Source organism: Rousettus aegyptiacus, unplaced genomic scaffold, assembly GCF_014176215.1.
Source record: "Rousettus aegyptiacus isolate mRouAeg1 unplaced genomic scaffold, mRouAeg1.p scaffold_m13_p_7, whole genome shotgun sequence".
NCBI lineage: Eukaryota > Metazoa > Chordata > Mammalia > Chiroptera > Pteropodidae > Rousettus > Rousettus aegyptiacus.
In genome coordinates, this window is record NW_023416310.1 from 105,174,710 (window position 1) to 105,280,855 (window position 106,146).

Here is a 106,146-nt window from a genome sequence, read left to right on the forward strand (position 1 = left end):
TCCTTGCTCTTTTTCTAAATAGTTGAAGCCTGGACAAGTCATATGATTCCTCTGTGCCTTAATGCCATATCTGTCAATTCTTTTTGTTCCTTTGGGCTTCCAGTTTTCATCTGTAAATAGGGTGGTTAGGTTTGATAAATACCTGTATGTTTTATCTTATGTGAGACTCATAACAACCCTGACAAAGTAGATGAGAAAAAAATGATCATTGAGTTCCAAGTAAAGAAACTGGAGCTCACAAGGCTATCCAGCATGTCCTGCCTCTTTTAGTAAGTGGTAGAGCCAAGACTCAAGCACAAACTCGATATGTTAGTTATCTGATAATACATAATAAATTTCCTCAAAACTTAACAGCTTCAAAAAAAAAACTTACAATTGCACAGTTTCTGTGGGCCAGAATCTGGAGACAGCTTAGCTAGTGGTTCTGGCTCAAAGCCTCTCATGAGGCTGCCTTCAAGCTTCTGCTAGAACTGCAGTCCCATCTGAAGGCTCAATAAGGGAAGGATATATTTCTAAATTCACTTATGTGGTAGATAGTAGGTTTCAGTTCCTCCATGGCTGTTGGCTGGAGACTTCAGTTCCCCACCACATGGATCTCTTCATAAACCACTGTAATCCTTACCTACAGGGCATCTCACTTCTTCCAGAGCAAGTGATCTGAGAGTGCATGCATGGGAGAGAGTGCCCAAGACAGAAGTCACAGTCCTTTACAACCTAATCTCTGAAGTGATGTGCCATCACTCCTGCCATATACTATTGGTTACACAGACTAACCCTGGTAGAATGTGAGAGGGGCTACACAGGGTGTGAAGATTAAGAGGGAGTCACCTCAGAGGCTGACTACCATATTCTGCCACTTTTTCATGTGTTCACATTTTAAAAGACATCATTTCAATGATGGCCTAGGATCAGTGAATATCAACAAAGAAATAGAAGAGTTAAAGAAGAACCAAATGGAAGTTTTAGAACTGAAAAATACATTAACTGGAATTAAAACTTTACTAGGTGGACTCAACATCAAATGAAGCAGACAGTAGAAAGGATCAGTGAACTTGAAGACTGAACAATAACAAAAAGCAATTAAACATACAGATCCAACTACCAATATACAGGAAGTATGTTAAACAGAGAAAAATGTTAACCTATACTTCAGAGATGTAATCAGCAATATCCAGACCATGAGAAACTCTCAAGGACAAGCAACTCAGTCTCTTCATCAAATACATTCCAATTTTAAAAATTGCACATGGGGGAAGCTATAAATTGAAACTGAAAAGACACATTGACCAGCCAGAATATATGGACCTTATTTGTATTCTGACTACAACTAACAAATATAAAAATAAATAAAAACATGACATTTATGGAGGTTTGATAATATTAAAAAATTGTTAATTTTAGGTTTCATAATCAAGAGTATGTTCCTTTAAAATGTTCTTTTAGAGATATGTACTGAATGAAAACAGATGAAACGATATTTGGAATGTGTTTCAAAGTGATACAGGATAAGGAAAGTGAAAGAAAGATGTACATACAGAACAGAACTAGCAATGTGATGACAATGTGTCCATGTGGCTGGAAATGTGTCCATGGAGGGTTATCACATTCTGTTTTTTTCCCCTGGGGATGTTTGAAATTCTCCATAATTAAAGGTTAAAAAAAAAAAGATGCCATTGTCTCTCCTTATTCCATGAAGGTGATCATCTGCCCTTTCACCCTGGCAGTAAACTGGAAGTTTGTTTTCACAGTTGGGTAAAAAAAAAAAAAAAAAAAAAAAAAAAAAAACTGTACTAGAATACATTCGGCAACACTGAATGCAGAATGCAGATTTATCATGATGAATGCAGGATGATCGAGTAAGTTATGTAGGAAATGGTGAGCCCCCTTCACCCCTACACTCCATTGGGTAAATGAAATGCCGCTAGCCATGTTGATATCCTCCGGGCAAGAGACTAGAAGATTTTTCTCTGGAAAACCTGACTATGCCAAGAGGAAAGACCTAACGACACTGATATGGAAGGTCCCACAAGGAAACAACCCAGCCAGATAACCCCAGGCTCACAGAGCTTTTGATTAGCTCTTTAGCACTTCACTCTTACATGAACAGACCAAGAAATACCAGACATTTGAGAAAGGCCTCTGGCATAATAGAGACAAAAACAAATGGTGTTGGTGGGGGATTTGGAAGAAAAGCCATGCAAGAAAAATAAAAATAAACAATCTTAGAATATGTGAGAGGTAAGAAAAGATATTGTTTCCATGAAGCAAAAATAAAATGCTATTTTTTAAAAGTCCAAGAACAAAAAAAGGCTTGAAAATTTAAAGTATGACAGTAGAAATGAAGGACTCAAAGTAGGATTGGAAGATGAAGTTGGGGAAATCTCCCAAAAAGTAGAGCAAAATGACAAAGACTTAAAAAATAGAAAAGATGAAATTATATAAATCTTGGAGTCCAAGAGTTCCAAAAAATAGAGGAAAGAAAGTATCCAAAAAAATAGAAAGAAAATGATCAAAGAAAAAATTCAAGAGCATTTCCCAAAGCAGAAGAAAACATTTCCAAATTTAAAGGATCCAATGAATAGCCCAGAAGAGTGGATGAAAATCAACCTATAACAAAGCACATCATTGTGAAATTTCAAAACTCTGGTAAAAGAGCCTATAAATTTCTAGAGAGTTAAATTAAGTCCCATACAAAAGATCAAGAATCAGAATGACTTTCTTCTTACTCAACTGCCAGTCAAGAAACCCTTTATCACATCCATAGGGCACCCTGTTAGCTAATCTATTGATGGTAGGATCCTAATGGGAATACATGAATGTGTATATACAAGAAATCTGAATCAATTGTCCAGAAAAAACCCAGGCTCCTATTCTTTAAATATGCATGGTCAGGCATAAGAAAAGCAGTGTGATGAAAAAGAAAGGCCAAGGTGAATGAAACAACAACTGTCTCCAGAAAAAAAAAAAAAGACATGAGTCAGAAAAGCTAAGGAAATGAACTCTCTAATATATATTTTCAACAGATTTGAGAACATAGATACTGCAGCCATAAAACAGGAAGACACCATGAAACAGGAACAATCTCAAATTAAATGATCGTCATGAAAAAAATAATAAAGAGAAGGGTTTGAAGGTAAAGGTAAGGAAATCTTCCAGAACATAGGCCAGAAAGTTAGAAATAAAGCTGGGAGAAAAATAAGAGAGGATTAATTTAGGAGACCCATCATCTGAATTACTGGAGTTCCCAAAAAAAGACAAAAGAGAAAACACAGGAAAAGATATTAAAGAAATCATAAAAGAAAAATTATCAGAAAAGAAGGAATCTCTAGGCTGAAGGACTCAATGACAAGCAGAATAAATAGTAAAAAATCAATACCTACATCCAATGCCATGAAATTTTAGAACGCCAAGAATGAATAGAAGACCTTAAAATTTTTCAGAGAAAAAATAAGTTATAGAAGAATAAAATCAGATTAACATCAGATATCTCTTTGAGGATACCGAATGCTAGAAGATAATGGAACAATCCCTTCAAAGTTCTGAGGAAAAAAATATTTTGAATGGAGAATAGCTATATTAAGCATAATATATTTTCATATATAAACTAAGAATCATTACCTTTTAAGTATTTCTAAATAAGTTATTTGAGAGTATGCTCCATCAAAAAGAGTATAAAAATCCATCACTTCTTCCCCACCAAAAAAAAAAAAAAAAAAAGACAAATAAGTAATGGTGGAACCAACCCAGAAGTCTAATGAAAAGCAGTTCCAAGAATTGTTCAGTGAAGCTGGAAAGCTGTTTGTTTCATGTGAGAACAGAAAGGCAGAGAGCTCCAAGTAGAATGTCTTCAACAAGAGGAATGAAACAGTTCCAAGTAATAGAGTAACTAAGAAGCTAGAAGATGTTAATGACATGATGAAGAAAACATGTCTATTTCTTCCATCAAGAAAAAAAAAAGTAAGGCAATTAGAAACAATGGGGGAGATGGTATAAGAAACTCAAGGCCAAATGTGAAGCAAACCAAAGCGTGGTGTGATTTTGATCTTGATTCTAAAACAATCAACTCATGGTATCACCTGACAAAATGGGAACATTAGCTCTTCATGCAGAAGAGAAAGTGAATGTTGTCATCCCTGACAAAAAAAATGTAGGTGACAGTGTAGAGAAATGGAGCAGAAGGTGGACATCTATATCTTCATTTAACATGGAGGGAATCACAAGTTACAGGCTGATGGAGGAGCAAACACAGGTTCAAAAAATTACATGGAAGTACAAATAGAACAAAAAATAGCAACTACAAAAAAGGAAGCAAAGGAAGGGAAGTGTGAGCTACCCAACTCCTCATCTTTCATAATGGGGAGCCTGTAGATATTGTCACAAACTGATGAATCAAGAAATACCAGTGTATATGTATTATTTGTAAGACTATTATATATCTGGGAATATATAGAAAAAAATTCTGGGAGACCATTCACCAAACTGCTAACCTCTGGCTAGGAAACACATTAGCGGGCAATCCCGATTTTGTCATTGGTAGTTTTTTAGTAATAAAAATTTTTAAAACCTCAAAAACATTAGAATTGTGTGATCTCGTGGTGTATTGCATGAATTAGGATTTGAGTCCTAAATTCCTAAAGTGTAACTACATACAATGAAAGTCTGACAAATGACTTGGGAGTTACCAGTAATAAAAAGGCGTTTCAGTGTGTGAGTGTCTCTCCAAAGTCAACACCCTTTCACTCAGTTTAGATGAATCATAGATGTGAAAATATTTCATATCCCTGATTGCTTGTTGAGAAAACCTTTAAAGTGGTTTTTTCAGAGGAGATGGGGGTGGGAAATGGAGAATCATAACATTTAACAGTTGTTTAAAATTATGGGAACTTTTAGAATTTATAAAGTTCTGGTCACTATGTATGCATTCAGTTGAGTAAATGCATGAAAGAAACAATCCCTCTCTGGGAGTTTGGAGGTTTAGATACAAACACCCCTAGATTAAGAACAATCATTTATATCATTTTCACAGACATCGTCTCCCATACCAGTAATGCTTATAATAACGGTTTGATGTTGATATGACATCTATTATAGAGATGAAGAAATTGAAGCTCAGATTTAAAGGAATTACCCATGATCACAGAGCCAGTAGATAGGGAACAGCTTGAGCTCACTCTGCCGATTCCAGTTATGGTCGGGGTTGTATCTATAACATGGAGATTGCCAGGGAATTCATTGCTCTGGGGTTTATTCTGTTTTTGTCTGTCTTGAGTTTCTAGTTCCCTATGCATTTTGAGGGAAGGAAACTCTGATGATTGTTACAGTTCATGACATGTCTGTAGACTTAAGGAAAGGCAGGAAAAGTAATATTTGGGTCATCAAGAAACTAGAATCCAGAGGAAGCTTGAAAGCTATTTTTATGGGATGCCTCTAGAAAGATTTCCAAGGAGTGTACCCACCCTGATAACCCTGGTGTATTGTAGACATGGGCTTTCTCTCTGCCCACGGCCATAAATCTGGCTTCCCACCTGCAGTTTCTCTTCTCCTGTCAAAACCCCAGGAATTTTCTGATCGAAATGAACTCAGGTCAAGGCAGCGACTCTTTTTTTTTTTGAAGTTCCAGGCCAATTCTTCCTGATAAGAAGAGAAATTGCTCTTTGGCAAAACAACCTAGTGCTACCCAAATACCACATTCTAGGCAACTGGCAGACTCCTAACTTTCCTGAGTCATTCATTTTGGCACCAACCCCCTGACACCTCCTTTCCCCTCCTACTTATATAGGAATCATTCTGCAAAGGAGTGCACTCAGGCAGTGGAAACTCCTTCAGGGGAAGGATTCATTGGGTTCCATGAAACATTGCTAATGATACTTAGCTCCACCCTTTTCCCAAGGGAAGCGGTCTCCTAAGACCAGCACATTATTATCAAAATATTCCATTCAGATGCAATATGGTTTATTTAGGATAACAATTAACATTCAAGTCTCTTAAATTTTTGTTAATGAGTTGAGCATCCAACCATAATCCATAAACTCTAGTGTAGTAAGCACAGTCTTCTTTGCAGCTAGTACTTTCCTTGGTGAAAATAAAACTGTTTTCCCATTTGATTGCAAGGACTCCCTCATTAAGGAGAGGCATGGCAGCCCTGTCCTGTGCTCAGTTAAGACATCACTGACTTTGCTTTTGAAAAAATTGCAATGTCTGAATTGATTATACCTCTAAGTGACAATGTAAGGTAAAAACTCACAGCAGAAATAGATTTGGCTTGTCAAGAAAGCTACTCAAGCCTTTTAAAAAGCAAGAATTGGTGACTGCCTTATGAGAAAGTTATCAGCCATATGTCCCAAGTATATTTAAATTGGTGATGCTTCTGAATTAATCACTGATAATTTTTGAACCTCTTCAGAAACTTGCTACTTAAGATATGGGACCAAAATGCTTAGCAAGCAGTCACCTTCCACATGCTTCCAGGTGAAAAAACCAAGCCCTCCCTTTTATTCACTGACACTGATAGCATATTGGTGTCCACGAGGAAAGGAAGCCTTCGCTCTGGCTCTTCTGCCTCATTTATACATCATTTTAATAATTTGTTTATGTGATGGTCTCCACTACTAGATGTGAGCCACAAAATACAGAAGCATACCTAATTGACCTCTTAAAATTTCTTGTCAAACTAACCAATTCAGAAATGGGTAAAGGACTTGAATGGACATTTCTTCAAAGAAGATATACAAATGGCCAACAAGCACATGAAAAAATATTAAATGTCATTAGTCATCAAGGAAATGCGAATAAGAACCACAGTGAGTTAGCACTTAATACCCACAAAAGCATCTACTATCAAAAAAGCTAGAAAATAAGTGATGGCAAGGATGGGGAGAAATTGGAGCTCTTGTGCACTGTTGGTGGAAAGGTAAAATGGACCAGCTGCTATGGAAAATAGTATGGAGGTTCCTCAAACATTGAAAATAGAATTACCATATGACCCAGCAATTACCCTTCTGGGTATATATCCAAAAGAATTAAAAGTAGGATCTTAAAGAGACATTTGTACACCCATGTTATTCATAGTAGCTAAAAGGCGAAAGCAACCCAAGTGTTCACAGATGAATGGGCTAGCAAAGTGTGGTCTAGCTGTACAACTCAGCCTTAAAAAGGAAAGGAATTCTGACACAGTCTACAACATAGAGGAACCTTGAGGACATTATTTGAGGTAAAATAGGTCCATCATAAAAAGTAAAATATTTTATGATTCCACTTAGATACCTCGAGTAGTCAAATTCACAGAAAGTAGAATGGTAGTTTCCAGGGTCTGCAGAGAAAAGGGGGCATGGGGAGATGTTTAATGAGTACAGAATTTCAGTTTTACAAAGTTCTGGAGATGGAAGATATTTTGGTGCTGTAGCACAACATTATGAATGTATTTAATACCAGAGACTTTATACTTAAAAGTGGTTTAGATGGTCAGTTTTATATTATGTATATTTTGCCACAATAAAAAGAAAGTTGAAAAAAAGAAAACTGACAAGTCATACCCAAACTACATAAGGAATACCTATAAAGCAGTAAGAAAGACAAAATCCCACAGAAAAATGGACCAACCCCCTCTCCAAAAACCCCCAAACCTTGAATGTATACGTCATTAAAAGGATCCCAAATAGTCAAATACCCTATTGGTAATCAGGAAATGCAATTGAATATAATGTCCGTATTAGTCAACATGCAATTTAATGTAATGTTCATATTAGCCCCAAATTGGAGCAATCCACATGTTCATGAATAATTTGATGTATAGTCACACAACAGAATACTATACAAACAATAAAAATAAATGAACTATAGCCACAATACAATAATATGGATGAATCTAAAAAACATAATGTGGAGTGAAAGAAAAAGATGCAAAATAGCATATACTATATGGTTCCATTTATATAAAGTTAAAAAACAGGTGAAAGAAAACTTCTCAGGAATTCATACTTAATGGAAGAAACTATGAAAAAAAGCAAAGATATGATTACGGTAAAAGGCAGCAGAGTGGTTACCTGGGGAGCAGGCGGGTGAATGCAGGTGTCTTCTGGGGCCTGGCAATGTTCCATCTCTTTACCTCGTGGTAACTATGTAGGAGTTTCACTTTTCTGTAAATGTGTCACATTTCACAATAAAAATGTTTTAAACAGCAAATAAAAATTCCTTGCACATTAGCACATTAATAAATGTTTGCTTAATATTCTACAGTACAGTAAAGAGGAAAAGTGAAGTCATAAATAGGTGCATACAAATAACAAAACTGTTTTCAAAAATATAGTTCCTAAGACAAAAAAATTGAAGGTCTTAAAGCTATTTTGTGGCCTAAGCCCCATTCATCCAGGGAGATTCTAGCCACATAGGGCTTGATGCAGGCTGGAGGGATGGACAGATGGAAGAAGTGTTAGTTATCAGCACACCACAGTGCTATGACAGGCACCAAAAAAGGGATGAACCTGCCACTGAAAATCTTTATCACATTCACTAAGCAGAACGGAAGCTAATAATTACATAGCAGCCCTTCCTCCCACAAACCAGAACCCCAAATTAATTTAATTTGTTTATATTAATGCCTTTAAGTAATGAGGTACAGCTTCCACCCCTTTTGGTACTAGAGGAATCTTTGTCACTTTCATCTGCAGTTGTTTCTATTTTCGCACAATTAGGGTAAGATTAGAGCCTCACTAGATCTCACCAGAAGGATAAGTTTGACTTAAACACTGGGCAGAACGCATAGAGCGATGATTTGGTTACTGGCCCACACATCTGTAAGACTGGGAAGTTCAGTCACTTCCTTGCCAGCAGAAAGTATGGTTAATATTTGCCACAGACAGGCACCTACTACAGCTCTTTTTTTGATAATTAGTGCAAGAGTGTGTGATTCATGAATTTTCCAGTTGGTTTTAAATCACAGGCTTCCTTCAGACTTTCCTCTTATTAGGCTGCCTCCATCTTCACATTCAAGTCAGTATGTGCTTGGGGAACCAAAAATTGAACTCTAAATTATTGGTATCAGCTTAATCAAATTATAGGGAACATTAATCTACTGTCCTCCTCCCCATCACGTTCCTGAGGCAGACATTAGCCCATTGGCGGGCTATTTGGTTGTCTTCCTCTTAGGAAGAAAGCCCTACCATGCATAGTTTGGCCAAGAGGCAGTGCCCAGTTCTCACTGCAAAAATAAAAGGGGCTTTTTCTTTTCTTCTCGCTGTCCCCAGGCAGCCAGGGCATGGGGCCTGGACTCGATTCAGCCAATTGGGAACTCCTTCCAGAGCTTACAATCTTGAGAGAGTGACCTCAAGGTAAAAGGACAGATGGCATTAAATCCTAGAAGAGCAGGGATGGTGTCCTGGACATACCATTTCTGATAAAAGTCTAGGGTGGTGACTGCGAATTTGCATTTCTGACCAGGTGACACTGCTGTTCCCATAACCACAGTTTTGAGAACCATTGGCCTATAATATAGTAGAGCTTCCCCCAATGCTGTCCAAAAACTAGCAAAAATAGCCAATAAACAATGATTCGGGATCCTACTGGGATTTCCTTTGGTTTGTTGATTTCTCTGGTTATTGTTGCAGGTATATTATAGGTGAAATATGATGAATTTGGAAAGTTTTTATCTTATTTTTCTGAGCCAACAACAACTGTAAAATCTTGGAATGGTAGAAGCCTGGACATTTCTTTTTTTATTTACAATAAAATTTTCATGTTGGAATTTTTTAAATTGAGCTTATTCTTAAAAATGTCTTTCTTTTTATTAGGATAATAAATTTAATTGTTTAAAACACTGCTCATCTAAGTGGGAACTACTCTCTAAACAAAATTACATTTTAAATAAATAATAGCAATTCAAGAATTTTCTCATTTTCACTGGTGACCTTAGCTGTTTCTGAACATAGACTGCGGGGTTCTAGGATCTTTAAAGACAGACTTTTTTTTAAAGGAAGACTTTAAAGAAAGAGTATTTTTCTAGAATTGTCCCTAATTACCTTGATGCATATATTTGAAGACGTAATATATACTTCGAATAATTCCACAGCCATAAAACACAGCAACTACATACCTACCACGATGGGAAAAAGGAATAATAGTGACAACACCATATGCTGGCAAGAATGCTGAGAAATATTGCTAGTAGAAAAGTAAAATGCGATAGCCACTCTGGAAAAACAGTTTGGCAGTTTCCTTGTAAAACTAAACATGTAATTTCCAATATGACTTTTCACACTTGGACATTTAGCCCAGAGAAGAGGAAAGCTTATGTGCATATAAAAGCTTGTATACGAATGTTCACGATAGTTTATTAGGAATGGCCAAAAATGAGAGCCTAGCTGTCCTCAAAGGGTGAATGGTTAAGCAAACTGATAGAATAATAAAATGGAACCAACAACTGATACATGTAACACTTGGATGATGAGCTATTGATACATATAACAACTTGGATGATGAACTTGATGATACATATAACATCTTGGGTGATGAACTTGATATATGTAAAACAACTTGGATGATGAGCTATTGATACATGTAACAACTTGAATGATGAACTTGATGATACATGTAACAACTTGGATAACTCTCCCGGCAATTATGCTGAGTGAGAAAAACCTATTCCAAAAGATTACGTTCTGCATGATTCCATCTATGTAACATTTTTAAATTGACAACATTTTAGAAATGGAGGACAGAATAGTAATTGCCAAGTGTTGGAAGTGGGGCAAAAGGTGTAGTTATAGACATGAGGGATCTCGTGGTGTTTGAACTGTTCAGTATTTTGAGTGTAGTGTGTGTGTGTGTGGGGGGGGTACTTCAACCTACACAGCTGTTAAAATTGTATGGAACTTACACACACACACACAAATAAGTACAAGTAGAACTGGGAAAATCTGAATTTCATTGGATTGTGTCAATGTCAGCATCCTGGTTGTGGTATTATACTATAGTGTTGCAAATTGTTACCATTGGGGGAAACTAGGCAAAGTGTTCAAGGAGTTTCTTCTCTGTGTTATTTCTTGCAACTGCATGTGAATCTACAATTATCTTGATAAAAACTTCAATTTAAAAAAACCCAAGTAATTAACCCTACCAATAATGATCATATAGTAAGACTCAAATATTGGTAATATTAAAGTTAGATTGTAATTTAGAGGAAGATCCTAAAGGCTTCTAGGCATAAAAGAATAAATAAATGTGCTAACTAATCACAATTTTGTACATCCAATTGTTTGAAAAACTTCATGTTCATGTGAAAAGTAAAAGAAGCCTAGATCCCAGATCTAGGAAAGACCTTAAAAGCTAATCTGACCTAGCAACTGGCTACTGAGGCACCAGCTAGGGTACAGCAATGTGCTCTCAAGAGACATTTGTTATAGTTGTCCACTTCCACCAGGAGCCCTGTGTACAACATCCCAAACAGACTTCCCTTGGTCACAGCACTAGTAGGTTTTGGAGAAAAGACTAGTACATGCATTTTACACATACTAATAAGAACTACCATTTACTGAGTGTCTGATATAATAGACTGTTAAATCTACATCCGGTTTAATTTAAATCCATGATTTCAGTTAAATGAAGGTTTTAAATTAAATCCATAATTTATTTTTAACTTTGGATGAGAGGCATTATTGTTTCCATTTTACAGGTGAACAAAGTAAGGCTTGGAGAATTCAATTAACTTGCGCCAGTACCAGCTGGAGCCAGGGTAGAGTGTGGAAATGTGTGGGTCATTGCTGTCCTCTTTTCAGCATACCCATTGCCTTCAAAAGGGACTATAGCTGTGCTTGCTCCTAAACAAATACATATGGGACATTCCCAATGTTATTTGCCTGATCATTTCCTTTGGATAAGAAGTTCTTAATCTAGGGGCTATGAGACCTTACAAGAGTCACAAGTTTCAGATTGTGTACCCACTGAAATCAGATAACAAAACTTGGAGTGTATTTGCACACATGAGTTTTTCTTAGGAAAGGGTTCATTGTTTCCATCGGATTCTCAAAGGAAATTTGAGACTCAAAACACAGGGTAAGAATTACAGCAGTCAGACCCAAAGATTATATATATATATATAAATTTTTTTTTTAACTGGAAAATGTTTCAAATGCCCAGTAACACTGAATCAGGGAGGTGATACATCTGGGGGAAGTAAAATTAGCTGCCAAATTCTACATAGAAAGCAGGGTCAAAATTGCTCTTTGTAAAGTCATTGCAAAGAGGATATTTGAAGAGATTCACTGAATTTCATCTGTCTCAGTAGAATTGTTTGACATTTTCCAACTATTTGTTCCAGATATCTTTAGAAGATAGTATTTTTGATAAACCTGATACATGATGAAAGGATATCATGGCACACCTTAAGTTCACAGCCTTAAAACAAAATTGTGCCTGATGATTTTTAAGTGGGCAAATATCTTTTATCATCTTTATCAATTTTTAATGGAGTCAGGTGTAAAGTGAGGAGATACAGCAGCTACTGCTGACTGTATTTATACTGAAATACATTCATTTTCATGCTTTTGCACAAACCATTTGTATCCAATGCCCTTCCCTACTTCTTTGCCCAAGAAACTTGAACCAGTACTGCCTTTGAGCTCTAGATCATGTCTTCTATGACTCTTCTAAGATCACCCCCATTTCTCTGATCCCATGCAGAATTCTTATAATTGATGTTCTAGCCCTCTGTAGACATTTCCATGCTGTATCATTGTCAGTTGTTCATGTCCATTTCATCCAGTCAGCTGAGCCTCCAAAATGCTATAGCTGTGACTTATTTGTATTCCTTTTCTCTAGCCACATAGTAGGTGGCCCATGTTTGTCGATGAATAAAATATTAGCTTCCATTTAGAAAGGTCCTACTTGTGTAGGCTATGTTGAAAGACACCGTTAGATGTATCTAGCCAAATGACAACAGCAATTACTTGTTAATGAGTAAAGAATGCTTTTCAGTAAGTTCTAGAAGTGACCTCCTGACTCAGGTGTTGAGGAAACATAATCGAGCAAAGAAGGTGCAGACATCTAGGCAGGTAAGAAAACAGGTTAATAAATGAAATGCTTTTAGGTGAAGAAAACAACTGGGGATCAGAACAGGGACCATAGAGATAGTCTAGTTTAGAGAGGAGAGACTTATTGAATACGGAGGGAAAGAGGAGGGAGAAATACTGACTAGACTGAAAGAAATGGGGACTACTTGGGGGTGATAGAGACTCTGGAAGGAATTTTTCCAACCCGACTCACTATCAAAGAAACAAGTGGATGCTAAATATACTGCTCTGTTGCTTAAATATAGCTTATATTCTTGGATAGTTCACTAGAATCATTGCACGTCTGAGCTGCAAGGGGCTGGAGAAATGATGTAGGCCTGTCCTTTTATTTGATAGATTGAAGCTCAAAGAAGCCTTGAATCCAGCCCAGGAGACTCTGCTTTCACCAGGCTCAGGCTGAGACAGGAAGGCATGTCAAGGGTCTCTAGGGAGAAGGCTCTATTCTGGACTGTGACTTCAGAAAAGGCTCATGGCTGCAGATGGTGGCAACAATGGCTCAGAGCCTGGTTTCCTTAGGATACAACCAAATCGATGCATTCAAAGAATTAGTTGATCAAAAACAAGTTTGATAAACCCAGCTTTCTCTATGAGCGTATTATTTCCTCTCTATAACACATTAACAGAGAGGAGTTGGTTTGCTGGAGCTTTTAGTTCCAATCCTCAACGCTGGGAGGAAGGGAAATGTGAGCAGAAGGCAGGGAAATACATGCTGTAAAGCTTTTTTGTTTGGTTAAATTGTATGCGGACTTGGATGATAACAATTGCCTACATCTGTCTCCACTTTATCCGCCTCTTGAATCTCGCTCACTTTGTCCATATGTGGCACTTCCTGTGATTCTGGCAACTTTGTTACGGGTCAACAGAGAGCACTGGTTGAGCAAACACACCTAGAGGACTTTGTCTCTGAGGAATCACTCCCTTGAAATTGCATTATCTAAAAGCTCTTTACTAAAAAAAAAAAAAAAAAGTATTGCCTACTTGTGCAAGGTGCTTGTGTAGTAACAGGCCACAGGTTCATGTAACTCTCCCTTCAATAACTATCAGAAGCCCAGAGCCTTGAGTCACAGACTTGGAAAATAAGCTCGGCTCTCCGAACCTCAACGTCCGCATCCGCAAATACGTTCCTTCTGAGAACGTGGTGAGGACCAAGGGAGACCATCCCGCCCGCCTCTGGGCGCCCTGGCACTGGTTACCAGGGACCTCGTCTCCGCACGCCCGCGGCCCGTTCCGCTAGCCTCCGGGCGCGGGGTTCCGCTTTCCTCCTGGATCCCAGCGAGGTGGCCTTCGGCCTGGAAGGAGCGGGAAGCCGGGCCACAAACTCGAGACACAGCGCGCCCGCAGCTGGGCGAGCGACGCAGCCGCTCAGCGCGCCCCGCCCCGCGGGAACGCGCACGTACGCAGGCGCGGGGGCGCACGGCCCGGGCGCGCGCGGGGCCGGGCCGGCACGGCGGCGGGAGCGCGCGCGGCTCCGGGAGGTGGCGGCGGAAGCGTCGAGGGCGGCGGGTGTCCGGCTCTGAGGTGGTGGTGGAGGCGGCAGAGGCGGCGGAGGCGGCGGCTCCGGACTGGGCTGCGCTGGGAGCGAGCGAGGGTCGGGGGTGCCGAGTCGAGCGCCGATCCCCCGGCTCGACCATCCGCCCGCCGCCCGGACGCCTGGGCCGCGGAGTTTGTGTCCCGGCTCGGACCCCGGAGCCCAGCCCGGAGCCGTAACCTTGAGGCGGCGGCGGGGCCGGGCCGGGCCGGGCCGGGGGGCGGCGGCGCTGGATCCGCGGCTGCCCGATCGTTGGCGGGAGATGTCGAACCCCGGGACGCGCAGGAACGGCTCCAGCATCAAGATCCGTCTGACAGGTAAGGCTGCTGGGAGGCCCGCACCGCCCCCTCCCCCAGCACCCACTGGCACCCCGCACGGCCCGTCAGCAGCCCAGGAATTTCCCGCGGAGCGCCCTGCTGAGGTGGCCCTCCCCCACGCCGGCCGTTGTCCCAGGACCTCGTCACCCCCCTCCGCGAGTGCCCCTCGCTTCTCCCTCCGGCCCCGCCCCCTCGCTTCTCACCACCCCCCAACCGCCCTCTTGCTTCCCTCGATCTCTCCCCACCTGCCCCCTCGCTTCTCTCCTCCTGACCCCGCCCCCCGCTTCTCATTTCCCTTCTCGCTTTCTTCCCTCTCCCCTCACCTGCCCCCTCGCTTTTCCCTCCCGGCCCCGCCCCTCCCTTCTCCCCATCCTCTCTGTCATTTCTAGCCCCCGACCTGTCCCCACGCGTCTCCCTTCTGCCCCCATCCCATTTCTTACCCCCTCCCCCATCTGCGCTCCTGCTTTCCCCTCTACCCCTTGCCTCCTTGCTTCTCCCCTCCTGGCCCCGCCCCTTCTCCCCTAGTTTCGCCCCCTCACTTTCCCTCCTAAACTCCGCCCCTCATTTTCTACCTAGTCCCGCCCTCCCCTATCTCCCAGCCCCGCCCCCTTGCTTCTGTCTCGCGGCCTCCACCCTTTCCTTCAGCCTCGAATTCCTCAATCCTATCTTGTAGCTTCTCCCGGGCCTGTTCTCACTTCCCCTCTGGGCCAGACCACTTCAGTCTAGTCCACTTCCTTTCTCACTCCGTTTCACTACCTACTCTTGACTGTGCTTCTTCCATTCTTCGCTTTTCTGCATCGCACTTTACCATCGTCCCCTCCCACTCACGCATCCTTGAGCCCGGATTAGGCGTTGATTCCCGCCGCCGCCCCCGCAAATAAACGCACGCACGCGTTGGAGGCTTTGGTAGCTGCACTACCGCAGACTCTTTGATTCACTCATTTAGTCTTCAATGAAATGCCTGTGTCTTCTAGGTGGCTCTATAGTGCCACCTTCAAGGGTGAGCGCGAAGCTCTAACTGTGGGCCTGCGACGTGGTGGTTTGGCTATGTGTAGATGCGAGCGGTGTTTGCTGGAGGTGCCCCTCGCTAGCGAGCCCTAGAAGCCCGGGACCAGTCCGCCCTTTTCTCCCTCTCTCCAGCACTACGGGGCTTCTCCTCGGCTCCCAATTTAAATTCATAGCTTAAGCCGGATTGTAGTTTCGCAAATACAGTTTTGCTGGGGGACTTTCCAAACTCGAATATTTCCATCTCTGAAAAGGAAATAAAAAGTTCAGGCTAATCCTTGTAAGGGGTTTTCCCCTGGATTTTTCTGTTCAGTGGCTAGTCTGATGAGGACTCCAAAGTCAGCCACTTTCGAAGAGATGAGTATTTTGGACACTTTGTCAGATTCATAACCCTAAATCATTGGCAAAATCCGTGAAAACAGCAATGGGTGGTTGTTTTCAAACTCAGATTTCCTTTGAAAGTTCATAGTTGTTGCATGATCCATTTTTTGTTTCAAGAAGAGGGTTATAATTAGTTTTAGGTATAAAGATGTCAGATAAAGAAATGACCAGATGATATGACCAGATCAGCTAATGATTCGGATCCACACCTAGACCCTGGGATCTTTGCTTCTGGAGAAACATGATGCTTTAATCCAAGGCTGGTAGGAAACACTTCTCACTCTGTAGATGCAGTACATACATTATTATTTTTATGGGTACATAAAAGCCACATTTTCTACTTTGTAATGCTTGTAAAACTTTAATTACTGACAACCTTAATTTGGTTTTCATTTACAAAGTAATCTATAATTGACATCAGATTGGTTTCAGTTTTGTTACAAGCAAAAGTAACTGATTTTCTGAGTAGAAATGTGATTAACGTTTTAAAAGGAATAAGTTTTAATTACAGTGTTTGTGTCAAGTGGGTATATCAATCCTAGTAAGCAGCTCTGGGTATGGGCCTTTTCCTCATGAAAAGGAGGGCTTGGTTTGTCCTCTCAAATCATTTTCATATTCAGGAATGGCATAGGTAAATGCTGTAAAGAGTTTTAATATTATTCGATAGCAATGTATCAGGTCATGAGTGTTCTTTTGAAACACCTTTTCCTTTCCCCCAGTTGATGTTAATGTTACCAGAGGATCTTGCAACAGGTTTGAGTGTTTAGGGATAATTGCAGACACACGTGAAGCTAGTTGTCTGTTGAAAGTTAATTTACATGGAAACGTTGGAGCTAGATATTTTGTTGATGATGGGCTAGATTTTGGCCTCATCTTTAGATTGTCAGGGGAAGTTTGAAATGCCTTCACTTCTGGCAAATTGAATAGACATTTTTCAAAAGTTGTATACTTTTGTTACACGTTTCAGAGTTTATTTCCTTGGGTGATATTTGAAAAAATGACTTTTAGAAATGACAGCTATTCATTTCTAGTGAATAGCACACAGAATGTAATTCGATGAAAAATATGAAGACACTGGAGGTATGAAAGAGTGTTTAGGACTTTGGGATCCACAGTTATACTTGGTGGTGAGTAGAACGTCATATTGAGAATTAAGAGATTTGATTTTGGTCAGATCTGCCATGAACTACATAATATGGCACAAATTATTTAACCTTTCTGGGTCTCAGTGTCCTCATATGTAAAATGAGATTTAAATTCTATAACATTCTTTGATTCTCCTCATGAGATTTATCAATTTGGCTTATTCCAAACTGCCATTGGGTGCTTATGCTTTCTGTTAGGTCTCAATCCTGATACTCAGAAATTCATGTTAAACACAGGACTCATGTTTGATTTATGCCAAGCATTATGTTTGTGTATTAACTACATTTATGCTTTGTTTTACTTCTTGTGGAACCCCTTTTGTTTCAAAAACTGGGTAGTATGTTGAACTGCTTTGGAAACCTGGCCTAAGCAGTAGAAGAATGTTTGAATCTTTGAAAGAATATAATTTTAATTAATGTCTGCGGTTTTTTAGCAGGATAATGGTTTTTAAAGGTTTCAGTAGGTTTTGGGGGCATAATATGTTCAATTTAAGTGATCTTTGTTAAAGAGCATTATCTTGTGGACATTTTAGAGTTTGTTGGCACATCAAACACTTGGAAAACATTTTTATTTTAAATTCAAACAAGATTTGTAAAAACTTTGTTCTTATGTGGTACACAAATGAATCCCAGATATGTTATTTAGGCCATTTTGGGTAAAAGGATGTAATTTTGAGATCTAAGGGTTCCACAGTGCTCTTCAAATAAATTAAATTTTATTCTAATGTTAACCAGTTAGTTGAAATACCAAATGCTTAAACTTTTTTGTACTTTTATGCCTTAAAATACTCCACTCCTCCTCGTGTTTTTATATCTTTCGGAGCATGACTGTGTATTGTAAGAAAAATTCTAATTCCTAGTTGGAAGAGCAGGGAGATGTTTCGTGATAGCATGGGGGAATGGAGACTATTTTTAAAGTTGTGTCACATGTGATATAAGGCTGACTTGTGTTTTTGCTTCCAGACGGTAAAACTTAGGAACAGTTGTAGTAAATAGTTGTTAATAACTTTATTGATTAATAACAGGTGACCTAATTGATTCAAAATAGTTAAGTTTCTCTTAAGAAAGATAAAGTTGTCAAGAGCATTGCCTTTGTCAATTTGTACCAGCAAAAAGCTTCCCTTATGCAAGGGAGGCAAAATTTTTAACAACTGTTAACTCAGGTGAGGTGGAATTTCTAGCCATTTAGCCATGCGCTACACCTGAGTTTGCATATTTTCCTCAGGGCTGGCTTCACATTTATGAGGTACAGTCAAGGAAGGCACTTCTTTCAGTGAAATTATCTTAGGGTGTGGAATGGGTTAAGTCAAATAGTATTGCAAAACTTAAATTGCAATTATACTTTAAAAGGAGTCACATGCTAAAAAAAAAGTCATGCTGCCAAATACAGATTCTATTATTGATTTTATTTGTGATTTGATCGCATTTGCGTTGTCTTAAGAAAACCTTTTTTAAAAATCCATTCTCTTTATACTTTTTTTGACCCGCCTAACAGACTTAAGAAACGAAATGTTTCATATACTTTATTTCTATTTTTACAGTAGTTGTGATTTATCAAACTAGAATTTTTGCCTTCAAGTCTTTGTCAGAGTTCAAAATTCCTATTTTTGCAACCAGGAGAGTCGTGTCTGGACTTCGAGTTTTTCCTTATACAAATTTCATTTTCTCTATTTGGTCACATTGTCAGGTTCTAGTGTGGAACACTGAGTGAACCGGGATGATTCTGGGGGCCGAGTCACTTATGAAGAAGTATTTCTTCATGAATAATAAAAAAAGACCCATAATATTTCAGCATCAGCTCAATGATCCAGTTAACTAGATTGGTTATTGTGTAACACATTTGTGGGCATAGTTAAAAGTTAAAATAGCTGAATTATGCATTTTAGTGAGTGCTAAGACTGAAAGGGAAGTTCAAAAGATCTTCTGAAATGGATGAAATAATTTGGTATTTTCTAGTTGAGAAACCCTAACTTTTAGGATTCATGGGATTCTTATTTGGGTCAAATTTTCATAATTTCAAAACTATTTCAGAGTTAAATTATTTTTAACAAATAGAGAATAAAAATATGTGTGTTTTGGGGTCACCAAACAACTTAAGTTACAGGTCGTTGTAGGGGAATTTTATTGAGAGAAAGGCCCAAACTTAAATTGGCTTCTAGTCCACAACACTGACTAGCTAACCAGCTCCTACGGCCAGTCTAGTCAAAGAGAAGCTACAGAGAGCTGTGATGGAAAGACAAAAGCCTCCAGCCATGTGGATCAGGCAAATCTTCTTTTAAAATATTGGAATTACTGTTGTGTCTACAGATGCAATTTACTCCATTTAGACATTTAAACTAAGTGGAATGTTCTTTCCATATTTCTGGATTAAAGGGGAAAAATCCTTTTATTGTTTTAAAACAAGGCTTAAATAATGTACAATCAGTGCGGCTGGTGATGCACCCCACTCTGTAATTCCAGCTGTGTTCACCTCCATTGCAGCTGAAAGGAATTCTAATTGGGTGAGGAATGTCGGCAACATCATGTATCACTGAGCGTGAACCTATTATGCTGGCTGCTGGGTGATGCATATCAGATGTTTGAAGCTCCTGAGTCAAACTTGGAGGTTGCTTTCAAGACCTGGAAGAGAACGGGTTGTAGATGGCAACCTGCTTTATCATCTGTTGGGCATCCCTAAATTCTCTAAAGGCCACTGTGCTTTCTGTGGATCAAACACTGGATTTGGGAATCAGAAGGTCTGAATCCTACTTCTAACTCTCAAAAGTGCCACAGTGAAGAAATGGGGTGGGTGGAATTTTAATATTTTCATGTTTCAGTTTTTCTATCTGTAATGCCTTTTTATATCACACAAGGACTTGGTATAGATTAAATAGTTTGAGTAGTTACGAATTATTTATAGAGTAGTACAATGTAAATAGAGCCCTAGATTCCTGTTACTTCTTATTAAACCATTATGTAAATACTAAAGCTAATGAGGTACTTTAACATTGAAGAACAGCTATAGAACCTATTGATAAACATGGAAAAATAATATCCAAGAACGAATTGTTAAGTTCTCTATGCATTCAGAAAGTACCTTAGGGAAATAGTGTTATAAGCCAAAGCCAGCATCATCTTTAATTATGAAACCTTGGAAGTATTCCCTTAAAATCAGAAACAGTACAGGGATGTACACTGTCACAGTTGTTAATAACTAAAGAAAGACATAAGGAAGCAGAAAGCAAAATTGCTGTTATTTGCAGGTGATACGATCTTATATCTTAAATCCAAAAGAATCAGCTGAAAAGTAATTATAAACAATAAAAAAAACTTTAGTAATTAGAAAATTTCTCCATCATTGAATAAAATGGGTGAAAATCGATATGCAAAGGCAAACTAGGAAAAACAATTTGCCTATTTGAACATGAAAGTCTGGCTTCCTTAATATAGAAAAAGCTTTCAAAATCAGTTAGAAAAAGGCCAATGACCTATTTGGCAAACAATATGGACAATTCACAGAAAAGAATGAAAATGGATTTCAAAACAAAATATCAAAACTAAAGGTTAAACAGTTTTCCATCTAGTAGATTGGCAGAGACCAGAGAGTTTAAAAATATGATGATAGGTGTACAAGAGCAGAAACTCTTGAGAATGTAAATTAATACAATAGAGTAAGGAGGGCAGTTTGGTACTAATCAGATAATAAACGTACGCTTTAACAATTCTGCCCCTAGGAATTTTTCTTACAGATATATTCACACATTTATGTAAAGTCTTGTGTGCAAAATTATGGCAGCATTGTTTGATATTATGAAAGACTGAATATAATCAGTAGAGAGCTAGTTAAATTATGGTATATCCCCAGGATGTGTAGTTGTTTAAAAGAATAAGATAGTGCTTTATTTTCTGATATAGAACATTCTCCAATATATATTATTGAGTGGGAGAAAAGAGCTTGATTTAGAAAAGTAGATATTTTATGGACTACTTCAATAATAAAACAAAAGGGAATTTACAGGTGTATTTGTATAGACCATCACTGCAAGGATACTGTTGAAAATATTGTTCGTGATTTCCTCTGGGGAGGAGAATTGGGGCTAGAGAGTCTAGATGAGAGACTTCTTGTCACTGTATTCCTTTTCTACTGTTTAATCTCCCCCTACCTTTTCCCTTCTTGAATATAGATTTCTTTCTTTCTAACAATTACAAATGTTAAAAACAAAAAAGAATCTACAGCTCTTAAGAGTTTCTTAGAGCAACTAGTACATTAATTGCCAGTAGTAATTGTTTTCAAAAGTAGGTGTTCTGAAAACTCAAAATAATTGTGCCAAATATTTTTCAAAGAAATAAAATAGCATTTACGGGTACATATCAGTGTTTATGGCTATTTCCTCATCAGGAGTATTCCTGGGTTCTAGAAAGTGAAATACTTCACATACTCTATAGGTCCGAGCAAACCTATTTTCCCTCAGAATATGTTCTGATATGGAACATATTCTTAAAAAAAAAAAAAAAAAAAAATTGTTCCAGCATGATACTAAAGTAAACCCAAATGATTCCAGATCCAGAAATCTGGTCCTGCTTAGACCTGCTTTCTATGGTAAGTCCTTTGAAAGATGAGTGTCTCGACTCTGAATAATAGTGCTGGTTTATATCATTTATTTGGAATGTCATTTGAGGTTATCTCCTGCTTTTTCTATAAAAGTGTAAAATGTTGTAACTGCAGGTAATTTATTGCCTTTTTTCCCTTTTAGATTTTTGGGATAAAATCCTAAATTTTACTGGACTATATTTCTACATGCATTACCTACAAATTATAGATTTGAGAATTGCATGATGCCTGTTTATACATGTCAGTATTATTAACACCTTATTTTTTACTTTGTTTTATAGTTTCCAAAGAGTTCTCCAATACATTTCCTCACTTGAGCCAAGATATCAAGCCAAGCTCAAAAAGGGGTGGTTTTTTGCATATGTTTTTATTTCTAGGTTGAAAAAAAAAAAAGCATGCTAGCATGCAATTTTATTATTTAAAAACACATTTTACAGGAGCGAACGATAGTTCCTCTTGTCCTGAACGGATAACCATTTCATGTGCAGATTAAAAATACTCAGAAGCACACTTAATCCAACTATAATAAATTTACATGCTTTACAAAAATCAATAGTCATGTGCAGGAGAAGGCTCACATTTACTCATGGGACATCCATTTAACTTTTAGGCTTTAGTGAGGATAATTTGCACTCACAAAATTAGACAGGCTTTTTGGGGGTAAGGTAGCCTTTTTCCCCCTCCATAATTATGCAAGGTTAGCAACACGACATTCCTGTTCTTCCTCAAATGTGCCTAGTTGACACCCAAGACTTAACATGCCACAGTCTTCTTGACACTCCCTCCCCAGAAACCTTTTCTTCATTCTTTCCCACGTCATTGAATCTAACTAGTTGCTCAAACCAAAAATCAAGATTAATTGTCATTGTTTATATCTAATTTATCTTCAAGTCCTCTGGTTTCTGCCATCACAGTTTATCTGGACTGTGTCTTCTCTTCATGTTCATTGCCGCCATTCTATTTTCAGCTGTGATCATCTCTAGCTTGGACAAATGCTTCTTGCCTTTTTTAATTTAAATATTGCTTGCAACCCAAACCAGCCTGCTACAGTATTAGTTATTTCTCTATTTCAGACGTGTTAAAAGATTAATCTTAAAAGTCCTCATTTTGGCTAATTCTGAAGTAGAGATAAACAGCGACTTGCTAGCATCACCCTTCTCCTTGCTAGTGCAGCATCTTCACACCGCTACATTCACTACTTCTAGCTTCAGCTCCAGGAGCAGTGGTGAGGATGGTCAGTTGTCTTTGTCAGGGTAACGTGGAGCTTCTCATGGTCTGGTGACTTAGGGATGGCCAGTGACAAGTTTAACTGTGTACAATGATGGAGAGAGATCAGGAGACCAAATTGAAGCCTACTATTTGAAGAAATTGGGAGTGGGAACTATATAGTAGTCTTTACATTCCAAAACACATGGTACATTCTCCTGTACAGGAACAGAACATCGATTGCCTCTGGATAACTCATGATTTTATCACCCTTGTCATTATTCCCCAAGATGCTCTGACCCTAGTCTGCCCTATCTTAGTAAGTGACATCATCAGCCAGTTGCTTAAACCAAAAACCTTGGTGTCCTCCTTGATTCTCTTTTCTTTTCTCTCTCATCCTCAAGAAGTAGTCGACTCTGACCTCAGAGACCATTTCCTGAGCCACTATTACCACTGTAAGCCAAGGCATTGTCACCTCTCACTTGGATGCCTTCAATAGTCATCTAAATGGTTTCCCTGCTTCTATGTATTGAAATACCCTACACACAAAGGAAAGGGCAGCGTACAGTTCATTGATAATTTTATAAACTGAACATACCTGTGTAACTAAGATCAGTGGTTCTCGGGGCAGTTTTGTCCCCCAAGGAACATTTGGTGATGTCTGGAGATGTTTTTGATCATTATAGCTCTGTGAGTACTAGTGGCATCTAGTGGGTAGAGGCCAGGGCTGCTGCTGAACATGCACAGAACTGATGCCTGCAACAAAGAATTGTCCAGTCCAGAATGTCAATAGTGCTGGAGAAACTCTGATCTAGATCAAAAAATAAAATATTACTAGTACCTGGACTACCCCACCCCCAAAGATAATCACCATCCTTGACTTCTAAGACCCTGTTTCTAATTTCATGTTAATGCAATCATCCACTATGCATTCTTTTGTGATGGGCTTCTTTTGCTTGACATTGTATTTGTGAGGTTCACTATATTGTGAGTTGGCTATAGTTCATCCTCTTCATGGAGTAGTATTCTGTTACGTGAACAAACCATAATTTATTCCTTTACCAGATGCTAGGCAATTGGATAGTTTCTAGTTTTGGCTGTTAAGAATGCCTCTAGGGACATTCACATGTGCGTCCTTTGGTAAGGATATGTATACATTTCTGTTGGGTGTATGTTTCGGAAGGGAAGTGCCAGGTCATAGAGTAGGCAGATGTTTAACTTTAGTAAAGTACATCCCCACCAGCAGTGTATGAGTGTTCCAGTTGCTCCATATTTTTGCCAACCTTGGTGTTTTCTTTTTCATTTTAACACTTTTTTGGGGTGTGGCACTTTTTTATGATTTTGCTTCTACTTAGACTTTTATCAAATCCTTACCTTTAATGGCAACCTCAGACATTTTTTATTATTTTTTTAGGATATTGCTTTGGTATATGCATTGCAATACCCAAGGTTTCCTCCTCTCCCAAGAGAAAATTTTCAACACCCTTGTAGGCAGTACCGTCTGTCAAGAATGAATGACCTACCCTAGTGTGTGTCAGAGTCACCCCAAGGGCTTGTTAAAACTCAGATTGCTGGTACCAACCTCTAGCCACTAGTAAGTATGTTTATATAAGTCTATGTTTGGATATAATGTAAAAAAAGGCAAAAAGAATTTTAGTCAAAACCTTGAAAATTCGTTTCTGTGAATATTTGATTTATTACTTAGATAATATTTTGTCCCCATACCAGATTTCCTTCCTGAGATCTCCCATGTATGTTCAGACTTGTTTTCTTTTCAAATAAGTAGTTCTGTATTAAAATGGCGTGAACAGAGAGAATTGTATTTGGTACAGAAAGAAATAGATGCATAGTTTTCACACAATCACACAATGTGAGTCTTATCTATTTAATCTTTTACTATTATAAACACGTTCATTCTCCCTAAAGCCCCAAATAAAGTGACTTGTATTTTGTGGGTCATATATTATGAGCATTACTTTAAGATTTAAGTATGACTTAGTTATGCTTTCAGTTTTTTATTTTAAAATTGAGGTATAATCGACATATAACATTAGTTTCAGGTGTACAACATAATGATTCAATATTTGTATGCGTTGTGAAACAATCACCACAATAAGGCTAGTTAGTATCACTCCCCTTGCATAGTTACAAAAAATTTTTTTCTTGTGATGAGAACTCTTAAGATGTACTCTCAGCAACTTTCAAATATGCAATATATTTTTAACTTTTAATTTTGAAGTAATTATAGATTCACAGGAATTTGAGAAGAAATGTACAGAGAAGTCCTTGTACCCTTTACTCAGCCTCCCCAATTTTTAACATTCTGCATAACTTTGGTATAATATCAAACCCAGGAAATTGACAATCAACATTGGTACAATCCACAGGGCTTACTCAGATTTCACCAGTTCCATGTGCGCGCGTGTGTGTGTGTGTGTGTGTGTGTAGAGTTCTGTGCAGTCTTATCACGTGTAGATTTATATAACTACCACCGCAATTAACTGTACTGCCATCACAAAGCTCCCTTGTGCTAGCTATCCCTTTAGGCCACACCCATCCTCGGGACCCCTGGCAATCACTCTTCTGTTCGCCATCTCAAAATCTTTTCAAAGCATAAATCAGATCATGTCATTCTCCTCCTTAAAGTCCTCTAGTGGCTTCCTACTCATAATAAAATCATTTCCCTCTGTGATTCTGCCAGTCCGCCTTTCAGGCCTCCTCTGTGTCACTCTCTCCCTTGTCTTATTGGAGGACACCCTTTCTGGAGGCAGCGTTGTTTTAGTCGGCCACTCCTTTTTGGCCACATTGTGAATTAGGGGACCTGGGGCCTGGGCAGTCAAAGGCTGTTGCCAGCCAGGCTTGGGGTTTCTTTGATTGTACAGCACCCAAAAAACCTAGTCTTTTTTCTCCTCTGCTTCTGGGCAATTCCAAGGGCTTGAACCAAAGCCTGGAATGTTCTCAGGGCTAGAATTTGGCCCATCTTCCTACCTTTGGTTTCCTGGCCTTCCCCTTCGCCTGTCCCTCAGGGCCATTGGAAACACTTGGTGGGGCGGAGGGGCCTTGTTCACTCACCCCTCACTCGCGATGCTCTGCAGTTGTATCTCAAATGATGTGTCCTATTTTTAGGATGAGAGTACCTCACAGTGTTTAATCTTGAGCTACCTGGGGGTCAGGGTTCTTTAGTCCACCCTACTGCACAGTATTATCTCTTGCCCAGTCATCCACCTCCCTCTTTCTCTTTAGCCTGTTCTCATTCTTCAAATCTCTTCAGTTATAATTTGTAGCAGAAATGGCCTCTTTCAGCAAAGGCAAATTTTCTTCCCTTTTCACTCCTCTCTGTATAGGTCCTTAGGAAATAATGTGAGGGCACATCAAGTCACAATCTAATTGTTTCTTTCTTTGATAATAAAGGTAGTTAAATGCTCAAGCCAAGTCAGTAGGGTGTTCATTGAGTTTTACCCTGCTTCCATTCTTCAGCTGATTTTACATTTTTACTTCTGTGTGTTGTATTTACAATACCATACTGCCTGATACTGATTTTTTAAATTAACTTCTAAAAAGCAGGATGCTTTCATATGTAATTAGCAGAAAATCTAATGTAAATTGGCTCACCAAAAAGAATTTTATTCAAGAAATTAACTGAAAATCCAAAAGTATTTCCAGTGGCATGACAAGAACCTGGTTATTCTCATTTCTCGGTGCTGTAACCTCACAGCCATCTTGGCTCTTTCTCTTATGTTCAAAAGGTCACCACTACCAGCAGCTCCCCTGGCTCTCTGCTTCTAGCTTTAACCAGCAGAAAGGTTAAAAGTCCACTTCCCAAACAGCTCATTCGTGCAGTAGATGTCCTAGAGCTGAATCCTCTTGTCTGACTGGCCTAATTTGGGTCACATGGGCATCTCAGAACCAACCATGGTGGCTAGGATGTGGGGTGTGCTGGTTGGACAATTACGGTCTGTCTCAGAATCTAGTAATGGTGGTGTTAGTCCCACACAGCGTATAGGACTGGGACCTTTGAGGGAACAGGAAAATGGACGCTAGGAAGCCAACTAACAAATAATTAGACAATACCATTTTTAGAAATGTATAATTCTAGCATTGGGTATGCTGAATGTAAGGATGGGAAGCTACCATTTAATGAACTTCTGAAAAAGAAGTTTGCCTTTGTAGTAGTGTGAGGCAAAAGATGCGTGTTTGTAAAGGTGCCACTTTTGCCACGAGTTAGGCATGGTACCTTTATATGTGAACTTAACCTGAAAATTTCATGGTCAGTTTTTATTATTGAATGTTTCTGGACTGTTGTGTACTGTTGTTTTATTTGGGATTATTTCAGTACTAAGATTTAAACAATTCAGATTATAGGGATGCATTCTTACATCATTTCTCTAGAGATAATAGGGTATTTAAGAATGAAAAGTGCATGTTAATTGTAAATTGGATTCAGGTTGTATAGAAAGAGAAAATTTTGGTTTTTAGGCAAGAGTATAAGTTTTTATTAGTTGAATACCAACCTTCTCTGTAATAAAGGCTTTGAATTAGTGTATCTGTTCTTGATATTTGGAGCTCTGTATTTTCACTCCTATAGTCATTTTAAAAAGTGCTTATGGAATGTTTGGCTCACCTTCAAACTCATGCTTCAAGAAATGGTCGGCACTCTCAGACCCTGAAGCTCCTCCCTCCATGGAGTGAGCGAGGCAGGGTGGCAAGAGCTGGGCAGGAGCCAGCTATGCCTTTAGACAAGTAACCTCATCTCTTAGGTTCCTCGGCTGTAAAAAATGGGGAAAATAAGCAGAGCCTCTTCAGAATGTTGTGGGTATTAAATAAAATAATCCACATGCAGTGTCTGGTACACAGTGTTCAATATATGTTAGCTGATGTTAATGTCGTATTTCAGTGAATCTCAGTTAATTTTGATCGAAAGTCACACCATTGTTTTATATACCACTAAAAAAGAAATACCAGTAATTACAGTATAACATATGATTCATTTGAACATTTCAGAGATGTTAAAATATATTTTTTAAAATGTGCCTTAGAATCAATAATATATGGTATTCTGGCTGTCTCTGACTTGAAAGTCTTGGAAATTGTTTGCATACCCACAAATTAATGCCATCTGTCTTCAGTTTAAACATAACACAGTGTGATCTAAAGTTTCTTTTCATTTTTGTTTTTGTCCTAAACTTACATTGGGTTTGGTCTCATATGTTTCATTATTGGCAATGTAATAATTACTGATTCATCATATAGGTTTAATAATGGATTATTCAGCACCCATGATAGGCTTGCCAACTTTCGTTATTTGCTTTACCTCAGCAATTTAGAAAATATTTGAGGTACGCCTTAGGAAATCATTAATATTGGTTGAATAAACCTATTTGGAAGCTAAAGACAGGTTAAATGATAGCGCCTGTAACCTTTTAGAATAGCCCAGGTTGTTGGCAGAAAGCCTGGTATGGAAAACGCCTTTGATACACCCAAACACATTCAGTGTAGAAAGCATAATACTGATATTTGAAAGCAATGTGTGATAGTTGATTGTCCACTAAAATATAAATGTGGACAGTATTTTGTAGGGCTTGAGACATAGTCACAAGCTATTTATGTATCAACTTGGTGTAGTAAAAAGTTGCTATGTAATATGCTTAGCATAAATTTAGAAGTAAAACCCGTAAGGATATCACATAACCTTGCTAGAGTGCTGTTTCTCTTGGAGTCTGGTATTTATAATATTGTGAATGGAGTAGTATGAGCCTGGTTGTTGTTTTTAGTCCAACTTTTTATATGGATTCTGGAAGTCTTTTTAGAGACTTGACCTGTTTACTTATTGCATTATTTAGGGCTTGCTTCATAAGCTGAACACCAGCATGATGACAACCACATGAACGTAGCAGATGTACTGCTGGGTTGTCTTGTCATAAGCCCCAGAGGCTGCCCCCTGCCACATCTGGTACATGAAGTCTTTAAATGTTATTTGAGGGTGTTAATTACGATTTTGGAAAAGACTGCATCTCATTGTATTCCATATTTTAGTATTTTACTGGCATTCATAAACAGATTTTCTTTGTGGAAATCCATGAGGGTTTGTTTGCTGTATTTTGTATAGGGTTCAGCTGAACAGTATGAAAAATATACCTTTAGAAAAGGAGTTTTACTGTAGAAAATGGTATCTGAATTGAAGTAACAGGAAAATAATTTCCTAAAGGAGACAGTTTATCAACTTAAGTACTTTTCTCATCACCTGCGTAGTAGTGATGTTTCTATTTAGAATAGACAGAAGCCAGTCCAAGATCTTTCAACAAGGCTTTACAAAAGGATATGATTATGTATGTCAGTGTTACTCCAGGTGTTTAATTTCAGGCAGGATGAGTCAAGGATATGGTGTTTCTTATATTAGATTGGAATAAATTGGACTTTATTCAGAAGAAAAACTCAGACTCATTAATTTGAAGTGTATATGTCAGAGCCTAAAAAACACTTTAGTTTTAAAATAGATAATGCATGCACATGCTATAAAAGGGTACCCATTGAAAAAGAGTCTCTCTTCTTCCATGTCCCTTGTCAATGGGCTTGCCTCCAGAGAGGTAACTGTTCTTACCGTAACATTACTAGTTTCTCCTATATTCTTCCAGAGATTTTGTATTCCTTTCCTTTTCTCTCACTCTCCCTTTCTCTTTATTACAGATGATGGCATATTATGTGCACTATTGTGCACTTTGCTTTTTAGGGGGATGGCTCTATTTTCGTTCCTCCTGAGCTGCCTCTGTGGCAGAAACATCACTGCTCAGTGACTGTTTGCTCTTCAGCATTCCCGAGCTGCTCAGCAGTTAGGTGGAACCATGTGATTGGGTCTGGCCAGTGGCAGTGAGGAGGGATTTGTCCCACTCTGGGCCTGAAGCAGTAAGAGCCTGCAGCTCTGCTGTGGGGCCCCTGAGCTGTGTATCATAGGGTGGGGCCTCTATCAGCGTGGGTCCCTGAATGATTATGTGGAGCAGAGGGTCCCCGTCCACCCTGGCCTGCCCAAGCCACACACACACATTCAACATATACTGCACATGCAGTGATGGCAAGGAATGAACTTCTGATGTGTTTATTTCTTCCTACATCATATAAACCACTCCTGATTGATGGAGTCTTTCTTCTTAACAGCTGTGAAATGCATGACACTTTGAATGAACCCAGTTCAGATGATCTGATATTTTGTTAAAGAACAAAAGAACATCTAATTAGACAGTAATCATTTTAAGTAAATACCAGAGAAATACATTTTACCTCACTATGTTACTACACAAAAGGACTGTGGACGTATCAAAAATGTAAAGGGAAAAGAGGCATTTTATTTTAGTGAGTCTTGAGTCTTTATAGTTCATGATTTTTGCATTTGAATTTGATATTAAATTTCTAGTCAGATTATTTCTAAAGGAGGATAAGCACCAAAGCCGTACCCACTAGCTTCCCCCAGTATTGAGCAGGATACTTAAGGATGACTAAAGTATTGCAAAAATATAGTCATCTCTACCCAGAACTTTAACAGGACAAAGGAAGAGAGGCATTCACTGGAAACAGTTAAACACAATAAGAAAAGCACCACAGTAATAATAGAAAGATAGCATGAAGCAAGAGCGTGGCCTTTCTGCAGGTCAGACCAAGGTAGGAGATGCCAGACAAGTAGAGGAAACAGAGGACACAGGCTTTGGTGGCACTGGTGAAGTGGCAGAGAGACTCGATCAGAGGTGAGATGATAAATTCTCATTTTTGAGGCCTGCTGTGTAGTGGAAAGGGTTTTTGTATTCAGAGGACAGCGCAGGAGCTGGTGAGTAGAGTAGTGTAGTGGCCACAAGGCTGGACACTGGAGGCCTGGGTTCCAATGCTGGCTTGGCCCCTTTCTAGCCGTGGAAAGTGCTAGGAAGGCTGCACCAGGGTAAGTACTTAAAGAAGTTAGTTGTGATGTGTGCTGCTGCTGGGCCTTGGAAAGAAATTTAGTAACAGAAACGGCTGATGAGGGAAAAAATCGGGCCCCTTCACAAAGTTGGTAAGTGTTATGTTACTTTGTTTATGCAAACACTGGGTGGTAGTCTTTCTAGGGTGCTTTACAGGAAGTTCTTGTTTGGGGCCAAGGTAGGCTAAACCGTCTACAGAGTTTCTCTGAACAAACATTTATTGAGTAACTATTATGTTCTAGGTTGTCTGGCAACCATCATGAAGGGGATAGACCAGAGGAAGGAAATACTGTTTACTGAGTCTGTTACAAAGTTAACATCAGATCCCCTATTTGGCCCTTGAAAAGCCATTCCAAGTACAGGAGATAAGTGTCTGTAAAGCAAGTTAAGTGTTCTAAGTACTAAATGATGTTGGGTGTTCTGATAAAATGCAGCCAGCTCTCGGGTTGAGTGAGCGCTTCCTCAGATGCACTCTAGAATCTTGCTGATTGATTGCAATGTGCTTACTTAAAACTTTCTTAGAAGTTCTAACACTGGGCCTACTTCCATTTACAATCAGGTACTGTTTAAAATCCTTTTGTGGGCCAAGTGAATCAAGCGTAAAGTGCATAGGAGGGGATTGTTCAGGGTAGGGAGGCAGATCCTGTGAGAGCTCCTGGCCTGTTTCCCTTTCCTTGACTCTGCCCTGGGTGACTTATACTGGGGTTGTGTGACTTTCACACTCAAAGTTTGGAGTCTCTCCAAAAGTATTCTAGAACGAGAGTCTACCAAGTACTTGCTTTAGAGCTTCTGTGTTGGGATGCAATTCTTTGGAGTGCCCCTTCTATCCTTTGGCCTTTTGAAATGGAAGCTAGATCAGGTATGCAAACTCCATACTGTAGAATTATAAGGTGAATGCCATGGTTAGAATATGGTTTTAGAGCACAATTAACCTGGGTTTCACTTCCTGCTTTGCAGCTCAGGAGCTGGGTGACTTTAGGCAATAATGATAAAAGATATTTGTCAATTATTGAAGCTTTTACTACTTGCCAGGCAGGCACTATGTATGCTAAGTGCTTTTTTATGAGTTATATTTCCTCCTGTCTGTCAAATTATAAGGTAGGTACTCTTCTTGTCCCCATTCTGGAGACAGTGGAGTGCAATGCCGTCAGCAGACCCAGTTCCACCACATACCAGTGGCCTTGGGCAAATCACACATTTCATCTGTAAGCCTCAGACAATACCTGCCTCATAAAGTTGTTGCAAGGAATAAATGAAGTAACTCACACCCAGCTGTTGGCCAGCATCTGGGAAGGGCTAGCTTGCCTAAAGTAGACTAAAGTGTAACTGCTTTGTAAAGTTATTTTGCTGCTTATAAGTTGGGGTAAACCTTGTTTCTGGATCTAGTTATTTTCTCTTTTTGTCTCCAAATTATTCATTAAACATCATTCAGTTAGATGCTTTCATATTCAGTCAACCACCCCAGAAAGCGATCACATCGAGGACTGTTGGGGGCTGGGTAGGGGAATTGGCACTAGTGTTATTGTGGCACAGATGAGTAAAGCTATGAAAAGAAAAGAATACATGTTCTCCCCAAATCGCTACCACTTCTTACCAACCTAGTATTTTTATTGCTCTTTACTGCTTGACCTGCACCTATTGTTTACTTACTAAACATCAGAATAAACTGCTTTATTATTTATTGCATATATTTTATGCAAGTGTCACTCTGTAATTACGATTCCATTAAAAAAATAAAATTTCAATGACTTCCAAAAGTTTGAAAATTCTCGATTTAAGCTAAATAACCTCATACTGTTTTTCTGTTTGGTTTGGTCTTTGTCACCTCTCTCCCTGTGAAACTTTACATTCTAATTATTGTCATGAAGCTGGTTGTCACTTTGAGATAGAGCATTTCATGGTTCCACTTAATTATAGCCTTTAAATTCATGAACCAAGTTTAGGAGAGAAGCTGCCAGTATAGATAATGGCTGGATCTTGGAGACATTTTGAACAGTACCCAAAGACACCACCAGTGGTTGTCCAAAAGACACAAGAGAAATGATGTGAAATTGATTGTGTAAAAAAAATGGTTGATGTCAGTGCGATTGAGTCTTCGTGGTAGTGGGAGGACAAGGACATTACCATTTCAGAAATGCTAGTAGTTGTTTCCATTGCGTCTTAACAGCCTGGAAGAGCTACTAAGGCGGGGGTGGGGGGCACTTTGAAGGAAACATGCGCAGTGGCCCAGATACTGAAGACTCTGCTCCCTGAATCCCACAGGGTGCAAGTACTATTGGGAGCTCATTTGAACAATAGTCTTCCCCTGAAGTTTGAGGAGCTTGGCCTTGGGTGTGGTGCTTCCCTTCACCGTTTGTATAGTTTCCAGACTGCTATGATTTTATCTCTCAGTAATGTTCCAGGAGGTTTTCATGAAAATAGAAAATTGCCAAACCGCCTATCAAACCGAGTTTGAAAAGAGACCTCTTGGGAAAGGACAAACTAAGTATTCTAAGTGGTCTGCGATCCAAAGCATTTCCTGGGCTGAGTGTTTATCAAGGCTAGGCTTTACTTCCAAACTAAGCTTGAGAAGAATCTGGGCCTGCTTCCCAGCTGATTGGGGGTGGGGAGAAGAGGAGGAAGCGAGTTTGGAAGAACGGAGAAAATCTCTTATCTCTTACAGTTATCTGCTGAAACCTGTCTATAGAAGTGGCTTGCAAAATAGAACCATTTAGGAGTATGAAGTGAGAGATAGGCTGTTATATATAGTCTTAAAAACTATGTATACACATGTATGTACATATACATGTATATAATATTTTAATTATATTCTGGGGATGGAACATTGGGTCAGATTAACTTTTCAGTGCATTGGCCCTGTTCTTCAAGGTCAAAAAGCAGAGAAAAGAGCGTTATCTCTGTTGTCATTCACCTCAAGTCAAGAGTGTTTTTGCTGTGATTCTTATCTCAAGAGTTCAAGGTCTCAATTGATACTTTTGGGAAGAGTGAGGTGTTTAAGGAAATAGTAGTGGTAAGTAAATAATGGTTTATCCTTCCTGTCTGACTCAGTGTTGGAGACCTCTTTTTAGACAATATGTTGATTTCAGTTCCTCGATACTAGATTTTATCATACAGACATCCAGGTATAGAGAGTTGTTTCTTGTTCTCTTAGTAGAAATTTTATACCGAAAACATGTCTCCCTTATTTCACTTTTTCTTTCCCTTAAAGTTTTTGTGGTTACTTCTTCTCTATTGAGACTTAAGATGGTGGAAGTGCCAGAAGGAAATTTCTGTGGCCTAAATAGTGCCAGCTTTACGTCCTCGAGGATGACACGTTTATATGTATTTTAATGTTGCCCCCCCCCCGCCATGTGCTGCTGTGCGTGTGGGTCCCCTAGCTGAAGAGGCTGACATTGATAGTGACAGTCTTCAATCTAAAGTTACATTCTCTTCAGAGGTTTCATGTAATACTTCCTTAAATTTAAGTCACAGATTTCAAAAGCTGCTGCTGTGTGGGGCTTCCAGTTTTATTATTTTTTTCTGCTCTAGAAATAAAGAAGACAGCAGGAAGGACTGCTTCTCACTCCCAGCTGCTTCAGAAGGTTCTGCCATTGTAGCCAGAATCACTAGAAGCTTCCGTAATGAATTTCAAGATAAGGGGAGAAGGTCTGATGATGATTTGACAAATGACAGGCCATCGTCACCAGTCTGAGGGAATGTGGGTGATACAATACAACACTTTGCGTTGTATTGTAGGATAATGATAGGACTTCTTTTTGTCTGACACCTGTAAATGCACCTGGACACAAGTGAGCCATGGGTTAAGCCAAAACATTTAATTTTTAGGGATTACAATACATTTGGAAGATTTTCAAGTCAAGAGAAAGTTGAAGATGGGCTGTTGGACTATAATCATGGATGTTTTATACAATCTCCTTCTCTCTTCTTGAGTTAGTGACAAGGCATTTTCAGATTCTTTAAGTTCTTTATATTGAAAATTTCAATATGGAGAGGCCCCAGACTGGAGAGCTCTGATGTGGAAGGAGGAAAGAGCCAGCTTTCCTGCCCCTGAGGAGTCAGGGGTCTTGGGGACTGCTGGCTGGGGAGTGATCATACTTGGGCCCGCACGTTGTCACATATCAAACAGCTTTTCAGTTTTTGTTATGTTTCTAAACCTTATATTTGGGAAATGCATAATTATATTCTTTAAAAGTATTCCAGTATGTTTCACTGTTAGATAAACATATATACAGTCTCATTCCCAGCATTCCCCCAGCATGGGTCAACAACTTTCCCATAAGTATGTCTTCTTTTTGTAACTACCCTTTATTTCAATATTTACTCTTTTTAAAGGGTTCATTTGTTTTTTAGGGAAAGGTAATATATACATGGCGCAACATGTAAACTGTACAAATGGCTTATTTTGAAAAGGAATTTTCTTCACACCTGCCCCTTCCCCAGAGACAATCCACTGGTAACAATTCTTGTATATTTTTGCAAATATATGTCAAATAAAAATGCTTATATATTCTTCCTCCATCCCCCCCCCTTTAAAGGGGTAGCATGTTATACACAGTTCTGTACCTTTTTTTCACTCAATTAAATATCTTGGAGAGCTTCCCATATCTTTATAAATGGAGCTGCCTCATTCTTTTTTTTTCTTTTAATTGAGGTAAAATTCACCATATATAATTCAGTGGCTTTTAGTGCATTCCCAGTGTTGTGCAGCCATCACCACTAACTCCAGATTGTTTTCATCACCCCCAAAAGAAACCCAGTACGCGGTAAGCAGTCACTCTCTGTTCCCCCAGCCCTGGCAACTGATCTGCTTTCTGTATCTATGAATATGCCTATTCTGTGCATTTCATTAAAATGCAGCCAGTCATACAGTATGTGGCCTTTTGTGTCTAGCTGCTTTTCCTGGCATGAATGTGTTCAAAGTTCATTCATGTTGTAGTATGTATCAATACTTCACTCTTTTTTATGACTGCATAAGGTTTTGTTGTATGGATGTACCGCATTTTGTTTATCCATTCAGCAGTTGATGAACATTTGGGTTGTTTCCTCTCTTTGACTATTATGAATTGTGCTGCCATGAACATTTGTGTGCAAGTTTTTGTGTGAACGTATGTTTTCAGTGCTGTTGGGCATATACCTAGGAGTAGAAACTCTGGGTCATGTGAAATTCTATGTTTAAATTTTAAAGAACTGCTAAACTGTTTTGCCCAGTGGCTGCATTGTTTTACCATCCTACCAGCAGCGTACGAGCGCTCCAGTTTCTCCACAACACTTGTTATTTTCTCTTTTTTTAAGTTACTATGATAACCATCCTAATGGGTATGAAGTGGTATCTTATTGTGGTTTTGATTTGAAATGCCCTAAAAACTAATGATCTTTTCATTTGTTTAGTGGCCATTTATCTTCTTTAGAGTAGACATTTAGAGAAATGGTTATTAATTGTGTTGTCTTTGGGTTGTTGAGTTATAAGAATTCTTTGTATATTCTGGATACTAGACCCTTATCAGATATATGATTTCCAAACATTTTCTCCCATTCCATAGTTTGTCTTTTTTTCTTTCTTGATAGTGTCTTTTGATACACAAAAGTTTCAAATTTTGATGAAGTCTTTATTTTTTTATTTTGTTGTTTGTGCTTTTTGTGTCATATTTAAGAAACCATTGCCTAATCCAAAATAATGAAGAACAATCCCGGTTTACTCCTAAGAATTTTATAGTTTTAGCTCTCACTCGTAGGTCTTTGATCTCTTTTGGGTTAATTTTTATACACATTGTGAGGTAGGAGTCCAAATACATCTTTTTACAAGTGGATATCCAGTTGTGCCAGCACCATTTGTTGCAGAAGACTTTCTCCCGTTGAATGGACTTGACACCTTTTTGAAAATCCTTCGACTATAATGTATTGCTTTATTTCTGGACTCTCTGTTGTATTCTGTTAATCAGTAACATCTCTCCTTATACCAGTCTCACACTATTTTGGTAACTGTTGTTTTGTAGTAAGTTGAAATAAAAGTGTGAGTCTTCTAACTTTGTTCTTTTTCAAGATCGTTTTCACTATTCAGGGTCCTTTACATTTCCATATGAATTTTAGGGTGACCTTGTCCATTTCTATAAAAGAAAGGGAGTTGGGAGTTTTGATAGGAATTATTTTGAATCTGTAGTTGATTTGGGAATTATTGCCATCTCAACTATTAAATATTACAGTCCATGAACATGGGATATCTATTTAGGTCTTTTAAAATTTCTTATAACAATGTATTGTAGTTTTCAGTGTATATAAGTTTTGTACTTCTCTGGTTAAATTTATTGGTAAGTGTTTTATTCCTTTTGATGCTAATGTAAATGGAATTGTCTTTTTAATTTTGTTTTTGGATTGTTCATCGCTAATGTATAGAAATACAACTGGTTTTAATGTATTGATCTTGTATTCTGGAATTTTGTAGAGATTTGTTAGCTCTAATAGTTTTTATGGGGCTTCTTTAGGGTTTTCTCTGTATAAAATTATGCCATTTGTGAATAGAGGTAGTTTTACTTCTTCCTTTCCAATCAGGATACCTTTCATCCGGCAAGAGTAGACATTCTAGTCTTATTCCAGTTAATAGGGGGAAACCATTCAGTCTTTCATCACTAAACATGATGTTAGCTGTGGGTTTTTCATGGATGCCCTTTATCCAGTTCCCTCTGTTCCTGCTTCGTTGAGTATGGTTTTGTTGTTTTTATTTTAATCATGAAAGGTTTTAGGCTTTGTCAACTGCTTTCTTTCTGCATCAATTCAGATATAGTTTTTTCTTTTATTCTATTAACGTGATATAGCACATCGATTGATTTTTGATTGTTGAACCACCTTTGCATTTCTGGGATACAACCCACTTGGTTAGAGCGTATAATCCTTTTAATACACTGTTATATTTAATTTGCTTGTATTTTACTGAGGATTACTTGCAGCTATATTCTCAAAGGATACTGGTCTGTGATGTCTTTTTCTGACTTTGGTATCAGGATGATCCTTGCCTCACAGAATGAGTTAGGAAGTGTCCCCTCCTATTCTGTTTTTGGAAGAATATATGAAGGCTGGTGTTAATTTTTCTTTAAATGTTTGCAGGACTCACCAGTGAAATCATCTGGTTCTGGGGTTTTTCCATTTTTTTGGAAATTGATTACTGAATCAATCTCTTGTTATAGGTCTACTCAGATTTTCTGTGTCTCCTTGAATCAGATTTGGTTATGTGTTTTAAAGAATTTGTTCATTTTATCTAGGTTATCTAATTTATTGGCATACAGTTGTACGTAGTATTCTCTTATAATTATTTTTATTTCTGTCAGATTGGTAGGAACAACCCCACTTTCATTCCTTATTTTAGTTATTTAAGTCGTCTCTCTTTTTTTCTTGGTCATTCTAGCTAAAAATTTGTTGATTTTGTTGATCTTTTTAAAAAAACAATTTTTGGTTTTGTTGATTCTATTCTCTATTTCACTTATCTCTGCTCTACTTTTTATTATTTCTTTCTGCCTGCCTTGGGTTTAATTTGCTCTTTTTCTAGTTCCTTTAGATGGACGTTTTCAAAGTATTTACAGCTATAAATTTCCTTTTGTACAGTGCTTTTGATGTATCTCACATATTTTGATATGTTGTATCTTTATTTGTCTTTATCTCAAAATATTTTCTCATATACCATGTAATTTTCTTGACCTACTGATTTTTTTAAAATGTGTGTTTAATTTGGACATATTTGTGAAATTCCCATTTCTTGCTGTTTAGTGGTTTCAATTTTATTCCACTGTGATTGGAGAAAATACTTTGAATGATTTCAGTCTTTTAAAATTTAATTGAGACCTGTTTTATGACCTAACATATGGTTTATTCTTGAGAATATTCCACATACACTAGACAAGAATGTGTTTTCTGCTGCTGTTGGATGGAATGTTCCGTATATGTCTGCTAGGTCTTTGATTTATAATGTTAAATCTATTTCCTTGTCGACTTTTTGTCTAGTTGTACTATCCATTATTTGAAAGTGGGTTATTGATGCCTCCAACTATTATTGTAGAACTTTTTATTTCTCCCTTCAATTATGTCAGTTTTTCCTTCATATATTTAGGGCTCCATATGTATTTATAATCATTATATCTTCTGGATGAATTGACTCTTTTTCATTATTATAAGGTCTTTCTTTGTCCCTTGTAATGATTTTTTTGTCTTGGAGTCTATTTTGTCTAATATTAATATAGCTAATCTAGCCGTCTTTGGTTACTATTAGTTTGGAATATGTTTTTCTATCATTTCACTTTCAAATGTTTGCATATTTGGATCTAAAATGAGTGTCTTGTAGACAGCATATAGTTGGATCATATTTCGTTATCCATTCTGTCTATCTCTGCCTTCATTTGAAGAGTTTAGCGTATTTACTGTTATGTACTTGCTAATAAAGACTTCTTCCATTTCTGTATTTGTTTTCTGTATATCTATGTCCTTTTTTTTACAGTGTTGCTCATTACTGCCTTGTTTGTGTTAAACCAGCGGGGCCTCTTTGATGGACATGTAGGGCATCTCCAGTTGTGCACACAGTACTACAATGAATATCCTTAAATATGTGACACTTTGCACCTGCAAGCATATCTCTTGGTAAATATTTATAACTGGAAATCCAACTGCTGCTGGAGTGGTGCTGACAAAAATAGCAAAACAGCAAGGAAGCCCCTTTCTTCAGTGCCCCTCTAGAACTTCCCATTGGCTGAAGTGAATAGAGAGCCAGCCAGCATGGGGTCTGGGAAATGCAGTTTGTAGAGCTCTAGCCTCAGCCTCACTGTATAGAGCAGGCTTGGAGAGGAGAGAACATGGTTAAGTAAATGCACATAAGAAATCATGTCCCTTGACATCTCATTCCAAGTGTACAGACTGATTGTCAACTTTTAAAAATTTACTTCTTAATGTCATATTAGAAGAAGTTAATCTCTTCTGCATTACAGATCCCATTGCAAACCTTCTCCTTTGATTTAGAGTATACTTATTACTTTAGGCTTGCAGTTGTATCTGTATTAACGGAATTGAAAAAATGGCTCTGGAAAGTGCTGTGCATCTAATGGACAATGCTTCTGTATCTGTCAAATATGAGCAAGAACGCCATCAGTTCCTGTATTAAGTTATTGGACAAACAACATATTTCAAGTATTTCAAGACCTAACCACATCCTACTTTCCTTCCTCCCGTCCCCAGTTCCTATTCTGCCATTATCAAATATCATACCTCAGAGGAGGTGACTTATTACGTATTTTGTCATCCACAGAACAGCAGACATATCTCTTGGAACTGGAAAAAAAAGTTTTATCTGGTGGGCATATTTTAGAATGACCATATTTTCTCCTGCCTGGAACAGTTCTGTTTTAAACCTGTGGTCCTGGCATAATTAATAATAGTACCCTTTCTTTTTCTAAAAAGTGCCCTGGATTGGTTGCTATGATCACTTGATATAAAACTTACCTATCTGACAGATGTTCAAGCCATTTTCTCTGGAATAGTTCTAGTCTTAGAAATTCTAGAACTTAACACCTCAGATGTTTAGTGGCGTCATAGGTCACCAAGTGAGAAAGCCACTCAGAGGCCCAAAGACTGAAGGCCTGTGTGACTGCATTGAACATATACAGGATTTTCAACATCCGTGCTTTCGCAGGGTGTACACTTGTACATCCAAAAACATGTGTGTCTCTAGAGGTTTTTTTCTATCTTTATTAAAGTAATGATTCTTTTCAGGATGAGAGATCCCATCAATCTTTTTAAATTGAAAGTCTAAATGTGAGGGCCTAACAGGGAATGCCTGATGTGCACCAGTTGTTAAAACTCCACATAGCAAAAATGGCCAAGTGTTCTGTAGGTTGTGAGCAGGATGTGAGCTTCACCTAATCTGGCTAGGTCTGCTCTGTTAGCGCCCTTCACGTACTGTCAGAGGACTGGCTTAAACTTTTAAGTGAGTTTGGGAATGTCTGTTAAGAATGATTTTTTCAAAAGAAGAATGACTTTTGCAAGGGTTCTCACATAGGAAAATTAAGTTAACAACCTCAGTTTTCATCCTTTTCACACTTTGGGGATATTTATCACAGATTTTCTAGGTCAGGTGTGGATAAATGCAAGTAAGTCTGCTGTTGAAGTGAAGTAAAATGTCTCACTACGCTGGTGGTGTTACTCAAACAAACAAGTTTGAGAGATTTTGTTGACGGTAACCTCTTTTCTCCAGAATTCTGTTTGATACCACTTTGGAACTGGCTTTCAGAAGGTTAAGACTAGCTTAATATTGCTTGCTTCCTACGACAGAGCAGCCCTGCAAATAGGACAGAAAGATCAACAGGGGAGACTGTTGGAAGTTGTCACCAAACCTTCTCTGTATCTGAGAATAGTTTTCCTGTCGTTACTTGTGTCAGGTGCAAGGGATTTCCAGGAACTACTAATGAGCCTGGATCAGAAGGAGCCAATCAAGTGCAATCAGAAAAGAGTCAATGTATGTTTTAGATTTTTAAAAGTGAGACTTTACTTTCTGAAAAGAATATTCTTTGGGAGGCTCCAGCTCTTGAGGATTCCCTGTGATGGCAGAGTTTGATCTGCAGGTGCTATGGGTAGTGAGTCATCTGTCTTTGGTAAATCTTATTTCCTTTGGTGACATGAGAATGTACCTTTGTCACAGACTCTACCATATATTACCTCCATTTGGTGAATAATTTCTTCCTACCATTTCCACATTTACTTATCCAATATGGGGAAAATACAAAGAAGACTATTTCATCTTCACTGCAGTGATCAGCAGATAACCCCCAAAATGCAAAGAACTTCTTAGCTTTGGTTTAATTCACAAGTCACTTGAGGACAACCAACTGAAGGGAGAAAAGAGATTACAGAAGGCAACTTATTCTTAAAATGAGAGCTGGCCACCTGTCAGATTTGCCGGCAGTCATTAGCCTCACTGCTTGCTCTAGTGGCAGCCAGAGTTTGGGCTTTTTCCTTGTGGTTCATGTGACCTTGTGTTCTCAATATTTACCAAATGTTTTAAATAGTTTTCTAAAAAATTTCCTTCTTCGTTTCCCACAGTGCGCACATTCAGACCATAAAAGGACCTACTGAGATAAATGTGAAAATTCCACAGATGATAGCGTCTCTTAATGATAGGTTTTTAGATTTACAGCGGCTTCAGGTAGCTTAACGCTAGGCTGAATTTTTCTAAATTTTTGATATTTTTCAGTTTGCTTTCTTGGGATAGTCCATCTTGATAGCAAAGTCAACACCCTGATATCCTTAAACTTAAATAAACATTAATTGAGCAGCTACTTCACGCAATAACTTTATACAGTGGAGAATACCAAATAAAAGAAAGGAATTTATCAGATGTAGTCCCTGCTTTCTAGAATTTCACATTGAGAAGAGAGCAATGGGGAGGAAAACTAGCAGTTTGCAATATATGCTCTACTAGAGGTAAAGAATCACAAGAATACAGGGGATAGAGGCAGACTCCTTCCATCCAGATGGGTATGAGGAAGGGTTGTGGAAGATGTAGCGTTTGAACTTGGCATTGCAGTATTGGATGGAAATAGACATATGGATGATGGGTGGAAGACATTTTGAATAACAGAAATAGCTTGAGTGAAAGCTTAGAAGTAGAACAGCACTTGGCATTAATTAGGGGAAGGGAAATGGTAAATTGTTCTCTGTACTGGGATCATACTGGGGGAAGCTATAGTAGAAGATGAGGTGTGTATTGGAGTCCACCTGTGCGGTAAATATCCCCTTGCCATTCAGGTACCAACTACTATACATAATAAAAATTAAACGTAGTCAGAAATCAAGTCTGTCATTATAAGACTGAAATCACGAAGCAATATGTATGGTGGTGAAGAACACAGATTTTTGAAGCTGGATTGTGTGGCCTTGGGTGAGTTACTTGATCTCGCTGCTGCCTTAGTTTCCTCACATATAACATGGGGATAATAATGGTACTCACAGGTTTATTACAAGGATTGATGGCTAATCTGTAAAGGATTTACAACAGTGCCTGGCATATAGTAGAGTGGTGTACAAGTATCAGTAATTAGCAGCAGTAGTAGTAATGGTAATACTAATACTAAAATTAGTATTTGGGTATAATGTGCAAGTTGACATTCTCTGAGAAAGATTAGTCTTCCTGTAGATTATATAGTCTTTGTAATTTTGCATTAGAATTGTAGCATGCTAGGCTTGTAAATACATGAAAACTATCATAGCAGAATTTCCATTGGAATAAAAACGTCTGCCTTTTTGAGAGCCTTTGTACTCTGCATTGCAGCTGTCTAGTTTTAGTGACTGTTTCCTGGGGCAGACTGCTTCCTGGGTTGGCTGTGTAGCTTATTTGTGTGTGCGCACATATGTATACGTGCGCACCTGCGTGTGTATCATGGGTTTTCAATGGCTCAGTTTTGAAAGTACTGGGATACTATGAAAGAGTGATATATTGTATATCAGTAAAGTGTTTTGATTATAAGCAACAGAAACTGACAGGCTAATTTAAGCATAAGAGAATTTATTGGAAGACAGCTGGGAACCCCTAGAACAGCTAGAAGGCTGGGCACCAAACTTGAGAATAGGCAAGAACTGAGGTAGTTTGGGTGGCCATGAAGCGCAACAGCTGTCTCATTAGCAAGTAGCCTGGTCTGCGTGTAGCTCTTGTCACTGTCACAGCAATTTAGGACACCCACCTTCTAGCCATTCCTAGTCTCCTTATTTAAATACCTCACTATAATAATAAAAAATTGGAAATAGTTTAAATGCCTAGTAATAGGGATCAGAATACATTGTGGAACAGCCGTGTAATGGAATACATTGTGGCCCTTAAACATTTTATTTAAGAATATTTAATGACATGGGAGCTTTTCACACGTAGTATCAAGTGAAAATGGCAGGTAGGACAACTATATTGAAAAATTCAATGAAGTAGCTACTATTATTTCTATTTAATAGTCTTAGAGCTATTGACTAGTTTGTCCACAGTCACTTGGCTAGTAATCGAAATGAAAGGTAGTGCTTTTATTTATTCTGATCTCTATGATGAGCATGTGGTACTTCTATAGTGACCAAACTGATTTTTAAGTTAAGTAAAAATTTAAAGCTTTAGAATACTTTTTTTCTGTTGAAAAATTATGTGTCTAGAGAGTTTCATTGCAGATTTCTTTTCATATGCAAGGAGTCCCAATAATTATCTCCATGAATATATGAATTGTCTCTTTGAACTTGGATGTGTCATAAAAGTATTTTTACCATTAATGGGCCAAGTGATTACCACCATCAAAACCAAAAGTATTACTGAGATTTTAAACTCAGTGTTGCTGCATTTTCAAGAAGACATCAAAGCATTGATAAAATGGTTTGTGTTTTAAATGGAAGATTTAAATCTATGAAGCTTTTTTAAGATTTGTTTTTGTCACGTCTTGGCATGAATTTTTCGTTTGTAGAGTCTGGTTATAAAAAGACTTTGGTTTCCTTATGTATATTTAAAATGCTCTGTCTGAGTCATGGATTCAAATGAGTAATAGACATACCTACATCAGATTTCTGCTTTGTCATGCCTTAACATGAAGGCAGTGCATTTATTTTAGTACTTACAATAGCAAGCACATTGAATTGGCAAAATAGTATTTATTTTCAATTCTCTTTCCAGTATTTTTTTTAATCACCTTTCAGAAATTACTTCATTGGACTGAAAATTTGTGTTCAATTTGACAGGAAGGTTAGGGAAAGGGCCACATGTGTTATGCATGCAGACATAACGATGTATGCATAGGTAGGCGTTCAGAAGTTAAAAGCTCCACATCTCATTTCCTCCTCCTTTTTACTAAGTCTCAAATCTAAAACCACGTTGGTTATAAGATGTGCCATTAGATGCATCACCAAAAGAGGGAAAATGCTATACATTAAAAGGCGGCAATACTTATTACCTATATTTTTTATTTTATATAATTATACGATTGAAAGCGTGACTTATTTATGTATAGGTTTTTATCTTGTAATATTCTTGTGCATATATAGTTTAAAAGTATAAGCCAAATAAACTAAATATGCCTAAAATACCTTCACATTCAGTGTCCATGTCTGTTGAATCAACTTTTTAAAAAGAATGCTCCATTCTTATCTCTAAGTTTTTTAAACCACTTTATTGAGATATAATTCCCATATCATACAATTTCACCCACTTAAAATGTAAAATTCAATGAGTTTGTGGGGTGTATTACTTTCTCTTTAATCATGGTAAAATATGTGTAACAAAATTTGTCATTTTAACTACTTTTAAGTATACAATTCAGTGGCATTAATCACATTCATAATGTCATACACACATTACCACTGTCTGCTATCTCCAAACCTTTTCAAAAATCACCTCAAACCGAAGCTTTGTAACCATTATGTAATAACGTTTCATTTTGTCCTCTTTAACCCCCTGGTAACCTCTAATCCTTTTTCTGTCCGTTTGAATTTGCCTGGTCTAGATATTTCTTTAATTGGAATCAACATTTATTGCTAACATTTTATTGTCATTATATTCTATTGTTATAGGATCATATTAATATTGTTTCTAATTTGTTTTTCAAATTAGAAACAGCTCTTTAAGGAAATCTGGCAAATTCATTTTATTTTATTCATAATTAAAATTTTCATTTTTGATAATTTAATACCAACATGTGGTAACAAGTAGTAAAGTACACTCGTTCTTCTGTTTATGCAGATTATCTGTTCTTTGTCTTTTTTTTACACAGAAAACCACGTAAGAAGAGTCCACCAGTACAGAAAAAAATATACTAAAGAAATAAGCCAATATAAGTCATAAAATTATTCCTTTCACATATTTTCACTAAAAAATGCTAATGAAAATTCAGAAAAACCAAACTTTTATTCACTGTGTACTATAATCTAAAGCTATCAACCTTTTTTTAATTGGCACAAAGTCACTGTCTTTATCGCTTGAAATATTTGGAAGTACTACTTCATTTTCATTATTTGTTTTTGGATGATCTTTTCCAACTTCTTCTTTTGCTAAGTTTTCATAAATTCTTCGATATTCACTGTAACATTTAAAAAATTTTTTTGAAACTTTAAGGCTCGTCGGATGTTTGGATCAGGATCTAGAATTGCACTTTCCAGTTTTGTGGCCAGTTGAAGAGCTTTGTAAATGTTTTCTGCAGTAAATGAAACAGGTTCAAGGTCACTGCTGTATTTATCAGCAGGGTGGGCTTCAGATATTAAGTGAATTAATTCATTATCAGTTAATTCATGATCATCCAGTAATTCGTTAATACCTACATTCAAATTGCCAGAGCCTTCTTGAAATTTATTTAATAAATTAATAATGCCAGTTAATCCCTTTTGAATTGTTGGAACCATATTCCCTGGCATAATCACTTCTGGCCATATTGCTTGCTTTTCAGGAAGCATTTAAAGTTGACGGCTTTATATCACTCCAAGCTAATGCAATATTCTTGATACAACTTAAAATTGTGTATTTATTCCAGGCTTCTGTGATTCATTATCTTGAAATTTATTTAAAAATCATTAAAACTCTTTAATATAATTAATCTTGAAGATGGAGATAATGCCTTGATCAAAAAGTTGGATCAAGAAGTTGTAATTGGTGGCAAATACACTTTTATATTTGGATGTTCTAAATTGTGTGGATGACCAGGTACATTATCTAAAAGTAAAATTATTTTAAAAGGAAGACATTTTTCCTTCATATAATTTTCAGTTTCTTCAGCAAAACATTTGTAAAACCAATCCTGAAAAACATCAGTCATCCATGCTTTTTTATTTGCCATCCAGAGAACGAAATCATTAATAATTGTGTATTAGTAAGTGTTAGTTCTTTGTACATTGCTGAGTTAAGCTATTGATTTTTAGAAAGAGTAATTGCCAGTAATGGAAGTGAAAAAGAACCACGTTAAGATGAGACTGCGTAAATGGAAACAGTATATAAAAAGTGCATAAATGGGGGGAATGTTTACCACATATAAAAAAACTTGTGTAAAAAAATACCGTGTAAATCGAGGGATAGATGTAGTACAGAAGAGATTAGGCTGAGATTGGCAATAGCTTTCCCTTTCTCCACTCCCGAGTTTATTTTTAGTTCCTTTGGTAACTCCAGATAAGACAAATATACTTCTCAGTGTTTACTTAATTTTGCAGCAAAGTGTAACCGTGCTGTGGGAACTTCCAGGATTGTATAGATTCTGTTAGAAGATGGCTGGCATCTGTAGTTTTGACTTTGCATGACTGTCCCCCACCCACTTTTATTTATAAGTATCACATCTGTACATTAGACCAGGGTATATAGTCCCTGCTGCATTATCGAATTTCTAACAGACCTTTATCTCTCTTTTCCTTGGTTTCTTTAACTAGTGAATCTACGACTATATCACCAGCCCATCATATATCATACCTTTGTTATAATATTGACATAACTATTGAGTAGATAAATTCTCTTTCAAAGCTCTTTAGAGACATTTATAGGATGTCAGTAGTATGTACAAAGAACAGAAAAATATTGAGATTACTCCATTAAAATGTTAGCGAAATTTTAGAATAAGGTATAAACATTTCAAGTACTGTTTATAGATCATATTTTGCCTATATTTTGTGTAGAGTATAAATTTAAATGGGATCAAAATTCAGAATCTTGATATGCTTATAAAAGGATGGCCAACTCATAATGCCTCGTCTTTTTTGTTTCAAAATGTACACCATAATATTTTCATTCCCCACCCCCAGTACTATATTAAAATAGTCTTTGAGCTTGCCTTTGGTACTTCGATGTGGATATGCAAAATAAGAAAAACTAAATTATTATATATTTTCATATATATCATTTTATTCACCTTCAGTGTGAAATTAAAATGTCCGGACCTTCAGATGTGGAATTCCCACCTCCATTTATAAAAACGTACATTGTACCATAAATTAATACATGTATTGTGTTTCAGTTTAAAATTTAATTGTACATGTCTCCTGTAGTATCTTTGTATATCCAAACCTCCATGCCAAATAAGCACTAGAAACACTGTACCTCAGTGTTTAAATTAGTGGAAACTGTATGTTACATTCTTACCACTACCCCCTAATATTCCTCCCCCATAGATTTCTTCTGGACACAATAATAGCATTGCTCCTTATCAAGAATCAAGTTCATTGGTGACTTTTCAGAAAAATCAAAGTCCTAAAATGAAAATAAATGACTGAAAAATTTGAGTATGGTTAAAAATCAGTTACCTTTTACTCTAATTATTAAATTAAATAACTAAAGTATTACTAAGAGTTCTTTTTCCCACCAGGTTTATATTTACCCATTGTTTCTTAGATTTGGATTCACATTTTGATGAGTATTATCTTATATCTCGTTTGACTCTGAATATTCTTCTTGTTGCATAGAGTATGTCTAAATTTCATCTTCTCCACTCCACATTCTAAAATCTTCCTTCTCTAGCGTTCTATCTCAGTCTCAGTTTGATCATTGATGGAATGTTTCTAGTATTAACTTATAAACTATGACTGAGTTAATGACCATCAAATAATATCTTTTCCAAAGATATAAAACTTACTCAAACGTGCTTCTTTACAAACATCACCTGGGAAAGCTGGATATATACTTCTATAATATTGGGCTCAGGACTTGTAACTACATTCTTAAATTGAGGTGGGGATTGCACTCTTCTTACTAGATAAAGTGCAATCTTTCCAGCACTAAACTCACAGATATCCTGCCATCTGGCTGTTAACCTCAGTGTATTTAAGTGAACATTTGAGTATTTATAAGCCTCCATTATTAACAATGATATTGGACTGGTTGTTTTAAATAAAACACAGAGTCCCCCCCCCCCTTTTTTAAGCAGAATTTGCTTCAAACCCTCTGAACACAGGAAATAAACTCTTTTACTTCCACTCTGTCTCAACTGATTAAGTTGTTACAGTCCATGTCTTCACCTCATACTTCTTTCCCTTTGGTATTGTTTAGCCCACATGCCTGAATAGCTCTGGACTTTGTAAAATCAGGGACTGTTGGTCAAACTGAAGAGATTAACTTGACAGTTTTTAAAAAGACGTTAGCCTGTATATTTAGAAAGTGTATAGCATATTGATATTAGTTAAGGATAAAAATCATTCGTTGAATCATTGAATCACCCACCTTTTAATGACTTTCTGGTTCAATATTTTTCCAAATAATTTTTCAGCTGATTGTTTATAGAAGAAAAAAATAACCCATCAATGCAGATGCCAATCTAATTGATAAATAATAGGTGGGCACCATCTTTAAAATATATATATATATATTTCACAGCTTGATTGATATATAATTCACACACTATAAAATTCACCTTTTAAAAGTATACAGTTCAGTGGCTTTTGGAACATTCATAGTGGTCTACAACCATCACCACCATCTTGTTTTAGAACATTTCTATCACTCTAAGATCATTTGTCCAAAATCAGTCCACATAAATGTACAGGTTTATTTGTTGGCTCCCAATTTTATTCCATTGGTCTGTATATGTGTCTAGCTTTATGCCATAACCACATCATCTTGATTATCATAGCTTAGTATTAAGTTTTGGAATTAGTAAGTATGACTCTGCAACTTTCTCTCTCTCGCTCTCTTTTTTTTAAAGATTATTTTGACTTCTGGGTCCATTGAATTACCATATGAATTTTAGGATCAGATTGTCAACTTATGCAAAAAAAAAAAAAACAAAAAACAGCCGGAATTTTGATAGGGATTGCTTTGGGCAGTTGCCATCCTGTTTTAAATAGTCCACCAAATCTGTACTATTGATTGCATTCAACTTTCTGGAACAGGTCTTGGCTATTGAGAGTATACATAGAGGATTTGTATCCTGTTTGCAAAATCAAGGCAAATCTAAAACTAGACTATTTGAAAAAACACTAAACTAGCACTACCTATACATTGAATTCTTTCCTTGGTTTCATTATTAAAAATATATATGTGGCATCCTCCTAGTCAGGGTATTTGCAGATTTTTAAAAAATTTATTGGGGTAACATTGGATTAATAACATGGTTCAGGTGTACAATTCTGTAATAAATCATCTGTATATTGCATTGTGTGCTCACCGCTCAAAGTCTCGTCTCTTTCCATCACTGTATATATGATGCCCCCCTTTTTTTAAAACTTATCCACCAATATTTTGAGATCTGTGAAAATATAGTAAAATGAAGACAAGAAAAATTTATGAGAACCAAGGTCATTCAGGATCTTAGCTGTATGTTAGGGTGCTGTGAAAGATATTGTCAGTTCCTCGGAGTGTACATGGTGTGTGTGGCTTTTCTCCGCCCTCCCCTTCTTGAAAGGAATTGCCTTAGCAAGAAGGAAGGTGCTTGGTAGGAAATTTAGGTATTTTTCTCTTAGTCATTTTAGTCCAACATTATTCTCCTACTATGTGAAAGGCACTGTGCTGGCTGCTGTAGGGGGAGGAAAGAGTGGGATAAACCCTGTGCTTGACACAGACTCCAAATAGGTCAGCCTTCCTGCCTCTCCCCATTCCTGCTTGTTTTCTGCTCCAGTGCCAGAGTTTATAGCTTCCAAAACACCCCAGTCTGGTCCTGTTTTGTTCCTCATTGCCCATGGGGGATGTCCAAATTCCCCGAGCCTTGCTAGCCTTGCAGGCTGAGCCCTTTCCCCAGCCTTCTCTCTCATTCCTGAACCACACATCCTGTAGGAGCACCCTCTTTCCCTGAATGCCATGCCTCTCAGACATGTCCTTATACATGCTCCTTCTCCGTGAAGTGACCGCCCCCCACCCCCCACCTCCAGCCCTTCCTGCTTGGCACCGGCTAGTCCCCCTTTCTCCTCTTCATACTGCAGTGTCTTCAGAACCTTCCCTGTCTCTGCTGCTGATGAAGATGAGAGGCAGACACTCAATCCTCTCTCTCTCTCCAGTGGCACACGACCTGGCCAAACTCGTTCTTAATGTTATTTTGAAGGAGGTAGAATACATATTTGTCCTTCATCAAAAGGACCTGATCATCTAATGGGGAAAGAAGATATTCAAAGGGCTGAAAATCACTACTATGTGGCTGAAGAGAAAACATTGTCTTATTCAGCTAAAGTCTGCCATTTCTCTTGACCAGATATGGTACAAATATAAATCTGTCCAGTTTTAATCAACCATATAGCTTTGTGTCCTATGCCTTTCTCTGTGCTTTTTCCTATGTTGCTCTCCTTTGTTCAGTAAAGCTCCAGGCAGAGTGCCTTTGAATAGGGGACTGACGCGTGGTGACACAGGGCAGAAATATAAGTCAATTAGTGATGAAAACAAAGTGGACTGTTGTACATTATAGGCACAGTCATGTCAGATTTTTAAAAAATATTCCTTCTACACTATGAGCCACCTGGCATTCCATGCTTTGTTATCTAGCTGCCTCTCTCTGATTGACTCAATTGCCTTTTGTGATGCCCATAAGATATTCATTTGGGGATTAAATATTAGTTTTTCCTACCCTCACTTCAATTTCTTTCTTTACCTTACCAAAAATAAGGTAATTATCTGTTATATTTTAGATTCGAGGATCATTTTAACTCCTGAATCTAGGAGAGGGCAGATTATTCTCATAGTAAATTTAGCTTTATTGTGTGTAATTACTTTATAAAATTTCTCTGAGAACTCCTTTTTTTTGTTATTTTGTTTTATGTCTGTTTTAAATTAAAGCTTCTTGTAATGGTAACAGTAAGAGTTTGGTAGTGGCTAACTCAGGTTTCATTTGTCTGAAGAGAGATTTATTTCATCTTGATTCTTGAAAGCCATTTTTGCCTGGTAGAAAATTCTAGGTTAACAGTTATTTTTTTGAAGGTACCCCCCGTCTCCTGACTTCCATTGTTGCTATCGAGAAGTCAGCCATCATCAGTACTTGGAAAGTACTTTTTTTTTTTTTCCTGTGGCTGCTTTTAAAATATTTGTTTTTGCCTTTCATTATCTGTAGTCTCATTGTGATATAGTCAGGTGTGCAGTTCTTTTTATTTATTCTTCTTGGGCTTTTTGAATTGATGAATTGATTTTTTTTTTATCACTTAAAAATTCCCAGCCAAGATCTCTTTCTTTGTTGCCTTTGCTCCCATTCTCTCCTCTCTGTCTATCTGGAACACCAGTTCAACTTAAATTGGGGTTTTTCACTGTAACAATTTATTTTTCTTTTTCTAAATTCTTAAGGTATAAAGTTAGATTTTTCATTTACAACTTTTCTAATAAGTTTCTTATAGGTGACATTTTATGGATAACTCTTGACTTCTGATTAATATATTTTAAGAGATGTGAATTTGTTGTTTTGTACATTTTATCAAAATAAGCTAGCTGAGACACTTTTCAGAATTCCTGTACCATTTTTTCCTATCACTTTATTCTATTAATTTTATTTAATTTAACTGGAAACATGCCCTATTAAGTAGCTTGAGTTGAAATTTTTAAGCCAGATTGCTTAGGGTACTCTTTGGACATTGAGGCACACACACAAAATGAGACACAAAAAATGCTTTAAAATTTAGTTATAGTTTTTCTTAGTGACTTTGGTTTATTAAGAACTCTTGAGTAATTATAGAAGTGCAGCTTAAATTAGGCTTCGTGGTTGTTGGTTTTTAAGTCTTCCTGTGGTTGCCAAGTGGTGGGTCTTTAGCCCTCTTTTATAGCACTGGGCATCAACCCCCAGAAAGTGACTAAAGTTTAATTTGCAGATATGCCTCTATTCTCTTTACATTACAAAAGTAGAGAAAAAAATTTTATCTCAGATTTTCTTCTGAGTACTGCTTTAGTTGAATTCCACAAATTTTAATATGTTAATTTTTAAATTTTAGCTCAAAATTTTCTTAAATTTTTTTAAGACCTTCCCTTTCACTCCATGGATCATTTAAAAATGTGTTTAATATTCATGGTTTGGATGTTTTCCTGTTTTCTTTTTGTATTGCTTTATAGTTTAATTCCATTATGATCAGGGAACATACATTATATGATTTCAGTTCTTTGAAGTTTGTTAAGATTGTTTAATGAAATATTTCATACGTTCTGAAAAGAATATACTGCTGTGGTTGTGTGGAGTAGTCTGTAAATGTCACTTTGACACAGGTAGTTGATGGCATTTCAGTCTTCTGAATCCTTGCTGACTTTCTGTCTGCTGGTTCTGTTGTTGACTGAGAGGAGTATTGAAGTCTTGATGTAATTATGGATTTTCCTGTTTCTCTTTTCAATTCTCAGTTTTTGCTCTATGTGTTTTGAAGCACTTTTATTAGGTATGTATACATTTGGGATTGTTATGTCTCTTTTGGCAAAGTAACCCTTTTATCCTTATGCAGTGTCCCTCTTTATCCCCTATAATTTCTTCTTCTGAGGCCTACTTGGTCTAATATTAATATAGCCGTTCCAGCTTGTTTATAATTGGTGTTTGCATCGTATATTATTTTCTCCCATGTGAGTTGCAGTTTTCCCGGTTCTTTGTATGCTGAGTAATTTGGGATTATATCCTGAACATTTTGAATGTTATGTTATGACTCTTTTGTGTCTCATTTAAATCCTCTAGTGAATGATTTAGTTGGGTTCAGGGCATGTGTTCTAACCAGCCTCGTGTGGGTTGTGGTTTCGGTGTCAGTTCTGTTTCCATAACTTATGCAGACCTATTTGTGTCTGACCCTCCTGTGTGCCAGTAGTGACCACCTGGGACTTGGTCAGTGGTTTACCCCTAGTTCAGGTGTGCTGGACATCTGTACTTGAAAGTTATCTGTAGTAGTTCAGCACCAAGGCTTGGGTTTTTCTTTGCCACGCAACTGATACCAAGTTGGGCTGCTGTCTGAATTCCTACCCCAATGCCTTTTGAGAGCAAGCTGAATCAAGTTCCCAATAAGCTACCCCATCCTTGGCAGTTAACAGATTCTCGCCCTCATCCCCCAAGTCCTAACAAGCCATTTCTCAGCAAGTGATTCCAGGACAAAAGCAGCTGGATTTCTGGGTTCTCTCTTGGTTCACGTACTGACTTGGATCTGGGCTCCGTACACTCTCACTACATTATTAGCTATTTGGTGCTCTTAGGAAGATAATTTTTCTATTTCCTTCAATTTTTGTTGTTTTCAGCAGACTGACTTACCTCATCTACCATTACCAGGAGCTGGAAATTTTTAATATTTTCCAGTTTGTGAATTAGAGATTGTTGTGGATTGCATTGTGTCCCTCCAAAATTTTTATGTCAAAGTCCTAACCCCCAGAACCTCAAAAAGCGATCCTATTTGGAAACAGGGTCATTGCAGATGTAATTTGTTAAGATGAGGATATAATAGAGTAGGGCAAGCCCCTAATCCGATATCCTTATCAAATGGGGAAGCTTGGATACTGACACGCACAAGGGTGAATGCTATGTGAACCTAAAGGTAGAGATCAGGTGATGTTCCAATCAGCTTAAGGCAGCAGTCCTCAACATTTTTGGCACCAGGGACTAGTGTTCCTATGAGAATCTAATGCCTGATGATCTGAGGTAAAGCTGAGGTGGTGATGCTAGCGCTGAGAAGCAGCTCCAAATACAGATGAATCTTTGCTGGCTTGCTGGCCACTCACCTCCTGCTATGTGGCCCAGTTCCTAACAGGCCACAGGCTGTTACTGGTCCAGGGACATGGGGATCCTTAAGCTAAGGAACATCAGAGATTGCCAGTAAACCACCAGAAGCCGGGAGAGAGGCATGAAACAGATTTTCCTTCACAGCCCTAAAAAGGAACCAACTCAGACATCACCTTGATCTCAGACTTCTAGTCTCCAGAACTGAGACAATTTTCTGTTGTTCAAGCCACTTCACACCTGGTGCACTTTGTGATGGCGGTCCTAGCAAACTAATGAAGAGGTAGGTGTTCATTTCTCTAAGTTGAGATCTTTAAGAAAACGTTCTTTTAGGTAAAGATAATTTTAAGTACCTAGCCCATTGCCTGTACATGTAGGTAGGCATTTGATAAGTATTTATAGCTCTTTCTGCCATGATGAAATATTTACGTTCCTGAAAAACCTTGCATTCTACAAGTCATGTACTAAAAATAGCATCTGAGGGGGGAAAAAATAAGATTGTGTCAGATCTCTCAAAATCTATGCAACTTGGTAACTATTAGCTAAATCAATAATTGTATCTCCAGAGATTGCGTGGACCACCTGGGCAGACATCTCAGTGTGGATGGATGTTGCTGCGATACTAAAAATGTACAAAACCAGGGGAGGGGACATTCTAGCAGTGCTCGAATTGGTATCTGGATGGTGACTGTTGAAACAATACAAATAGAAGTGAAGTTCTGATATTTCGTGGCCACTGATAGGAGCCAGTGCTGAGTGACACCTCTGTCTTTTGTGGGTGTCCTGGCTGGGGAGTGAGACCCATGTGCAGGCTCTCTTTTACAGCTTCTTAGAATTCAGTTTCTGGCTAAGGTGAAATTAGGTGACGACTTTTTTTCCTTTCTTGCCTAAGATTTCAAATAATTTCACTTCTTCCACTTCTTTGCTTTGGAAACTCACAAATGAATCAATGAGATTTCCATGCCATAATGATGCCGGTCCCATCTAACATTCTAACATGAGCACATCTACCTTAAGGAAACTCACAGCAGGATAGGTGGTGTTTGAATTTAATCAAATTTCGTTTTCTACTCTTCAGATTCACCTGTGAACCTCCCATGTAGCTGCTTATGTTAAATTTAAGTGACTTTAAAGACATTAATTTCGTCAAAGCTGTACATGGTGTTATTTTAAAAATTAAATTGCTAAATATTGCCCTAAATGTTTAGTTTTACCATTTTCAATTTTGAGATATTCTTCTTATGATATGATATATAAAGCTATTCATTGGTTTCCTAATTTCCTTCTTATAAAAGGGATTATTTATGAATTTTTAGTTTGATCCTATTTGTATTTCTAATATTTTTAGTTGGCTGTCCTAAATATTTAAGATTACTTTTAGGTAACAATTACCGGATTTGAATTTTGAGGTACTATATATATTTGGTCTTAAATAGCTTCTATCTTTCAGATAATTTTAATCTCATGCATAAATTTTAACTGAGCTATTAATGAAGCTTACCGTTTGACTTCTTTTATCTTTCATTTCTGAAAATTCAAATGAATGTATTACAGCATAGAAAGCCTGCTTATCGAAGCCTTAATTAGACTGCAAAGCTTTTATTTTAGCAAATTATAATCAATTCATAATTGAAAATTTGGTTTACCTCAGTTCGACCTGAGGATATATACTTGGCTTTTAAAAAAAAAAATGAAATATACAAATATACATATAGAAGAGTGCACATGTAGGATGATGATATACTTTGGAAGATTACTTTTTCAAAATAAAGTCTTACAGAGCAACCCTCTATATGAGAAGAGAAGAAATCGTAAACTGTACTTGGCATAAAATGATGTTTGCATAAGAATTTTAGGAATGAAACTGTAAAAACTCCTCAGGTTTCTGGTGCTATTTTTGTAGGACCTTGGCAATTTCGTAATAATTTACCATCATTATAGGGTGGTTGCTTTGTTGCATTTTGTTGAATTTTTGGCAGTAAATTCCAGGGGAATTTTTGTTTTCCAGGACATAACACAATAAATCTTTGTGGTGATAAGACTGTCTATATTCTTGCCTAATTTCTGTAGCTAGAGATGAAAACAGTAGGAGAGCAGCTTTGAAATGAGAGGAAAGAAAATTCAACAATTATCAAGAATGCTGGACTCAAGGCAGCTTTAAATTTGATTGATTCATTTGTAATTTATTTTGGAAACGTTTTCTGAATCTAGGGATTTCGGAGGTTACCCATGCTCCTTATGATTCTGGAAGTAGGAAGAAGCTGAGAGTTTTTAACACGAAGCCGGCATCCTCTCCTTATTTGAACTGTATAAGGTTATTGCAATGCCACTATTGCTACATCTTTTCTTCATTCTGCTTCTGCTTCTTCATTCCTTCCTCCATGTCTGATGGATGGTGTGGGATGGGCCATGGGAGCAAAAAGTTCTGGTGTGAGTCTGTGTCTACTATCCAAAGTGTGGATAATACCAGACCCGGCAGTTGGTAGAGAGAGGACTGTGTGGTAGACTCTCATTCTTCATGGTAGTAGCTATGTTCTGTAAAGTCGCCACAAACACCGAATTAGTGAATACAGGACTTGGTTCCCTTAAGCTTCTGGCCACGTTTTTGTCAGCTGATCAAAATATAAGCCTGTTTCATGTGTGCTTCTGTTTAAAGACATCTTATTTAATATATATTGCCGATTCATTAACATTGAACTCATGGCCAACAGCACTGTACGTCAAGCCAGAGTGAAGTTTATCTAATACATATATGGCACAACACTATACTTGGGGCCTATTTCAAATAGCAACATTATCAACAAAAAGCACCTAAATTGAAAAAGATGACACTAAATAGACCTCAACAAGAATACTTATTTATAATACAAGAGTTGAAACAAGGCAAAATGTCACCTTGTTCAACCACAACTGGGAATGTGTACAATGGGTGACTCAGGTTTTTTGCCGTTCTGCACAGGTCTGTAAAGGACCAGGAAAGTACTGTGAGTATTGATTTTAGAGCAACAGGCAAATTTTAAAAAGTAGGCAAATGTACAAATACAGAATCCATGAATGAGGATCAACTCTACTTGAAAGACTAGGATTGGAGTCCTGACCCCACCACTTAATAGACATATTATCTTAAGCAACTTACTTAACCACTCTGTGTCTGTTTCTGTATTTGAAAAATGGGGATAAATATTACATACATCTGAAGTTTCTGAATTTAAATGAGTCATATTGCCTAACATAGTCTTTGGTTAATGGTAGTTGTCTTAGTAGGAGTTATTATAATAAGTTAATAGCAATCATCTTTATTGAGTACCTAGTCTGATGCTCACAATAACCCTGAAAAGTGGGAAGTTTTATCTCATTTGCACAGATGAGAAAATTAAAGCCCTGAGAGGTTGAATAGTTCGTTCCACATTACCCTTCTGGTAGAGAGCTGAGCTGGAATTTGAACACGTTAATTTTAAATTCCACGTGCGTCTTTTGGCCTGCAATAGTGAGTAAAGATTATATATGACTTCAGGTTCCCAGTAATCCAGTTCGGATCAATACATCCAGGTGGGAGCAGGAGGCAGATAGGCAGAGAGAAATGTGTCATGAGTGAGGGAAGTTATAGTTGCTGCCCAGAGTGGGGGATGTCAAGGCAGAGGTAGAGCCCAGAGTGATCCAAGTGACAGGTCTTAGGATGGAAAGTCGCAGAAAAATCATAACTTAGATTGGCTATGATATTTCTATTAGAAGCCAAGGATGGCTGGAAAGAATTGAGGTTATAGCTAGGGTTTGGCCAGAACAAGGACCTGGGCAAGGAACATTTTGTATTTGAGGGGGAATGAATTTGAAACTCTTCTATTGGTCATCTTCCTAGCTGTCCAAAACTGGCCTTGTAAACAATAGCACTTAGAATTGCTTTGCTACATGTATACCTGACCTTTATAAATCTTCACATCTACAGGGAATATAGCAGTTTGTGAAAGCCCTTTATTCCTCAGGACCTCTGAATGACTGACTAATGAGTGTTATTTTCTTCGATCTTATTCCAGACATGGGTCCTTTCTTTGGGTGAGTTTGAAGAAGGGCTTCTCACACACACAATATGTTGGTGGAGTGAATTGGGAACCATCCCAGTTCTCATAGAGCCCTAAGTGTCTGGCCCTTTGGCACTAAAGGCCTCCGGAAGGCTCAGCCTGCTTTCCCCTCCCAGCAATGGCGGGGAGAGCTTTCCAAGCCAGGGCTGAGCAGAACGTGTGAATGCCCAAACTCCCAGAGAGACATGTGGAAGTTTCTATCATTTTCGGCTTGTAGCCTGCAAATATTTTTCAGTAGACTACAACATAGCAATTTGAGAGGAATGGTGCCCTTGTGGAATGATTATTTCTTACATCTGCTTCAAGTTAGGTGGGTATGCACTGCATGAATTTCACGAAATTGTGTTTGTCTTTAACATCCATGTAAATGAGTGACGAAGTACTTCAAAAGGCAAGCTAGTATTGGGGAGATAATATTTTTCTTCATGAGTACCCAAGATGTTTGTCCACTGAGGTTATTATGGATAGACAGCCAGCACTACTGTAGATTTGGAGCAGAAGCCAGCAACCTTCTCCTGAAAGGCCTAGAGAGTACAAATTTATATTCTGTGAGCCATATGGTCTCTGTCACAACTATTCAATTCTGTCATTGTTGCCACAAATACTAAGTAAACAGATGTGTGTGGTTGTGTTCCAATAAAACTTTATTTACAAAAACAGGCAGTAGGCCTGTTTATAAAGCTTGGCTCACAGGTTTTAAGAACTTCATAACTTCTTTGTTGGGGTTAAACCCTGGCAGAATTTTGTGTATGCAGTATTTTAAAGTTTGCATTATAACCTTTGGGCAGTTAAAGTAACGTTATATATAACATTTCTATAGAAAACTTGTCATCTCATGAATTTCACTTTAAGATAATGATTCTAATACCAAGGTATTAAGTTCATTGAAATTTTTTGTTGGCAGTGGTGGTAGGAAAGGAACATGGAAATTACATACCAGGAACTCTAACGGCTTGATCACATTATACTAGTTTTCTTCTATTACAAATCGTGCATTTAATGATAAATTTGAGGGTATTTAATATCTCAGGACAGAAGGCAGAGATCACTAATTTATTTTCCTCCCTAAAATGTAATGCATTCTCTTTCCCCTTCGCCTTCTCTCTCCCTAGCCCCTCTGTGTCAGGTTAGGGAAGTTGACTGTGAGGGGGCATGGATTTACATGGGAGGAGGAGACAGGGGAGCCCTGACAGCAGGATGGCACCACCTCTGACCCTGAGAGCGCGTAAGCTGCAGGGAAGAAAAGAGCAGGTTGACAGCGCTCCACGCTCCACGCACAATGAGCTCGTTTGACCTTGACGAGTGTTTTATCGTGATCAGTTAGTAGAAGATCCATTTCTAAAGAGCTTTATTTTCATTAATGCCCTCTTCTCAGAACAGCTGTGATTACACTCAGAACTCGTGTCACCTGGTCTAGGGGTCACAGTGTGTGTGTGCAGCTTCTGTTGGAAAAACTAGTACACATTCGAGAAGCATCAACAATTTATTCATCTGTTTCCCACCATCCTTTTCTCAACTTATTAAGTCCATGAATATGTATTGTTTGTAGTTGCCAGTCTTCTTAAATTCATGGGTTGTTTTTTTCAGGAAGTAAGTTCTTTTACATGCTATCACATGAAGACCACTGGTCCGTTCAGCATTTGCAATAATGTTATAATATGAAGAATGAGCCCTTTCACACGCACTGTCTATTTGGAGATTTAAGTTGAATGAGCAGATTTAGGAGTGTGAGAAAAAGATCCATGCAGGTGAGTTTGCAGAAGAGTGAACCCTAGATCCCATCACACGGGAGTTGTCAGCGCAAGCCTCAAGTTGTTAAGTGGATCAGTGCTCATTTACATTCCAACATTATTTTGATGAAAAGCATAAATTTTTGAAAGCTTCTGAAGACAAAAGAATTATTGTATTTTGAAGATTCACTTTGTATCTGTCTAGACCTTCCCTCTGACATGCAAGCAGTCGACGCGTGGATCCTGGACTATGCCTCCCTCCCCCTGCCCACCCCATCTCATTTCTCATAAAATTCTCTCTCCATAAACCCACTCACCCTTTGAAATTCAACTTCTCTTGCTCCACAAAAGCAACCTTTCTAAGCATTCCCACAATAATACTCTGTTCCTCTGAATTCTTGTAATCTGCACTGCTCATTTTGAAATTTGATTCCATATGGCTGTGTTTACCTCTGTCATGGATCCTGCTTTCAGTGAGTTTAAAATCTGTTTGGAGAGTTATGTAAGTAACTAACAAAAAGATGTAAGTAACTTTATAGGGCAGGAAAAGATAGGGGACAGATGATAGAAGAAGGGAGACTTGAACTAGGCCTGCAAGTGGGGATCTGGACTGGCGAAGAGGAGGGGAGCGGTGAGGGGGATGCAAGCAAAGGAGTGCAGAAAACAACGGAGGAAAGTGGTCTGGAGACAGGACAGTAGTCCCACCAGGGGGAGGCTTGATAGGTGATGGTGGGCGAGAGCACCAGAAAGTAAGTGGGACCGGATATTGGAAGTTTAAAGTGCCAGATGCACTTAATACCTTATTCATCCTCCCTCCCTCCCTCCCTTGCTATTCCCTCCTTCTCTCCCTCCCCCCTTCCCTCCCCCTCCTCCCCCTCCCCTCCTCTTCCCCCTCCTCCCCCTCCCTTCCTCCCCCTCCTCCCCCTCCTCCTCCCCCTTCTCCTCCTCCTCCTCCCCCTCTTCCTCCTCCCCCTCCTCCTCCTCCTCCTTTCTCTTTCTCTCCGCTGAGCTGAGCTCAAAGGTTTATGTGTAGGGGAGTTACGTAATGAAGTGTTTTATTCATTGATCCAACAAATAATTATTTCATGATTAAAATAAATTAGAGAAAAGAGATGCCAGAGCCCATTGTAATAACCCAAACATGAGACAAGAGTTGCCTGGGATTGAGCAATAGCAGTGGGCCTGGAAAGAATAAATTTAAGATACTACAAAAGATGGATTGATATGACTTGGTAAGTAATTCATTGTGGTTAGCAAAAGTGATCTGCTGTGCACTATTGTTTGGTTCCTTGTTGAAGCATCTTGTTTGTTGAGCTAAACTGTAAACTCTTTGGGACAGACTGCATTTTATGCTCCTTTTGTAGTACATGCCTGTTATCTTTTTACTCCCATTTAAAGAATTTATTTAACACCTCTTATGCCACACAGCATGGCATTTTAAACAATGACCTGTAACTCCCTAATAAGATAAAGCTAAGTCTGAAAGGTTTGTCTTAGAAACAAATACCACACACATTAATCTTCAAATCACTATTGCATTCAGTTTTTTAACTGATACATACTTATATGGTAAACTTTATCCATTAAAATGTACTGAATTGTACACTTGTTATTTGTCTGTTCAGAGTTGTGTTACCATCATCATTATCACCTAATTTCAGGATATTGTCATCTCCTTCAAAAGAAACCCGACATACTTATCAGTCACTTCCTACTCCCTTCATCCCCCCATCTGTCCCCTAATCTACTTTCCGTCTCTGTAGATATCTTATTAGTTCAGGCTGCTATAACGAAATGCCATAGACTGAGTGGATTATAACCAACATTTATTTCCCACAGTTCTGAAGGCTGGAAAATCCAAGATCAAGGTGCTGGCACATGTAGTTTCTGGCGAGGGCCCGTTTCCTGGTTCATGCAGGTGGCTGCTGATGGGTACAGGGTTTATTTGGGAGATTATGAAAATGTGAAATCATTGGGGGTGATGATTGTACAACTCAGGCTATACTGAAAGCCATTGAATTGTATTCACATCACACTTCGAAAGTATGAGTTTTGTGTTTTGTGAATTATATCTTGAGTTATATTTGAAACTGTATGCTTAATGAGAATACCACTACTTTACAGTTTTTTTTTCATTCTCTAGTTAAAAGGAAGAGCTAGCAAATTTCCCTGTTTTTTTTTTTGTTGTTGTTGTTGAATTTGTTTGCTTTTAAAAAAATATGTTTCTTTAGAGTATTCTGGCTTCCTTATGTTGTATGTCAGTTCTTCATAATTATACCAGAATTACACCTTTTCAAAACATGGACTGTATCAAATATGGAGCAGCAGCGAGCTTGGGCTCAAGTCAGGTAGACCCAGGGCCTTTCCTGCCTCTTATAGGCTGTGTGATCTTGGACAAGTAACTCAGTGCCTCCTAACCTTGGTTTCTGTATCTGTTGTGAGTACTAGATAACACATAATCTGGAAAATGTCATTAATAGTGTTTGGCACAGAATAAGTTCAATAAGTATTAGTAATTGTTATTAATTTCACATTTTTAATTGTTATTAAATCTATCTCAAAGTATATCTGTCCAGTTATGAACATTGCTTTTTACAAAATCAAACCTAGAAACTTTTTTGAAAAATAAATCTTATGTTTATTTTTTCCCCTGGTTTAAAAAGAAGATAAACGGGAGAGGGGGAAGGGGAGATGCAGGATGCACCAGTAAATAGTTTAGTTAGTTTCATGTCTTTTAAAAGGGTGGTCTCTAGAGCTCAGCCAATCCAAGATTCTACAAATACTGTGAGATTCTTCTCCAGATGTTAAATTTAAATTTCTTTTCTTTCCTTCCTTCCTTCCTCCTTCAGGAGTTCCTTCTTCCCTCTCCTCTTGTCCATTCTCTTTCTTTTTTTTCTTCAACCTATGAGATTTGTTTTTACTTAAGCAATATATAAATACATTCTCCTTATGGAAGAACAAAAATGTTAGGTTACTTCCTTGTCCACTGCTTCCAAGCCTGGTGTTCTCCCTGCACCAGCCCTCCTCTCCCTCCCCTCCTTCTTCCCCTCCCCAGGTAACTGTTATTTAATTTTTGCTCATGTTCATTGTGAATCAATGGCAGCTGTTTTCCTCATAATCAAGGCATTCAGCTATCAAGGCTGATAAGTGTTCTGTTTCTCCAACTCAAGTGGCAGCTTCGGGCTTCATGGAGGCATGGAGATCTCTTACATGTTACTCTCTGCTTTGGCCCAGAAGTGACACATACCATTTCTGCCAGAAGTACTACAGTCACATGGTCCTAGCTAACTCTAGTGAGCTGGGAAGTATAATCTTCCATTTGCCTTGAAGGACGGGAGAACTGGATATGGGGAGAATTCGGGCTGTCTGCCACAGCTTATAATTTTCTTTTCCTGTAGTTTTGGGTTTAGATATTAGCCTCATAAACTCAGCTGGAGTGGCTTCCTTTTTTCTTTTGCTTTCTTTCTTTCTTTTTTTTTTTTTTAATGTGGGAACAGTTTTTATAAGGTGGGACTTCTTGATAGAAATCTGTAAAAACTACCTGGGCTTGATGCCTTGTTTTTGTGGGTAGATTTTCAATTACCATTTCAACTTCTTTGGTCATCGGTCAACATTTTACTGCTTTGGGGCCAATTTTTGCAATTTATATGTTCCTAGAAAAAAATTTATAGCCGTTGGTTTAAAGTTGTATCTGTGGTACACTCTTAAGATTTATAAAATTTATTCTTGTGGTTTCATCTCCTTTTGTCTTCATTCGGGTTATTTTTGCCACTTTTTTCTTGAGCTTTCTTACAAAAGATTTGTTCATTTAAAAAAAAATAATCTTCTCAAAGAACTGTCTTCTGATTTTACTGAAACTCTGGTTTTCATTAATGTGTGCTATTATTAGCTTTATTAATTCCTCCTTTCTGCTTTCCTTGGACTTATTTTAGTTATTTATCTATCTTGAGTTAAAAGCTTAGTTCATATACTTTCCATCTTTCGGGGATTTTAATAAATGAAGTTAAGTCAGTGTATTTTAACATAGTAATTTTTTGTTCTCATTTGATTGTAAATAGTTTCTCATTTCCACTTTGACTCCTATTAATACAAGTTATTTTAAAATAAGTTTAAATTTTCCATGTGTGGGTTTATTTCTGATATACATTTGTTGTGGGTTTTTAAATTATATTTAGTGAACAAATGCAGACTGTTTCTCATTTTCTTGGTTTCCTTTGCAGTTTAGTACGTAGTCAGCTTTTCTGAATTGTATGTGCTTGAAAAGAATGTACATTCTCAGTTTTAGGAAGGAAACCATTTTATTGAGTTTTTACTCTTTTACAATGTGATTTTCTATAAACGTTTGGTGATTCTTAGTTATAAATTCATTTCTGCAGCTGGGATTTCCTGTTTTCTGAGTTAAGGTGCAAGAGGGAGGAGGTGGAAACACGCTGCAGGAGGGGCTGTTATTCTGTGCAGTGACCAGCTCGTGACTTAAGTTACCCACTCCTCACCCATAATACCGCCTTGTGTCCCAGATCTAGTCCTGCAGCTGGAGGCAGAGCCTGGCCCTGGCTCGCTAGCCCCCGCTGCACGGTCAGCCTGCCTAACGAGGAGCGCAGCATGCCAACAGTAGCTTGAGCCCAGCTCACTGCTCTGTTGGCCTCACCTTCCTGACTCCACACCTGGAAGTGCCTTGAATGTTGGTGCCACCTTCTGCAGTGCATTTGCCTGCATGTGGCTGTGTCATCCGTCTGTAGCTACCGTTTCCCTCTCCTCCTCGTTTGCTCCCACTCTTAGGAATTTTTTAAATCTACGAGCAGAGTTATGTGACTATATGTCCTAAGTATGTATTTTATCATTCCTGTTGGTTTTGTGAGGAAAGAGCAGACAGCAGCATGTGTTCAGTCTGTCAGTCTGGAAACCTAATAACCTGTCAGCTTTACTCAAGTTGCAAGTGTGATCAATGTGGTGCTGCCATTTTTTTCTAAAAGAAAGAAATGAAAAGCCACAAGATTTCAGATAGCAAAGCAGTGAGCAGAATAGTAAAATGAACACTTTCAGGACTCAGTGAAAATAATTTTGTGTGTGAATTCTTTGAAAATTTTATCCCCGAGACAGTCTTCAAAGCTTTATATTTTAATGCTCTTACTGACATTAGTGCTGTCCCTTTTTTATTTGCTTCTGTCTCCTCTAACATTTTTGTGTACTAACCTGAAAAATGCCATTTCCAGCTGATAGTGGAAGTCATGAATGGCATACTAATAATCCGAATGAAGAATAGAAAGCGGAGGTAGTATTAGTGCCTGTGCTGAGAAGTGGATGAAGAATCTTTGCTGTCATTACAGTCTTTTTCACAAAGTCACTATTTTTTAACTTAAAAAGTAAGATTTTATTTTTCCTTATAAATGTTATTCATGTAGTCATTCTTTGCAGGAAAGTTAGAGAACAGCCAAGCAAAAATAAATAAATAAATTCTACCACTTTAGTTTATGTCATTCCAGACATAAAATATTATCTACACAAATACATAATTTTACAAAAAAAAAGGAGTCATGCTGTACATACTGTTTTTATAACTTGTGTTCGTTTTAATTTTTTATTCATTTTTAGAACAGTTTTAGATTTACAGAATTATTGCAGTGATAGTACAGGGTTCCCATATTCTCCCCCTACACACACACCTGTATGTATTTTATCATTTTCCTAATTATTAAAATCTAACATTAGTGTGGTACATTTGTTACAATTAATAAACTAATATTAATATGAATATTAAGATCTCCTTAGTTTTTACCTAATAAATGTTCCAGAATCCCATTCAGGATATGACACCACATTTAGCTGTCATGTCTCCTTGGGTTACTCTTTACTGTGACAGTTTCTTAGATTTTTCTTGTTTTTGATGACCTTGGCAGTTTTGAGTACTGGTCAGGTATTTGTAGAATGTTCATTAATTGGAATTCTCTGATGTTTTTCTCGTGACTAGACTGGGATTATGCATTTTAGGCAAGAAGGCCACAGGTAAAGTGCCGTTCTCATCACATATCAAAAGTGCATACAGTCAACATGAGTTATGGTTTGATCACCTGGCTGAGGTAGTGTTTGTCAGGTTTCTCCACTGTAAGGTTCCTTTTTCTCCCCCTTTCTATATGCTACTTTTTGCAAGAAAGTCACTCTGCGCAGCCCTCACTGACAGAATGAGGATGACACTCCCCCTTCCTTTGGTGGAATGTCTACAGTCATTATTTGGGCTTCTTTAGCACATTGAATTTGTCTCTTTCCCCCTTTTATTAATTTACTCCATTTACTAATATCAGTGTGGACTCACGGGTATTGATTGTGTACATGGGGTTATAACCCAATACTACTGTATTTATTTTGTTACTCAAAATGTTTGAGTTTTGGCTGTTTCGAGCTCTGTCAGTTGACTCCTTTGCCCTTCATTTCCTCATTGAGGTGGTGGGAATTTTTTTTTGAACACTTTCCTACCTTCTGTCACTATAAGATGCTCATCATGTATATCACCTATCCCAGTCCTAGAGTTATTCCTTTCTCCATAGAGCCCTTTTTTCTTTTAATGGATGATATTAGAAACATAACCTTTTTCCAATTAAATATACTGATTTTCATCTCATGTCATTATATATACTTATACAGCACTATGATTTTTTTCACTTTTAAAATAAACTTCATTGAAGTATAATTTACCTATCATAAAATGCACTCATTTTAAGTATATAGTTCAGTGACTTGTAACAAATGTATGACACTCGTTGTAACTACCACCCAGGTTAAGAGATGGAACATTTCCATCACTCCTGAGAGTTCCTGTTGACCTTTTATAATCAGTCTTCCCCCATAACTGCGGCAGTGATTTGCTTTTTATAATAATTTTGCTTATTCTAAAGTTTCATATATATTCAGTCATATAGTATGTACTCTTAAATGTTTTTTAATGTTTCTGAGATTCACGCATGTTTTCGCATGTATCAGTAGTTTATTCTTTTTTATTGCTGTGTCATGTATATTGTGTGAATGCACCACTTTTTTTTTTTTTTTGGTCCATTCACTTGTCAGTGGATATCAGATTATCATTAGCTATTTAAAAAATCCATCAGTTTTCTGCATTCGTCTTTTGTGGACAAGTTTTTATTTCTTCAGGTAAAAACCTGGGAGTAGAATTGCTAGATCATAGGGTAGATGTCTATCAAACAGTTTTCCAAAGTGACCGTTCCATTGTATACTTCCAGCAGCAATGTATGACAGTCGTAGTTCCTCCACATCCTTGCCAGCACTAGGTGTTGTCAGTCATTTCAATTTTAGCTGTTCTAGTTGGTACATAGTGGTATCTTACAGGTTTTCATTTGCATTTCACTGGTGATTAGTGATGTTGAGCATGTTTTCATTTGCTTACTGACCATTTGGTGTCTCTGGTGAAGTGTTCGAGTCTTTTTGCCCATTTTTAAATTTTTTGTAATTTATATAATTGAAATATAATTTTAGGATATGATTTAAATCTTTATATATTTTGCATATAAGTCTTTTGTCAGATATATATATTGTGAAGATTTTCTCCTGACTGGGGGAATCGTCTCTTTCTTTTCATTTTCTTAATGATATCTAGAGCTTAAGTTTGTGCTCCATTTCAAGGTCAGTTTTTGTGTATGTTGTGAGGTAAGGGTTAAGGTTTATTATTTTTCCCCTAAGCATGTGGCATTTATTTCAACTAGATATCCTATTTTCCAGTCTGGAGAAGACTTGTTTTGTTTTGTTTTGTTAATTTCTTTGAATTATTTTGGCACTTTTGATGAAAATCAATTGATTTTAGCTATGGGTCTGTATTTGGACTTTCTGTTCTGCTCCACTAATTTTTATGATTGATTTATAAATATTTTCAATAAATAGCTCACTGAATTCTCACAAACTGAACACACGTGTGTAACAGCACCCAGATCAAGAAACAGAGCCTGGCCAGTTTTCTAGACACCTTCTTCATGATCCCTTCCAGTCATTATTTTGTCCTGCTAAAGGACAGTCACACCTGACTTCAACAGTGTATTTAGCATTGCCTGTTTCTGTGCTTTCCGTGAATGATGTAGTACAATATATATTGTGCCTTTCATTGAGTACCATGTTTGTGAGATTCATTTGTAATTTTGTATATAGTTATGGTTTGTTTTTCTCACTTGCTGTATAATATACCACAACTTCTTTATTATTATACCTTTGTTAATGGACATCTCGGTAGTTCTGTCTTTGGCTGTTACCATTTGTGCAGCCATAATCATTCAGCTACATGGTGAATGTGTGTATATGTGCATTTCTGTTGATTACATACCCAAGAGTGGAATTTCTGGGTCATGATATATTTATTTTTTTTAATTTAAATGATCTTATGAATCTAGTATTGACCACATTGATTTAAAATTTTTAATGTCGTGACAAATTATTTGGTTCTTAACACTCAGTTGTCCCAATGAAGGAGCGTGATTCAGTGAACTATGTGGTTTTCATTCGTAGGCAGATCAAGCTCTTATCTCCATCACTAATTTTGCTGGGTCACCTTGCACAAGTTGTTCAATCTCCTGAGCTTCTATTTTCTCTTCCAAATTGAGCATAATGGTTTTACTCTGACTTACACCGTGATGTGAATAACGATAAGTTAAGTAATTATGAAAGATTTTAAGATAAAACAATACAAAATAATACCTTTAAATATTTTAGTGCTATAGAACCTAGCATGATAATGTGATAAATAGGAAAGAAACTTATAAGGGACTTTGCTAGAAGAAAGTGTATTATGGGTTTTTCATAAGCATGCATGGAGATATTTGCAGTGTGCTATCTTGCCTTCACTTTGGGTTTTCTGTTGGTTTTTTAATGCATCAAATTAATAAAACCTCATTTGTCAGCTCAGTAACTGAAAAAGAAAATGCTGACAGAATTTTCTGTTCTTATTACTTATTAATTATTATTTTTTTCCTTGCCTATTTGTTTTAGTTTTGGTCCAATTATCAGGTTGTAGACTACTTTGCCTAATTCTAGATTTCTTCCCAGTAAATCTCCCGATTTCCCCTTGTTCAAAATGGCTTCTTTGGAAGAACACAGCTTCATTTTATATGAATAGGTCTTCAGGAGTCAGGTAGGTGAGGGTGTTTGGATTTATGTGGGGTTCTCCTCCCTGATAACCCTCAATTATCTACTGTTAATGGAGTTCATTCAGTTTCCTTTTAGGTAATGATAGGCTCTTTGGCTAAAATTCATTTCTTTCCTGACAAAGTTGAGTTTTATTTTATAAAGTATATGACCTTAGGGCAATAGTCCAAGCTTGAGAAGTTAATTTTAAACAATTATTTAAAAACCAAAAAAAGATCTTAGTTCACTTTCTTTACATGTTAAACCCTCAGGCGCGGGAAGTACTGAGGACTAGCAACTTTTTTGTTATTCTTCTCTGGAATCCTCAGAAGGAGCTTGGCCTGTGCCAGGTGATCAGCAAATGTTTAAATGGGTAAATGGACTTACTAATCAGAAGCTCAGTGGCTTTTACTGTGACGTTAGTTGGTCCAGTCGTGTAATCTTTTAAAGCCTCAGTTTTTTTTTATCAGAAAAATGAACATATAACAGTAACTCTCTCAGGGTACTGTGGTGTCAGATAGTGCAGTCATGCATACTGTACTTAGCATAGTGCCTAGTTAATTACCTTGTTTTAAAAAAAAAAAAAAGTAAATTTTAGCTGCTGTTAATTATACTAAAGGGAATTAATTATATTGCATTTTTAAAGTTTCACAAAACAATGACAGAGTTTCCAGGCTTTCCATACCATCCACTGCAGTTCCATTGATAGGTTTCATCAGATGTTTTGGCAGAAGTATTGGTCAGATGGTTGCCTGGGAGACAGTCTGCTCTCCAGGGTGGTTTTGGAAGCTAGGAGTTGCAAACTGCTTCTTTAGTTGCTGGTTGTAAAATCACCATGTGCTTTTCAGAGGATGAAATAGTAGACATCTGGAGCTGAAGTGTTGAAGTTAATAAACATTGTCATTGCATATGACATTTGAATGGAACAGTAAACATGTTTGGGGAGAAAACATTGATAATTAATCTAGGAACTGATTACTTTTGGAATACAACGTAAATATTTAGATATACCTTTCACTAATGAAAACCTAAATTTTCCTTTGTTCTAAGGCAAGAAAATATGCTTCCACCTATAGAAATACCCAGACTCTTGACACATGTGTTCCACACTAACATGGTTGAAAACATTCCGCTTGGTTAATTTAAGACAGAAAGATAATCTGGAGATAAAATTTATCCTAAAAGACACAGGCGTTAAATGAGATACTTATCTTTCAGTGCAAAGATATCTAGTCTGTAATACTTGGTAAGAAATTTTTTCAAAAAGCCAAAAGGAAATTTGCTTCCTGTGAGGCCTGTCTTCTTTCTTTACCCAGTGAGAGAGAAGTCATCCTGTTGTAGGTTCTGCAGGCAAATCCGGGATGTCAGGAAAAGCAACATCTTAAGATTAAAATGTAAAAAATATGTCACTCAGTTATAAATTTCCTTGGAATGTAATGGCTTAATCAATTCTTGGAAATCATCCCTTAAGATGTAAACATGACTGTTCCTTAATGAGGGCTTTGTTCAAACAAAAAGTTCCAAACTCCTTCTGGACCTTGTTTTTTGACATGTACTTTATTTCTCTCTCGTTGTAATATTACCCCCAGTTTGAAACTGCAGGGGAACATTTTCTTGGTGCCAACCAGGTGTCGCTAATAATATCATAAGGAATAGCACGAATCCCATTCTGAAGAACAGGACCTGGCAGGCAGCAGTTTATGGTGCCAAGCCGCCGGGCCCTGGACTCCTGGTGGGGTGTGGGGTAGCAATCAGCCACACTAGAGCAGACGCTCGAGTAAAACTATCTCATGCATTCATTCAAGCACTTTTTTTCATTTATTCCAACAAACATGTATTGAACATTTATGTCAGGCCCTGTGTTTCATGCTAGAAATGTAATGGTTCAGAAAAACAGGCTCTGCCTTCTTGGTGCTTATGTTCTAGTGAGTAGTTAGTTAAGAAAAAAGGGGTTATTACCCAGTTCATTTATTCAGCAAACATTTTTTAAAGTGACCTCCGTGAGCACCATACTAAGCTCTGGATACAATGGTGAATACATTGTTCCAGTGAACATTTTGTAGGAGGGGAGGCGGACGTGAGGCAGCATACAAATAGAGAATTTCATTTCAAACTCTGATAACACCTTTGATGCTGCCTTGATAGTGTAGTGTGAGATTGGAGTAGAGGTGGGGATGGCTGCTGAACCTTTCTGAATCTTAATAATTTCACCGATAAAATGGAAAAAAAATGGTACCTGCCCTGTATGGCCACTTGCTTCAACCTGTCAGACTAGGCAGAGAATCATGTATGTAAAAAAAGTTTCTGAGACACGAATGGTGTTGGTGGTTGTGGCCGGTGGAAGAGGCCGAGGTGCAGGCACATCCACTAGTCCCTGGAACCAGCTCTGCCTCAAGAGGGACACAGAGTCTGCCATAGCAGCCCCGCTTCACCATGCACGGTTTGGGGATCTGAACAGTTTCACACTTCTAAGTTCAAATAATTCACACAGTTTTGTCATTTTTTAATGCAATACATTTATAGAGGATAAAGCGGTAACACTCACATTTTAATAAGGAGGTGTTTGGGCAATCCCTCTAAGGATTGTCTACCGGAGTGCCCCTCGCCTCCAAAGCCAGTAGGGACGGCCAGTCGTTGCTAAACTGTGTTTTCTTAACTTAGTTTTCCCTGCAAAGGAAAAATCGTTGTATTATCTAATGGTGTCTGAATAATAGGAACATGTATGTGTGTTGTGGGTGTGGGTGTCAACTTACTGAGGAGGAGCAGGAAAAGTTGCGTATTTCATTAAGCAAATAATGGATTAGAGTTTAGTTCTCTATGGCTTTAAAGATTTTGCCATTTTGAGTATGTTGAGGTAACTGAAATGTGATTTTTTTTTTCTTGTGGCAAATTTGAGGATTTTCTAAACTTATATGAGAAATGACAGATGAGTGACTGATATACGGCCTGGAAAAAGACATGCTAGTGAAAAACACTGACCAGGAAACCTAATTCTCCACCTTTAGCAGGGATTCTGTTTTTATCCCATTTTGTAGCTTAAAGGATTTTTCCACAAGTAGATAAAATTTTATATAGAAAAGTTAGATGTGGTTAGATGTAATAATATACATTAAGTGAATATTATGTGTTGGCAGCTCTCCTGGGTAGTAAATTGTTTTCTAATAAATAAAAAATTTACTTAGGTGTTTTAAATTAAGATACCTTAATTTTATATTTGTGTGCGTATATACTTATTTATCACTGTTACTCCCTCTGGCTTCGTTTCTTCATCATAGTCTGCATTATGTACCTAAAGTGTGGCCAGTACTACATGAAGCCCACATCTCAGGTGGAAAATGAGGTTGCACCTTCACAGGAACTTAGCTGCGGGCACAAAGCCACCTGTACAAAGAGTTATGATACTCAGCTATATGGCTGTTAAAGTAAATAGGGCTAAAAAGAGGGAACAGCTTGCAGGTGAATCCCAGATCAGTCAAAACATTTATGTAAATGTGGTTATCGACATAAAATTGCCAGCTTTTAATTTCTCCAAGTCATTGTTGAAACTATCATTTTTCGTTACTTCATTTCATTAAAGGGTATTTTAATGTTAAAAAAATAGAAGATATAACACTAGAATAAAGGGCAGGTGTTTAAAATTAATTCAGTTTTATGAAATCCTCACATTCTGTCCATATTTTGTTCATTTTGGCCCTAGTAAAAATGAGTGACATTTGGGAAGCAGTGGCCTGAATGAGGCTTCACTGAGCATGTGGGCCTTGTCTGGACCACAAAGATGACACAGCGAAAAAAAGAGGGGTTGTGAAGTGGGTTGAGGAGCAAGAATTGCTAAGAGATAGTAATGGTTGGGGCCCACAGGAGAGAGTAATGAACTAACTATACTTTGAAGAATAGTGGGAGATAAAAGTGATTCCAGAGAATGGGACACTTTAAAATCCAGGAGAAATTTAGATTTACAGTCGAATACATTGTAGAGCTGTAGAAGTTTTTGAGCCTCAGGGCACCAAAACGTCATGGCAAAAGATTGATCTGATAGCTGAATGTAGTATGAGTTAGGGAGGCTGAGTCAGGGGAGCGTGCTGTTGCTCTTACATTAAACTGTGGGTACAGAAGTAGGGGAAAGCACAAGCTCAAGAGACATTTAGAGGAGAGAAAAGATAGGATTTGGTGACACAAATTAAGAGGAGGGAGGAATAAAAATTACAGCCACAGATAGTGTCAGGGGGACCCTGTGCTTTTGTCAGGGTCCTGCCGAAGAAGCTTGTCTTACTAAATGAATGTACAAGTTAGCAAAACACTGCACTTCCATGTATTTTGAGATGCTAAGTGAACATTATGTAATTTGCTCTTACTTTATTCCCAGCATCAGGAAACTCTGGTATGTGATTTGGGAATTATGAGATGTAAGAGAAATGATTCCAAAGTAGAGGGCACTTCAGAGTTGGAGCTCAAGCGACCATGCAGTGGTCCACATTGAAAAACTAAACTATGTTTTCTGTAAGAGTAAATGTCTCTTTTGTTCATTGTCATATCACCAGAACCTCACTCACTGTTGGTGTACAATATATTTAAAGATGAGTGGTAGATCCAGATGGTATGGGATTTTTTTGCTGTGTAACAAATTATCTTTTATCATTATGTCTTGTAGATTGGACAAAGAGAATTCTTTCTCAAGATCACAAAATAGTCCAGTAAGAGAAATCATGTGCTATTAATTAAACTAGATTCACTATGACCCTAAATGATCTTTGCACAAAACTGAGGCAAAATTCCTTTTGTGCTGTTACTGTTGAGACCTTCTCCACTTTATGATATAACCAAATTCCACTGGAGTGAGCCTTAAATGAAAACATTGCTAATCTTGTAAACATGAACAAAGATTAATCTTTTTGAAATGTTACAAGAATCTTTCCAGTCAGAAGCAATCCAGCACCTCAGAAAAACTAGAGCCCAGAGCTAGTGGATATCTGAGGCTGGAGAGTTGAGGTAGATCAGGATCAGAGCATGACAGGTCTGGAGTTTTGCAATGGGAAGCCACTATGGCTTAAAGGGAGAAGAGACATGAGATTTAAATCTTGAAAAGATTACTTTGTGATAGCTAATGTTGGGAGCTTGAACAAGGGTGGAAATGGCAAGAGCTCAACACATTTGAAAAGGACTGAGAAGTAAAAACATGACACACAGATTTCTGGCTTGTATGTTGCTGACGATCTCTGAAGTAATGAATCCTGGGAGAGGACCAGGTTTTAAGGCGTAGTGGGAAGATTTCAACCTCAGTTTTGGACATTACAAGTGTTATATGAAAACCTTTGAGACATTCAGAGCTGTAGAGAAGATAAGGGAAGTTGAAGGAAACAACATCATAGGCCCACTTTAGGAGAGTTGGAAAAGATGGCTGATTTAAAACAGGGTAAGAAAAAGCTTTCTGGTGTCCAAATAACAATTAGAAAATGCAATGAAAGAAACACTCCCATTCACAATAGTGACAGAAAACAAAACACTCAAGAGTAAACCCAATGAGAAATGTGGAAATGTTTATGAAATACTTAAAAACCTCATGTAAGGGCATTACAGAATTTAATAAATGGACAAATATACTACATTCAAAAATGGGAATACTCAATAAAGCAGTAAATTCCTCTCACATTTATTTATAAAGTGATCTTTTTAACTTGCTCAAAATGATTCTGAAGTTCAGTGGGACAATTAGCATGAGGCTAGCCAAGAAAATGCTAAACAAAGAGTAATGATGAGGTTTTAATGGCATATATTTTCTATTTACACATTTCCAGATTTTCATTTTTTGCAAGTATTTATTTTTTAATAAAACACCATAAACTGTGATAAATTATGCTATCCACCAAAAAAAAAAGACTGAAGAACGTGTGTGTGTGTGTGTGTGTGTGTGTGTGTGATGTATTTACATTGGAAAGGAAGAGTGTAAAGACGACAATGAATAGGAAATATCACTATCAACTATACAGAAATAAAAGGGATTATCAGGGAATACTGTAAGCAACTGTATGCCAACAAATTGATAACTGAGATGAAATCGATAAATTTCTAAAAAGACAAAGTACCAAAGTTGATTCAAGAAGAAATGGAAAATCTGAATAGACCGAAACTAAAGAGATTGGATTAGTAATTGAAAAACACTTCCTACAAAAAGACAAGACTAGGTCTGGATGGCTCACTGGTGAATTCTACTAAATGTTAAAGAAGAATGGATACCAATTGTTCACAAACTCTTTCAAAGAAAAAAGAACAAGAGAGAATACTTTCCAACTCATTGTATGAGGTCCGTATCATCACCCTGATACCAGAAAAGAAAAAACTACAGACCTATCTATATACCCCTTATGACTATAGACCAAAAAAAAAATTTCCGTGACAAAATATTAAACTGAATTCAGCAGCACATTAGGGATTATGCACCATAACCAAGAAGAATTTATATCAGAATGCAGGTTGGTTTAACATCTGAAAATAGATTAATGTACTATCAATAGATAAAGGACAGATGTCAAATTATCATCTCAATAGCTACAGAAAGAACATTTGACAAAAGCTAGCACCTCTTCGTGATAAAAACACTCAACAAACGAAGAACAGGAAAAACTCTCCCCACCTAATAAAGAGCATCTGTGAAAAAACCCACAGCTGACATACTCAATGATTGAAAGATCCATACTCTGCCCCTAAGGAGAGAAACAAGACAAGGCTGCCCACCCCTTTTATTCAGTATTGTATTAGAAGTACTGGACAGTCAGGCAAGGAAAAGAAAGGCATCCAGATTGAAAAGGAAAAAGGAAAACTATCTCTGTTTGTAGATGACGTGCTCTTATACATACAAAATTCGAAAGAACACAAAGTGTTAGAGCTAATGAATGAGTTGAACAAAGTCGCAATATATAAGTTGAATATACAAAAATCATTTGTATTTTTGTATACCGGAAATGAACAATCTGAAAATGAATTAAGAAGACAGTTTCATTTGTAATAACATCAAAAAGAATAAAATACTTAATAATAAATTTAATAAAAGATACAAAACTTATACTCTGAAAATGACAAAACAAAATTAAAATTAAAGAAGACTTAAATGGGAGGCCATCTCATGTTCATGGATTAGAAAATTTAATATCGTTAAGACAACAATACTCCACAAATTCATCTACAGATTCTGTGAAATCCCCAACAAAAGCCAGGCTGGCTTTTATGGAAAAACTGACAAGCTGATCCTAAAATTCATATGCCAATTTAACATGCAAAATAGCCAAAACAGTCTTGAAAAAGAACCAAGCTGAAGGACTCATGCTTCCTAATTTCAAAACTTACTACAAAGCTATGGTAATTACTGTGGTCTGAATATTTGTGTCCCCCCCAAATTTGCGTGTTGAAATCCTGATCCCCAAAGGCGATGGTATTAGTAGGTAAGAACTTTGGGAGGTACTAAAGTCATGTGGGTAGAACCCTAAGGAGTGGGATTTAGTGCCTTATAAAGAGACTCCAGAGAGTTCCCTGGCCCCTTCTGTCATGTGAGGATACAGCGAGAAGTCTGCAGCTTGGAAAAGAGCCCTCACTCAACCATGCCGGCACCTCATTCTCGGTCTTCCAGCCTCCAGAACTGTGATAAATGTTACTTATAAGCAACCTAGTCTGTAGTATTTTGTTACAGCAGCCTGAACAAACTAAGACAGTAATCAAAACAGGGTGATCATGGCACAAGGAGAGACATGTTAATCAGCGGAATAGAATTGAGAGTCAACAAATAAGCTCTCACATTTACAGTGACTTGTTTTTCAACAAGAGTGTTGAGGCAGGTCAACGGGGAAAGAACAGTCTTTTCAACAAATGGTGCTTGTACAACTATATCCACCTGCAAAAGAATGAAGTTGGACCCCTTGAACATCACACATGAAATGAACTCAAAATAGATTATAGACCTAAATGTCTGTTTAAGAGTAATGTAAGAGTAATTTAAGAGTATTTAGAGCAGGTAAAAGTATAAAATTCTTAAAAGAAAATATAGGACTAAATCTTTTAGACCTTTGGTAGCAAAGCCTTCTTAGAGATGACAGCAAAGCTCAAGCAAAAGATTAGATAAATTTGACTTCACCAAAATTAAAAACTTTGGTGCTTTGAAGAACACCATCAGGAAAATGAAAAGACAACCCACAGAATGAGAGAATATTTGCAAATCTGATAAGTATATTTTATCTTTAGATAAAAAGGCAAATACCCAATTAAAAATGGGCAAAAAAATAGAAATTTCTCCAAAAAAATATACCAATAGCTAATAAGCTAATAAGCTATTGAAAAGATGCTCAAAATCATTAGTCATCAGAGAAATGTAAATTAAAACCACAGAGATGGACAATAACAAGCATTAGTTGAGGATGCAGAGAAATCAGAATACTCATGCACTGCTGCTGGGGAGATAAAACTGTGCAGATGTGGGAAGCAGTCTGGCAGTTCCTCCAAATGTTAAACATGTAACTCAGCAACTCACAGGTTTACAAGAAAAATATATGTCTACATAGCAACTTGCATAGCATTATTCACAATAGCCAAAAGGTAGAAGCAATCCAGATGTCTATCCACTGATAAATCAGTAAAGAAAATGTGATATATTCATACAACGGAATATTATGCAGTTATGAAAATAGACTCATGGAATGGACTTACGCGACAACATGAACTTTATGCTAAACATTATGCTAAGTGAAAGAAAGTCACAAAATACCACATGTTATATGATTCCATTTATGTGAAATGTCCAGAATAGGCAAATTCACAGAGTCATAAAGTAGATTAGTGCTTGCCTAGAACTGGCAGGGTTTGAGGTTAAATAAAGAGCTAACGGGTATGGGATTTCTTTGAGGGATGATGAAAATGTTCTAGAATTGATTGTGGTGATGGTTGTACAACCCCGTGAGTATACTAAAAACCACTGAATTATACATATTAAATGAATGAATTATATAGTATATGAACTGTATCCTGATAAAAAATGTTATATAAAAAGTATGCTAAGTGAAAAGTTTGCAGAATATATATTATATGAATATAGTTTTGCAAATAATAGAAGTTTATACCAAACACTGTATTCTTAAAAATTAACAAAATTTGTGAAGCAGTATAAAAGGAAGCATTGGTGTATCTTCCTTTAACGTAGTAGTTTTAATAATGTAAAAGATCTGGTGATAAAATTTCTTAACTCTAATTGATACCACCTCATTAATAAAATGATAACAGTAGCATTTATTATATTTGCTCTATATGCCAACATTGTGCTAAACTCTTTAACATACATTTTGTCATTTGCTTTTCATGACAATGATGACCACATATTTTCTATCATGACCCCTTGCTTTCTGTTCTCCAATATACCAAAGTTTACAAAATTGTATTATTTATCAGAATATCAGAAAGGCACAATTCCTTTTGTTGTCGTTAGCAGTAGATAAAAAGGTAAATACTTTAGGTCTTAGTTTGAATTGGTGTTTATGCAATCCTAAACAATTATAAGAGCACATCGATATGTGTTTAAGATTTTAAGTGTAAAGCATTTTGTATTTGTTATAGTCGATTCCTTGTTGGAAGAGGTACTTGTCAGTTTTGTGTTTAATGTAGTACTAAACTTGAAAGGCAATCATTGGCAAAGATCATTCTTAGAATTTTTTTTTTCCATTGTAAATATAAACTAGTGTCTCAATCATTTTGGTCTGCTATAACGAAATACCATGAACTTGATGGCTTAAACATTTATTTCTCACAGTTCTGGAAGCTGGAAAAGCGTAAGATCAAGGTGCTGGCAGATTCGCTCCTTGGTGAGGGGCCTCTTCCTGGCTTGTAGACAGCAAGCTCTGGGGTCTCTTATAAGGACACTGATCCCATCGTGAGAGCCCCACCCTCATGACTTCATCTAAATCTAAGCACTTCCCAAAGGCCCCATCTCCAAAAACCACATTGGGGTTAGGACTTCAACATACGAATTTGGGGGTAGGGGGACACCATCAGTCCCTAGCTGCTAGCTTTGGTGAAAATCTTGTCCATAAATGCTAACGCTAGCGTTTTTTGTTTGTTTTTAGTATTATGTGCCAAGAACCTTGCAAAGAAAGACTTCTTCAGTAAGTAAACACCCATTTTTGCTCTTACAATATTAATCTTCTTCACATATTTCTGAACTTTTAAACTTCTTAAAAAACACTGGGTGTATTCTCCTAAAAGTCCTGCCCTTTATTAAATAGAAACCTGTGGTTGAACAAACTTCGTTTTCCACTTGACTACAACATAGAGGCTCCATAGCTCCAAGGCACAGAATTTGTAACTCATGTAAGAAAAACTCTCTCATTCTCTATTCCAGCCACACCTTGTTCTTCTCTGTCTTTCCACCCATTAATATATTGCTTTCTGCTGGAAGTTCTCATCTCAAATACAGATGAGATGTTTTTCTATAAAATGACTTGGTTTAAGTAAAATTGTTAGTCAAATTCTATAAATTAAATCACATCTTAAAAGCCTTGTAATTAAAGACATTGTAAAATAAAAAAAAAATAGAAGCTTCTTTCTAAAGGAAGGAATCACCCCTTAACTCAAGAAATTCACCTACTATAAAGTAAGTGGCTGCAGCATGAAATTCTCCACACTCTCTGATCCTCACGTGAGTGCTGCTCCATTCTGAAGTGGTATTATAATTCACGCTTTAGAGAAATGTAGGCTCATAAGCTTTATTCAAGTAGCTGGGAAGCTCCAGAGTGGTGACTCATATCCAGGCCTGTCTCTAAAACCCTAACCTTGCCACCTCTCTGATCTTATAAACCTGTCTCCTTTATTTAGGAACTTGCTAATTGGTGAATACTTGCTTCCACAGATAAAATAGATGGTGATCAGTAAACTAGATTTCTAGGTATTATTACTTTTTAGGAAGTATAAATACAATCATAGACGACTTTTCCTCATAAATAACAAATATAGACACATTTCCTCATATAGGCACATTTGATTATCCCTACTTTGCGATCATCAAAAATGGGAATCTAGGCTTATTTTTATAGTTCTCTTTAACACTAGTTTCTTTTATAGTTTCTAAAAACCTGAAGAATGGTATCATACTGGATTGCCTTTCTTAATTAGAAAGCTAAATAGATCAAAACTAACCTTAAATTAGAGAAGAGACAGTATCAGGTAATCATCTTTACCAAATTAGGTGATCTCAAAGCCCCCTTTAGCCAAGACTTTGCTGATCTACAGTCTCATCCATGAGTGACTGTCCCTCTTCTAGGACTCCCCGACCCTTTTGCAAAGATTGTTGTGGACGGATCTGGGCAGTGCCACTCGACGGACACTGTGAAAAACACATTGGACCCAAAGTGGAACCAGCACTATGATCTGTGAGTTGAATATTCTGTAAGCCATCTGGGGAGCACCAGGAATGTAGGTATCTAATGTTTAAGAGAAGGATTTCTTTTTTTTTTTTAAGAGGGATTTCTACCTTCTGATTGAGAACAAAAGTGGATGGCCAAATGAATGCTGCCTAATTTTAGAATTCTTATACTCAAAGTTCTTGATTTGACATTTTCATAGATTTCATGGTTTGCTTCTATAACCGCGATCCTCAAACTCTCACTCTCCTGGTCATTTTAACAGAAACAAAAGGCCGTAGTTCAGGTCCTTGATATGCTGCTGTTTTTTCAGTAAAACCATAAACTTGGTTGTAGAAATTCTACTTTAAAAATGCATTATTATTAGGCATATTTGTTTCGTAAATACACATTGTATTTTCGAATGATTTTTTGAATTTTGCTTTTTGGTACACATATTTTCTGCAAGAGAAAATATTATTTGGTATGTTTGAATATATATAAGTCTGTGCACCATCAGACAATTTCTTATATTCATTCATAAATGGATTACACTTGAAAACCACTATTTTATATGCACCTATGTTTTCATGTCCTTGCTAAGAAATTTTTGTCAAAGTAATACTGAATGATTATTGGTTTTTATTACCACAAATTGTACTAAATTTGGGTGGGATTTTTAGATTCTAAGACTCACATTCAGTTATACTGGGGTACAGGAGTGGCCTAGAAAGTGGTCTTCCTGAAACCTCTACTCTGTGGTTGACTTGCACTGAGAGTAGGTGGGGGTTAATGTCTGCATTATTACCTATTAGTGTTCTTTGGGTGGATCGGTGGGTTTTGTAAGTAAGCCCCTGTTGCCAGTTAGCGTTCACTAGTAAATCTAACATTGGTAGGGATTCATGAACTGTTGTTGTTTGGAACTAGTAAAATATAGTAAATCCCTCTTCTAAGATTATTGTCTTTATGGTGTTATCTACATTTGCTTCTTACATAACTGGGTGTCGTTCTTTTCCCAGCCCATTAAAGTTAGAGATGTATATTTATTGAGTGCGTGTTATATGTGGAATATAGAACCAATATCATTTTAAAAGGATTCTTCTGTACTTACAAGTCAATCAGATAAAATCTCAATGGGCTAATCGATTCAGAAATACAATTAAAAATGAGTTTGCATGTTTTCAGATATGTTGGGAAAACTGATTCTATAACCATCAGTGTGTGGAACCACAAGAAAATTCACAAGAAGCAGGGAGCTGGCTTCCTGGGCTGTGTGCGGCTGCTCTCCAATGCCATCAGCAGATTAAAAGATACTGGATGTAAGAACCGAATGCTTTTCTGCCTCTTAATGCAACTGAAGAAGGCTTATGAGGCATCGTTTTTCTTGTTTTTTTGTTTTGTTTTGTTTTTTTGTTTTTGAATACTGAATACAGAATTCCTGCCTTCCTCCCTAGTTAACATTTCCCTGGGTTAAGTTTTGAATTGTTTGTTTGCAGACCAGCGTTTGGATCTATGCAAACTAAATCCCTCAGATACTGATGCAGTTCGTGGCCAAATAGTGGGTAAGAACTTTCTCATCTGTATAAAGAGATGCTTTTACAGAACTTAACATTCAACTCTTCATCACTGAGAAAACACATATAGGCACTGACAGTGGTGACGTACTTCGAAGGACAAACCATATATGGGGGCCATCTCTTCAGTACTAAAAAGTTTCATCTTGTGTGGTTTTTATTTATCTAATTCCCTTCAACCTGTCATTCAAAGTCAAGATAAAATAACCAAGATACAAGAGATTTAGGGTTATTTTAAATATTTTAATCATCACATTAAGGATAGATGATAAGAATGGCGGCCACATATGCAAGAGTTGAGAAACAGTTTCTTGAGATCCATTGTACACGTAAAAAGCAAAGATGATTTCTTCATGTAATATGATTTTACAGAGTTAGGAGATTGATTTATTTAGAATGAACAAATAAAATGTGCCAATGTTACAGAGTGTTGACGGGCAGTATTCTGTGGGAAGTGATTTATCTGTTCAGTAGTTCATCTTTTTATTCACCCAGATTTTATTAGCATTTTAAGGTCACTCTACAATGCTGTATGCTGATCATACGCATTGCAGGGAATCAAAACATAGTATTTCAGCAGCACAGCAGAGCGACTTATGACGCAAAATCTTTTAGGTACTGTCTTATGTAGACTTGACCCAAGATGAAGAGCAGTGGGTATACATCCTGAAAACTGTCATAATTATTAAGTTCTCACTTAATGCTTTTCTGTTTATGATTTCTTCTTTTCTTTGTGGAGGGATGTGTGTGGGGAAAGACGAAACCTGGGAGCAACTTTATAAATGTCTTTGTTCATAGTAGGGACCGAGAATAAATATTCAATTCGTCTGGACTTTGCAAATACTAAAAGTGGTGCTCTGTGTGTCCTTATTAAACATAGGTCAAAATCTTCTTAAAAAATAAGGTAACTTAGAGGAAGTGAATTTGTGTTCTGTTATGTTTATGGAGAGCACGAAAAACACAACACCTCTTTCTGCTCCGCATTTACAAGGAATGTTCCAGACGGTATGTGGTGGTATGCAGCTACTGGAATAAAATGCTCCATACTCGAAAGTATAGGAATATATGTTTGTATGTCTGTGTACACGCCTCACTTTTTAAAATAATATACGTAAATTCTGCATTCACAATGGCTCACTGTATTACAATTGTATAAAATACCACTGGATTTTAATGCAAGATGTTCTTTTCTGTTTTAGTCAGCTTACAGACGCGAGACAGAATAGGCACTGGAGGGTCTGTGGTAGACTGCAGAGGACTGTTAGAAAACGAAGGGTACGTATCCTCACGGCAATGCCTGCTGAGTCTCTGCTGCCTTGGGCTCCCACTCTAGATGAAAGTATCCATCACCCTTTTTCACTGTGCTGAATGCTTGAGATGCAGGAAAGGACTTTGGAATAAAACTAAGATCCTGTGTCCTTATTTACTAAGGCCCCCAAAGACTCAGGATCCAATTTTAAAAAGTTTTCACTGGTCAAAAATGGAACAGATTTGAGCATCAGTAAGAATTATAAGTGCAGTGGATTGAAATGCATCAAGTATATTTAAAAATTAACATCATGTGTTTATAATGAGATAGGGGGAAAACCCCTAAAATGCTAAAAAAAAAAAAAAAAAACTCAAAAATTCTCATTGGTCACTATCACAATTTTGTGATCCTCAGTAAGCTAATGAAGCCATGTGATAATCATTATTAGTTATTAACAGCACAAAAGAGATAGAATCTGATATGAACATACTTCTTGGAAATCTAGGGGACAGAAGAATACATCATACAACCCAAAGGTACGCAACAAGCACTACCTAGAAGTGGGGGACACTCTTAGATTGTAAAAGACACAGCCCAACGTTTTCACAAATGCATTGCTAGAAAAATAAGTCACAGGAAGAACGGCAACCTAGAAATTAACAATAAAAGAAACTTACGAGACACACCCACTAAATGCAGTGTGAGGACCTCATTTTGGATCCTGATTGAGACAATTGACGGGAAAATGAACACTGACTGGTGTTTGATGACATTTTAAAAATTAATGCACATTTTTTAGTCATAATGGAAAAATTCCTTATATTCTAGAAATATATGCTAAAATATTTAAGGATGAAATGGGAAATTGTCAGGATTGGTATCAGAATAGTTCAGTAGAGCGGAGGGATTGGAAGAGTAGGCACAAGACAGTCGTATTGTAGCTGGGTGATGAGTCTGGGGGATTCATCTCCCAATTTGTGGATATATTTGAAATTTTTCAATGTAAAATGTTTTTAAAAAGTACTTATGAGGAAAAAGTATTAAGTAAATTGTCTTCAAAATTGTTCAGGGCTGAAGATTTATGTTAAAGAGTACTTACAGTCATTGCAGCATTTTACGTAACCAGGAGTTCTATTATAGAGGGGGAGAAAAACCAAGGAAAATGGAGGATTTAGATTTGATTTTAAATCAAGAAAAATCAAATCTCATTTCATGAACTCCTGAGAGTGCAAGGTGGATTTTATCAATCACTCAGCTCCACCCAAAGATGAAATCCCTCCTTGATGGCACTTTATATATAGCTCCCTTTGGCCACTTGTTTCTCATGAAAAAAGTCTTTCTATTTAAATAGGAAAGGATGATTTTTATGAAACAAAGCACTTGGGATACTATATTTTACAAGAAAAGCAAAATAAACAGTTGTGAGAGTATCACGTTGAGTTTCAGGTACTTGTCTTTGACTGCCGTGCCCATGTGTGCCGTGCTCTTCTGCCCCTTTTAGCACCGTGTATGAAGACTTGGGGCCTGGAAGGCCGCTCAGCTGCTTCATGGAGGAGCCAGCCCCTTACACAGACAGTACCGGTGCTGCTGCTGGCGGAGGGAACTGCAGATTCGGGGACTCCCCAGGTCAAGATCAAAGACTTCAGGCACAGCGACTTCGAAATCCTGAGGTCCGAGGGTCACTCCAGACGCCTCAGAACCGACCACATGGCCACCAGTCACCAGAACTGCCTGAAGGCTATGGTGAGAGAGTTCACCCTACTATCCTGAATGTGATCTACAGTGTTTCAGACGGCTTTAATCTTTTAAACCTCGTTTAGTACCTTGTACATGCCCCAGCTGCTAATGTTCGCAGAGCTGTGCCATACAATGGTTGTGTCAATGTAAAGACAACCAGAAAAAGGTGGTGATAATCTTGCTCATCACAAATTTGTTGGCAATTGTTCCAATCTCAGTTTAGCAACTGTGTGAAAATTTTAAGCAAATGAATATCGAAGAAAATCAAGATAGTATGTGGGCTGGATGAGGGTATTTGTTTTGCTCTGTGATTTGAATGTGGGAAGGACAGTATCAGATAAGAGTGAAAGGAAGGGATCATTTGACAATCACCGAGGGAGAACCTAATGAAGGGGAATAAAATTTAGATGGCAGATCATACCGGAAGGGAAGGGCATGTGGATGTGATAGAGGTCAGAGTAAGGTCGGTCCTGAGGTTGTGGACACACAAACAGCATCTCATCCAGGGCCGTGCTGAGGAAGGAGAGCACTGCTTCTCCATGGGTGAACAGGAAACAGGGAGATGGGCTCAAACATCTGCAAAGGGCTTGTGACCTGTGGAAGTCAGGCAGAAATTATCCACAGCCGTTTCAAATCCATGATGATTTTATAGAATGTTGACAGGAAGCTTAAACTTTGTGCTTAGAGGGTTGGTTGAAAACTGTCCTTAAACTTGAATTTAACTAATCACATCCCCTAATTTCTGTACAGAACAAAGAACAACAGTGCAGGGGCAAGTTTACTTTTTGCACACGCAGACGGGAGTTAGCACGTGGCATGACCCCAGAATACCAAGGTAGGTGTGTGTCTACACTGCGCACCAGCAGTTGCCCGGACCCCCTGACTGGGTGAGAAAGCCCCCGAGGTTGGAAGAGTGGCAGCTTAGAGAGGATGCTGTACAGGGTTCTGGACTCAGGCTCTCTGGGTGAGAGTCCCAGCTCTGCCACCACTTCCAAACTGTCCACTTGCCAAATCAGCTGCTGGGACATAAGGATCCTTTAGAAAGCAATCCTGTGTCTTGAAGTTAAGATCACATGACCAGAAAAGACCCTCCTCGTTCCTAGATTAAATCAAATGTGCTCTGATTTGAAAAGCGAATAAATCCTCAAGCTGTGTTGCTCTCATTTTAAACTAGAAATACCGATGGATGAAATTATATGATATCTGAGATTTGCTCCAAATAATTGGGGTGGGAGCAATGAATAGGGGTATATTTGAAATAGGCTGACAATGACTTGATAATTGTTGAAGATGGTTATTCATAATGGTCTCTCTACTTTTTTATATGCTTAAAATTTTCCATAATAAAGAGTTGAAAAGAAAATATAAAGACTCTATTACCCTTTCTCTCTTCTACTTTACTGTCCCTATTGCCTCAGTCCCTTGGGGACCATTCCTGGGGGAGATGAAGCTTTTCTATACGAATTCCTTCTACAAGGCCATACATCTGAGCCCAGGTCAGAGAGACCCCACCCCCACCCCACCCTGTAACAGTTATGTTTCTTTTTTAATTTGCTTTGCTTTTTAAAATTTTTTTTGTTTTTAGAATAGCATTACTACCTAACATTTGTTTAGTAATGCTCAATTTCCTTTTTATTCGTAATTTGTTTTATCTGAGAACAAGCTTCCTGTCTTTGATTTTCCAAGTCTATGTTAAATTTACGATTCACTATCTATAATTAGAATGGAAATTTTACTTGCAAATGGATAAGGTGTCTCTTTAGTACCACTATAAGAAATGTCAGGCTTTTGTGCTAATTAGAAAAGCATCTTGGTCAATAATGCTGTCTTCCCATATGACTGTGGATTATATTGAAGTAATTAATCAAAAGGTTGGAATTAGAAACACTTATTTAACAAAGCCAACTAAAAAATGAGAATGCCTCTTTCTGGTGCAGCTGTTAGAATCGAGAGGTTTTGAATGCACGTTAATGCATACCCGTCAGCTTTAGAAAACTTGTGCCATCCGGGGGCTCGTCAATGAAGCAACCTTTCTGACTTTGAGCATTTCATTTAACCTGTGGATTCAGATTGTTTTCTGGCAGCATTCAGATATTTCCTACTATTCTGGCCTTTTTTGGTCTAAGAAATGGTGTTCCCTGGGTAGACCATGTTCCCTGTCATGGTCACAGGCTCTGAAAATCTGTTGGATTTTGCTGCCACTTGCAGCACAGAGGCCTGGACTCAGTGGCAGTTTGGCGTAAGTAGCACCATGACTGTCCCTCTTAGGAGAACTGGGACATGGATGCATTGATAAGGGACTCCTGTGGCTCCTAATGCTGAAGTTTTGGTCTTATGCCTCCGTACTGAGATGGGCAAACCTGTCTTTATCTTCCGTTTTGGTAGAGACCTTAACAGTGTGAACTGTGATGAACTTGGACCACTGCCACCAGGCTGGGAAGTCAGAAGTACCGTTTCTGGGAGAATATATTTTGTAGATCATAATAACCGAACAACCCAGTTTACAGACCCAAGGTTACACCACATCATGAAGTAAGACTTTTATAAAATGTTGAGCTCTTGCATTTATCATTCAATGTTTTCTATTAATTTTTTTCTTAATTTATCTACTGCATTGTTAGTGGAGAATAAGCATAAGCAGAACACGGTAAATTTTGGGTGAACGGACAGTTGCACGTTTTAAACTCTCAATTCACTGTTAGCAGCACTGAAGCCGTGTGGCATTGCCACCCTTTTCTTGGCTGCAGCCGAAATTAGTCACAGAGATAGCAATATTCGGCTCATTAATGAACCTTCCCCACGCAGCACTGGGGTGAAGTGTTTGTGGAGCCTAGACTGAGATGCACGCAGTAAATGAGGTTCTTCCTTAGTGCTCCCTCATCCCCATCTAGAAGAGCCACCACAGTCAGTAGTGCCACTCGCTAGAGCCTTTTCCTGTGCCTGTCATTCCTGGATAACAGGGTTATCTTGGCTGCCACTCTCAGTGTAATAGGTTTGTCGCATTCTCAGGGCATAGGAGACCCCAGGGCTCTTCTCATTGACAACTGACGTTAATGGCAAAACTTGAACAAAACAAATGCCACTTTGTCCCTCTACTCATCCTAGACCTTATATTTTACTGGAATTTTGCTTTTAATGAGCAGGCTTAGAAATCTGTTGGTTCTGGAAATGAATGGTTACTGTTCAATTTCACTTGAGTCGTTTGCTCCTGTGTATATATAGTGCCCTCCACTATAATCTGCTTTAAAAATGTTTCATGTCAGATTCATCTAATTCTAATCTAATGCTAAGGCACATCTAATAGTGCATTGGTCAATCTCAGATGCATACTAGATGTGTGATATATGCTAGCAATTGCTGTTTTTATTTATAGCAATGACAGTATATGAGCCAAGCTGTTGCTTAAAAGTCATGCAGCTCTTTATCCTGTCTTAGACCTATATTTAAGCACATGGTGGCCACCAGCAATTTTTACATATCCCTGTTGTCAGAGAAAACGATGTCTACTTAAAGTTGTATGTAATAGACTCTCTTCCCGGTCCCCCGGGTATGGGGTCATAGCTTGCAGCAGCCTTAGCCGCTACTTTTGGAGTGACTTTGTTGCTTCTGTCCTTCTCAAGTCACCAGTGCCAACTAAAGGAGCCCAGCCAGCCGCTGCCGTTGCCCAGTGAGGGCTCCGTGGAAGACGAGGAGCTTCCTGCCCAGAGATACGAAAGAGATTTAGTCCAGAAACTAAAGGTCCTCAGACATGAGCTTTCACTTCAGCAGCCCCAGGCTGGTCACTGCCGCATCGAAGTATCCAGAGAAGAAATATTTGAGGTAAGAATTTAGCGCAGCTAGTGGTCAGGCATGGCCTCTGTGTCCATATTAGAACAAACAAGGCAATTCAGCCAAAGGCGTGGCCTCCTGGTAACCCCCTTTAATCCCCTTTGTTTTAAGGGGGTGCCCTGGAAGCAGTTTCTACATTTCAGCGAGCTCTTCCTTCTGTCTGGTGTTTCAGGTATTGGTTTTATTACTCAGTGAGATGTAGGCGTTTATCAGGACCAGTGCCCACGTCAAGAGTAGGAACTGTATTTCCTTCTGTGGTGATAATGTATAAACTTAGATGCTTTCTGAGGTGAAAACCTAAAGATTTACAGAAAGTGAAACTAAATATTGTAGATCCCCTTCTCTGCTTACACACATCATACATTCGTGCAGTCTGCATGGTCTCCTCAGGACCAGTCACTCCGCCTGCTGTGGCCTTACTGGAATTTGATCTGATGGCACTACCTCCTCAGAGAAGCTTAGTCGCCAAGTAGCCACCTTGTTGTCTTTTCTGGGAATAGGAAGGTCAGTGCTTCTTGGGAAGGGCGTTCTCCCTTACACTGCCCCCGCTGTGATATCCGGGTCCCTAAAGAAGCAGGACCCTCTTGTAGACAGGGTCCTTTTCTCAAGGAAGGCGATCATAAGGTGAACTCTCACCTGTGTGTGGGCCATGGCCCGCATGCCTTTGTGGAATCACTGGCTGGTATGACCAAATGAGACTGGGTAAGAACTGAACACATTTCCACTGAGTATGGCCCCCAAGGGAGGCCATGTCAGCTGCTGCAGGGAGCCCAGTGCCCCGGAAACAGCGGAGGGCACTGAAGAAGCGCCCACAGCCACACTTGACCCACCCACACATCCTCTTTTGGACGAGGGAATCAGCAAACGTGCCATTTTGTCCATTGAGCAGTCATAAATGGTTGCCAGAGTTAGAAAAGAGCTCAATTATTGACATTTTGTTGCCAGATCATTTCCACTCAACCTCCTCCTTCCCTCTTGGGACAATGGAGTTTGAATTACATTAAATTTAAAACATAAAAAGGTTCTTAAGTGCCTTATCAATGAAAATATCTACAAACACTTAGCTAGTTCCACTCAAAATGCTGAATCTGAGGGAGTATCTGGCTGACCAAGTGATTTCGATGTGTTGGGTAAGCTACTTTAGATCTCACGTGAACCCCTTGCTTTTTGACTCAGTGGGAGTCTTGCGATTTTTCTCTTGATATAAAGATAGGCTCTGAATTCTTTTAATATTCAGACTTTCTAGTGATGCCTTCATATTGGTTAAAATATATCGAATGTTTATAGGACACACGTAAATTAATTTGTGTAGAAATAATCAACTCTACTAAGGACGTTTGTTCTTAAGTCATTAGTGATTATGCTGAAAATAAATGTTTCCTTTAGGTACGGTATTTATTACCTGGCATGTGTTTGTTTTGTTGTGGTTTCTGAGTGAGAAGCAGTGGGAAAAAAGATGGTAGAAACAGCAATGTGCTAGATGCCAGATAAACATTCTGAATAGGGACCAGACAGAACTGGGATTGGAATGAATGCTAATTTTGAAACACACTCCATTATCAATAACCTTTTATCTTTTTATAACTTTAAGAAATGTTCTTCCCTGAAACTGTCATTTTAATATGTAGGAGTCTTATCGCCAGATAATGAAGATGCGCCCAAAGGACTTGAAAAAACGACTGATGGTGAAATTCCGTGGAGAAGAAGGTTTGGATTACGGCGGAGTGGCAAGGTGAGATGTTAATTTATTTACCCTTTCTGCTGCATGGATATCAGCACGACTGTAATAAAATATTTACATCGAAGCTGTTGACTGCCTTCTGGTGCTTGTCTTAGAGCAGCGGGGACTTCAAGTGTTGCCTTCGCTGAGCTTTCTTAGAATAGGAATTCCTAAGCGCATGTGCACACTAGCATCTTGCTAGGTTATAGTGAAAATTAAACTTTTAAACTTACGCCCTTCTTAATCTGACATGATTGAACCTGAACCTGGAACGACCTACTCCTTAAATTAATAAGGAAGGCAGCCTTGCTTTTCTTATTAGAGGACTTCTGGGGATGGGAATAAGGCACAAGTTGCATTCGTGTCAAAGGAATTGTGTAAAATGGCATTTTGTTCAAAATAATTCATGCAAAGGATTTTTTAAATAGAATATAATAACAAAAAGCTACTGTTTCTTGTCCAAACTTCATTTCACCTTCGAGATAACTGTTTTTGTGTGTGTATTTTAACTGTTTCTTCTAATAGTATCTGAATTCTATCAATTTGGCAATAGAAAGATACATATCTATTGACTTCATGATTTGCGGTTATAGACACAGATAGACTGGATAATGGTTGTGGTGAAGACCTACTTCAACATTCTCACTTCACAGTCTAGTAACATCAGTATGTTTAGATCGTCTGTCGTTGTCTTTGTAACTTTACATAATGTGTTTTCACCATTATTTTTCAGTTTGTAAACTGGAGATATTATCTCTTGACCCCTCTTTTTCTAAAAGGACAGTAATACTCACCTCCCCTTCTGTGTTCCTTCCACCGTCTCCCTCTCACATTGTCATCTGTAATATTACTTGTATATTGTCAAGGTCGAAGGTTCATATTCTGTTCTGTATCTAAAATTAAGTCTCCTGTGTTTGACTACCTATTATTTTTAAGAGTTTAAAATCAGTACATCATTTATATTGTTATGACAATGTAAATTTCACTGAGTTGTTAAGTGGTATCTATAATTTATCCTTTGGAACAAATTTTAATTTTTCCAAGAATTTCTTTTCCTTCTTTTGTAAACCAGGCTCTATTGCCCCGTTAAACTTCATCTTCACCTTCCCACACTCATCCATTGACCTCCATGGATCTCCCTCGTGGAAACTGTCCAGCCAGATAATTCTCCAGGCCTTTCACACAGTTTTCATCATAGGACTTCACTGTTTTCCTGGGTTAGAGCCATTCGTGGATTCCATACCTTCCTCTTTCCTGATTTACCCCCTTGTGTTACTAGAGTGTGTCTTCAAGCAGCTTTCTTAGAAAGGGTGGTTTGGGAGGTGAATTTTCCAAGATCTTATGTCTGAAAATGTCTTCTAATTTATAGTTTGGCTTTTTATAGACTTCTGGGAAGAAAATAACTTCCATTCAGAACTTCGAAGGTATTGCTGTACTGCCTCCTAGCTCCCTGGATCACTGAACAGTGGTCTGATGGCAGCCTAATTTTAATCACTTCTCCAGAAGTTGTTTGACCCCCTCCAGGGCCATTCATCGTCTAGAGATTCTACCACCTTTTTCTGTTTTTCATCTCGCTCTGATCCTCGCTTCCTCCTTACTTGTGGTCCACCATCATAATCACCCTTGTTCCTCTTTCTCTTTGCTGTACTTGCCTGCAAAACCCCAGCTCTGCCTAATCCCATCCTTAGGCTGCTCTGAGCCTCCCCTGAGCAGCTGAACGCGGTGGAGGCAAACACACTTCCACGCTGCTGGCCATTCTCTGCATCGATGGTCACAGACCTCAAGGAGGTTTCAGTTCTCTCATCACCCCTCCAGTTCTTTTCTCAGATCTCTAACCTCACTTCTGCCCATCCTCACTCTCAGCTGCTGACTCCTACTTAACTGAGGGAACAGAAGCCATCTAAAGAGTCTCTCCTCAGCACCAGCCCTGTCTGTCCGGCCTGCGGTGCCAGGGCCCTGACTGGCCCGCGTTCCTGAATAAGGACAACCCCAGCCCTCTACAAGGCACCCCGGGCCCTTTTACTTCTCTTGTTATTTCACATCTATCTCATTTCATCAAAATGTCCTTTTCTGTCAGGTCGGTCTCATCCACATACAAATGTGCTACAACTCCCTTCTTAAACAAGCAAGTTTAAGAAAAATCAAACTTTCCGTGGACACTGTACCCCTGTACGCCCGTCCTGTCTAAGCTTTAAGGAGGCAGTAAAGGCATATAAAGAAAAAGAAAAACAAAAACAAATTCCAGGACAAACTCAGTGTTTGCCTCTTGGTCATCACCCTGTCGCTCTGTTCTCTATAAAGCAACCCTCGGAAGGGCATGCGCATCCCCGTTCCTGCTTCCATGCCCCTCGCTTTCTCTTAAATCCATTCCATGCAGATCCCTCCACTCTTTGAAGCCCTTTGTGTCAAGGTGACCATGACCTCTGTCTTGCCAAATACAGTGATTCCTCCTCAGTCTCTGTCTCACCTAGTCTGTCAACGGTACTTGATGTAGTTGGTCACACCCTACTTTCGAAACACTTTTTCACTTGGTTGCTGGAACACCGCATACTGGGTTTCCTTCTGGCTCCCTCCCCATCCCCTATCCCCTATGTGGCACTTGCCTCTCTTCCTTACCTCTGTGATCATCGGCACTGTCACCCTCTGGGTGGACTTGCCCAGTTCCCTTGCTTGAATATTATCTATGCAGTGATCATGATGCTCAAACGTACCCCTCCTAGCCACTTCACCCCCTCAACCCCACGCTTGTTTACCCAAATGTCTCTTTCTCTCCTAGTGTATTTTTAAAGCATCTGAGACTTAGCAGTCCCGAATTTTAGACTTTCCCTCTCATACCAGCTCCTCCCTCATCTGTCCCACCTCACCAAACTGCCCCACTCTGTTCCTCTGGCTCAGACTGTGGAGTCAATCCTGTCTCCTCCCTTTGCTCATCCTCCAGCATGGCCCTCATACTACCCCCACCCCACATGGCCCTCATTCCCCCAGTGTGGCCCTCATCCCTGAAAGAGGGACCAGCCCCCTCCCCTTCCCTCCTGGCTAAGTCTCCAGCCCCCATCTGGCTCTGGAGCTTCACTTAGCTTCCTGCTTTCTCGCCATGTCAGGCCATTTCCCAGCACCAGCCAGAAGGATCTTTCTAAAAACTCAACTGAGTCTTTCCTCTGCTCCTGAGCCCCCAAAAACCTCCTCCAGAGGCCTCCCACTCACCCAGCTGCCCCTGCAGGGTCCTGCCCTGAGCCTGGCCCTCGCTGCTCGGCCAGCCGCCTCGCTCCTGCCACTGCTGGTACAAAGCAGGTGTGTCCTCCTCGGGCCTCGGATTCAGTGTTCCCTCTGCCTAGAGCTCATCCCCACGAGGACACATAGCGTGTCCCATCTATTCACTCAGGTCACCCTCAGAGGCCTTCTCCGACAGGCTCTAAGCCATCTGGCGTGTTGTGCTGAGGAAGCCTTCGCCCCGTCTGCATCTCCAGTAGACACGCTGCCTGCGGTCGGGAACCTGTCTCATTCGCAGCTGAGTCCCCCAGTCCTTGAGGAGCACTTAATATATGATGAGCACTCATCTCCGTAAATATCTGTTCGCTGAATGAATTTTATTTTTCGACCATTTCCTCTCCCGGTTCATTGCTTTGGTCTTTCTGAAACTCTTGTTACTCAGAGTTTTCGTTTCTCTGGGTTGATCCTTTATGTCTCTCATCTTTTTCTTTTTAGTTTCCATTCCATCCTTGCTTCCCAACCCCTGCCACTTGTGGGAAATTCCCTCAACTTCCCTTCCAGTGCTTCAGCATTTTTTATCTTGTTTTTTAAATGACCATAATATACTTATCCATCGAATTCCATTGTAATAAAATATAAAATTAAAATAACGAATCACATGACTGAATCTTCCTAAAGGAGAATACTCCTATAACTTGTATGTGTGCTGTTGTAAAAATCTTATTTATTCATTAACTGTTAAACAGTGAGCCTCTACCGTGTACGAAGTACTGGGGATACAGCTGTGAGCAAGTGACATGTTCTCTGCCCTCTTCACCCTCCACACTCCCGATCTGATGAGATGCAGGCAGTGGTCAGAGACTTACACAGTACACAACCATAGGTCTGGTAGATGCTACAAGGGCCCATGCTCCCAAGAGACATGTAATAGTGGCTCTGTCTTGGAGAGTCAGGAGAGGAGAGCTTCCACCTTCATAATTCAGGAAACACAGGCAAATTCACAGCCCTACTGCAGTTTTCTCAAGGAAAATTATGTTCTTATAAGCATTATAATGAGATCTCTTGCAGTTTCTGGGTAGAGCTGGGATTTTTCCAACAGCCAAAAGAAAAGGAAAATAAAAGAGTTACGATATTCCCTATGGTCCTAGAACACAACCATCCCTCTCACTTCTTCCCATTCACTCTCACTTCCTTTATGTCACCCTCCCGCCCCTCAGTTGCCCTTGACTCCATCCGCAATAAGGATCCGGAAAAGCCTGCATTTTCCTGAGCTCACTCGGCACTGCCTCTCCAGGGGAAATGCTTTTCTTTCACGACAGTCCCAGGTTTCTCCCTTGATCCTCTCCATCTTGATTCCAGAAACCATCTTTCTTTTGGCAACTGTAACTTCTTTGTTTTCCCTTGATTATACTAATTCCATTTCCCGGCGCTCTATCCCATTCAGGTGAGAATCTTCTTACTTAGTTATTCACGTTCGTCCCAACAATTCAAAGCGAACTACTTGCACTTTCTCATCCACGCTGTTTCCTTTATAGTTTCAAAGATGTCTCAAGAGTTCAGTATCTCAGGCCGTTTCAAGTCACCACATTCCTTTGCATGGCCAGTGTTCGGGATCCTAGGCACACATGTGAATAGCTTGGTTTGGTCTGGGAGGAGTTCTGTTCTGCATTGTTCAGAGTTACCAAGTCTTCCACGCGGTGCTCCCTTGAGTAACTGCGCTGTAGTGCAGAGCCGTGAGTCGTGCTGCCGCCTCCAGTTGGAGCGGATTCTCCTCAGGTCTGAATGGGACCACACCTATGCAGATGTGAGGGAGAGATTTAAGTTACATATATGTGTATGTATGTGCATGGTATCTGCTCAGTGAGAATCAGTCTACACTCATTGTCCCAGTGTTTGGTTCTGAACCATTTCTGTTCTCTCTCTCTGACCTGTATAGCTAGCTAGCTCTTCCCTTACCACTTCCAAAACATTCCTAATATGCCTCTTTACCTTGTCCACGGTTTGGTCAGAATGTTGGTATGTACTATAATCACTTCCTGTCTCTGGTTTTTATGAAAATCATTTTTCTCAAATTCAAAGTGGGGATGAATCAAAGTACTATCGTTGGGAAATTTTGCCTTTCTAGTCAAGAGACTTTATAAGATTCGGAGTCTCATCTTTCTGGCAGTGCCTTTCTGTTCTTTGGAGTTCAATACATAACTTTGTTTAGGTTTGATTATTTTTTGTATATTCTCACAATTTTTGTAGATTATTTGTATTCGTGTTTATCTTTTCTTATTCTTTCTCATTTCTCTTTTCTATTTGAAAAGAATTCCAGAATAAAATTTGGGGCTGCTATCTTAATGCGATATATCCATTTGAAAGGAGTTTTAATAGAAAGAATAAAAGACTGTGTAGAATGGCCTTTGTATTTGTAAAAGGTTCACCCATACCTGACTGTAGCAATCAAACCATATAGAGTCTATTTAGAGTGCTTTTAAAATTTGTTTTCTATTTGGGTTTTTAAAATACTGAAATGATCCAAACATAAAGAAATTTAGGGAAAAAAAATCATTCTAATGCACCCCATGCAGATTTCAAAACTCTTATTTTTAAGCTTTAAACTATTTTTTTAATTATGAAAGTGATAAACATTAATGGCAAAAAAAAAAAAAAGAAGAAGAAGAGTTCAGCAGGACAGAAACTTAGAAGAAGAAAAGACATTCTTAAACAATTCCTGCCTTCCCAGACTGTGAAATGTTTTGTCCTTATTTAAACATTAGTACATGTTACAATTGATCAGAAACTTAAAAACTAGAAAGAAGCAAAAGAAAGAAATGAAAGTGTCCCAGAATGTAATTCTGAAGTAAACTGCTATCAGCATGTTAGTATAGTATAGGTCCTTTCGATCTTTTCGGTGCTCTGCGTATGGATTTTTTGTTTGTGCATGTGTGTATGCACACATACTTTTTAAATAAACGTCACATCAGACTGTTCTTTACCGCACTTTCATCAATTACTACCACATCATTAACATCATCGTCTGAGGTTTCAACCTCTGCAAAGTAACAGAAAAAACCTTAGCTGAGGGCCACGAACGACGATGAGTGAACCGCTGAAAATACTGTACTTTTAAGGTGATACCAATTCTAGTCAACCACAGTTCGTTTTCAGCTTCAGATTTGTTGACATTTTGGCCAGAAAAACCATTTCCAATACCACCAAAAGCAAGCTTTGATTTCTTTATGCTTATTTTCCCAGTCCGTACAAATCACATTCTATCACAGCCAGATATTCTTACCATTTTGTCATCCTAGAGCATAGTGAGTGGTTCAGTCCTTTTGTTAAGATCTAAAACTAGAAATTTTAACACACATAGTGTTTTTTTTGTTGTTGTTGCTGTTCCTAGGGAGTGGCTTTATTTATTGTGCCATGAAATGTTGAATCCGTATTATGGACTCTTCCAGTATTCTACGGACAATATTTACATGTTACAAATCAACCCAGATTCTTCAATCAACCCTGTAAGTATTCAAGTTGGAGAATTTTTTTAATGGATTTTCAGTCTCAATCTTTGGTTTATTACCATAGACTTATTCAAGGTCTGTGGTAAATAAAACAGTGAAAGGTAGAGTAAGAACTAGGTGAAGATGGATGGTTTCGACCCTGGGTTTCTAGTGACTGGGATCATCGGGTATGTTTTCAAGGAGAACGAGAGACCTTCAGCTGCCCGTACACTCAGAGCACTTTGTAGCCATTCGAGGGGACTCTGGTATGATGTCCGTATTCGTTGACAGTATCATTCCGAGAAGTGTGTTACGAAGGCTGTGCTCCTCCCAATCAAATTGGAATAGTTCCGTAATTGGCCTTTCTGGCCATCAGTGCAGCCCCTCTTAGCTGCTTGTCCTGCGGTCAGCACTACCACGCACACAGCCTGCAGTGACAGTGTGGACCCTCTCTACTCTGTAAGCATTCAAGTGTGACCGAACCTTTTGTGAACAGGGAAACAAAGTTTTGACTGAGTCTCTGAAAGTAGAAATGTGAAGTTCCCTTTTAGTTGAAAGCCAGAACAGCACTGGTTTTAGAATGGTTGGTTCTAGTGCTTGGACTGCTCATACTTGTTTTCTTCTGTGTTCCTTCTTTGTTCTCCTTTAGACTTTTTTTTTCTCTTCCTCTTTTTTTGTGGGACTGGGGGAGGAGCGGCAGAGCAAGAAGGGGAGTTGCCCTTGGCTCTTTATTTCTTTTTAGAGCAATGGGAAAGAGGAGTGTATCTGGCTTCCTGGGCGGGCGACCTGTGCAGAGCGCAGGGCCCGGCACTCCCAAGGGCCCATGCTTGGTTTCACTGTCTGCTGTTGAAATTCTTGATAACCGTGGAATGAGGGGTTCTGCTTTTTCATTTTGCACCGGGTCCCGCAAATTCTGTAGCAATCCTGGGGAAAAGATTTGTTTGAACCAAGAGCAAATAAAATGTTCAGACGATCCATACAAAAGATGTGTTCGAAATTTTGACTAAGCAGCTTTCTTTCATTCTGTCCCGAGCACAGCCTGTGAGGAACTGATTCAGTGTTTGGTTGTCTCTGGGACATTTCTCCCAAGCTGGAGAAATCACAAGCTGGCCACCTTGGCCTGTCCTTTCTTTAACAAATTCCTGTTCTCTGGTGCCCCCTACAGGACCATTTGTCTTATTTCCATTTTGTGGGTCGGATCATGGGTCTGGCTGTCTTCCACGGACACTACATAAATGGGGGTTTCACAGTTCCCTTCTATAAGCAGCTATTGGGGAAACCCATCCAGCTCTCTGATTTGGAATCGGTGGACCCAGAACTACATAAAAGCTTGGTGTGGATTCTGTAAGTATTGACTCACTGTTCAGTTAATTGAAAGTTCATGCATGGCCACCCTTCTTGGTGTAGGCCGAATACATTTGTTCTGTGTTTGTGTATTTGGGAGGTGGGTGTGAAATTGGAGAAGAGAAATAAATTACTGTTTATGACCAGAAATATAAAAGTAGATTTGACTCGACCTGTTTTCCTCTTGATGTTTGGACAGTTTCTCCTCAGACTAGTTTCTTTTATTAGTTCCTTGAATGATTAATAGATGATAGAAATGTTAATCCCCAGGCTTGCTGGTTATTTAACTGATTTTTGACACTAAGGTGTTACCAGTTAATTTCTAAAGGGAAAATATCAAAACAAAAATTAGTTTCCTTGTTTTAGAATTATCCTGAATACTCTCTTAAAAGCAACAGGCTCAGTTACCTGGTGAGCCATAGGTGTCATGGGTCCTTGTACATGAACCAGTTTCACAGGAGTGACAGGCAGATGCAGGCTCTGGCAAAGGGAGGACACGCTGACGAGCAAGCCTCTCGAGCGTCAGCCTCATTTCACGTGTCCCAACCTGAAAAGGGTGAACTGTGGCGGTCGGGGCCTTCATCCTGTAGAAAATCTTTTACTCTGTTTCAAGAAATATGGCAGATGAAGGAGCCAGTTTTAACTTTCAAGTGCTTCTGTGTTTGAACCAACACTTGAAAAGGCTGCCTTCAAAGGGGGCACGGTATTTTCTTGATGTGGCTTCCTGCGAGTTGGTTACCCTTTGACTCAGTTACCTCTTCATGGTTCCCTTCTTTCTGTTCATAGACTCAGTTGACAAAGCGGCTGGGTGTCTCATAAAGTCATAGAATGGTAGAGGTACTGTCACCGTCTTAGGAATGATGGGCTCCGTCAGGCACCTGCCCTCCTGTGAGCTATGCCCACCTGAGGCTTTCTTTGGCTCTCTGGGTCTGGCAGTCAGTAAACACTCACACTCTTTTCCTACCAGAGTGTTCCATTTAATGTTCTGTTCACTGCCACATGGTGGCAAGGTGTAACTGACATCCATCTTCTGTCCCGACTTCACCAGAGAGAACGATATCACCCCCGTGCTGGACCATACCTTCTGTGTGGAACACAACGCTTTCGGGAGGATTCTTCAGCATGAACTGAAACCCAATGGCAGAAATGTTCCTGTCACAGAGGAGAACAAAAAAGAATATGTCCGGTAATGCTCTGGGGAACCTTGGTGGTAGTCCATAGGGACACCCAGGTGCCCAGGACTGTCCCGGGCCCGGCTAGGTTCGTATTTCAACTCCTTTGCTGTGTGAGATCTACTTATCTCCACTAGCACTTGTGACCAGAATCACATTAGGGAAGAGACTTCCAGAAACCATCGGGTTCAACAGTGAGGGCTCTGTGTGGAACAGCCCTGATGTGACCAGGGCTGACCTGGTGAAGGGAGACTAACAACCCCAGAGCCCAAGTGGGTGGGGGGGTGACTTTGAAGTGACCGGCCAGTTCTGGGTCTGAAGGTGCCAGAGCATAGGAGAGAGAAGGAAGCCTAGACGTTTCCTTGAGATCAGTCTCCAGGAAGTCAACTCCATTATAGTCTGTTTTCCTACCTCCTAAGGCAAATAAAGGACTGGTCACGTAGTGTGGAAATTTAGAAGCTCGGGCACCTCTGTGTGCTCAGGCCATCAGACTGGGGTGTAGTTCTCACAGTGGCCTATATTTTATTTTCAAATACACTTTTAAGTTATGGCAGTTGTTGGAACAAGTTATGTTAAATCCTGCTGCTATTTCTGGCCGTGAATCAGAATATATAAGGACGTGTGCTGACTCATTTTAACCTGAGGCTACATACTACCAACTAGTGGGTTTTCTTCCCTCCCCCAGGAGGCCGGGCGGGCAGGAGGTTGGACTCAGCAGGTGTCAGAACCTGCTAATGGAGAAAAAGTGTGTTCCTGAACCATTGGTATTGCTTCCAACTTGTGAATTTTTCTTGTAGGTTATATGTAAATTGGAGATTTATGAGAGGAATTGAAGCCCAATTCTTAGCCCTTCAGAAAGGGTTTAACGAACTCATTCCTCAACACTTATTGAAGCCTTTTGACCAGAAGGAACTAGAGGTACGTGCTCAACCTGCTGAGTCAGGCTATCAGTAAAGGGCTCGAATGTGAGCTGTGTGTTCATTTACCTCCTGGCTGCAGAGTGAGGCTCGCATTGGTTCCCAGCAGGCTCGGGGTTTGTCGGGGCCCCCAGGGGAACAGGGTCAGCTGGGGCTGGAAGGGGCCCGAGGATGTTTGAGCCCATTTACGACAAGACCAGGCTCCTACTTGACAGCAGTGCATCTGGATCATTCTGGGGCCCTTGTTCAGGGTGTTTTGTGACTTTTTACATTTTTCAGGATCTCCAGCAGTGGAGATTGCTAACCCTCTCCTATGTAGTTACCTCATATCGAGGAAATTATCTCGAGTGTATAGCCATCTTCTCCCACGACATCAACTTTGTTTTTATTCTGCTATTTTTAGACTCTGAACAAAGGGCTGCTGTCTTCTCTAATCACACTTCATGTACGTGAACCCAGTGGTGCATTCGTCTCTTATCCATCTGTTTGGTGCCAAATAGCTCAAGCCTTTAAAATTGTTCTCAGTTTGTTTGCCACCTTTGAGATGCTGAGAGCTTGTGAGCCCAGAGGAGGCCACCTTGGGTGGGGCAGTAGCTCTTTGGTGAGGGGGTGGGGGGGGGGGGCTTTGTAAGCAAGTTGCAGAAACCCACATGTAACTCTTGCTTCATTCCCTTCTCATCAGACTTTGAGTTCCTCCTGTCATCATCCTGTGAGGTCACGGTGATGGGGCCCCGTTTTACACTAAGCTCTGTGTAGTCGCGCTGCTGGTTCTTTCGTATTCCCCCCAACGCAGTGCACAGACACAGACCTGGTTATGAGACAGTGCCCGTAGTCGTAGGGGTTGGAAACCAGCCTGAAGTGGCAGAAAGATAGACGTCGTGCCTCAGGCGTACTGCGTGTTCCTCTTTCTTGGCTAAATATGTCTAGTTTATTTGGACATAGCTACCTCTTTGCTCTGGGAACCCAGTTTTGAACTCCTTTCACGGACTGTGACCCTGGGAAGCATCATGACACTGGTGTGCACGTTCAAGAAGTAACCTGCCTCTGCACGTATTCACAGCTGATAATAGGCGGCCTGGATAAAATAGACTTGAACGACTGGAAGGCCAACACGCGGCTGAAGCACTGTGTGGCTGACAGCAACGTCGTCAGGTGGTTCTGGCAAGCGGTGGAGACCTTCGACGAGGAGAGGAGGGCCAGGCTCCTGCAGTTCGTGACGGGATCGACGCGAGTCCCACTCCAGGGCTTCAAGGCCTTGCAAGGTGACTGAAGTGGAGGCGGGGCTGCTGGCACTGGGTGTCTCCTCTACTAGGCCATGGCAGGAAGAACTGGGACGTGGTGGGCTTGTCTTCCTAAAACGGCCACTAGAAAACAATACAGCATATGTGCTTTCATAACAGATGCCTGCCACTGCGGCAGTGCTCGCCTGGCAGAGGGGGCACTCGCTCCCAATGGCCGTAGAGACCCTCTCCTCCCACAGAAGGCTATGGTCTCTCTCTTGGTTGCCATCATCTCTGCAAGCTTTTGCTAGGCTCTGTCCAAGTTGAAAGAAAATACCTGTAAATACATAGGAGAGGACATCAGCCAAATGTAGCCCAACTTCCTCTCAAACCCACCTTTCCCAGTGTCTCGCAGGCCAGTGAATCAGCAGGTGGGTGTCGCCTGGCTTGGCCCTTGGCCCAAGTCTCCATAGCAGCAGTGGCAGGTATTGGCAGCCTGGCGCCCACTCAGGGCTGAGTTTGGAGGGACATGAACAAGGAAGGGCCCAGTGGAGCCCGATGCATCCCCTTCCTCTACAGAATTGCTTGACGAAGGGAGGGTACAAATAATAGGCTTTGGGAAAGAAATTGGAGTTTCTAAAGTATACTATGGATTCATTTGGAGGTACAGGAGAGTGGGGCCTGGCCTAAGTATCAAGAAGCCAAGCTTTGGCTACCATGTGGGCCACTGGCTCCAGGGGTCCTCCTGGGCCTTCAGCTTCCTTCAGCCTGACAGGCTTCACTGTCCAGTTAGGAACCCATGCTCTCTCTCTACCCTACAGGGACCTCTTTGAGAAAAGTTACTTCCATTCCCTGGGGCTTCCGTTTGTGTCTTTTTCTTTTTCCCTCATATCTCTACTTGGAGAGGCTTCACAACTCCATTTCCTGGTTTTCTTTTACTACCACTGTCCTGTGCCAACAGTGGGCTTGCTTACTAAACATTTCTGTTAAAAAATATACCCCTGGTGATTTGGGGGCTTTATCCTTCAGACACCCCCACTGGGATAGGCTCATAGTCAGGGTGGACAGGACAGTTCTCACTGGTCTTTGCTCCATGCCTGTGATTTTCTAAATGTGATGTCAGTCACTTGATGGCCAGGCAGAAACTCATGTTGCCACAGGAACCCTGGGCCCCCTGGCAGGACAGCCGGCCCCGGGCATTGGCTGCAGGTGTGGCTGGCAGTGGGGCCCAGGCTCAGCCTCTGAAGTGCATTAACTAGACTGTTGTCTTGTAAGGCTCTACAGGCGCGGCAGGGCCCCGGCTGTTCACCATCCACCTGATCGACGCAAACACAGACAACCTCCCGAAGGCCCACACCTGGTAAGGGCAAGCGCTGTGGTGTCGCCACTCCCGGGAGCCGCTCTGCAGTGTGCACGCGTTCATGTGCCTTTCTAAGCTATTTCTGATTTGTAGCACTCGGAGTTGTATTTATGCAGTGTCTCAGGTAACCATTGGCAGTGGCACCAGTGTCATACTGGACAAGCACTTGGCAGCATGTCTTTTTCATGAAACCAGTGTTGTGAGATGTCATTAATGCTTGCTACCACTCCAGTGGGCTCCGGTCTGCACTTCCCTGGGCCTTCCATGTGGGTACCTGTCAGTGGGGAGAATTGTCCTTTAAGTTAGAGTCACTTTCCCAGAGCTTTGTCCTTGACATGTGCCTGGCTTATATAATCCCTAAATGTCAACTTAATATTTACAGTGAGTTATTTCCTATGTGGTTTAAAAATCAGATCACTTAAGTATACTTTATCTCAGAATCACTTAAGGACAGTCACCTCTAGTTCAGGAGATTTGGTTCCATGTGTTGTTGGGATGCATCATACTGTGACGGAAGGTTCCCAATTGGGAACCCAAACTGTGTGTTCAGATGCTGGCCGAAACGCCCTCTAATGTGTGCCTTTGGGCAAGTTACTAGATATGCTAACTGGGGTTTCCATATCTGTGAAATAAGCCATCGAAGCTGCTCCAGAGCCGTGCGAGGGTACAGGGCCCTGGCCCCAGCGCCACGTGAAAGCACGGTAGCCACTCCTCAAGGCTTTGTCCTTTAATAGTTTGTGCTTAGAGTAAAACGGGTATGAAAAATCTCTGATGCTAAAGCTCCGGAAAAAAGACTGCAGCACCATTTATCCTGACTCGTTATTAACAAAAACCATCCTTAGTTGCCTAACCCCTAGTCATTCAATGGTCTACTCTTTGTCCTTTGGTCACGATTTTGTACTTTCTGATTGCTTGATAATAGCTTCTTAGAGGGTATCTTTTTCTTTGTACAAACATTAGAAATGAATTTCTCCGTGGAAATACTCAGAAATTTAAAATTCATTTCATCAGGGAGTTGATATTTTATTAATTTTGAGATAGTATCTGGTTTTTCAGGGAATTTTCCAGGCTGCCCAATTTGGCCTCAGATCAAGTCACCGAGGAATAGAGACATGCACTAAATTGTCACTTGTGATTTGACTGCCAGCCAATCTGGATTGTGCTGGTCTGCAAAGATGGAATTCCTAGTACTTAGTGATTTCTACCAAAGACAGATAAGTAGAGAACTTTGTCCTCATATCACTAGTAAATAGCAGGTTGATTTTATTTTGGTTTTAAAGACCTTAATATTTAGTTTACTGTGCGTTGACTGAAAAGTCTTTGCATTAGAAGAACAAGGATGAAGAGGACAATTTGCGCGCGCACGCACACACACACCTACCTGCCGCTCCCCCAGAACTAGGTGGAACAGGCTTTCCCCTCTCTGCACCAGACCCTCCCAGCAGGCGCACTCACACCTACACACACACACACACACTGTTAGCTGTGGCCACAATGTTCTGCTCCTGCCTGTCCTCCCCGAAGCAGGTCCTAGGGCCAGACTGCCCCCACAGTGACTCTCACTTTTTTGTCCCGTTCCAGCTTTAACCGGATTGACATTCCGCCTTATGAGTCTTATGAGAAGCTCTACGAGAAGTTGCTGACAGCAGTGGAAGAGACCTGTGGGTTTGCTGTGGAATGAAGAACAACCAAAGGCAACAGATTCTAGCTCACGACCGCCAGACCAAAAGCATACCGCTTTCTGCGCGCCTCCCGCGAAGCGGGCTGAGGCACTGGAATTCTAGATAACCCGAGGGAAAGGCTTGTCTCCCCACTCCTTTTCGTTGGGGGAGCGAGGGGGCGGGGGACTTTGGTTGGTGGCTCCCGTACATATCTTCCTCCTTTACGACAGTACTCCCACCCCCTTCCATCGCCCATCTAATAAAACGCGGCCAGGTGTAGATTTGGCTTCGGTCACACAGGCTGTGCTGCCCCGGTTGTCACACACACAGGGAGGCTGGCTGCCCTGTGCTCCTTACAGGGGTGTTGACCTGCAGTTCTGGAACCGAGCTTGGCTCACCGAGGGTTTGTAACTGGTAGTTATTCCATCTCAAAACAGTCCTTAGGCCCTTTTTCAAGTTCAGCTCAAATTCCAAATTTCACATCCTAGCAGCCTGCTCTGGGTAGCAGATTAATTTCTACCTGAAAAATAACTGTATAATATATGCTCATCGGAATTCTGCCACAGTAGGAAGCTTGAGTCCAAAATGTGCTTCCCTTTTTGAAAGGGAAAGGAA

The 106,146-nt window shown here is 38.9% G+C and overlaps 1 protein-coding gene across 7 annotated transcripts; it reads left to right on the plus strand.

Annotated features, from left to right (window-relative positions):
* Positions 1-14,540: 14,540 nt before the first annotated feature.
* SMURF1 (SMAD specific E3 ubiquitin protein ligase 1) lies at positions 14,541-105,828 on the plus strand. Of its 7 annotated transcripts, none has more exons than XM_016158255.2 (19): positions 14,541-14,906; positions 79,783-79,821; positions 80,976-81,084; positions 82,240-82,373; positions 82,551-82,616; positions 83,828-83,903; positions 85,379-85,620; positions 86,365-86,449; positions 87,033-87,110; positions 88,000-88,146; positions 89,235-89,433; positions 91,071-91,174; positions 97,761-97,875; positions 99,023-99,201; positions 100,250-100,387; positions 101,171-101,291; positions 102,351-102,552; positions 103,786-103,870; positions 105,452-105,828. In XM_016158255.2, the coding sequence occupies exons 1-19, from the start codon at positions 14,852-14,854 to the stop codon at positions 105,549-105,551; spliced, it is 2,274 nt and encodes a 757-aa protein (XP_016013741.1). In that variant the 5' UTR covers positions 14,541-14,851; the 3' UTR covers positions 105,552-105,828. The 7 variants fall into 7 exon arrangements, with proteins under 7 accessions (XP_016013741.1, XP_016013742.1, XP_036079834.1 ...); XM_016158256.2 differs by having other exon boundaries at positions 103,795-103,870; XM_036223941.1 differs by lacking the exon at positions 103,786-103,870.
* The last annotated feature ends 318 nt before the right edge of the window (positions 105,829-106,146 follow it).

Coding starts and splice junctions, on each gene's coding strand:
- SMURF1 (XM_016158255.2), top strand. CDS start 14,852: ATGTCGAACCCCGGGACGCGCAGGAACGGCTCCAGCATCAAGATCCGT. Junction 83,904..85,378: donor GGACTGTTAGAAAACGAAGG/GTACGTATCCTC, acceptor TGCCCCTTTTAG/CACCGTGTATGAAGACTTGG. Junction 88,147..89,234: donor AGGTTACACCACATCATGAA/GTAAGACTTTTA, acceptor GTCCTTCTCAAG/TCACCAGTGCCAACTAAAGG.